Here is a 144,179-nt window from a genome sequence, read left to right as displayed (position 1 = left end):
TTAAAACCAACTGAATATGTTGGACCTGTAAATAATTTTTTACATTCTATGTTTTCTCAAGTGGATATTACTTTGCAAAATAAACTGGTTACTTCATCAACTGCACATTATCCATATAAAGCCATGATTCAAACAATGCTATCTTTTGGCTCTGAAGCTAAGAAATCCCAGCTAACCAGTCAACTATGGAAAAAAGACAACGCAGGTCATTTTGATGATAATGATGTGAAGAATGGTGGCAATACTGCCCTTTTTGCCCGTTCTCAATATTTTTCTCAGAGTCAAACCTGTGACTTAGTTGGGAATCTTTTTCATGATTTGACTAGCTTAGACAGATACTTATTGAACCAAATAACAGTAAATGTGAAATTATGGCGCTCAAAACCAGAGTTTTGTTTAATGACAAATGTAGTCAATCCAAACTTTCAAATATATATCGAAGACATTTGTTTAAGAGTCTTCAAGTTAAAACTAAATCCTAGCGTCATAACAGCACATAGTCATAAATTGCTCACAACTAATGCAAAATATCCTTACACTAGAACAGAGGTTCGTCTCATATCTATACCAGCAGGAAGTCTTAGTTTCAACTATAACAACTTGTTTAATGGTTTGAGAGCTACACGTTGTGTTATTGGATTTACAGACTCTAGCAGTTCCAGTGGGTCATATGCTTTAAATCCATTCAACTTTCAACATTTTAACTTAAGTCAGATAGCATTAAAGCTGAACCAGGTTCCTGTTGGTGGAAACGTTATGCAGTTAAATTTTGCCCCTACCAGTCGCACCATATTACCTTCTTTTACTAGTATGTTTGAAGTTACAAATAAATGGATGCGAGATAGTGGCATTGATATCTCCAGAAATGATGTTTCAGGAGGAACTGCTTTATACTGCTGGGATATTGAAGCAAACTTTAGTGATGAAGGACAGTATTTAAACTTAGTGAAGCAGGGGACTTGCTCATTAGAAGTAATGTTCAGCAAACCACTACCGAAGGCAACAACTTGTGTTGTATATGCTGAATTTCCAGCTTACTTTGAAGTAAATTTAGAGAGAAATATAATTTTACAATGAATACAGATCAACTAGAGTGTGCAATAAAGTGTGATAATGAGATGAGAAAGAAGATATGTGGGGTTTTCGCTTCTAATGAAATCAGCTACATTCAACTTCAACCATCAACTGGATTTATTGCAAATACAGATGTCAAGCAGCTACCAGGAAAACATTGGGTAGCATTCTACTATAATGAAAATAAAGTGTTGGAAATATTCGATTCTTTCGGATATACCCTTAGTCAACTTTCAGTTTACTTTAATGAATTTATGAGCAGATATACATTTACTTCAGCAAACAAGATGCAATTGCAAAGTGAAAAAACACTTGTATGTGGACAATATTGTCTATTTTACCTCATGTCTCGTTCTAGAGGAATTTCCATGGAACAAATAAAAGATGTATTTAGTGATAGATATTATTTAAATGATCAATTTGTTTATGATTTCATTAATGAAAGATTTAACTGCTGTATGACTTCTGTAAATGTTACTCTTCAATCATGTATTTGTCAAAAAAAATAAAAATAAAAATACTTACTTATACGTATTTCATCATTTCTTTTCATCAGACTGAAAAAAATATATTTATATATAAGAATTCAAGGTTTATTTACATTATCAGTTCATGAAAAATATTCAAAGAGAATGGTTGACTGGTGGAATAAAGAAAGCTTACTTAAGTTTCAAAGTCCAACATCCATTTTCATTGTTGGACCTTCTAATTCTGGAAAAACAGTCTACACTAAAAATCTTCTTCAAAATGCTGAAGGCATGTTTCAATTACCTCCCTCAAGAATATTTTACTGTTATGGTGTATGGCAACCCATTTATGACGACATGAAGAAATCCATTAAAAATATAGAATTCTATAAAGGTTTACCAAACATGGAGGCTATTAATGAATGGGGTGCCTTAGGAGGTCATAAGATTTTAATCTTCGATGACTTGATGATGGCTGCTGAAAATTCAACAGAATTACTTCATTTAATGACAATTGGTTGTCATCATTTCTCAATTAGTGTCATTCATATACTTCATAACTGTTTTAATAAAGGGAAAGTTATGAGAAGTGCCTCCTTAAACTGTCATTACTTCATTTTATTTCGAAATTATAGAGATCAACTACAGGTTCAAGCTTTAGGAAAACAAATTTTTCCTGGAAAATTGAAATATTTCATGGATGCTTACAACAGGGCAACATTAGTCAAGTTTCGTCCTTTAATTATTGACTTAAACCCTCACACAGACAAAACATATCAGTTGACTACTAACCGAGGAGTTGGACAGACACCAATTGTTTATAAACCTTTAGAATGAGCAATAAAACAAGTTTAGTGCAGTTTTTGATAGATATTTCGAATAACCAAATGATTCAGGTTATCAAAATACTAACTAAAGTACAGCTGCAAGAGATAATTGAAATAATTTATAATGTTGTTCAAGGGGTGTGCTCAGTTTCAGATTCAGATAAAATCCTACTAAACAAGCACAAACAGTTCATTCGTAGAATTCTCTTGAAACAGACAACACTTCAACATAAAAAATTGTTGCTGCTAAAAATTCGAAAAATATTACCCATTTTCTTGAAAGCTTATTTACAATATGTCTCGTGAACTTATGCTCATTCCAAAGTTAAGATATGAACAACTGATTAAACATGAAAAAGATGAAACAAGTGAAGAATTAGGAAAATCTATAATTCCTTCGGATAAAAACAGCGAAGAAGTGCAAACACCTGATCAAAGTAAGAAATCTAAGTCATCACCAATCAAACTCAACAAAAGTAGCTTAAATCTATCACCAACAAAACATAAACGAAAAAAGCAGAATGGTGGAGGGAAATCATATTTGCTCATGCCACCAGAAAAAATGTTAAAATTATACAAGAAGAAAGGAAGACTTACCACAAAGAGAAAGTGGTTATCCTTTCACATATAATTCCTGGAGTATCCTTCCACATTTGTCTACTTGAATGATATCCTTCACTGATCCTACAAAGCACTCTGAAAAGAAGATTATGATGTCATCAAAATGGAATGCTATTGACTCAAATGAGGTATATAAATCTGAAATTAATTTATCTTTCATTTTCTCAAGATGACTAGCTAACTTTAACACTATGGCGCAAGCATTCATTCAATATGTTTTAAAGCAGGAGGAAAATAAACAATTAGAAAATCAAATTAAATCTTTGAGGAACAATTTACCAGATGAGTTCGATGATTCTGACGATGATATTTTAGTGAGAGCAAGCAATCAAGCTGAGAAAGACTTTAAACGGAAGCGTAAAATCATCAGTTATGAGAAGGAGAATAAAAAGCCTAAATTGAACTCAGCATTCACTTGTGATCTCTGTGATAGACATTACAAACATCTTGGATCATTAGACCGTCATTTACAAACTCATTTTCAGAAACATAGTTGCGAGAAATGTGGTAAATCATTCACTAGAAAGTATAAACTTACAAAACATAAGGAAAAATGTGTTATTTCTCACCAAAAACAATTCACACAACTTGATGCTACTGAAAAAGAAAAGAATACAGATGAGAAAGAACAAAGTTGCAAACATTGTGGATTACCTTTTAATAATTATGCAGCACTTTTTCATCATATAACTACTGCTCATCCTTTGAATCAAACTGGAGGTAATATCCAAAAACTTCCTACTGAAAATGTTCAGGAACCTGAATTAGAAAAAAAATCAGAACAGAGAAGAACAAAAGTCAAGAAAAATGCAATAAATAATTTAGTACAGCAAGTCGACATTATTCCGATGGAAGATGAAAAGTATGATCTTCTTCAATTTTTAGCTAATGTTAAAGAAAATGGTTTTATTTGTTTAAGGGTGGTTATATATACCAGCGCTTGGGATGAGCGCATCTTTCAGGGTGGTTAATACTGGTAGCTGTTTTAGGATGGTTAATCATATCACTTCTTAAGATGAGCAAATCTCTCAAAGTGGTTAAGAGTGTATGTGGTTTTATTTTTTTAGGTTTTTTTTAAGGTGCTCATTAATACCTTTACATGATATAAGCAATTTTCTTAAAGAGGTTACAAGTGGCATTTATTTGTTTTAGGGTGGTTATCTCAAACATAAACGGCATGTTCATTGCATTATCACTGCAGACATGAAAAAGTAATTCCAGGAAATTAGTGTATTCTAGTAGCTAGCTATTTTTTGTATGACAAGAAAGATAACTCTAGCTTCCAACTGAATAACCTTGATTCTACTAGTAACATAAATTATGGCAATTATTAAACTGTTCAATAAATTTTATTAACATATCATACATTATATATAAAACAGGCATCATATTTGTTTTGGTTTTTAAATAAAATATATATATTGCACTTTAAAAATAAATAGTTCTAATTTTAAATCCCTGAGTTTTCAACATTATGAATGATATTAAAAGAAAGAAAATGAGGTTGACATGATTTGAATTAAATTTGTAAATGAAAAATAAAAGGTTTGATACATTGATCTACTTATATACATATATATAAAACAAGCACCAGTTTTGTTTCAGATTTCAAATAAAATATATATTGCACTTTAACAATAAAAAGTTCAAGTTTTTAAATACATGAGTTTTCAACATTTTTATGAACCAATATTATGTTACATTATTAACATTATGAACTACTGAGGTATCAAACATATATATAAAACAAGCACCAGTTTTGTTTCAGATATCAAATAAAATATATATTGCACTTCAACAATAAAAAGATCAAGTTTTTAATTCTAATCATGTCAACCTCATTTTCACTATGTAGCTGTTTTAGAAAAAATGTTGAAAACCTACAGAATTAAAAACTTGATCTTTTTATTGTTGAAGTGCAATATATATTTTATTTGATATCTGAAACAAAACTGGTGCTTGTTTTATATATATGTTTGATACCTCAGTAGTTCATAATGTTAATAATGTAACATAATATTGGTTCATAAAAATGTTGAAAACTCATGTATTTAAAAACTTGAACTTTTTATTGTTAAAGTGCAATATATATTTTATTTGAAATCTGAAACAAAACTGGTGCTTGTTTTATATATATGTATATAAGTAGATCAATGTATCAAACCTTTTATTTTTCATTTACAAATTTAATTCAAATCATGTCAACCTCATTTTCTTTCTTTTAATATCATTCATAATGTTGAAAACTCAGGGATTTAAAATTAGAACTATTTATTTTTAAAGTGCAATATATATATTTTATTTAAAAACCAAAACAAATATGATGCCTGTTTTATATATAATGTATGATATGTTAATAAAATTTATTGAACAGTTTAATAATTGCCATAATTTATGTTACTAGTAGAATCAAGGTTATTCAGTTGGAAGCTAGAGTTATCTTTCTTGTCATACAAAAAATAGCTAGCTACTAGAATACACTAATTTCCTGGAATTACTTTTTCATGTCTGCAGTGATAATGCAATGAACATGCCGTTTATGTTTGAGATAACCACCCTAAAACAAATAAATGCCACTTGTAACCTCTTTAAGAAAATTGCTTATATCATGTAAAGGTATTAATGAGCACCTTAAAAAAAAACCTAAAAAAATAAAACCACATACACTCTTAACCACTTTGAGAGATTTGCTCATCTTAAGAAGTGATATGATTAACCATCCTAAAACAGCTACCAGTATTAACCACCCTGAAAGATGCGCTCATCCCAAGCGCTGGTATATATAACCACCCTTAAACAAATAAAACCATTTTCTTTAACATTAGCTAAAAATTGAAGAAGATCATACTTTTCATCTTCCATCGGAATAATGTCGACTTGCTGTACTAAATTATTTATTGCATTTTTCTTGACTTTTGTTCTTCTCTGTTCTGATTTTTTTTCTAATTCAGGTTCCTGAACATTTTCAGTAGGAAGTTTTTGGATATTACCTCCAGTTTGATTCAAAGGATGAGCAGTAGTTATATGATGAAAAAGTGCTGCATAATTATTAAAAGGTAATCCACAATGTTTGCAACTTTGTTCTTTCTCATCTGTATTCTTTTCTTTTTCAGTAGCATCAAGTTGTGTGAATTGTTTTTGGTGAGAAATAACACATTTTTCCTTATGTTTTGTAAGTTTATACTTTCTAGTGAATGATTTACCACATTTCTCGCAACTATGTTTCTGAAAATGAGTTTGTAAATGACGGTCTAATGATCCAAGATGTTTGTAATGTCTATCACAGAGATCACAAGTGAATGCTGAGTTCAATTTAGGCTTTTTATTCTCCTTCTCATAACTGATGATTTTACGCTTCCGTTTAAAGTCTTTCTCAGCTTGATTGCTTGCTCTCACTAAAATATCATCGTCAGAATCATCGAACTCATCTGGTAAATTGTTCCTCAAAGATTTAATTTGATTTTCTAATTGTTTATTTTCCTCCTGCTTTAAAACATATTGAATGAATGCTTGCGCCATAGTGTTAAAGTTAGCTAGTCATCTTGAGAAAATGAAAGATAAATTAATTTCAGATTTATATACCTCATTTGAGTCAATAGCATTCCATTTTGATGACATCATAATCTTCTTTTCAGAGTGCTTTGTAGGATCAGTGAAGGATATCATTCAAGTAGACAAATGTGGAAGGATACTCCAGGAATTATATGTGAAAGGATAACCACTTTCTCTTTGTGGTAAGTCTTCCTTTCTTCTTGTATAATTTTAACATTTTTTCTGGTGGCATGAGCAAATATGATTTCCCTCCACCATTCTGCTTTTTTCGTTTATGTTTTGTTGGTGATAGATTTAAGCTACTTTTGTTGAGTTTGATTGGTGATGACTTAGATTTCTTACTTTGATCAGGTGTTTGCACTTCTTCGCTGTTTTTATCCGAAGGAATTATAGATTTTCCTAATTCTTCACTTGTTTCATCTTTTTCATGTTTAATCAGTTGTTCATATCTTAACTTTGGAATGAGCATAAGTTCACGAGACATATTGTAAATAAGCTTTCAAGAAAATGGGTAATATTTTTCGAATTTTTAGCAGCAACAATTTTTTATGTTGAAGTGTTGTCTGTTTCAAGAGAATTCTACGAATGAACTGTTTGTGCTTGTTTAGTAGGATTTTATCTGAATCTGAAACTGAGCACACCCCTTGAACAACATTATAAATTATTTCAATTATCTCTTGCAGCTGTACTTTAGTTAGTATTTTGATAACCTGAATCATTTGGTTATTCGAAATATCTATCAAAAACTGCACTAAACTTGTTTTATTGCTCATTCTAAAGGTTTATAAACAATTGGTGTCTGTCCAACTCCTCGGTTAGTAGTCAACTGATATGTTTTGTCTGTGTGAGGGTTTAAGTCAATAATTAAAGGACGAAACTTGACTAATGTTGCCCTGTTGTAAGCATCCATGAAATATTTCAATTTTCCAGGAAAAATTTGTTTTCCTAAAGCTTGAACCTGTAGTTGATCTCTATAATTTCGAAATAAAATGAAGTAATGACAGTTTAAGGAGGCACTTCTCATAACTTTCCCTTTATTAAAACAGTTATGAAGTATATGAATGACACTAATTGAGAAATGATGACAACCAATTGTCATTAAATGAAGTAATTCTGTTGAATTTTCAGCAGCCATCATCAAGTCATCGAAGATTAAAATCTTATGACCTCCTAAGGCACCCATTCATTAATAGCCTCCATGTTTGGTAAACCTTTATAGAATTCTATATTTTTAATGGATTTCTTCATGTCGTCATAAATGGGTTGCCATACACCATAACAGTAAAATATTCTTGAGGGAGGTAATTGAAACATGCCTTCAGCATTTTGAAGAAGATTTTTAGTGTAGACTGTTTTTCCAGAATTAGAAGGTCCAACAATGAAAATGGATGTTGGACTTTGAAACTTAAGTAAGCTTTCTTTATTCCACCAGTCAACCATTCTCTTTGAATATTTTTCATGAACTGATAATGTAAATAAACCTTGAATTCTTATATATAAATATATTTTTTTCAGTCTGATGAAAAGAAATGATGAAATACGTATAAGTAAGTATTTTTATTTTTATTTTTTTTGACAAATACATGATTGAAGAGTAACATTTACAGAAGTCATACAGCAGTTAAATCTTTCATTAATGAAATCATAAACAAATTGATCATTTAAATAATATCTATCACTAAATACATCTTTTATTTGTTCCATGGAAATTCCTCTAGAACGAGACATGAGGTAAAATAGACAATATTGTCCACATACAAGTGTTTTTTCACTTTGCAATTGCATCTTGTTTGCTGAAGTAAATGTATATCTGCTCATAAATTCATTAAAGTAAACTGAAAGTTGACTAAGGGTATATCCGAAAGAATCGAATATTTCCAACACTTTATTTTCATTATAGTAGAATGCTACCCAATGTTTTCCTGGTAGCTGCTTGACATCTGTATTTGCAATAAATCCAGTTGATGGTTGAAGTTGAATGTAGCTGATTTCATTAGAAGCGAAAACCCCACATATCTTCTTTCTCATCTCATTATCACACTTTATTGCACACTCTAGTTGATCTGTATTCATTGTAAAATTATATTTCTCTCTAAATTTACTTCAAAGTAAGCTGGAAATTCAGCATATACAACACAAGTTGTTGCCTTCGGTAGTGGTTTGCTGAACATTACTTCTAATGAGCAAGTCCCCTGCTTCACTAAGTTTAAATACTGTCCTTCATCACTAAAGTTTGCTTCAATATCCCAGCAGTATAAAGCAGTTCCTCCTGAAACATCATTTCTGGAGATATCAATGCCACTATCTCGCATCCATTTATTTGTAACTTCAAACATACTAGTAAAAGAAGGTAATATGGTGCGACTGGTAGGGGCAAAAATTAACTGCATAACGTTTCCACCAACAGGAACCTGGTTCAGCTTTAATGCTATCTGACTTAAGTTAAAATGTTGAAAGTTGAATGGATTTAAAGCATATGACCCACTGGAACTGCTAGAGTCTGTAAATCCAATAACACAACGTGTAGCTCTCAAACCATTAAACAAGTTGTTATAGTTGAAACTAAGACTTCCTGCTGGTATAGATATGAGACGAACCTCTGTTCTAGTGTAAGGATATTTTGCATTAGTTGTGAGCAATTTATGACTATGTGCTGTTATGACGCTAGGATTTAGTTTTAACTTGAAGACTCTTAAACAAATGTCTTCGATATATATTTGAAAGTTTGGATTGACTACATTTGTCATTAAACAAAACTCTGGTTTTGAGCGCCATAATTTCACATTTACTGTTATTTGGTTCAATAAGTATCTGTCTAAGCTAGTCAAATCATGAAAAAGATTCCCAACTAAGTCACAGGTTTGACTCTGAGAAAAATATTGAGAACGGGCAAAAAGGGCAGTATTGCCACCATTCTTCACATCATTATCATCAAAATGACCTGCGTTGTCTTTTTTCCATAGTTGACTGGTTAGCTGGGATTTCTTAGCTTCAGAGCCAAAAGATAGCATTGTTTGAATCATGGCTTTATATGGATAATGTGCAGTTGATGAAGTAACCAGTTTATTTTGCAAAGTAATATCCACTTGAGAAAACATAGAATGTAAAAAATTATTTACAGGTCCAACATATTCAGTTGGTTTTAAATCTGAACCATCAGAATGCCTAATTCTAGCACGCACATAGAGTTGAGTTTTTCTGAGATCTATATATTCTAGGGAATTCTGTGCTGCAATAGTGAATTCGATTGGAGCTGTACCACCTAATTGTGAAGTTGATCTTATTTCATCAAAATATACATTTTCTACTGCTGTTTGTGTAGGAGGTAAAGTGAATAAGTTTAGACCGGAAGGTTGACTTTCTTGAAATCCATCCATAGTCAATGCAGCCATCTTTAATCGAAAATATCTTTAAATCTTTTTACAGATTTTAGGATTTTGCTTTTCTTTCCTGTCTTTAGAGGTGTTTTAGATTTTTTCTTCTTTATATTTTTTTTCCCTTTTCCTTTTCCTTTTCCTTTTCTTTTTCCTTTTCCTTTTTTTGAATTCCTAATTTTTGACTTTCTTGACTTTTTTTGCGACTTACTCTTTAGAGCTCGTTTTGTAGAACTGTTACGAGATGATTGTGACTTTCTTTTTATACCCATCTTTACTTTTTCTCTTTTCACCATATCTCGGGCCATGTCCTCTGTTTGTTGAACTGGTGAAACAAGTTGAACTTTTATTTTTTCATTGGTTGAATCTTTCATTGCTGGTCCGATTGGTGTAATAAAGGATTTAGGTGTACCTACTAGAGATCCACCTCCTATTTGCTTTCCGCTTTTATTCATTTGATTTATGTAAGGATTACTACCATTGTTTCCTAAATTTTCATAGTAATCCATCCAATGACTGGTATTTGGAATATACATTTTATTCATTTTAAAAGAATGGAAATGATTTAAAATGAAGTGTCACCGTTGAAGTATTATTTAAAAATGAAGCTAATTCATCTTGACTTGTAGTAATATACACATCCATATCATAAATTTCATGAATTCTTACAGGGACATAATGAGGTGCTTCAAAAATTGACGACCAATTACCATGGTTGATAGCAGTAAGCCTTCGGAGTAGTGGTTTCTGTTCTCCATCAACGATGGATTCTCCACATAGATTTGAATACAGGTAAATAGATTCCTCTTTCGATAAAGAACAGGATATATCTGCTTCGACTAAAGCTACCCTCCATAAACCATCTAAAAATAAGGGTGAATTCAGATGAGAAGTAAATTTGTATGCTTTATTGTTAGGAAAATATTCCAATGCCTTGTCACTGCTCATGGTTACATAAATACTCATTGCGATAGGTTAAGAGTCTTGTGGCTCAGTGATATCTCCCTCTTCAATCCATTGATTATATTTGTCTGGCCATCCTTCAAATTTCACTAACCACTGAATATGCCCATTCCGTTTACGCTTTTTAACTTTCTTTTCTATAAACCACATAGAATTTTCATCTTTGTCTACTTTTATCATTTCTTGTTCATAAAATAATCCTTGGACTGGGGAATTATCAAATTCTGAAATTTTATAAACAGGTATAGCTTGCATTCTAAATCGTTTTGTTATTCTAAAAATTTCTCTGGTGAAATGTTCATCGTAAGATCGATTAAAAACCATATGAATTTTAGAAAGTCTGATTGTATCATTCAATCTAAAATGAAATTTTTTAGGTTTTTTAGGTTTTTTAGGTTTTAAATACATGAAAGCCCAAAGGTCTGCCTCATTTTCTTTATTCACATCCTTAGGTGCAATATTATTAAGACTTCTATGAGGAGTTGAATTATAGGTCTTGACAATATCTTGTAGCACATCAATATATTGATGTGATCTGTGATTAGTAAAATAACGATACATCATGTTTTTTATGGTTTTAATTACCCTTTCAGCAAAATTAGCTTTTGTTTCTGAATTTTCTGTGGTGAAGTAGTAAATGTTTTTACTTTTCAAGTAGGCTTTCATAACTTTGTTGTTGAACTCAGTGCCCTTATCACTGCGACCCTTGTTAAATACTTCATGATTAAGTATTTTTTTTAATGCAGCTACAACTTCTTTCGCTGTTTTATTTTTCAGAGTCTCAATCCACAGATACTTGGAGAAGATGTCAATAACCACAAGCAAGAAAGACACTCCTGAATTTTCACTTTTTATATTGGATATGTCAATCAAGTCCATATCAAACTGATCATGGATTCCTGATACAACGACTCGAGTTCTAGTGAAGCGTCGCCTTAGTTCCTTTCTCAGACTATAACTATCTTGATTGTGGAGCCATTTCCGAATTGATTGTTTCCCGATGTTGGATATGCCTTTGGATTTTAAAACTTTATAAAGTTTATCTGGACCTGAATATGCACCAGACTTTGATAAATTGTAATATGTCTTCTCTAATAAATCATGAACTTTTTTTGTTTTGTACATTTTCAATACAAGACAACAAATGAATGCAAATTTGAAAACCTGATCTTTTATACTAGAAACATGTAACTAAAAAAAAAACACAATGTTTCACTGATGAGTTCACAAGGGAAAAAAAACCAAACAAACAAAAAACAAGCAAAAAAAAGATGAATGTAAACATATTTTATTTAGAACCTTTTTCAATCAAGTACATAGTTACAAACAATGCAAGTTTATCTACGAATCATCTGGTAGTCAAATGTAACTGAATAGAATTGTCAAAGTTAAAAATGTCCTGGACTATGAAAATCTATCTTCAGTTTTTATTAAAGCCTCCACAAGTTGATACACCTTACTTGGCTTTGGTTTATTTTTCTCACAATAACTTCTATCCTGGCTAAGTTTGTCATACACTTCTTTTTTCAATTTCATTTCGCAATCGTCTATGCATTCCCATAAAGAACATGGTTTCACTGTACTGATAACATCCTTTAAGGAAATTTTATCATAGGCTTCAACAAAAAATTGTTCCAAACATTCCAGTTCCGTAAATAATAAACATGAATGCTCTCTTTGAGATGGATGGTCTACCATACAGCCATAACAATGTTCCCTAGTTAAAGTGGGTAATATCTCCTGAATTTTCTTCGCAAAGCAGAAATCATAAGTGTTCAAAAAACATTTTTCATGTCTTGAATATTCCATGCTGCTAGCAATGCTTGTCGTGATGGAGTGTCTTTTCTGATGATAAAAAACCTCTTTATATAGTGTTTCAGAATGCAAATAGATAAGTCATAATAAGGTGGTTCGAAAAGAACAGATAACCACAAAGCAAATCGATCTTGAATAATAAGGTGGTAGACAACTTAAGCGTTGAAATTCGGAACTTTGGTTGACACCATTTTTGCAAACAAACAGTTTGGTTCATATTTCAAATGTTCAGTTTCGATGTGGTCAGAACTTTTCCACTGTTTTAATGTCACACCACAGCAGAAGCATGTCACACGATCTCCTACGTTGGTATAATAAAAAACATTTCGAATTAGATCTGCAGGTTTCTGAGCAAGTTGAGTTGGCCAATCTTTGTAAGTTTGTTCTCTGGTAATGTAATAAAGCATATGCGGGTGGAGTGGATTGAAGCAAAACAAATCTAATAAATGTGAATCCAAATCCATCGTGGTAGATATGAAAGGATATTCTTATCTCATAATGATATAGGCTAGAAAAGAGACACTTTTTATAGTGAGATTAATTACCTCTGAATTGATGTTTCGCGGACTTCCTTTTGTATTGTAAAGCATTACTTAAAAGAAAACGAAATACATTTAATAAGAGCAACTACACACTATTCAAACTAATTAAATAGAGGTTTAAGGTGGTCTTGTAAAATGCTGTACTTCCAATTTTCTATGATGTGAGGACTATTTTCATATAAAACTTTCAATTCTTTTAAAATAAAGGTTTTAGTTTTCAATATGAAAAGGTATACTTCGCTTGATCTCTGCAAGAATGCAAACTCATTATGAAGGGCCTCCATTTGATTATCAATTATGGATAAAACTGGTTTTATCAGTAGAGGTAACAAATAATGAAATGTACGTAATGTTCGTTTTTTTCTACCTACACTAATGCGAGCTTTTGCTAAAGATCTGACTATAAGCCAATAGTCTTTTAATTTATGTTTGTATACATTTGAAAGACTTATTCTTCCCTGCAGAAGAAAAGAAGCAATTTCTGAAAAGGCTTGAACTCTTTTGATGGAAATCAAATCGATCATTAACTTTCTCTGTAAGGGTTCGGCATAATACAAGGATTTTAAGAAAGCGAAATTCTCGATAATATGTATACTCATGATTGAATTGGTTTTATGTATAAAACAATTTATTCACTCCTTAACTTCTTTAAAAGAGTTTGCTTAGTTCAAGCAAAGATTTAAATAACCACCCTAGAACAAATAAATGTCACTAATAACCTCTTTAAGAAAATTGCTTATATCATGTAAAGGTATTAATGAGCACCTTAAAAAAAAACCTAAAAAAATAAAACCACATACACTCTTAACCACTTTGAGAGATTTGCTCATCTTAAGAAGTGATATGATTAACCATCCTAAAACAGCTACCAGTATTAACCACCCTGAAAGATGCGCTCATCCCAAGCGCTGGTATATATAACCACCCTTAAACAAATAAAACCACTCTTAACCACTCTAACCACCTGCGCTTATCCCTATTACTACACTACTGATGTATGTCGTATGCTGATGTATTTTTGTTATTTGTGTCGTCATGTTTCTGTCTTGTTGATGTATGTCGTATGCTGATGTATTTTAGTTCTTTGTGTCGTCATGTGTCTGTCTTGTTGATGTATGTCGTAGGCTGATGTATTTTAGTTCTTTGTGTCGTCATGTTTCTGTCTTGTTGATGTATGTCGTATGCTGATGTATTTTAGTTCTTTGTGTCGTCATGTTTCTGTCTTGTTGATGTATGTCGTATGCTGATGTATTTTTGTTATTTGTGTCGTCATGTTTCTGTCTTGTTGATGTATGTCGTATGCTGATGTATTTTAGTTATTTTTGTCGTCATGTTTCGGTCTTGTTGATGTATGTCGTATGCTGATGTATTTTTGTTATTTGTGTCGTCATGTTTCTGTCTTGTTGATGTATGTCGTATGCTGATGTATTTTGGTTATTTTCGTCGTCATTTTTTCTAGCTAGTTGACCTTTTCGTATGTTGATGTATTTTTGTTATTTGTGTAGTCAGGTTTCTGTCGCATTGACTTATTTCTTTTGTCGATGTATGTTGGTTATGTGTGTCGTCGGGTTTCTATCCAAATGACCTTTTCGTATGTTGATGTATTTTAGTTATTTGTGTCGTGAGGTTGCTGTCTAATTGACATATTTCATAAACGGACAGATATTGATTAGACAAAAAAGTACATATTTTTCACGTGTTTGTTTTTCTTGCTTGAAAAGTATGCAACGTAACAAAACTGATCTTCGTGAATGCTAAACTTGTTTGTATTAAAAAAAAAGAAGAGGGATATATTACTAAATTGAACGTCAAATATACTATCGTAATACATGTATCTGACTTGCTAAAAGTACAAATTACAAAAACGAAAATTTGGGTTAAAAATGGATAATAAAAGATCAAATGAGTCTTGGTTGGATTATACAGTTAGGCTTTATATTTTCACAGCAAACTGGATGCATATTGTTTAAACATTAAAGTTCTATATTGTCAATACAGTTCTTTCGTGGTTTTACAGACAAAAAGCATCAGTATGAATAAGAATGCAATGATTGTTGTTGTTATTTCGTCATGTTGATGGAATATTGATACAATGTCTTGGTCTTCTCATCCTATTGGACCAGATTGTTTAATAAGTGGTACCATTGGTTTGTAACTTTACTGGCGATCAACTCCGTCGATCGAATATCATTACTTGATATTGTTTGGTGTCATTGATACAATCTTTGTGCCAATAATGACACGTGACTCTCTGATCTTTGATGTTAAAATGTTTACATCTTCTCGTCCCTTTTCACACATAAAAATGCCGTTTCAGAGGGCAAAAAATATAGCGTGTTCAACATCTCGTGACTGGACTAGACGGATTAAGGAAAAAAATAATACCGCTCAACTGTATCGATGATTTGATATTTATAAGTATGTGCAACTTAACTTTTTTTGTCAAGATGTATTTCCCGCTGAGATATTCATATGGCAGCCAACCTAACGTTCAAGTTAGTTTTTCAGACTATTTTGCCAAAAAACGTAAGTTTCACTTTGTTACCAATTCACAGTCAAATGTAAGACTTATACTGAGACACGATGTATTGTAAACTTATACTGAGACACGATGTATTGTAAACTTATACTGAGACACGATGTATTATAAACTTATACTGAGACACGATGTATTGTGTAAAACTTATACTGAGACACGATGTATTATAAACGTATATTGAGACACGATGTATTGTTAACTTATACTGAGACACGATGTATTGTAAACTTATACTGAGACACGATGTATTGTAAACTTATACTGAGACACGATGTATTGTAAACTTATACTGAGACACGATGTATTATAAACTTATACTGAGACACGATGTATTGTGTAAAACTTATACTGAGACACGATGTATTATAAACGTATACTGAGACACGATGTATTGTTAACTTATACTGAGACACGATGTATTGTAAACTTATACTGAGACACGATGCATTGTAAACTTATACTGAGACACGATGTATTGTTAACTTATACTGAGACACGATGTATCTTAAACTTATACTGAGACACGATGCATTGTAAACTTATACTGAGACACGATGTATTGTAAACTTATACTGAGACACGATGTATTGTAAACTTATACTGAGACACGATGTATTGTAAACTTATACTGAGACACGATGTATTGTAAACTTATACTGAGACACGATGTATTGTAAACTTATACTGAGACACGATGTATTGTTAACTTATACTGAGACACGATGTATTGTAAACTTATACTGAGACACGATGTATTGTAAACTTAATATACTGAGACACGATGTATTGTAAACTTATACTGAGACACGATGTATTGTAAACTTATACTGAGACACGATGTATTGTTAACTTATACTGAGACACGATGTATTGTTAACTTATACTGAGACACGATGTATTGTTAACTTATACTGAGACACGATGTATTGTAAACTTATACTGAGACACGATGTATTGTAAACTTATACTGAGACACGATGTATTGTAAAGTTATACTGAGACACGATGTATTTTAAACTTAAAAAGGGGACAGAGTTATACGGTTTTCAATAAATGAATTATAACAAAACTTTAATCGCAGGCTGCTAAAATTGCACGGTGCATATCATCTGTCATTGTAAATTTTTCATATATTGATTCAACCCTAATACAAATACATCCGACACTCTGCAAGTAAATAAAAACATATTTACCCTTGAATTGAATTGTTTTAAAAATTTGCTTGAAACATAACTTGTCGAAATACAACCATTAAGTAAAATTATTATAACCCGATCTTGAAAATTATTTTCCCAGTCATTTGAAGTTGCTTGTAAAACAAAATGTACTTATCTTCTCCTGAATCGTCCGTATAATACGGGGTTGCATCAATTCAATGAAACTGTTTTTGTCGCTGTTTCCGATAAATCTTTCAATTACCTCCGTTTCATGCACAACATGCACCGTGGTTTTTTTTTCGACAACCAGTAATTTGTTTTTTAAATTTCACCACGCGATTCGTTTTAAGTTACAGGAATATACAATGGAACAAATTTTGCACATGTAACGTCGAAAAAAAAGCGTTTGTTTGGATTTTTCGACGTTTTTCGACGTTTGGACAAAATGGCTACCGTTTTGTAATGTTTCGAAGCATTTTATTCCTGTAAGACCCAAACATGCAGTTAATAAAAAAATAATCTGGACTTTATGTTCTTTTCGTGTATCTGACTTTTTTTTTGGTAAATTATAAATTACTTATTGAAATATCGGGTAAAAAACCCGCATTAATTGCTTGTACAAATGAAATATCAACTTGGACAAAATGGCTACCGCTTGAAAAACGACTGTGTAGAGATGGTTTTATAGAATCTACAATTTTTGAACTCACGAACAATGAGGCAAATGTTTCTTCTTTCGGTAGATGTTATAAATATCTCACATTTTTTAGACATTTTTAGCAATGTCTACTTATAAAACTACCTTTTAGCCGTTAAGTCAACGAAAAACGTCATTGGACATTTTTCCATATTATTCCAGCTTAATATGCAGCCACCGAGTCAAACGAAATTCGACAAAAGAACGGCTTTAATTTAACCAAGAACTGTCTCACTTCGTTGCTTCTGCCAAGTTTCGGGAAGATCAAACAATAAGAAATAGGATCAGTATACATAAGAGATAAAACAGTTGTTCAAAAATGTAACGTTGGACATCCGTTTTTTCACATAGCTTTGTTGTTTTAATCCTCAAATATACTAGATATTACTAAGCATATGACCAAGAGCTATAAGAACATAAAGGAAAAAATATACTGAACTAGTTTTTATAGTGGTTAGTGGTTGTTAACATTTTATTTTGTTTTGCGGAGGAAATTTCGAAGATTCCGTTTTACATCATTGGGGTTGTAGGAACAGCGTGCGTGACGTTATGGCGTTCATTATCACTGAACTGGTATATATTTGTTTAGGGGCCAGCTGTAGGGGGCCTCCGGGTGCGGGAATTTCTTTGTTGGTGGCCTTCTGCTGTTGTTTTTTCTATGGTCGGGTTGTTGTCTCTTTGACAAATTCCCCATTTCCATTCTCAATTTTGTTAATAAATATACTGAGACTAGATGTATTGTGTAAAACTTATACTGAGACACGATGTATTGTGTAAAACTTATACTGAGACACGATGTATTGTAAACTTATACTGAGACACGATGTATTGTAAACTTATACTGAGACACGATGTATTGTGTAAAACTTATACTGAGACACGATGTATTGTAAACTTATACTGAGACACGATGTATTGTAAACTTATACTGAGATTCGATGTATTGTAAACTTATACTGAGACACGATGTATTTTAAACTTATACTGAGACACAATGTATTTTAAACTTACACTGAGACACGATGTATTGTAAACTTATACTGAGACACGATGTATTTTTAACTTATACTGAGACACGATGCATTGTAAACTTATACTGAGACACGATGCATTGTAAACTTATACTGAGACACGATGCATTGTATTATAATAAAATTTTGATCAAAGACGTATTACAAAAACCAGGTTTGGAAGTTTGGCTGTACCTGTAGACAACATATTACTAACAGGATATAACATTCTTAATTTTACGGTGATGCTGCTTTTACAGTCGGTAAATAATTATACGTACCATGTAAGGCAGCAACCATTTGATTTTTTTTTTTCGCATGCGGAGAGAAACAATCTATTTTTTTTCGCGACAAGTCGAAAACAATTTTTTTCTTTCAATTTTAGCATTACATATAGTGGCAGCTGATGGTGAAACAAACAATTTTTTTTTCTCGGAATCAAAAACAAATTATTTTTTTCTCCAAAAACTGGAAACAAACTTTTTTTTTCAAAAAAAAACATAGCCCCCCCCCCCCCCGAAAATCAAATGGTTGCTGCCTAAGCTTATTGATCTTTTAAATAAAGATACGAGCCATGTAAGCTTATCGATCCTATAAATAAACTTCTTCTAAAAGGATATGTATTCAACACTGTAAAATGATCTTTGAACATTGGTTTTATCGGTACTAACATTCATTTGACCATGTTATCAATGTATTAAAATATAAACAACAAATATATATATATTGTTGCATTGATTATTTATGCATGTTGCGGAGCTAGAATTTTGTACTTATTTTAAAATGTTGGTTACAAATAAAGTAAACTTCAGCAGATGCTTTTGTTCCGGAGTACTGTGATTCACTTCCGGTTTTGTGTGCAAGTTCGTTCTGTAAGAGCTTCAATTCTTAATATTGATTCATTTACATTAAACAAATCGTGTAATTGTTTGTCTTGTATACTGATTGTTAAATTTTCTTACTCTCTCTGATACAGATATTGTACACATAACTTGATAAAAACTCAAACAGAAAAACTGACTGAATTTGTGTTGAAACAGACAAGAGACATACAAGGAAATCCATATGCAATGTACTTTACCAATACGGTTAATAGGCGGTTTTACAGAAAAGATTCATATGATTGTATAATAAATATAAGGTGCAAGCAGCGGGACAGTCAATAGCATTTTCCGACATTAAGATAATGAATTTATTATAATTTCTGCTCCCTTATGTATGTCCTTATGTAGACACGGGACGGCTTAAAGCTCGACATCAAGTTCTTCTCTCAGGTGTGTTCGAGTTCTTCTCTCAGGTGTGATCGAGCTATTCATTCAGGTGTGGTCGAGTTATTCATTAAGAGGTCATTCCGGTGTTATGCTGGCGCAGAAATTCTGCACACGGCCCTTGCGTTTTTAAGCACCCATCACTTCGTGTAAATCGAATCAATACGCGGACATTATTGAGTGCAACCTAACATTCCTTTTCACCTTTTATATAATAATTTCATCAATAAATATTCTTGAAATAATTTTGTAAGAACATAGATAAATGATATGAAAATGTTTTGTCGTTAGAAATATTATATCTATATAATACTAAAATTACGAGGTCCAATTTGTCAGCCGTCATCACGTAAAAACGACGAATCAAAGAATTCAACTTTATATATAACTAATATAGTACAAAGATGTAGATTAGAAATTACACCACTCAAGGCCCTTTTGTTTTCCACGTAATTAATATTGCCAATAATTATGAAGTTCCGGGTCGAGTCCAATACCGATACCAATAGTATATTCACCTGTTACCTTTTACCTTATCTGTACGTTCCGCATCTGACAGTCGCACCAACAAACAGTGTATTCAGGATTAATATGCTATATACACGGGTCATAATCACAGGGTTGATACTACTAAATTGTCAAATTGTTACCTATTGTAGTATTTTAATCAGTAAGACTTTCTAAGATAACAATACGAATACTAAAAATCTGGACTAAAATAAGGCGTATAGGTACAGTTTTCAATTTGTTTAGCGGGCATGACGTAAAACAGCGAATCAAAGAATTCAACTTTATTTATAACTAATATAGGACAATGCTGCTGATTAAAAAATACTCCATTCCAGGACCTTTTGTTTTCCAAATAATTTATATTACCAATAATTGCTAAGTTCCAGTTCGACGGGTTCAAACAGATAGATTTGAAAGCAGAGAAGACTGTGTATCTTATAATCGGCATGACTTTATCAAATGACAATACTAATACTAAAAAAAGGCTTGCGCATAGTTATATACTTTAATTCAGTCACGGACCCGCGATATCACGTTCTAGTTTATATATATATATCAGTAACAAATCATGAAAACCGAAAATATGTGTTAACGCATGCGTAAGAATCTCGAAAGATTATCTGCTATATATATATCTGTTATATATAAATATTAATATAATCACGGTGGGTAAGGTTGTCCTGCGAAAAAAAAACGTTCTGTGCTGGTGATTCGGTCCTGACCGGTGCTGGTGATCATCGAAAATATGTAAACAAAGACGAAAATTATGATTTTTGACGTTTTTTCTCATAAAGAATGGAAGGAAACCGTTGAGATTTTTCAATTTTGTTACTTATGGGTTCATAGGCAAACCATTAAAAATGTTACCCTCTAAACTGTTTCAGTGAGCATACACAAAAATGTTAATTTTCAGAAAATCAAGAACTGAAAAAATTGGAACAAAAATGCTCCTAGAGTTCGCTTTCTATACCCAAATCCACAAGACAAAATTATTTTGTGAAAAACACGTGCAATTTATTAAAACTTTACATTTTCTCAGTTTATTCATGTCCTGATACTGTGCTGGTGGGTCCTGTCATTGTGCTGGTGAGTCCTGATACGGTGCTGGTAATTTTGGATAAACAGTTGGTCATATTTGAAACAAATGTTAAAAAATCAATAAAAATTGGACAGATAATTGTATTCAATCGGATCTGTGTCTCATATTTTTACTTTTGTGCATCCATTTGGCTGTTTAATAAGCATTTTCAAATAATCGTAACTCATATTACACAAAGGCCAACACCTTCCGTCCAATATCAGATGAAAATATTTTAAATTAACTGTTATCTTCTTTTTTGACCTGTTAATGGAACCCCTCTTGTCTACTTTTAAGATAAGAACATACTTTTATTTAGATATTTGTAATATTACGACCCTTTTAAGCTTTTTGTCTCAAACACACCGTTTCTGTAGTAATGACTCGTTACTAAGGTATTTCACTTCAACCATTTATTTCATTTTTTGATACGTAACTGTGGGTTCTTAGTATTATTATATTAACATGTAGCCTTTATATACACTTAAAACAAATCGATTCTAAAGCCAGATATATCAAACATTTTTTTTATTTATGCATTTTCAGTACAAAACAGGCTTGCAACTCAAACACGCCTTAAAAGTAAAATGTGTACTCGACTGTATCTTTACGATAAAATAATTGCACATTTTTAGACACCTCCCCCAAAAAAAAGTTTGGACGTGGCTGGTGCTCAGAGATTAGAATTAAATTCAATATTTTATCTAATCATGTATTTTTTTTTTTCAGTTGAATTTATGTGCTTGTGCAAATTTAAAATCAAGAAGTATTTGCACCTACCGAAATCGGTTGTTTTGTTATGTGCCTTTAATTCGAAAAATTAAAATATATTGTAGCTTCATATACACAATTTAGTATAAACAAGTATATAAGATGCAAAACAATCTTAAATTATACACCTACTTTTAACTTTTAAAAGCCATAAAAGATAAAAACAATCCAAAATCTACACACTTAACAAAACGGGTATGACCACTGCCTGTTAAAATGTATTCGAGTTTTTAGTTTATATCGCAAAAGTTCAAGCAGTTAGAGCAAAACTTACCGAGTAAAAACATTAAAAGTGCCAATGTCTATCTACCTTGCACTTTTCAGAAAATTCAGATCAGATAACGAAACTTGGTCCTGCAACATTTATAAGAAATATAAGATTTTGACCCACACAGTTTCCATTCAGCAGAAATATTCTAGTTACAACGAATAATTTCAAATGCAAAAATACCAGTTGCAGCCTTTAGTTTTTTTTTATATATATGCATATGAATATAATCATGAAAGACAGCAGGGTCACCAGGGTGTCAAGTCCATATCATCAGAAATAAATACTAACCATCGATCTAGAAATCGACAGATAATCATGACATTCAAAAAAAAAATCTCTCTTGTATTCAAAGTTTTTGCAGATTTCTTTTGCCTAAACCAATTGACACACACAATGAATATAGTATTGTGGAATTTTTAAATAATGTTTAATACACTGGTTACACCAGTAACTAGGATAATAATCCTGTCACGTATGAATTGGGTAAAATATAAATAATTTCAGAAAAGGAGTTGGAAATGTGAAAGCTTACGTGCGGAACCATGGCTCACACCGAACAGCATGCAATAAAGGGCCCCAAAATTACTAGTGTAAACCCATTCAAACAGGAAAACCAACGGTCTAATCTATACAAAAACGTGAAACGAGAAACACGTTGTATGAACTACATAAACAAACGACAACTACTGAATAAAATTGAGAATGGAAATGGGGAATGTGTCAAAGAGACAACAACCCGACCATAGAATAGACAACAGCAGAAGGTCACCAATAGGTCTTCAATGCAGCGATAAATTTCCGCACCCGGAGGCGTCCTTCAGCTGGCCCCTAAATAAATATATATTCACTGAACTAGTATAAACATATATTTATTTAGGGGCCAGCTGAAGGACGCCTCCTGGTGCGGAAATTTCTCGCTGCATTGAAGACCTATTGTTGAGGGGTTGGTTGGGTCAGTGGAGGTGGGGAGGGATGTGTGGAGCGCAAACATACATGTTAATGAGTATGCGGTATGGACTTTGTTCATTAGTGAAGGCCGTAGGGCGCCTATATACTAGTAGTTAATTTCTGTGTCATTTGGTCTGCTGTTGAGAGTTGTCTCATTGGCAATCATACCACATCTTTTTTTTTATATGTTAAGCCCTGTATAGAGTGACAAAAACAAGTGGTTGTCTATGGTTGCTTTCTGTTATATTTGTATTTTATTCAAAGTTGTAGTTAAAACCAGGCCGAAGGTATTCATTTTTTAATTCCATTCTAGTTGTTTTTATCAGAAATATTTGAAAAGCAAGTCAAGGTCTTTTATTTTTATCCAGTCAAATTTTTTTGGAGACGGTGTTGTACGGCCATGTTTCGGTAAGTAAGATTATGTCCCTGTCCCCCAGCTCAGCTTCAACTATTGATTTTTTAGGGAGAAGGCTTTGTGTATTAAAGCATGAAAAAGTCAAAAGATCTTTATAACGATAAAAAATCTAACATATCAGTTGAACTATCATTATGCAGGCAGTTATCTGGTGAGTCGGACGTTGGCCCCGGATTTAGTTCGATATCCCCTGCCGTATAAATAATAAGAAAAATATATAAAAATAACTGACAAATCGATAAACAAATGTTATTTGAATTTTCATATCTACCCATCAAAGGAGTTCCTTTTTTGGTTTCTAAAACCCATCTTGTACTTTTCAAATACGAATTCAAACTTGATAGCAAACATGTAAAACAACTTTGATTTTTTAAATTTGTTTTTAATTCGAAGTATAAATATATTGTGAGAGCCTTTTGTGCCAATTTGGGCAAGCAGATTAACTAATATAATGGTGTGTAAATCGATCGAGTGAGACAGTCGAGTAGACCTGACATAGTGTATCCCAACAAGTGCCCTATATGTATTGGATATGTCACTTCCCATTGTTTACATTTAGTGTAGACGAATTTATTACAAAACAGAACACATGTTGGGAGCACTACAATAATTATAATATTAGTGGTAAGAAAATGATAAGTATAACACTGATTCACACATCCGACGCCGGGACAACAAAAAGGAAGCAAATAAACAGTAAGTAACACAAATGTAATTATATAAACAAGTTTTAGCATTTTCTTATGGAGTTTTACCCATGACAGGAAAATAAATAAATTGTACACAAATCACAATGCACGATAAAGAAATATTAATGAACATTTTAATTTCAATTGGAAGTATCCAAAGGAAGAGTAACCCTTTGTTCATTTAAATCTGAATTCATAAAGTGATTATCATTTAGAAAAGACCTTCTCAATTAGTCACAGGCCTTAAAAAAAAAGAAGAGGGGTTTACAAAAGGAAAACCAAAAAAATCAAAAAAATACCAGTTCACCTCTACATGCACGCTCAACTCGTTCTCAAAGAATCACTGCATCACTTAATATAAAGTGGGGAAATCATTGGTTTGATTTGATTTTTTTTTCCGATGTATCCCATTTCGCCAGTTTACATATTACTGCCAAAAATAAAATAGCTCACCCACTCATCCACACACATTGTAGAAACACATTAATTCCCAATTCAATATTTAAAGGTAAGTTTAAAAAAGATAAATATAGAATGATTAATACAAAAGTATGATGTAGCAATATATATAAAAAAACCTTAAAAAAAACCCAACAAAAACACAAAGTAAATTAGACAAAGTCAAACTGAACATGGTTAATTTTATTAGCGTCCGCCGTTTCCAACATCTCCGTTAATGACAGGCATAGCACCATCATCATGTGTTAATAATCTTTCTCTAGTAGCACCTGCGGCTTCATCTGGTTGTTCGGACCATTCGGTTGGGGTCAATTTCAAGCTCATTTAAAATTGCAATGAAATCATAATTTTTCGTACTATGCGTTTGTCATCTTTGTTGTCTACAATATATATTTTGCCGTCGACCACCCATGTTGATTTGAGCTTCCTGTTTCGTACCAGAAATCTTGCATAGTATGCCAGTTTACTTCTCAGCCTTGTTAATTCTTGGTGGATGGAGATATTAGCAAGTTGAGGTGTTTTTTTTTGGTTAAATTTGCTCAAGCGCAGTAGAGATTCTTTAACTCCATGACTGGCTTAACGCATGATGATTGAGCGCGGACGATCAGAATGTTACTTCCCAGTGCGGTGACTTATTACTATGTAACTCTGCGACATTTGGACATGCATTTGGCTTGCGATTTTGAGTATTTTGTTGTCAGTGTTTTCTCCATAAGAGAAAGGAACCCATGTAAAACAGACCATATACTTCCTACTATGCTGCTCTATGTCATCACATTTGTTTTTAAGATAATTTATTTCTGCCTTTAATTTGTTGCTGACTTTAGAACTTTCATGAATATAATATCCTGAAAACTTTCCATTTTTTTGTCAAGATCATCATATTTGATTTTTAACTCTTTTAACTCTCGTAGAACAGGTTTTTGTTTTTCATCAATAACCTTATGCAAGTCACCAATAAGACATTCTTTCACAGTTTGTGCTATACTTACAATGTCTTCCTGACTAATGCTTACTACAGGTGCCGCTGTGGAATTACTCATGCTTGTTTCAAATAGATGCTCATCAGATGAAGAGTGTGATATATCCACAGAGTCTGTATCAAACGTTTTTTGCTTTTTATCTGTTTGTAGATTTTGGGGGGATGGTTGAGAAGATGGGCGACGTGTTCGCTTTTTAAATTCACTGTTTGTGGTATTATATTTCTGCATCAAGGATTAAGGATCCGTTTTACATAGTTAATACTACACAGATGATCGAATAAGTTGCTGGAATTAATAAAATAATAGTTCTTGTAGAACAATGGTCACGTTGGCATTCGGTCCACTCGACTGAGTATCAGGTGTGCATTATGTTTTAACAAATTATATGTCTTTTGAAAGTCTCAAATTATATACAGTTTATACAGTTTGTTTGTGCATGACTTACTAATTCTTTCCTGTCATTGGATAATTCAAAACAAAATGCTTATTCACATTATTTTACTGAAGATTCGACCTGATATATAAACACGTCTTTCCCATCCGAGCATGCGCATTCATTCAAAGATCTTCAAAGGATAGTTGAAATGAAATTAAAATGATCAGAAAGCCATGCGGTAAATTTACTCTGACTGATCAAGCAATAAGCTGACTTAGTTGTATGAAAAAAATAGTGTCGCATTTGGGGATAAAGAAGTGCCAACTGTTTTTAAATGAGAAATCAAACACCGATAAAAACAAGATTTAGAAAAATGGTGACAACAAGCGACCTCAGAAATTAGCACTTTGTGTGGAAAACATGTTTCTTGCGGTCAGCAAACAAGTGAAAATATATGTTCATTCCTAATACATGCTATATTCGGCGCTAAGACAAAAAAAAATGTAAAAGCGTTATGGCCTGCATGGCCATATACATTATATATTACGAGTTAGTAACTTATCCTAATAAGAACATACGCCAATGCGTCAACAAACAACTAGAATTGATATCTCCAGTCCTAATTTATGTAATATTCCGCGTTAGGACCTTGTCGTCGTAATATTATAATACATCCATGCGTAGACAAACATCACGGTGGATATAGTGTCCGGCTTGGATCGTGGTTTTTCGAGTGATTCTGTCCATTTTTTTCGCGCGTAGTTAGGGCTTTTTCGAGTGATAAAACTTACGATAAGTTCAATTACTTGCTATTTCGTTATGATGATCGTTTTTTTTACATTATTACCCATCTTACATTGCATACTATACATGTTTTGATCAACAAAGAAGCACAATTTCCTTGTATTTAAGAATTCAGTATTTGTTATTGTCCGATTTATTTCGAGAGCAACTGTAAAATCGTCCCGGTTTTTAAACAAATGGTCCAGGTTTATCACAGACAATTTGAATAAGAAAAACTTTAAAGTATTCTAGACTTTAAAACATGACTTTTTCTAGTTTATAACTGTAATTAAGTGAAGGACAATATCAAATAATCCCAATAAGTCATCAAACACAATATTACTACCTTTATCAAAATGAAGATTTTTTTCAATTTAGTGCAAATTTTCTGTTCTGAGAGCGTTCTACAACTACTTTCCAGTGTTCATTTAGAAATTACTTGATCCTTAACAAAACGGTGTTTAGAATATAGTGCAGGGAACTCATATTCATTTTAACTTCGAATTCATTACATGCTACTTTTGATTTTACAGTTAATAATATTTCTTGTGGTGAACTCCGAAGATTGAAAAAATTGGAGTACGGAACATAATAGACAGCAGTGAAGAATCAGAAAAATGTTATGTAATAACAGATATTCTACGAAAAGAGACCTGCCCCCACAGCCATAAAAAAAAATCCATTAATAAAAAAAAATAAAGAACATACACTTAATTCACCCCATTCTCATTGCCATTGAACACACAAGTTGAATAAAATATCATATATAATCAACAATGTAATGAATAGTTCTAGCCTAAATATGATTCTTTAGAAACGATAGACAAATATTAAATGTATATGCTATCACCAGCTAGTTTGTCCAGTGATTCGAACGACACCAGGATCAACATTGTAATGTCTTGATAGAGTTATATTTTCCATTTTAGGCACTTTTCTTTTAGAAAAAGAAAGTTCTCAAGGTGTTTAGTTGCTGTATGACCAATTATTACATAAAATTATGCATAATCAGACTCCTCCTCGCAGTAGTAGCATTTAGTCATTTTCGGTTTCCATTTCTTGAACAATAAAATAAATAAAACAAGATACAAGACAAATAGTTGATAAAATATCTCGGATGTGTACTCTTTTAAAAAACAAACATGGATCTCACCTTATACAATACATGTATGTACGTCTCAATTCGAAGTGTCTTTGCTATATACCCATAAGTTCATGTCCATACGCGTATGGTCCAAATACCTATATGGTCCGGAACACTTGCATTACATTGTTGACATCGCGAATATATATAGTACTGTTAATGCAAATTATAAGATGTGAGAAAAAGAATATATACAAATGAACGATGCTTGTTTATAAAATGCAAGTGTTAATACACCATGTGCCTTGAAAGTACTTAGTGTCTGTATATCTAAGGATATATAGATTCCATTATGCATTTCCGTCGACATTTGCATTGTCATGTGAATAAAAATTACTTATTCGGTATTTTGGTAAAAAAGCATTGTAAGGCTAAATTTAACTTTTTTTAACGAAAATCAATGTCAGAATGATGATATCTTTATATCTCAAATACAAAATTGCCATATATAACTATGTATATCAAACTCAAACTTCTATATCACGTCTTGTTAGAAAAGAAGTCAGTTTGTTTACATTTTTTATCATATTTACTCGAAAATAAGTGGTCACACTCGAAAAAGCCCTTATACATGTTACATTTCGTGTTGGGACCTCGTTCTAATTATAATACAGCCGGACATTTGTTTTTAAAGAAATCAATTAAAATACCTTGACGTTTGTTCGTAAGTTAACTACTACAATTATCAATTTGCCTTTAGCTACATTTCTGATCAGATACACCTTGTTGATATTACTTGTAAATGTGATCCAATCTTACTCCATTCATACTTATTATGTAACCATATAAGGTAAAGAGGGGTTTCGATAAATAAACAAACGTAGCTTTATTAACTTAATTAGGTCAGACCTATTTCTTCAGATTATTATTTTTTTTCCCGCCACATCTAATGTTTGTTTCGCAATATGTCGTCTAGATATTTTGTATATTGTATCTTACAGTTTACACGCTTTTAAATTTCACCATGCTAAGCCAAACCATTTTCTTTGTAAGAGTTATCTCCCTATTCACTGTTTATCAAATGTGTGCATCTCCTTCATAACAAAAATAGATATCGACAAAATTCTTTTCACAATTTGTTCGTTGCATCCTCAGGAATTTTTGGCTAATTTGGATCGAAGCAATTTGATGAAATTTTAAAGGAGTTATCTACCTTTACGAAATAAATTTGTCAGTATGTTTTTTTAACTCATAACCTGTTGACCGTAAAAGCATGGTATGTCCTTATTTGAGGTCCCTAGGTCCTAACTTAGAAATTGAGGTCAAGGTCAAAGGTCAAGGTCAAGTTCTCAATTGTGAATTTAGGTTGTTTTTACATTTTCTCCGACACTTTGAAAGATACAGATACAAGAAAAAATGCAAAATGTCTGCATTATTGTAATGAAGATATGCTACATTTAGTCTGATACATTTTAATGGCATCTTTTAGGAGTTAGTGCCCTGAAATGTATTAATATAAGGTTATTTGAATATAACGTTCAACTAAGTTCATTATAAAGCCATTTGTTCTTGTACAAAAGTTTAGGTGACATATGACCTTGGAAAATTACTACCGTAAGTGACCTTGACAAAACCGGACGTAGTTGTTTTTGCAATTTGTTTTTTATAAAAGTATTCAGAATCCATATATTTTGCCATATTGGTACAGAAACTTATCACTCAAAGCTAGAAGTGTCTTCCTACAAACCGGAAGTGGCCAATTATATCCCGTTCTACATACAAATGTACATAGACACTATATGTTTTTGATATCAGTGTGAAAGAAGCTATCATATGAGACCGGAACTGACACTCATTTCACCTGAAGTAGTATATAAGCTCCCTTATTTCACTCAAAAGTATAATTAAACCATTATGTATCGCATCAGTATAAAGAAACTATCCTATTCTTTGATGTGGAAAGACCTTTTGGTTTTTAATTAATTCTTTATTTTCTGACTAATATACTTATAAATGTACAAAAAGTAGTATACTTGAACATCAAGTGCGTTTGAATCATTATTCTATTGGGTTAGTACGTCAATAATGAGAAATTATTGGTGACGTCGCGTATATGTCAATGCGACATCAACACTCTAACATTGTAGTCAGAAAAAGGAATATAAAACCCTGCATTCGTAACAATCTTATTATAAGAGCCACTAAATAGGTTTTCTATCTGCATTAAACGTTGTGACTAGATTGTTCATTTGTTTAGAATCTCTGTATTCTTAGAACACTTTTCTTTATTCTGTAATTTGGATGCCAATTAATATCTTCAATCTCTTTTATAAATATTTTAGCACCCTATTAATGTTTATCTTTAATCGTTGGATCACTGGTCTTTTTTTTTTTGGAAAAACCCCATTCACACGCCATTAATATATGAATGTTTTTTTAGAATTTGATGTTCAATTTTATATGATGCCCCCTTGTCTCTCCGTTGTTTTTTTATGGGTAGCTGTCTCACTGATTTAAAGATACACTGACTCTGCCTTTATTGAAATATTGAATATCCTTTTATATATCTGTTGCATCGAATGATTGTTGTGTGCACTTCTTATACAATTAGTTTCTGCATTTTGTGTTGCAATATATTCAAGTTAATCATGTCTTGTTACACATACCAAAAGAGGAAATCCAGAATAACGAAGTTGTTTTTCTACTTAATCTTCCTTACTGTATTTCATACACAAATTGCACACAATGTTATCTTGCTAGGTCTGCCAAATCTTTTAAGATCAAAAACATCTAGTTTTATCTGCAATCATAATCAGAGTTCAGAATTACTATACCATGTATACTGTGAAACTATTTAATCTACGAGAGATAGAAATCAGATGTGGATTCTCAAATTTCCAAAGATCTAAAGAGCTGCACGATTTGTGAATAACAACTACACAGACCGACCACCTGGCTGTGTCACAAATATGGTTGAAAATCTAAAGTGGGAAAGCCTCGAAGAACGGAGGAAAACAAATAGATTGTGCATGCTATTCAAGATCCAGCATGAACTTATAGATATAGACCGTCACCAATATTTGACGCCGAATGATAACCGGACCAGAGGTAAAAACCGCTTCTTCCAAGAAAGAACAAGTACAGACACCTACGGCCAATCTTTCTTCCCGAGGACAATCAGGAACTGGAACAACCTACCAACAACAGTTACAGCGACCAACACCGTTGAGGGATTCAGAGCTGCCCTGAAGGCATGCTCTGAAAGGAAGTAGGAAAACCAGTTGTAAATAATTTTAATTGTATGTTTTTTTGCGAACGTTTTGAATGTAATTTGTAAATAGCCAAAATAAATCTTTCTGTGTTGCCCGACACTGCGTAAAGTTTTCGCGCGGAACCATTAACATTCAGCAATGAATCCGGTTCCTTACCTGGAAGAAGAAGAAGAAGTAAATGCAACCCATGTCACTTAAAAAAGGCATTATCAATAAAGCGGATTTGACCTCTCTATCCATAACACAACTGTTTAACACCATTAACAAATTAAAAGAAAAAATAGGCCAAAACTTCACAACTTCAATACTTTCATAAATAATGGAGAACGAGGGGACACCGTTGGTTTCGACCTTTAATTGTTTTATTTACAGAACGACAAGGAAGGGATCCCTTACGTTTCAACCTTTGTTTCATAAACAGAATAACCAGGAAGGGATATCAATGGTTTTAACAGAACGACAAGGAAGAGATATCATTGGTTTCATCAACAGAACATGGAAGGGATATCATTGGTTTCAACCTTTGTTTCATAAACAGAACGATAAGGAAGGGATATCATTGGTTTCAACCTTTGTTTCATAAACAGAATGACCAGGAAGAGATACCATTGGTTTCAACATTTGTTTCATTAACAGAACGACAAGGAAGTGATACATTAGTTTTAACCTTTGTTTCATTACAGAGCGACACGGGATACCATTAGTTTCAACCTTTGTTTCATTAACAGAACGACAAGGAAGGGATATCATTGGTTTCGCCGTTTGTTTCATTAACAGAACACGGAAGCATAAACTGGTTTCAACTTTTGATTCATTAATAGAATGACAAGGAATGGATATCATTGGTTTCAACCTTTGTGTTATTAATAGAACGACAGGGAAGGGGTACATTGGTTTTAACCTTTGTTTCATTACCATGATTACAGAGCGACACAGGATACCATTAGTTTCATTAACAGAACGTCATTGGTTTCGCAATTTGTTCCATTACCAGAACAAGGAAGGAATATCATTTGTTTCAACATTTGCTTCATTAACAGAACGACAAGGAACGGATATCATTGGTTTCAACCTGTTTTATTAACAGAATGACACATAAGGGATATAATTGATTGCAACCAGTGTTTCATTAACAGAACGACAAGCCAGGGATACTAAACTATTCAAGGAAAATAAAACATTATTTAAAACCGTATGGCCCCGACAATGTGCCCCTTTACCAAAAGGAGGCATACACGATAAAAGAGGGACAAAAGATACCATAGGGACAGTCAAACTTTTAAATCGAAAAAAAACTGACAACACAATGGCTAGAAATGAAAAAGACAAACAGACAAACAATAGTACACATGACACATCATAGAAAACTAAAGAATAAGCATCACGAACCCCACCAAAAACTCGGAGTGATCTCAGGTACTCCGGAAGGGTAAGCAGATACTGCTCCACATGTGGCACCTGTCGTGTTGCTCATGTTATAACAAATCTGGTCTGTAGTATAATTCGGTATTTTGCTGAACATTTGTGAAGTTTACAGTTTATCTTTATCTATAATTATATTCAAGATAATAACCGAAAACTGCAAAACGTCCTGAAAATCATCAATTCAGAGGGCGATAACTTAAAAATCCGATTTGGCTGATCATTTCAGGGCAGATAGAACTTAACCTAATGAATACTTAAACTTCTTGTCTGGTTTGCTCTAAAGTCTTCAGTTATTTTAGATACACGTATAAGCCAAACACTGCATTTTACCCCTATGTCCTATGTTTAGCCATTGCGGTCATGTTTTGCCGAATCAGAAAATAAAACACTAGAGTTATTCTAGATACTCTAAGGATAATTCAGCTTACATTTGGTTGTAATTAGTTCAGTAGTTTCAGAGATGTTTGAAATAGTTTACACAAGACAGAAGACGAAGACGGACGAACGATGACGGACGTCAAGTGATGATAAAAGCTCACATTTCCTTTTGGAAGGTGAGATAAAAAGTAGTTGGTTGCTGTCTACAAGCTTTTTTTATTGATTTTTTAACAAAAATCCAGTAATTCGTTTTTGTTTCGGGCACATTTATAGCTGACTACAATGGATATTTTTGGGATTTCAATGAACGGTAGAGCTTCTAATGATGAGTTATTTCTTTGCAGTACTATTGCTTTCTTTTCAAACTATTTATGCTTGAGATATCTGTCACACATTTTTCGTGATCACAAATTGAGCAAAAAAATCACCTGCGCAAAAACTGCCATGTTTACAGTATATGGTATTGATTCAGCTCATTGTAGAAGGTCGTACAGTGACCAATAGTCAGGTTCATGCAAGTCATTTGATCTTTGATGGATGTTTGTTTCTCTGGCAATCATACTACATCATCTGACTTTTATTTTATTCAATGTTTATTCAAAATTATAGAAATATTCGGCCGTGTATAGCATATAATGCAAGTTGCAATTTAAATCACATATCATTTTTCGAAATATTTGAATCATGACTAACATGTAGTCATTAGGTAAAAACATAGGTTTATAAAGATAACACTATTACTATTATGCAGTTACAACAATAATTTGAATAAAAACTGAACAATAGATAGGAATTAAATGATAACTGTAGTGACAAGAAACAAACCTTCTCTATTCACATAAAAACATAACATACATTACAAAACAAAGATACAATTCATTTTAACAATATTCATGTTAGAAAAAACGGGGCTGGATTCATTCATGATGATCAATTCTTGTCTTTATTACAGTTTATATTTCCTCAAGAAGGATCTGACTATACTTTGTGATGCCTACTTTTAAGCTATTGAACAGTTCTTTGACATCTTTTGCTGACTCAGTGGTATCTGCTCTGACTTTTTCTTTGGTTTTGCACCGATACCTGTCACTTTTTCTGAATCTCTAAGGGTATTAGGATTCACATTCTCAAGAACGTCGCGTAAAAGGGTTCCTTTTCCAATGTTTGCTAATGCCTGTACAAGTATACGTATGGTAGGTTTCACTGTTCGGTCTTCTCTCCAAGTGAACAAGACTTCCCTGTTCTGTTCTATCAACTGTCGTGGATATTTATACTGAATATTTTCCAGAGTTGCAGTTGCGAGCCCAATTTCAGTGCCAAGTTGGAAAAATACCTGACCAATTTGTGGAGCTAAAGCATCTAAAATTTCATCTGTTGGAATACAATCTAGGTATTCTGACGGAATGTCTGAAATGACAGTATAAATTAACACAAATAATGTAAAAAGTTATTTAAAACCAGTAGTTCGATGATATATTATAGACCAACTACTACAATTAGCGGCCTTGTAAAACTGTTTACCTCTGATTTAAATTTAAGATTGAGTTCTCTCATAGACGATTATTTATTATTACATGAAAGTCAGGCGGGCTTCAGAAAGGTCATCCTACAGTGAGTAATATATTCGTTACACATATAATATTTGAATTGCTAAGGATAAATAGAAGAAACTTATCTCAGCATTTGTAGACATTGCGAACGCTTTTGATACTGTTTGGCGGCCTGGTCTCTGGTTGAAACTTTAACAACATTTGATTAACGGACAGATTTCTAATTCACTTTTGATCAGATTGTTCAGATTTTTCTTTTATTCCTTTCCTTTTGAGTAAGGCAGGGAGAACACCTCTTTCATTTGCTTTTTTTTCTATTTACCTTAATGATCTTAAATTGTTTTTACTGAATAATAACATAAAAGGGTCGTGCACCTGTGTGTCATTTTGGACGCTGATGATACTGTCTTAATGGCAGAATATCATATGAATTTACAAAGACAACTGGACTTCTAATATGAATATTGTGAGATATGGAACATTAGAGTAAATGTGTCTCGAAGTTCAACGGTAATTTCAACAATAATCGATTTTTTCTCTCTTGCAAAATGCAAAAATGACGACCGCAGCGCAAACCCTGTACGTTAGTCTGGTTACTTTGACAACTCTCCATCCAAGTCACAATTTATAAAAGTAAACCATTATAGGTCAAAGTACGGTCTTCAACACAGAGCCTTGGCTCACAACGAACAGCAAGCTATTAATTACCCCAAGTGTAAAATCATTCAAACGGGAAAACCAACGGTCTTTTGAAAAAAAAACGACAAACCAAAAACACTTATGAACCACATATACAAGTCTGGTAATTTTAGAAGGATGCTCAGATAGGGATTCAAAGTACAGTTTGGTTATGAAAAGTCCTATGTTTGTACTACTGGATGTATGACTATGGACTTTACTATGTACTCACGTTTAATTAGGAATATATACATTCCAACTTCAAAGTTCAAGCCAAATAACATCAATGTTATTTTGGTGGATTAAATAAATGTTAAATTATATAACAGGCTTCAGGGTGTTTTCGGATATATTTACTTTATTTGAAAGATTAAAGTTGAGGCACTGAAAATTATGTCCAGACTGAAAATATAATTTCATGACAGAGATGGGTATACTAGCCTGTGTTTGGTTAAGAACATTGTCTAATATATCAGGGATTCTAAAGGAAGTGAATAGGGTAAATGAATTGTATAAGTAACTTACTGCTGTTGAATAACAGGCACAGTTATATATACTTTACATTGTAAGACTTGGCATACCACCCTACTGCAGTGGTTTGTGTTATTAGGTGTTTGTTTAAACGATCATCAAGTCAGGAATGGTATAAAACTCATTATTTATTCCTGAATGCTTTCATCCACTAATTCTGTAATTGTCATATATTACACAGATCTGTACAAGAGTTAATAAAGAATGTATACATACATTTCGGGAGTATAAATCAGGATAAAACATTTAACGAAATCTTAATCAACACATCATGTGCATCAAAAGAGTGAACAAACAATAAAATGGGGGCTTTTTTAACATTATGTTTTAATTGGCCACTTTTGCTATAAATCAAATAAGTATAATATGTATATCATTTGGTTGTATTAATATTGATTTGTATTGTCGCAAATGTAACGGTCTGATGTAAGAATGGTGTTTTTTCTTTAGTTTCCATCTAAATAGAATAATATACTAGTGTGTTTACCACAGCTTGTAGCCTGTCTATTAAATTAATATCAGCGAAATGAATTATTGAGAAAATTCTATTTCTTGTTTTGTTCTCGGTATTTGATTGTTGACTGCTCGTAAATAATGCTATGATTTAACATTTTCGTTGCCTACATTTAAACAGAAAATTTAGGCATAGTTTGTTTTATGCCACCAACATAATCTTTCATTATTTACATTTAATGCCATTACATAGATATTTAACGATATTGACAAATCCTATAAATATACAACAGGATAAATAGAGAAGACCGCGAGTTGTGTGTTTATTGTGTTGATGCATATATCAGATATCAGAAAACAGGTAAAAATGATTGCAATACTCACACAGTCGCACTATCATGATTATTTACATTAATAAAAACTTTGCGATAATTTCTGAATTTACAGTATTTGCCTATTAGGTTAACAAAAAAAATGTTTACAGCTATAAAGTTATGTTTAACACTTCCTACAAGGTACATCAGTATATATTCAAAAGAATTGACTGTATTGGTCATTTACAGATACTAAATGCATACCTGTTTCTGCTATTCTGATTCTTCTTACCTAAAAAAATGAAAATTACACTATATCAAGATTATGTGTTTAAAAACACTTTTTTTTCTAGATTTACAAAAACTATTTATTTTCTAGCAGTAACTGAACCATAAAAATTCATAAGGGGTTTCACGTCACCCTGCTGCTCACCCATGATTGCTGCTGACAGGTTTATAATATAAAGTTGATTTCACAAAGAGTCCAATTATCATATTAATTCAGAATTAAAAAAAAATCAAACTTCCCCTTTAGATGCTATATTGAGGTCTTGAAGATTAGCGTCTGTCCAAGTTTCAGAACACTCCATGACGGTTTACAACCTTATCATGTCATAAAAATGTAATCGCAAACAGTCTGTACCTTTTAATTGTAAACACAAATAATTGGTACATCTAATGAGAAAAATAATGTAAATTAAAATATATTTTCAAAACTTTGCATCAAACGTTATCTCTAAATATTTTTTTTTTATATAAATTTCTATGAAGGTTTGACAAAGTATTTGATGTGTAACCAATTTTAACCTCATACTGTTTCTACTTTTTAACTGAAATAAACTTAGTTCATGTATCATTAAACAAGACGCCCATAAAAGCATAATAGCCTTCACCTGTAATTTCAGTTTAAGGAATTTGACTATTTGTAGATCTTACTTGTTGAACAAATTTGTTATTTACATTTTCTCTCTTTCTATAATAATATAAAAATTGCTAAATAACCCAAAACTGTAAAATTTCTTAAAAATTAACTATCTTTGAACAGTAACCCGACAATAAGGTGCCATATTGGCCTAAAGACCTTTGGCAGTTAGATATAAACCTGTTCAACACTTTCACTTATGTCAGTTTTGCAATTCCTACTTTAGTCTTTGAGATGAAAGCCAAAACCTACATTTGACTCCTATGATCTATTTTCAGAAACTGCCGCCATGCTTTTAAATGGATCAAATCCCTGCATACAATATATAAACTAAATAGCCTAAGAACCATCGAATTAAACTGTTGAAGCATTTGGCTAAGTATTTACAAAAAAGATAATTTTAAAAAGAAAAAAAAAGAGTTTCACAAATATGTAATAAGAAAAAAGTTTTAATGGCAACAACTACTGAATGGGTTAATTGACTATTTTTATCCTTGTGACTTATTTGTAGATTTAACTTATTTGAACATTTATAGCCATTTATCATTTCACTTTATCTGTTATAACATTAAAGCAAATAAACAAAGACAGTAAATGTAATAACTAGATGCTCTAAAGAGCCTGTGTCGCTCACCTTGAACTATGTGAATATTAAACAAAGGACACAGATTGATTCAAGACAAAATTATGGTTTTGTGATGGTGATGTGTTTGTAGATCTTACTATACTGAACCTTCTTGCTGCTTACAATTATCTCTATCTATAATGAACTTGGCCCAGTAGTTACAGTGGAAAATGTTAGTAAAATTTTACAAATTTTGTGAAAATTGTTAAAAAATTACTATATATAGGGCAATAACTCCTTAGGGGGTCAATTGACCATTTTGGTCATGTTAAATTCTTTTAAGCTCACCTGGCCTGAAGGGCCAAGTGAGCTTTGCTCATAACTTGGCGTCCGTCGTCGTTAACTTTTACAAAAATCTTCTCCTCTGAAACCACTGGGCCAAATTAAACCAAACTTGGCCACAATCATCATTGGGGTATCTAGTTTAAAAAATGAGTGGCGTGACCCGCCAAACCAAATAAGATGGCCGCCATGGCTAAAAAAAGCACATAGGGGTAAAATGCAGTTTTTGGCTTATAACTCAAAAACCAAAGCATTAAGAGCAAATCTGACATGGGATAAAATTGTTTATCAGGTCAAGATCTATCTGCCCTGAAATTTTCAGATGAATCAGACAACCCGTTTTTCACAGAAACTACTGTGCCAAGTTCATTATAGATAGTGATAATTGTAAGCAGCAAGAATGTTCAGTAAAGTAAGATGAACAAATGTACAAACACATCACCATCACCAAAACACAATTTTGTCATGAATCCATCTGCTTCCTTTGTTTAATATTCACATAGACCAAGGTGAGCGACACAGGCTCTTTAGAGCCTCTAGTTAGGTCTTACTTTGCTGCACATTATTGCTGTTTACTGTTTATCTCTATCTATAATAATATTCAAGATAATAACCAAAACAGCAAAATGTCCTTAAAATTACCAATTCAGGGGCAGCAACCCAACAGGTTGGTCTGTAAATTTCAGGGCAGATAGATCTTGACCTGATAAACAATATTACCTCATGTCAGATTTGCTCTAAATGCTTTGGTTTTTGAGTTATAATCCAAAAACTGCATTTTACCCCTATGTTCTATTTTTAGCCATGGCGACCATCTTGGTTGGTTGACCAGGTCATTGGACACATTTTTAAAACTAGATACCCAAATGATGATTATGGCCAAGTTTGGTTTAATATGGCCTAGTTGTTTCAGAGGAGAAGATTTTTGTAAAAGATAACTTAAATTTACGAAAAATGCTTAAAAATTGACTATAAAGGGCAATAACTCCTAAAGCGGTCAACTGACCATTTCGGTCATTTGACTTATTTGTTAACCTTACTTTGCTGAACAATATTGCTGTTTACAGTTTATCTCTATCTATAATAATATCTAAGATAATAACCAAAAACAGCAAAATTTCTTAAAATTACTAATTCAGGGGCAGCAACCCAACAACGGGTTGTCCCATTCATCTGAAAATTTCAGGGCTGATAGATCTCAACCTGATAATCAATTTTACTACATGTCAGATTTGCTCTAAATGCTTTAGTTTTTGAGTTATAATCCAAAAACTGCATTTTACCCCTATGTTCTATTTTTAGCCATGGCGGCCAGCTTGGTTGGTTGACCAGGTCATTGGACACTTTTTTTAAACTAGAAACCCCAATGATGATTATGGCCAAGTTTGGTTTAATATGGCCTAGTTGTTTCAGAGGAGAAGATTTTTGTAAAAGATAACTTAAATTTACGAAAAATGGTTAAAAATTGACTATAAAGGGCAATAACTCCTAAAGGGGTCAAATGACGATTTCAGTCATGTTGACTTATTTGTTAATCTTACTTTGCTGAACATTATTGCTGTGTACAGTTTATCTCTATCTATAATAATATTCAAGATAATAACCAAAAACAGCAAAATTTCCTTAAAATTACCAATTCAGGGGCAGCAACCCAACAACGAGTTGTCAGATTCATCTGAAAATGTCAGGTCAGATAGATCTTGACCTGATAAACATTATTTCCCACATCAGATTTGCTCTAAATGCTTTGGTTTTTGAGTTATATGCCAAAAACTGCATTTTACCCCTATGTTCTATTTTTAGCCGTGGCGGCCATCTTGGTTAGTTTACCTGGTCATCGGACACATTTTTTAAACTAAATACCCCAATGATGATTGTGGCCAAGTTTGGTTAAATTTGGCCCAGTAGTTTCAGAGAAGAAGATTTTTGTAAAAGTTAACAACGACGACGGACGACAGACGACGGACGGGAATGTGATGGGAAAAGCTCACTTGGCCCTTCCGGCCAGGTGAGCTAAAACGAAGATGTAAACAATGGCCTTGAAAGAATAACGTTTGACTGGTGGATTCTTGTGAATGTTCATCGAACAGTTTATTTAAATATACTTCTGTTTTGCTGACTATTTTAGATGTAAATGATAATTGTCTAAACATTTTGTCGAAAATTAACTGGAAAAGATAGGCACTTTACCAAATGTATCCTTGTTTGAAAAAGGGCCTTTCAAATGGTTGAAAAAATTAAACAATGAGTTCACAAAAATTCAACATTTTGTCAAGCAAGGTTTAAGGATAAAATTTCCATGAGGCCTTTTTAATGAACCATTAAAATGAGGTCAAGGAGAGATGAAATGATAGTGAGGTGTAAATAAAGGCAATAATAGTATATACCGCTGTTCAATAGTCAAACATTGATGTAAATGAAACAAAACAAAAACAGAGGAAACCAAACAAAACAACAACAACACTGAACTGATACAAGAACAAACGCCAACATATATAGAAATGGACTATGTGATAAAAATTGCCATATTCCTGACTTTTTGAAAAAAAATGGAAGGTTGAACCTGTTTTTTGACGAACAAAATCTTCCGCTTATACCGCTTATTCATTAATGTTGGATTTTCAAATACCGCGACACATCTAATCAGTGGCGGATCAATAACATTTCCTAAGAATGGGGGAGGGGGGAGGCGGCGCTTACTGACCTAAGGGGGGTCCTGCTCCAGTCATGCTTCAATGATTTCCTATAAAATCAACCAAATGTATACTCGGGAATAGGTCATGGTCAGTACTGACGTAAACATTTACACCAAACAATCATTTCTTTGAAATATCAAGCCTTAAACAAAAAGTTGTCATATGTACAACTGTATATGAATAAATATGTATATCATTCATTGCAGTAGAGACTAAAGACCACAAAGGACACCTTAGAGCAAATACAGTGTGTGAAACAGAAAAGTGCATCTAGCAAGCATTACAAGTGAGTATGTCATCTAAATATTGAACTCATGTTGATTGATGACACAAACAAATACACATTAAAAGTGTCCATACATATTACTTAACATGTTTGAAACAAAGTGAAATTTTCAAATTGGTTTTAGTCATTACACAATAGGTACAGGTATACACTTACTTGACACAAAACATGTGCTGATATTTCCATGTGTGTCAGAGCTTCTGCCAATGCTTTAAAATTGTTCTTTTCATTCTTCTCCTTCCATTTTAATAAGATAACAAACTTAGCCACTTCTTTATTTGTTGGATAATTTTCTGTGATAGTATCCCATTGATCAGACATTTCCAGAAATGTCACTAATTCATGCATATGGCTTGATGCACATTTGATTGAAAATCGCAACAATTCAATATCACTTGGTCTCTGGTTTAAAGCGTCATCACTTAAACCTGAAAATAATAATAAAAATAATATCCCCCTTACAGAAAACAACACAAAATTACACAAGGAGCACATAGTACGCTCTTGTTGTGCATGCATTTTGAAATTAATGCAAGCTAATATTGGATATTTCGAAGGCATTTAATCGTAGGCACATTAAAAAGATATGTACAGAAGCATGTCCGGTGATACAGTTTAAACCACAGTTTGTTATGTTCACCAATTTCAATAGTATTTAAAGTTTCTTCTAAATCAATCGAAGTAATCTAAGGTTTTGGTAAAAGTATGTTAAAAATCTGACAATTAATGTTCCATAAATCTAGAGTGACAGATCGAAACATCTACATTCCAAACCATTGATTTTACGTTGAAAGTCTTAAAGAAATGGTTAAATTTAAAGCATCACAGGTCAGATAAATCATGTCAAACAGACATTTACAACTCACAATTTGTATACACATTATATATATATTTGATCTATTGTTTATAATTGAATAAACAGCTGCGCCATGAGAGCATGATACACCCGACGTCTTGTGTGGAAGTTTTATGCAATAATCATAGTTTCTGATAAAGTTTTAAGCAATAACCATTTATTGTTTTTGAGACATGGCGGGACATGTGAAACCCCATGTTTTTTTTTTACAAATATCACTAAAATAAAATTTTGAATCAAACCAAAAAGTATACAGATCTTTAGATTTATATAAAAAAGAAGTGTGTACAGTTTCAAGCAATAATCATAAATTGTTTTTGAGATACGGCGGGACATGTAAAAAAAAACCTCCCCTTTTTTACAAAATACTCAATAACTCAATAATAAAATATTGAGTCAGCACCAAAAAGTATACAGATCTTTAGAATAATATAACAAAGAAGTGTGTAAAGTTTTAAGCAATAATCATAAATCATTTTCGAGATACGGCACGACATGTAAAAACCCCCTCCCCCTTTTTTACAAAATACTCAATAACTCAAAAAAGAAATTTTGAATCATCACCAAAACGTATACAGATCTTTAGATTAATATAACAAAGAAGTGTGTAAAGTTTTAAGCAATAATCATACATCGTTTTTGAGATACTGCGCGACATGTAAAAAAAACCTCCCCCTTTTTTACAAAATACTCAATAACTCAAAAAAGAAATTTTGAATCATCACCAAAAAGTATACAGATATTAAGATTAATATAACTAAGAAGTGTGTAAAGTTTTAAGCAATAATCAAGAATCGTTTTTGAGTTACGGTGCGACATGTGAAAAAAAAACACAGTTACAAAGTGCCGTAACTCAAAAAGTTTAAATCTTATTTTCACCAAAAAGTATACAGATCATTTGACCATCATAAAAACAACAATATTAAGTTTCTTGAAATTTAGATAAGTCTTTCTCAAGTTACGGTGCGAAATGTTTACGCCGGACAGAAGGACGGATGGACAGACACTGGACATTTGTATACCATAATACGTCCCTTCAAAATTTTGATGGTCGTATAAAAACAGACCCCCTAAAAATGAAACTTAACATTGACCAATGAACCATGACAATGAGTTCAACGTCAGATGATATCTGCTAGACAATATTAACACCTTTATACAAGCATGCCATACACCAACATATATTGCTTAGAGTACTTGAACAACAGACTAAAACACAAAAACTTTACATTACCTAATGAACCATGATCATGAGGTCAAGGTCAGATAATACCTTCTTGACAGACATGTACACCTTACAATCAATCCATACACCAACTATAATTGACCTATTGCTTAACAAACTTGACTCACATAAACCAATTACAGTCATTGCATACACCATATATAGTTTGACATTTACATTGTCATATCGGGGCCTTTTATAGCTGACTATGCGGTATGGGCTTTGTTCATTGGTGAATGCCGTACGGTGACCTATTTGTTAATGTCTGTGTCAATTTTGTTTTTTGTGGACAGTTGTCTCATAGGCAATCATACCACATCTTCATTTTTATGAGTATGGTACGGACCAGTACATATTATATATAAATGCAAAAAAGCATTTATTGAGACCAAATTGAAAATAACCAACTGATCAAGCCGCAATCAGACTTATTAAGTAAAGTCTACATCAAGGTCAAATACAGATAAGTAAAGTTAAGTATGTTGAGTCTTGTCATGTTAAATCTGTTTTAGCACACATTATGGTCTTTCCAGAGTCTTGGACATGTGTAGCGTTTCTCTTTGTCATCTCAGTTTTTCAGAAAAATTAGCTTAATATGATACCAAGAGTGAATATGCTGAGATTTATTGCCTGCTTATCTGATCAACTTGAGTGTTAAGTCTTTCTGATCAAGGTTTTACTATAAATTCCAATAAAACTTGAACATTACAGAATCCATAAAATTCAGATAAAAGTATTATACACACATGATTTGCGAAGCATGCCAAATGAATAGGTGCATTTTTTATTTTATAATTCCATACACCAAACATAGTTGTCATATGGCTTAATTAATATAGTTTTTGAGAAACAAGACTTAACATAAAACTCTATGTCCACCAATGAACGATCAAAATTAAGTCAAGGTCAGATAAACGCTGCTAGACTGACCCACTCCTTATAGTATCTGAAAAACTGACCTTATCTCAAAACCATTGAGCAATCAATTAGAAAGATCATATCATAGTTAACATGTGTACTAAGTTTCAAGTTGATAGGACTTCAACTTTATCAAAAACTACCTTGACCAAAATTTTTAACCTGAGCTTCACACTATCTTTTTCTTTGTTCAGTGGACCATGAAATTGGTGTCAATACTTTAATTTGACATTAAAATTAGAAAGATCACATCATAGGGAACATATGTACTAAGTTTCAAATTGATTGGACTGCAACTTCATCAAAAACTACCTCGACCATAAACTTTAACCTAAAGCGGGACGAACAAACGGACAAACGGACGAACGGACGAACGAACGAACGGACGAACGGAGGCACAGATCAGAAAACATAATGCCCCTCTACTATCGTAGGTGGGGCATAAAAATAATGTTATGCAAGGACAATTATATAACTTTAAGGGTTAATGTTGGCTGAATGTAATAGTTATTACTATAATTGCCAAGGTTCTAGATATGATGTTGCAACGTTCTGTACATATTATGTTCTGTGGCATTGTCATGATAGAAATTCTGTTTTATTATTTTATTTATGTTGGTTAACAAATAGTGTTATATAAGTTAAGTTGAAAGTAAAACATTGACTTCAGGATGTTCGTGCCACTTGTTCTTGAATTATGTTAGGTAATCAAAGTCCTATGGTTTTATCCATGCAGTACCAGTGTATAGTTGTATAACACATAGTTTAAAAGTCAAATTTGAAAATCTTATAAAATCCATTATTTTCAGTTTTGGAACGAAAAAATTTGCTTAGTATGTTAAAAGTGTGAATTTAATTTTTTTTTAGAAAGAATCATTTCCTGCCAATTTTTCAATGCTTATATCTCAAAAACAAGAAAACAGACACTTCAATTTTTTCTGTTATTTTAATGCAATTAATAATATACAATCAATTTATTACAATCTTTCAAAAAGCATGAAGATGTGAAACAAAATAGTAAAGTCCTTAACTATTACAATTAAAAAGACTGAACAGTATGTCTATGAGTCACATTTGAAAAAGAATTCATAAATTAAAAGACACAATTCCGTGAAACTACAGTATTAGATATAATTCTCATACCACAGATTGGAAAATTCTTAAAAGAATTCTTACCTGGACAATTCGGCTCACACTGTTCTTTCTCCTGTAGAAATAATATATATAAATAATTAAAAAAAAAGCAATTTTAATACGTGTGTATGAAAAATAAATGTCTTGGTAGAGGCATCTGAATACAGCACAAACAACATTTTTTGAAAGGCAAAAAAAGCATTTGACCAGCAGGTGGTACAACGTATATTCTTAAACCCTGCTAACTGTCAATGGCGATTGTCAAATACACAGATCACTGGATGTTAGAAAATGGATCTTAAGTAATAAATTAATGTAATACTAAAAGGCAGAAAACAATTAACTTGCAGAAAAGATGGTATACCGCAAACAAAAGGTGTAAAAGTACACCATATCCTAATATCATCAATTAATGTATCTTCAGTGATGTTAGGAAACGACACGGTATTTGGAAGGCCATATTATCTACCTCAATTTTGGATGGAATCTTTAATTTTGAAGATTTAAAATAGGATGAATGGATCATATTAACATTTTCCAAAATACCACAAAAGTAGACGAGTCTAATTTAGCAAACACATTTGTCCAGCATATCGAACAGCGGATGTTCATTAACCTCTGCTGACTGCTTTTGGCAAATGTCAAATAAAAGGATCATTGACTGTAACAAAATGGATCTTGATTATTAATTTAATACCAAATAGAAAACAATAAAATTGTGGAAAAGATGTTATACCGCAATGAAAAGGTGCAAAAATTAGTACACCATATCGGGATTTGGACAATTATTACCGTTTAAAGAAGGCCTTACAATTTACCCCAGTTTAGTACTCAATTTAGACTATTTAATTTTGAAGGGTCGAAGTTTCATTTACACCAGAAGGCAAATATAATGCAAGCCCAAACGAAAAAAACAAAAAAAACGCATTTTTTATACGTATGCATGCAAAACACAATTATTTGTAGAGGGATCTGAATTAAGCACAGACAACTTTTTCCTTAAGAACAAAACACTTTTGACTAGCAGGCCGAACAACGAATGTTCTTATACCTTCCTGACTGCCATTGACGATTGCCAAAAACATTGATCAACAAATGCCATTCTGTTTTTAAAACATGTAAACGATACAAAAGAAACAAAACACACACTTAATCTGTTACCCATGAAATGTTATTCAGATTGAGTAAATGATAAACATAAGAGAAATGTAGTGTCCGTAACTCACATTACTTACTGAGTTCATAATTATCTTTACTTATTAAGAAAAGGGGTATAATTTTTGGTAGAATGCTAAAGTTAAACTGTATTCCTGGGATTTTGTTTAGTTGATACGTACTTTGTTAATAAATTGCAATGGAATTATAATTATGCAAAAAAACTTTGGATAGTGAATTTAAGACATAAATTACTAGAGGTTAATTATACAAGTAGTGTCATTTACCAGCACCTACCTTACCCAATACAAAATAGAAAATAAAACACTTCTCAGTTTTTTGTCATTAACCAAATGAGTTTTACAAATTTCAAGCATTACCTATTCAAGATTTCAATTTATGTTCTATTAATGTATTTACCTTTTTTTATACCTTAAGTGCACCCTTTAACTGTTCCCTTATTTTGATTACCCGTCACCATATATCACTTACTTAACATTAGCATGTTAAGTGACTCATCCTAAACTTATCTAACCATAACAATGAGAAGAAGGACAATAGACAGGTTTATACAAGTAGTTTACACCATCGCCGCAGGAAAATATACCTATCTCTCACTTAGGTGAACAAATAGTTGAGTACAATTAAAACTGTGTGCAAATCTAACATCATCTGTCCTAAGATTTAAATCTTGGTGTTATTTTCCTTTGAATTTATTAGTGATTTTCTTAATGACCATACCATCTAATATATACCTTTTCTTGGTTCCAAACAGTGGAGTTTCCTGCTCTATGGGTTATATTATGTGTGTCACAAACCCATTCATTTGCCTGTAAAGCTTCCTCTTCATCAATGAAGCATTTCATCTCAGAACATGAATATTCCAGATGGAACGGTAATTGTTGACAGCGTTTTACATGGATTGTGGACTGATAGAAATCCGAAATTCTCTCCATTGTTGTAACCAAGCATTCCTTAACTCCAGTAGCTATATCTCGTACTATAAGTCCAGCCGAGGTTTTATGTACTATATACAGAAGAATTTTGTTGCCTTCAACACATACTACAATATCATGTGACTTATCAAATGAGACTACAACAAATCCGGAAAAGAGGAGCTTTCTACCTCCATACTGCTTCAAAGTCCACATGCTCAGACACGCACTAATCAGACGATTTGGCAAAGCTGGTGGTATAACAGTTCCTTTAAAAACAAATGCCAAACATATTGCTTTCTCTGGTGTACATTCTTTGGCCATGAAGCTGGTGGTATTTCGTTCTGTGACCATACAGGGAACAAAGAAGTTCTCTACTGGTAAGCGACTTCCTGTAGTTGTATCATATCTCCTTTGCTCTGCCAGAATATCTAAATGAATGAGAACGTTGAATATAAACTCTTTGTACGGTAAAACTGCACGGAAGTCCTTCTGTTTCCAGATCTGATACAGGTCTTCTCGGCGTATTATCCCACTTTCTGACATTCTTCTGAAAGTTTGCTGTAATTCTTTTTTCTTTGGCCAAAACCCTATATCTGAAAAAAAAGAAAAATATGTTAAGAGAACGATATTATATTTTAATGACTATAACCATGCTAACTATTCATTGGTCAACTTAAACGGAATTCTACATGACAGCAGTCTGTGTATCATTACATTAACAAAAGATAATGATGCCCAAATAAAATTGAGAAAGGAAACGGGGAATGTGTCAAAGCGACAACAACCTGACCATAGAGCAGACAACAACCGAAGGTCACCAATGGATCTTCAATGTAGCGAGAACTTCCACACCCGTAGGTGTCCAAACAATATAATGCATGCACGCTGCAAGGTGAGTGAAAGGTGGGTACGAAAACAAACAAAAGGTTGCATGTTGTCATATTCTAAACAAACCATGTGTAAAGGTTGCATTTTGTCATATTCCTGACAAATTATAAAAATAGGTACAGTAGCATGTATCATCAACTGTCAATAATCCCTGTTTAGTACTAGTATACACAATATCTTTTTCTGTACCTTGTAAACGCTGTCATAATAATTAGGTGGGCTTATAAAGTATAATTGACATAAAACTTTGAATGTCTTTCACTTATCTTTCACCCCTCTTTTAGAATAGTTTGCCACTGTGATTCCAATTATGGCGTGTGTCATTGTGGTACGATAAGCAAACTATCCTTTAAAGTTCCAGCCAGATTAGTATACCATGGTCAAATAAAAAAAAAAGTATTACATTGTAGACTATAGACAAACTATTATTTTACATAATCCTTAAGAGGATGAACTTTTCTTCCAAATGGTCTACAACAATGTAAGTATTCAAAATGGCATTCAATTCTCAAAAATAAATAAAAGTAAACGTCCAATTTCTAATGGCAATACTCATGATAACTGCTATAGAAGTAATCTGACAGTTTTGATGTTGATAAAGAGTAGGTAGATCGTAACATTATAGACAAGTCTGCTTTTGTCAGACTAGCTCTGTCTTTTACATGTTTTAGGATAAAAGACAAAACTTGCATGTTATCCTTTTCTAGCCATGGCAAATTTTTTGTTTGCAGTCGAGTACAATATTTAAAATATAACATATGGTGTATCATTTTACTGTTTTTGTCGGATATGACAATCAAAGTTATTGTTCGTATCTGACGCCTTGTTTCTATTTTTACGGATATTGACGCTATCTTTCTAATTATCTGTATATTGGCGGCCTATATAAAAAATTCTGGTTAATTTAGATTTCTGATGTCATAACATCATACATACCAACCACGGCGGAAGCGCCGCTTTAGAACTTGCAGAATTTGCAAGTTGATTAGGAGTGTTTAAGAAGTGTATGTTAAATGCAGATGATAAGAATACAGGAATGCTTAGCCTACATGGCCTATTCATACAATAATCTGTTGTCTGCTCTATGGTCGGATTTGTTGTCGCTTTGACAAATTCCTCATTTCCCTTCTCAATTTTAATAATGTACGGAGAAAAAAATATGACTTATCCAACCAGGTATCATAGTTCATTTAATACAGTAAAAAATGCTTAACAGAACTTATGATTAAGGGTGTAGAAAATTTAACGACAGCCAATCCTACCAAGTAAGCAAAACCTAATCGTAAACAGTGTCTGAATGTTGATGTGCTTCAGACGGACAGATGCTCATAAAAAAGGGTTACCATTTATTTTTACATTGTGGGCAACATCGAAGGATAATAAAGAAATCTATAATTAGATATAGGAAGATGTGGTATGAGACAACTTCCCATCCAAATAACAATTTAAAAATTAAACCATTATAGGTTATTAAAGTACGGCCTTCAACACGGAGCCTTGGCTCACACCGAACAACAAGCTATAAAGGGCCCCAAAATTACTAGTGTAAAACCATTCAAACGGGAAAACCAACGGTCTAATCTATATAAACAAAACGAGAAACGAGAAACACGTATATATTACATAAACAAACGACAACTACTGTACATCAGATTCCTGACTTAGGACATATAAGAACATATAAGAAACATGATATTTATCAGCATGAACATGAAATAAAAGCCATATAACAGTTTTGTTCAATGCTCTGATTAATTACAACAATGATTATTTTATAATTTACACGAAATAAGACAGGAACTTTTAGTTTTCAATTGATAAATACCTGTCACAAAAGATCTCATAACCTCCACCATGAGTAGCGGGTTAATTATAACATAATCTTGGAGCTGACGGGTATCAAAGTAGATAAGCTTCCCAAGAGAATGTTGGAAGTGTAGGAAGTCATGAAGTTGTTCTAAATCCAGAACGGACACCTTGCTGATTGAATTCAATTCTTCAAGCTCTACCAATGACAAGATTTGCTTTCCTGCAGCTACTAGTTCAGCAATCTCCAGTTCAAGGGGGACACAAGCATTCGGCATGTCCTCCCCCCAACATGGATGATCGAAAGTAAGCTCTGTGATGGCTTCCTTAAGGACTTTAATTTCTTGATCATCTTTATCAGTTGCATTGACAAATATTTGTTTGTCAAGGACAAGATGATTTCTTCCTTCATGGTCTTTAAATAATTCCTCTACTTCACTGTACAATAGTGTTCGTCTTGTTTCAACATCCTCCTGTCCAAAAAAATTAACAAGACTTTAAATGAAGACATTATCATTGAATACAGAATTGGAGGTGGCATAGGTTGTTGTTGAAAAATCGGTTGACTTCATTATCAATTTCTTTTTCATTTCTATATAAATGAATACATAATGAAGATTATTTAAATGCTTTAAAAAAAAGAGTGCACATGCTGAAATGTTGCAACTGCTTTACTTTTAATTTTGTTTCAAATGAGGTGAAGGTAATGTAAACTCTGTCAAGCATATACAGAGATTCACCTTACAATAATAACATACAATAATAATTGTTTACGGATTACTTTCAGCGTCACACTTTGAAAATATGTGATGTGTTGTTAAAGACAACCAAAAGTTTATGGAATGAATGGAAATATGGACAGATGTATGTAAACAAGTAAACTACCCCTATCCAATAGGCATGATAGGAGGTATACAAAACAATCCATTATATATACATCATATATATATACTATTGACCTATATCCAAATCACCTTAGTACTGTTGTTACTCTGTTTGTGTAGGCAACAAAAACAAGATCTAAGGAATGCCTGTATAAAAGACCTATTTATATCTTTTCCACTTATCATTGGTACCTTGTCCTTAGGGGTGACACCTATGTATATCTTGTTTAATTACCACTGTGCCTTGTCCATATGGATAACAACAAACAAGATCAAAGGAATTCCTATTCAATACCAATTTATATCTTGTTCACTTACCACTGGTTCCTTGTCGTTATGGGTGGCAACAAACACGATCTAAGGATTGCCTGTATAAAAGACATATTCATGTTGTGTTCATTAACCACTGGACCGGTATCTTTTCCTTATGGGTAACGACAAACAAGATCTTAGGGAAGCCTTTATAGAAGACCTATTTATATCTTTTCCACTTACCACTGGTACCTTGTCCTTATGGGTGGCTACAAACAAGATCTTAGGGATGCCAGCATACACCACCTTACAATAGGTCAGGATTGAGTTTACCCAGTGCAGTAAAAAGACTGAAAGAAAAATAAAGTTAAAAATATTTGTGTTTTAATTTTTTCTGTAACTGAATTTTCAAGGGTGTCGAAATATTCGTTTTGAGAACTTTATCCTTTGTCTTGAAAAAATTACTTGACCTGAATTTCTCAATAAATATTGAAGTGTTTGACTGTAAACATTTATGGTTCTTAAAACTGTTAGTATCACTATATCTTATGGTTGTCACATGTTATCAATGTCTTGCATGAGTAGATATTTTTCGTATCATACTGCACAGAGTGTGATACAGAAAAGTGAAATGAAAACCAGCGCTTATTTGATTGGCTTATCTAGCATCGCACAACAATATTACGGCATTACCATTGGTCATCCGTTAGGTCAATGTAGACTTTCAAAGGTTGAGACGATGTACATGTCGTCCATGGCAACAGACATTGTGATTTTTTCAATTAGATTATACAAAATACTCACACATTTCACCTTACAATCTTCTTTTTCTCAAATTTTAAATTACATTCTGAGGCATACAAACAGTCTTAAAATGTCTGATGTTACAGTTTGACACCGGAAATAGGCCGGTGACCAAAGTCGGATTTATAAAATTTTAATCGTCAAAAATGGTACACGGCTATATCATATATCATTGGATTCGGAAATATGTGTACTTTGAGATCCTCTGGTCGTCAAATGAAAATATGGTGCAGTTTTTCAGAAATCTTGATCAAAGGTCATATATGTCGTTTTCAAGGAAAATTAAAATTGAATATCTAACTCCAATTTAAATACCCTTTTTACAGTAGAATGATTGAAAACTTAAATCTATTTTCTTCCTTACTCAATTTTTCATCCAAAAAGTGGAAATCCATTATTATATGAGATTTCAAATAATAAGAACAACGTCTGTCAAAACTTAACAAAATTTATATAAAATTATGAAAAAATATGTATTTATTCATATAACCATCTAGTATACACCAATGAAAGTGAAAACTTTGAAGTTTTAGCCATATACGTTGAAAACGCTACATGCAAAACAGACAACACAAATTATTTCAAAACATACTTATTGTTTTTACAATGTCATGACGATTTCTATGAACTACATTTGTATCAATAGGAAAATAAATCATTTTAAGATAAACTTACAACTTTAAAAAGGTATGTTTTATGAAAGAATAGCCTTTTATTCGTTTGAAAATGAAGAACCTTTCGGTTATTCAATCCCAAACTAAGTGATGCAAGATGATATTTTTTTTTATGCGGGATATATTGACATAGCACTAAATATACCTAACTTTAATCAGTAATTCAGACCTCAAATGACTTTTGTAATGTGGGAACGTTATTACGACATTCTGACAATTGGCTGGAATACGCGTGTTCGCAAGTGGAAGTTTTAGCAAATCTCGAATGTCAGTATTGGTCCGTAGTGTTTAAAGAACACGATTACATTCTTAAGCCACGAATCCTATATTTATATTGCGAATATCAATGTTAAACTTCGGACATTTAACGTGTTGTGCCTTGCAATAGAGTGATTGTCAAATGTCTGTGTACCACATATAGCGAGCTTTTACCTATCACCATTGGACATCATCGTCATTACTAAATACACTTTGGCCATGTCAATCTATTTTATGGGGGACATAAAACAACTGAAACATCAGTGCACCTCTAGGACAAATGTCAAAAGAACCCTGTATTGAAAGAAACGTCTTGTCCTGCAGCTTGAAACTCAAAATATTTCTAAACAAAAGCCAAGAAAAAATACCCATTTGTGATCCGCATCGACAGTATACACTCGTCATGATCACATGACTTTAGTCTGTGCAATGTTTCTGATTGTCGTGGTCGTTATGCCCTACATTATGATCTGTATAAATGATTTAATATCTGAACTAGGGATAGCATTTATATCACACTGCTGATGGTAAAAAAACTTTCTTCTGTGAATGTTCTTGTAATTTAGAATACAACAGTTTGACTCCCAGTAAAGGTTTATAGTGGCTATATGACAAATAAGCATAAAACAGCTTTTACTTAAATGTTCTGTTTTACAGAATGAAATTCCTCATCTTGGTTGTAGTTTTCCTTTACAATAGATGCAAGCATATGAAAGAGAGACAAAAGATACGAAAGGGACATTAAAAGTCATAAGTCGAAAATAAGCTGACAACACCATGGCCAAAAAATGAAGAAAAAAAAACACAGACAAACAATATTACACATCAGCACAACCTTTGATAGCCGGCTGCCATTTTGTCTGTTTGTCTCAAAGAAACATTACAGGCACCAGTACGTAAGTTACCGATGGTTGTGTTTTAAACAAAGCTAGGGGAATTAAAGGAAAATCAAAAAAATAGTTCAGTTTGGTTGTGTCAACAAGAAGTTACCTGTGTCCTGCGAATCAAAAGTATCAATATATTACAAACAGGAATGGAACACAAATTAATTGCAAATTTTCAGATCTGATCTGACACTTAGTATCTAAAAATTGTAAACCGCAAAAAGACGTGCTAGTGAGTAGGGCCAAGACAGAGCTTAAAGGTATCATTATTCGTGATACGGTAATTTAAAAACCTCTTTTGTGTCTATTTCAGTTTTTTTCATAATTAAGTACATGACACCAAAATTAAATTTCCACGTTCGACACTTAGGTGTTACAATTGAAACAGAATATTCCAAAACCTGCCTAGGGCACACGAGATAACCCCTTGCTTTCAGTATGTTTCGTATTTATTTTAAGTAGTGAAGGGTACACCTCTGTCCAAAAAGACTGTATTGACCCAACAAGTACCAGCGTAAGGTATCATTTGAGATATGTGCATATTTTACAATGGTGCAGAGGAGTGTAGTATATTGAGACCCAATTGGGGAATTTACATTTGGAAAGTTAAAATCGCCCTCCAAAGTTTGTCTTCAATCCGTCTAAATATCAAAGAAAAAGGTCAAGATATGATTTCTGTAGTATCCGTCATCACAAGCTAACTGGAAATGTAAGTACTGACTGACTAAGATGTAGGTAAAAAAGAGAAAGGTAATCTTCAATATATCTGAATTTTTAAATCAAAGAACTAAGCAAAAAGGTTTACTTTAAGTCTTTAAAAGATTCTGCATTTCAAATTGCAGTGCGAACTGTAGATATCACTATGTCATGTAGACCTATGCATCATTCGTATCCATTTTTATTATAAACAATTTTCAAGCGAATAGAATGAATTAAAGTCACAATTATATGCGCAATCTTGGGTATATTCCATCATTACACCAATCAACTGTGTCAAAATACCTCAATTTACTGTATGTTTGTAAAAATAAATCAATTATTCTACTTCTGCATTTAATAAAATAACACTATTTTAGGGATTAAAATGAATATTTGCTTCTTAGAAATGATAATGCAAAGTTTCAATGAACTTTCTAGTTTTGTTATCTTTTGGGGATTTTGTCGGATCCCTATTTCTTAAATAAACCATTGAAAAACTTATTTACATAAATAAAATCAAAATAATACAACCTTAAAAAAGAATTATGGACACCAAACTTATTAAATGAAACAATAAAACACCAACAAACACAAGTAAAAAATCAAGTCCAAATATTACAGGAAAACTATGTCCCAGCCCAATCATGGACGGGACACAACTATCCGGAATTTTTTTTAAGTAAATGATTGATTCAAATAGATTTTTGAAATTAAAAAAAATATTGTTTTAAACAATATGACCTCATAAAAACATGTGTACATGAAAAGTAAAATTGCAGTTTTATTACTTTATATTAGATACGATATAATCCATTCATCGGCGCTTTATTGTATGATGTTGGAATCGGGTAAAACACAAAATGTCCCCCTTAACAGTACATGAGTAGTTTTTTACCTTCATAATTTGTCATCAAAAGGCTTTGAGAATTACCCTTTTTGCCTAATTCATAGAACATTATGTTTCCTGTTTCAATAAAACAAAAAAGAAAGATATACAATGGCAGCTTTTGAATAAAAAGCCAAATTGCACGCCACTTATGATCTGCATTTGATGTCAAATTTGCTGACTAAAAGCTGAAATAAAACAAAACTGCACCATACGACTTTTTGACGACCAATCTTAAATTCAAGTTAAATCATTTTTATAGGACTGTGCCAACTTTAAGCCGTGTACCATGAAGTGAAATTAAACTTCTTTAATAATTGACTTTTTCCTATTCTGTCACTGCGCTATAAAGGACAAATGACAAATATCTATTTGTAAGATTTAAAAGGTCACAACAAGACACAAAAATTGATATCCAACATCCCATTCTCACTCGTTACGAAACATATAATATATAATATATAAATGATGTTTGTGATATTTGTGTATTTGAATGAATTAAAGGAGGTATGGGATTAACATCAATGAGACAGAAACCCAACATTAAAACAGCACAAAGACATCTAGAAGACAATTTTGCAATGTTTCAAAATGCTAGGTTGAAGGTACATAAGTTTTGAAACCAGTTAAGGAATGAATACTGGACTATTAAACTAGATAATGCACTAGATTAAGAGTCCCTTCTATCTATTTATTTGCCACAATTGGGTTTTAATTGTCCTTATGCATGTCATTGGTAACTGAAGTATGTTCAGTAATATAGGTGTTACAATAGTAATTGATATATATTACCTGCTGGGGTTGGTGTCATGTGCTGCCCTGGAAAACACAATACATCAGATATTTCTTCATTCAATCCTTTACTTCCATCAAAAACTACTAGAAACAAAGCTCTGAAAGTCATGAATGTCTGGTGTGTTGTATAATAGACATACTGTCCACCAAAGTCCCAGAAGATGAGTCGACCAACTTTCATCTTATATTTACCAGTTTTGAGGACCTTTTCCATTTTCTTTCTCATTTCTTTTTTGGTCATTTTAGTTGTCATTTTCTTCTTCATTTGCTGCTTTTTAGACTCAATAGAGGAAATCTGTTGTGACAAAGATTGGGCTGCTTGTGGCTGCTGAGAGGGTTCACCTGAGAGGTGCAGAGGGAAAGATGTCGACTTGGTAGATTGTGGCTGTGTAGAAGGTTCACCCGAGAGCTTCACAGGTAAATATGTCGACTTGGTAGCTTGTGGCTGTGTAGTGGGTTCACCTGAGAGGTTCACAGGGAAAGATGTCGACTTGGTAGCTAGTGGCTGTGTAGAAGGCTCACCTGAGAGGTTCACAGGAAAATATGTTGACTTGGTAGCTTCTGACTTCTGAGAATGAATATCGTCTTTATTTGGAAGTTCAACAATTTTTGCATCGGATTTATGTTTTCCTGATGTTTTTGTTTGTTTTCTTTCATCCTTTTCAACAGAGGTCATTAAAACCTTATTGTATACTACATCCAAGGCATTATATGTTCCTGTATATAAAAAAAATAACTGTTGCAATATTATCCTGGATATTTTTGTAAGAGCGATTTCGTAGGAACATGCACACAAAAAATGTTAATGTTCAACAAATTGCAAGTGTTCTATTGTAACAAAACCACTTAATCAATTATCCCTATCCATGAACATTGGTATAAACAAAAACAAAATAATCCACAGTACATACAAACTAGATAAACTTTGATATATTTATACTATATAGTCAAATAGCTATAGTCATTCAATGTAACTGAAAAACTGATATCAGCAGAAAACCTGTTTTTCATTATTGAAACAGCAAAACAAATGTTATTCTTTTTCAAAACTGTGTTTTATGAATGCATATGAGACAACTACTTAGTAAAGTGCAGTTGACCAGATTTTAAAAAAAAGAAGGTTTTGACCAGATATCTAAAACCAGTGACACAGAGGAAACCAATAACCTTATAAATGACAAAATAATTAATGAAAACAGAAAGCAACCAACACCAACCCTGAATTGCAGTATTGGGACAGGCACACACAGAACGTTTGAGATAAGGATTGAATGTCTTACGACAAAAAAAATCTGATTTTGACCATTTCTTTACAAAATAGAGCTTGCGTACATCTACATGCAAAACAAGGCTTCATTTTTATTATCATAAAATGTAATATTAAAACCATATATATGTAAATGCGTATTCTTACCTGGATCAATCATGATCCACTTTCTTGTCTCTATATCAATTCCACATCGACCTTCAACGAGGGAAATGCCATCAGTGGCTTGTCGCCCTTTTGGAACATTATCTCCAACTAAAAGATTGACTAGACTTGATTTCCCAGTAGCGTACTGGCCGGTTACCATGCAGCGCATGTCAAACGATTGGTAGCTTCCGCTGCCAAGCAGTTTGTTCAACATAGAATCTATTAATAAAATTTCTTAAATGGTTAATTATTGATGTTTTGCTGATGTCTAACATATATGTGTTTACACATTAGGAATAGTGACTATGTAGTATTATAATATTCTTCAGCAATAAGGAATATCTATTTTTTTTCTTCTACCCTGCAATCCAGTTTTAAACTATTTATAGTAATTAAAGGAGAATAATTGAAATGCCAAATTTTAGTTCAGTTTGATTTAAAGTAAATTACATATGAATATATACTATGTTGTTAATGAATTTCCATGAAAGATAATTTAAGTCATAGATTAGATTTCAATTTGGATTGTGATTAAATAGTTGACACAACACAGGTTTCTGACACATAATGAATGTGGTCTAAGAACTTAAACTTAAAAACTTTAAATTTTAAATTTGACATTACCTATTACCATATTATGGTCCAATATCCAAAATCTAAATACATGGTCGGATTCAGTTTATCAAAGAACCCCAAGAATTCAATTTTTGATAAAATCATGAGGACCAATTTGATAATCGGGCCCAAACATAAACCAGATGCTCCGCAGGGCGTAGCTTTATACGACCGCAGAGGTTGAACCCTGAACAGTTGGGGCAAGTATGGACACAACATTCAAGCTGGATTCCGCTCTAAATTTGGATTGTGATTAAATAGTTGACACAGCATAGGTTTCTGACACAGAATGAATGTATTCAAATGAACTTAATTTTTTTGTTTTCTCTTAGAGCAATTCACTATGCTGTTGAATATTAATCCTCTCAAAAAAATGTTTGAAGAAATTTTCTTTTTATTTATGAAATTTCAAATGAGAAATATTTGAACCCAATTTTTTAATCACATCCCCCTCTCCCTTATTCCAAAACTAATTTCAATTAAAATATTCTAATGGAGTTTGCAACAATTACTACTCATTTAAATACATCATAAAATATTAAGATGTAAAAAAACTGCTTGTTATCACTGAATGGTAAAGATTATTTAAATTTATCAGTTGGTAGTAAAAGTGAATATACATTGTATATTGTATATAACAAAGATTTAAGTTGATTCTGGACAAAGAAAGATAACTCCAATTAAAAAAAAATCTTGCAGATATTTCTTGCTTACTTTACTGGACAAAGAAAGATAACTCTTAATTAAAAAAAAATTTGCTATTTCACAATATTGTGAAATTAGATATTTCTTGCCATTGCACAATACTGTGCAATTGAAAAGACTTGCTATTGCACAATACTTAATATAATAATTTTAGATCCTGATTTGGACCAACTTGAAAACTGGGCCCATAATCAAAAATCTAAGTACATGTTTAGATTCAGAATATCAAAGAGGCCCAAGAATTTGATTTTTGTTAAAATCAAACTTAGTTTAATTTTGGACCCTTTGCACTTTAATTTAGACCAATTTTAAAACTGGACCAAAAATTAAGAATCTACATACACAGTTAGATTTGGCATATCAAAGAACCCCAATTATTCAATTTTTGATGAAATCAAACAATGTTCAATTTTGGACCTCGATTTGGGCCAACTTGAAAACTGGGCCAATAATCAAAAATCTAAGTACATTTTTAGATTCAGCATATCAAAGAACCCCAAGGTTTCAATTTTTGTTAAAATCAAACTAAGTTTAATTTTGGACCCTTTGGACCTTAATGTAGACCAATTTGAAAACGGGACCAAAAATTAAGAATCTACATACACAGTTAGATTCGGCATATTAAAGAACCCCAATTATTCAATTTTCATGAAATCAAACAAAGTTTAATTTTGGACCCTTTGGGCCCCTTTTTTCCTTAACTGTTGGGACCCAAACTCCCAAAATCAATACCAACCTTCCTTTTATAGTCATAAACCTTGTGTTTAAATTTCATAGATTTCTATTTACTTATACTAACGCTATGGTGCGAAAAACCAAGAAAAATGCTTATTTGGGTCCCTTTTTGGCCCCTAATTCCTAAACTGTTAGGACCGAAACTCCCAAAATCAATACCAACCTTCCTTTAGTGGTCATAAACATTGTGTTTAAATTTCATTGATTTCTATTTACTTTAACTAAAGTTATTGTACGAAAACCAAGAATAATGCTTATTTGGGCCCTTTTTTGGCCCCTAATTCCTAAACTGTTGAAACCAAAACTCCCAAAATCAATCCCAACCTTGCTTTTGTGGTCATAAACCTTGTGTCAAAATTTCATAGATTTCTATTAACTTAAACTAAAGTTATAGTGCGAAAACCAAGAAAATGCTTATTTGGGCCCTTTTTGGCCCCTAATTCCTAAAATATTGGGACCAAAACTCCCAAAATCAATACCAGCCTTCCTTTTATGGTCATAAACCTTGTGTTAAAATTTCAAAGATTTCTATTCACTTTTACTAAAGTTAGAGTGCGAAAACTAAAAGTATTCGGACGACGACGACGACGACGACGACGACGACGACGACGACGCCAACGTGATAGCAATATACGACGAAAATTTTTTCAAAATTTGCGGTCGTATAAAAATCTAAATAAAATTGAGAATGGAAATGGGGAATGTGTCAAAGAGACAACAACCCGACCATAGAAAAAACAACAGCAGAAGGTCACCAACAGGTCTTCAATGTAGCAAGAAATTCCAGCTATGACTTGGGAAAGACGCAAAAATGTGGTGCAGTTAAACATGTTTATGAGATCTCAACCCTCCCCCTTTACCTCTAGCTAATGTAGAAAAGTAAACGCATAACAATACGCACATTTAAAATTAAATCAAGAGAAGTCTGAGTCTGATGAAACCAAAGAAAATAAACAAAATGACAATAATACATAAATAACAACAGACTACTAGCAGTTAACTGACATGACAGTTCCCGACTTCAATTAAACTGATTTCATCATATTAATATCAGGCACAATCCTTCCCGTTAAGTATCATACCATCATAACATATATGAGAAGAACATAAGCCGTGTCATGCCAACAACTGGTTAGAATAAGCATATATCCCATATATACAATTTCGTTGAAATCAAACTAAGTTTAATTTTGGACCCCAATTTGGACCAACTTGAAAACTGGGCCTATAATCAAAAATCTAGGTACATGTTTAGATTCAGCATATCAAAGAACCCCAAGGATTAATTTTTTGTTGAAATCAAACAAAGTTTAATTTTGGGCAACGATTTGGACCAACTTGAAAACTGAGCAAATAATAAAAAATCTAAGTACAAATGTACATGCTAAGATTCAGCATATCAAAGAACCCAAAGAATTAAATTTTTGTTAAAATCAAACAAAGTTTCATTTTGGACCCTTTGAACCTTAATGTAGACCAATTGGAAAACGGGACCAAAATTAGGAATCTACATACACAGTTAGACAATGTTAGATTCGTCATATCAAAGAACCCCAATTATTCATTTTTTGATGAAATCAAACAAAAAGTTTAAGTTTGGACCCTTTGGGCCCCTTATTCCTAAACTGTTGAGACAAAAACTCCCAAAATCAATCCTTCCTTTTATGGGCATAAACCTTGTGTTTAAATTTCATAGATTTCTATTTACTTATACTTAAGTAATGGTGCAAAACCAAGAAAAATGCATATTTGTCCCCTTGTTGGCCCCTAATTCCTAAACTGTTGGGACCTCAACTCCCAAAACCAATCAAACCTTCCTTAGGTGATCATAAACCTTAAAAAAATTAATTTCAATGTTTGCGGTCGTATAAAGATAACAGTTCTTATCCACCATGTTGTACATATTCATCTGTCCAAGTGCAATAAAGAGCTGTGCTATAAGCGCATAATACACTCGTTGCACTTTTAGCTTGTCTTTATGATTTTATGACTTTTTTAAACGAATAAATTTCTTTGGCCGTTTAGGACATTTTTGTCAAGAAGAAAAGTTTCAAAACTGTAAAACATTAAATTAGAAATTATCTAAAAAACTATAAGGGTGCTTAGTTCAATAGATATACACTAGTCACCATAGTTTTTGATTTATTATCCGAAAAACTGGAAAAAAACTAATTTTAAGTATAAGACTGCATAACACCAAAAATTTTAAATCTGCAATTTATACAAATTAAAAGGGATCATCAAAGTTTCATAAAAGTTGGTGAAAGTGTTTTTGAGTTGTTGTCCAAAAACTGGTAAATTCCCCTTTTTAAGGATAACACTTCATCATGGAAACGAAAAATCTGAAATTTATAAAAATCCAAAGGGAGCTTGCGCCAATATATATTAACAGTTCAACAAAGTTTCATCAAAGTTGGTTGAAGCCTTTTTTTTTAGTAATTGTCGGAAGTGTGGACAATAGACGGACCGACAACGGTATACCATAATACGTCGTTGCGGGCGTATAAAAACTGCAACAGATCTTCCTCGAGACAAAAATACCCCAGCTTGTAAATTAAGATTCATTTTCAATTTCTTAAAATATATCAACTCAAAAACGGTGATCCAAAATTGGCACTGTGTCTGTGTGTTTAGGTAACAAGTATTGTGTAAGATGTTCACATTATATGGTCGAGGAACACTTTATTCAAGAAAACAAAATAATTGTGGTACATAGGGACATATGTAGACAATATTAAGGGTAAACGTTCATCCCCTAAATGATCGGAACTGATTTCAAATCTTTTTCAATACATTGTTGATATAAAAGAATTTCATAAATAAATTATAAGAATGGCACACATGAGAGTGCACATGCTCACATAGTAATTTCTATAAAATACATATTTCCAAGGGGCGTTACTTTTGAAAATATTTGATATGCACTGATTTTCCATTGCAGAAACACAGATACAATCTAAATGTTCAAAAATGTGAAAATAACACATGGAAGTGCTTATCACTCTCAGATCTGTTCCTAGTGTCTTTTTGTTGTCGGGATGTACAAGTACCCGGCCAAGTCCACTTGTATTTTTGTCCATCTGATGGGTTCAGCCTTTTTCGACTGATTTTTGTAATTCATTTTATAATGTTATACCACTGTCCCTTGTTAGGGGAGGGTTGGGATCCCGCTAACATATTTAACCCCACCACATTATTTAAGTATGTGTCTGTCCCAAGTGGTTGTCGTTTGTATGTGTTACATATATGTTTTTCGTTCATTTTTTTTTAATATATAAATCAGGCCGTTAGTTTACTCGTTTGAATTGTTTAACATTGTCTTATAGGGACCTTTTATAGCTGACTATGTGGTATGGGCTTTGCTCATTGTTTAAGGCCGTAGAATTACCTATAGTTGTTAATAGGTTTTGGTCTTTTGTGAACAATTGTCTCATTGGCAATCATACCACATCTTCTTTTTTTATATTACAAGACCTAACAATGTTAGGGCTGACCCCTGGTATTCTACATAATTAAACAATATATTCCAGTCTATTTATTGTAATTATATGACAATGTCACTTGGTGACATTAAATTGAATAGGGATCTACCTCACATTATATTTTCATATATATTGTGTTCATAAGTAACACTAAATACGTTATGTGTGAAATCTAATAATGAAATAAAGAAAATACCTTTCGTCCTTAGTACAGCAGCCTGAAAAATAGGGATATGTTTTGAGTGTGAAACTTGTAGAAATGTTAAAGTTTAAAAAAATAACACCCATATCGTACATAGACTGTAATGAAAAACAAAGCGATTGATTTATATTTGGTGTCAAATGTCACTTTCAGACCTATTCATGCTATTGGCAAAATTACAATGGGATATAAACAGCATAATATAAAATATTAAAACTTTAAAGTATAGACAGAAATGGATTGTCTTTACTTTATGTGAAAGTGTTAGTTATTGTCCCAAAATTGGAAAATCCCCCCTTTTTTTAAGCATAAAAATCCATATCACAGAAATGTAAAATCTGAAATTTATAAAAATTGAAAGGGAGCTTACATCAATAGATATAAACAATTCACCAAAGTTTCATCGACATTGGTGAAAGCCTTTTTGAGTTATTGTCCAAAGTGTTAAAAATCCCCCTTTTATTATGAATAAAGCCCCATAAATCCAAAACTTAAAATCTGAAATTTATAAAAATTAAAAGGGAGCTTACGTCAAAAGATATAAACAATTCACGCAAGTTTCATGGACATTGGTGAAAGCCTTTTTGAGTTAATGTCCAAGGTTTTGAAAATCCCCCCTTTTTTATGAATAAAGCCCCATAAATCCAAAACTTATTATCTGAAATTAAAAAAAAGTGAAAGGGAGCTTTCATGGACATTGGTGAAAGCCTTTATGGGTTATTGTCCGAAGTGTGGACGACGGACAGACGGACAGACAACAGTATACCATAATACATCCCGTCTAAAAGACGGGCGTATAAAAATGGAAAGGACAAACAGAAAAACAATAGTTCACATGAAACATCATAGAAAACTAAAGAATAAGCAACACGAACCCCACCAAAATCAAAATTATATGTACCTTTAAGTATTCCATCACTTCTTTATACTGCCCATGTTTCATTGCTCCTGCTATATCATATGGAGTCTTACCCTGAAATACATACAAATCTTTATATTACTTTTATCTGATTATTACAATGAAGACATTTGTAACACGTATCATATAATAAGTAAGACCAGTAACAGCTGAGTGGTGTGTAATTTTATTTTTCACAGAGGCTAATCATATAATTTTTGTTCATTAAATATAAGTCACGAGAAAACATTAAGATTATTTTTCAATTTTGTCTGAAGACATGTAATATTATATATATAGGCTTTTAACTTCGTTTTTTAAAGCATATGAATAAAAGCTCCATCTGTCACCATTTGATCTTTATACTTTTCTTTTCAGTTTGAAGATCGGTTAATGCATACTTATGTCTACATAATTAGGAGTGTAAGATTTTGGGGGGTCTCGATTTTTAACTATTTTTTTGAGGAAACATTATCCCCAGTTCTTTACATATAAACACCCCATAATTCTCTATACTCTAACTTTTGCTGATTTATTTCCATTCCGGAGGTTTTTCTTCCATTTATGATATTATAATCTATATACCTACTTATAAAATCTACTTGACGATTGCGGGAAAAGAAAAGATAACTTATGTATACTGGAAGTGTGATTTGGTTGTGTGCTGCACAATACCAAGGAAAAATTGACAAGTGGTGCTGCTAAATGACGTTTTGTAACGAAGTAGAAATTAAGAGATTGGTAGGAATAAAAGAGTACATACCAAATATGAATTATTATGAAATCTATTTGTTAAAATAACCATTCATTTATTCATTTTGAGTAAATATTCAACATGGCACAAGCGATCCTTCACAGAAATATATATATTTTTTAATATTAAGAGGTGTTTTAGCTATCCTTTAATCCCCGATTAGTTATATATCTTTAATGTTTTAACAATTTTTTAGTTTTACTTCACATAATCAATAAAGTTATAAAAATAGATTTATGAGTATTTTAACTACACTTCGATCTTTTTGGTAATAAGAAGGACCGGAGGTATGTAAACTGGTTCCCGGGTGATTACTACACATGATAATACAAGCAGATTCCAGTTTGTATGTAAAATAGTAAGTACGAAACCAAGCGCGGTAGGCGGAGAAATGTAATGGGGAAGAAAATATACGAAACCAAGCGCGGAAGGCAGAGAAATGTAATGGAAGTTCAGGTCAGCAGTATTGGAACAAGACGCTGAAGCGTCATTTTCCAAAAACTGGAAATAAAACACACAAACAAAATGAAATGAAAAACCCAACAACATTGCACGAACAAAAACTTACTCATAACTACAATAGAGAACACTGGAAATGAAAGGGACGACAGCGCTGCTAAACAATTAACTCATTACCACCCTCTTATATCAATAAAATACATTAAACTGACGTATATCTCTTTTTCAGTTACTGAGTTAAAACATCGCAACGTTGATTTCTTCTTATTTATGATTTGCAACATAGTAAGTATTTTTCATTTGAATATCAATAAAGTCAAATGTCAGTGATGGTCTGTTATCATGGTTATATTTTTTTCATATCATCCTTTGAATTTTAATGTTCCTTCTCTAATACCTATAACACTTCCATTGCATATCACAAGAAAAAAATGAATTCAGTTTATATGCATGTTCTATTCTCTCTCGCTGTTATACAACACACACTTTATAGTGTATGCACCTCTTGATCCTTATTCACCCTCTGCGTTATGCTAGTTGGCTTTGTAACATGTAAGCATGGTGAACGATCTTAACACTGATATTCGTGTGGATCATTAATCAGGCTCTGCAAGTGTTATGCAACCTGAGGGTTCAACTAGTGCTATAAATTGAATTTTCTTATATCTATGTATAAAAGTGAGACAAATTTCGTATACTTTCAGGAGCTTATTTTTCATTATCAATATTTGAACTTTGAAGTTGGACTTTGATATAACTGAAGATAAAAGGAACTTGGTAAGCTAATGTTTAGATATTTTAGATTAAGAGATAACTTTGTTGTAAAATAAATGCAGCTTTAAAAAATTTAAAGAAGGAACCAATCTCTTCATAAGATATTTTAACTTTTGAGTTAATGATGAATGTATTTTGTCTTTTTGTTATCTCTGAGTATGTCATTGATTTGTTGTCTTATTGGTAACAGACCACATCTCCTTTTATTCAAATAACAATTAATAATTATGAAGTATGGAAGAATCTTCAACACTGAAATACTCATATTTATATTTAAATAGAAATTCTTCACTATCTATTCATGCAGTCTTGACTGTATGAGTTAAAAGTATTGATGACAAATGACAATGTTGTTTTTTGTGACAACAAAATCTTTAAGTATATAAAGCATAAAAGAATAATAAACAGTGGGATAATTGATTTTAAAAGCTCACTAGACCTTGTGTTACTTTGTTTACTATGTATCGACAATGAATAACACTTTGATTTGATTTGATTTAATATACTTGTAATACAAAACATTAATAGGGGAGATAATTTTTTAATACTATAAGGATTACTTCCCTTGTGCATATGCTAACATTTCAAATCATCTTCACATTTAAAAAAAAAAAAAGAAACAATATAATACTTATTCCCTCCCAGTAATATGCAGCAGCCAACTAAAAATAAAAATGCATACAAGATGTAAACATTTTTAAATTTTAAAAATGGCTAGATGTGCATTTTGGGCATACCCTTACTTTCAGACTCCTGTTCCTGAAGAATGATATATTTCACTACATAATGGTAGTGCAGTACTTTTATATCGCTGTGCATATAATGAATATTTTGGAATAGAAACTGATTCTGAAATCGATGAATCAGTCAGTAATCTGTCTCCAGGGTGTTTGTGTGAAATTTGTAATGTTTGTCCATGGAAGTATAAATTAATGTGTAAATGGAGACTATCTATTCTCCAGATATATTTGTTTCTATGGATTCTTTTGTAAGTTCTAATGCAGATACAGTTAAACATACAGACGAAGGGCAATATCAGGAACTAGAATCAAATACATATGAGTCATACTTTTTAAGATCTGATTCAGAAACTGATTCTTTGAATCAGTCCTCAAGTGTAGATATTGAATATATATTGATGACGAAGATATCCGACAGAATTTGATAGACACCGGTCATGTTCAAATTGTTGACATAATGGAATCTGATTCTTCTTCACATTCAGTTAGTTTGATTAACCCACAGCGCTGGGACCATACTATCCTCCTGATGATACTGACAGTGATGAGTCACTAAGCATTGTGCATAATTAAAATATTAAATTTTACTAGTTGATTGGCCAAACATTTTGCTTAAATTGTATACTAATTTTGAACAATAAATTTAAGTATGAAATCAAAATGAGTCTTGGAATTAGTATGTCGAAAGTGCCATCTATGTATCAATAACAGAAAATAAGGTAAGAAAATTGGTACATGTGTTCTATCCAAGCACCATACCTGTCAACTGACCTGTATTTTGCGGGTGTGACCCGAGATTTTCACAATTCTGAGGAATCACCCGGAACACCCGTCGGGTCATTGAAATAACCCGGGAATTTCGAAAATGACCTGATTTCACCTGTATTTCTTAGCCTTGAGATTGATTTCATAAGTAACTTTGAAATACCAGCAAATTCGTAATTCTTCCATGAACAGGAAGTTCATCTAGCTATGTAAACTGTCAAATTAAGTGACTCATTAAGTGCTTGGCTTCACTTGACAGCTTTGGTGTCAAACACACTGTTAATTAAGACCAATTACCTTAGCTTTAGGTCGTAAATAAATTGCACTATTTGTTTACAAACATATTTCTAGAGTTACTTCCCCTTATTTGTCACCATTCAAAATTATTCCTTATATTTACGTTTTATGGGTGAAAAAGATTAAATCATAAAAATATAAAATTCAAATACATATTGAAAAATAACTTTTGATTATTTTTATACTTTTATACAATTTAAAAAAAAAAGTTGAAAATTATTTTTTACATTTATACTTTCTTTAACTGTATTACTATATTTTATCATAGTCTAATTTCCTTGTCTATTGAGTGCTGGTATGTTTAAAGGCCACATAGCTAGTAGTCTCAAATATTATAAAATTACATTTGAAAAATAGATAAAAATCTTTCAAAGTGCAATGAAATAATAATCAATAGGATTTAAAATGACTTAACCAAGTGAACATGCATTGATGTTTTGGTATCTTTGATATACATTATAAGAAAATGTACCATAAATACTGAAATTCAGCTCGAAAAAGTTTGTACGCCTTATGACCTGAGATTTGATTCTTCAATGCAGGTCATGACCTGCATTTTCATTGTCACAGGTTGACAGGTATGAAGCACTAATTTTACTAAAATAAAGTCTGATCATGGTGATACTGGTTTGGATATGTGAGTTTTCATAGCACAAGTTGTGTCACAAGCATGTTTTCAAACTAATTTGTTTTATGATTACAGCTAATTTCCTAATGCATGTAAAGCAAGACTTTGGTTGTCTTGCTTGCTTTGCTTGCTTTGTTTGTTTATTGTACTATTGTAATAGGGATAATGTCCAATCAAATTTAAATATAATATATATACAAGTTAAAATATGCCTATATATATTGTTTGAAGATGTAAATGCTACTTACAAATCTTGAATTAAAATTTAAACAAACAGAGAAAGCAAGCCTTTCAAAAATTTTCTCTACGTCAAACATTAGGAAATTAGCTGTAAATTTTTTCATACACCTGATTTTTTAAAATTTGATTGCACTAGAAATTTATGTGAATTTATTAGTAGTACTGATCAGTATTGTTTTATTTAGGTTGATGCAAAACACAAGTTTCCTAAACTATAGTGGATGTGTTGTTATGAAAACACAATGTGATCTTGTTGTAGGTGTATTTTTTTTTAATATTGCATCAACATTAGAATTATGTATACAACATCTAATAATACCTCTGTAAAATGTATCTTTTCACTTTCAGATGAGGATGCATTAGAAGAACAGTTGTTTTAATAAAGAAAATAGACTATAGATAGTAAGTTGTATCATTGTTATCTCCCTTATATATTGGCTATTGACTTTAAACAATTGAATTACTTCCCTTTTGTCACTTTGCAAATATGACAGAAGTTAACAGATACACTTAAAAATACCAATTATACCCACAATCAATAAAATTTGACATTACTTTATCTATATTTAGGCACAACGAATTCATTTTCTCTTAAATTATCGGTTAGACTTTCAGTTTATAAAAATAGGTAAAGTGACTAGACTATAACTAATCACCTAAAATGTGCATGTGGCCTTTTCAAAATCATTTTATTTTTTGAAGATTTTGAAGAAAAAAAATGGAGTTCTTGTATATGATCATATATGTTCATATGTTTTATAGTAAAAACTAAGCCATGCAAGTCTGTAAACACTTTCATAATTTTAGTTCAATTTAAAGGATCATATGACATATGTGTAACTATAACCTTGAGAAAAAAAATCCATTTGACCAAAAATATCTTAAACATCATTTTAGTGATGCATTATTTAATAGTTGAATATTGGGCATATACTATATAATATTACCTTGTGTGTTTTAACAAAGGGACTGATACCTCCTTCTTCTACAAGACATCTTGTGACCTGTAGATGTCCATACTCAGCAGCCAGATGTAAAGCTGTTCTTCCATCTATCTATAATATAACCAAATAACATGTAAATATTATGGACAATACTTTGTTATCAATATCAATAATATACAAAATATCCTACAACTGACATAAAACTTGTCTAATAAACTGGATAATGTTGTGTAATAAATAAAAACAAAATGTATCTCACATGAATCAGTGGTAAAAACTGAATAAAATGACCAGTCACACTCGATTTCTTTTGTGGGACGTCAGAACTTCCATCAGAAATGTCATGTTAACAAAAACAATTTTTTTTCAAGAAATGTATAAAATATTTATATCAATTGATTCAGTGTAATGCACAGAGATAAATGAGATCTCACTTTATATAATTCTAGCGAGTATTTGTTGATATAATAATAAAATCTGTCTGATTAACATGGTTCAGAATAATGATCAATTTAAAAAAAAAAACTTTTTCAAAGAAATATGAAAAATAGTTACATTTCCTGATTAAGTACGAGGAGACAAGAAAAATAAGACCCCACTTTATGTAATTATTACAAACAATAGTTGTCCATTAAACCTGTCTTATTAACAACTTTATGTTGGTTAACAGTAATGTGATCAGATTTAGTAGATAACATACATTAAAACTGTCTAATTAACAACAGGATTTAGTGTAGATCCAGTAGTAGAATCATAAATTTTAAGAAAATATTTTTATTAAAGAAAAATGAAAAAAAGTTGTATTTTCTGATTCAGAACGATACTTTGAGTAAAATGGAACCCCACTTTATATAATTATTACTAACAATATTTGTTCATTAAACCTGTCTAATTAACAACATGATTTTGTGTGGATTAAAAGTAATGTGATCAGATTTAGTAGGTAACATACATTTGATGTGATATCTTTGTTACATCTGTTCTCCAGGAGAAGTCGACACACTTCCACATGTCCTCCCCAGGCAGCAAACATTAATGCTGTCCATCCACTACCCTGGAATAATACAACTGACATCAAAACTTGTCTGATAAACTGGACAATGTTGTGGAATAAATATAAACAAAAATAAATAGTCACATTAATTAAAACTGTCTGATTAACAACAGGATTTAGTGTAGATTCAGTATAATCATAAATTTAAAAAAAAAAAAAATCAAAGAAATATGAAAAAAGTTATATTTTCTGATTCAGAACAATACTATGAGTAAAATGAGACCCCACTTTATATGATTCTTACACATATTTGTTGTCCATTAAACCTGTATAATTAACAACATGATTTTGTTCATTAAAAGTAATGTGATCAGATTTAGTAGATAACATACATCTGTGATATCTTTGTTACATCTGTTCTCCAGGAGAAGTTGACATACTTCCACATGTCCTGCAATGGCAGCCCACATTAATGCTGTCCGTCCATCCTCCTGGAATAATACAACTGACATCAAAACTTGTCTGATAAACTGGACAATGTTGTGTAATAAATATAAACAGAAATAAACTGTCACATTAATTTAAACTGTCTGATTAACAACAGGATTTAGTGTAGATTCAGTTGAATCATTAATTCTAATAAAATAATTTTTTTAAGAAAAATGAAAAAAAGCTGTATTTTCTGATTCAGAACAATACTATGAGTAAAATGAGACCCCACTTTATATAATTATTACAAACATTAGTTGTCAGTTAAACCTGTCTAATTAACAACACGATTTTGTGTTGATTAAAAGTAATGTGATCAGATTTAGTAGATAACATACATCTGTAATATCTTTGTTACATCTGTTCTCCAGGAGAAGTCGACACACTTCCACATGTCCTTCCCTGGCAGCCCACATTAATGCTGTCCGTCCATCCTCCTGGAATAATACAACTGACATCAAAACTTGTCTGATAAACTGGACAATGTTGTGTAATAAATATAAACAAAAATAAACAGTCACATTAATTAAAACTGTCTGATTAACAACAGGATTTAGTGTAGATTCAGTTTAGTCATAAATTTTAAGAAAATATTTTTTTTAAAGAAAAATGAAAAAAAGTTATATTTTCTGATTTAGAACCATACTATGAGTAAAATGAGACCCCACTTTATATAAGTTTTACAAACATTAGTTGTCTATTAAACCTGTCTAATTAACAACATGATTTTGTGTTGATTAAAAGTAATGTGATCAGATTTAGTAGATAACATACATTTGTGATATCTGTTTTACATCTGTTCTCCAGGAAAAGTTGACACACTTCCACATGTCCCCACCTGGCAGCAAACATTAATGCTGTCCATCCATCAACCTGGAATAATACAACTGACATCAAAACTTGTCTGATAAACTGGACGATGTTGTGTAATAAATATAAACAGAAATGACCAGTCACATTAATTAAAACTGTCTGATTAACAACAGGATTTTGTGTAGATTCAGTATAATCATAAATTTTAAGAAAATATTTTTTTTAAAGAAAAATGAAAAAAAGTTGTATTTTCTTATTCAGAATAATACTATGAGTAAAATGAGACCCCACTTTATATGATTCTAACACATAATATTAGTTGTCCATTAAACCTGTCTTATTAACAACATGGTTTTGTGTTGATTAAAAGTAATGTGATCAGATTTAGTAGATAACATACATTTGTGATATCTTTGTTACATTTGTTCTCCAGGAGAAGTCGACACACTTCCACATGTCCTTCCCTGGCAGCCCACATTAATGCTGTCCATCCATCCTCCTGGAATAATACAACTGACATCAAAACTTGTCTGATAAACTGGACAATGTTGTGTAATAAATATAAACAAAAATAAACAGTCACATTAATTAAAACTGTCTGATTAACAACAGGATTTAGTGTAGATTCAGTTTAGTCATAAATTTTAAGAAAATATTTTTTTTAAAGAAAAATGAAAAAAAGTTATATTTTCTGATTCAGAACAATACTAGGAGTAAAATGAGACCCCACTTTATACAAGTTTTACAAACATCAGTTGTCTATTAAACCTGTCTAATTAACAACATGATTTTGTGTTGATTAAAAGTAATGTGATCAGATTTAGTAGATAACATACATTTGTGATATCTGTTTTACATCTGTTCTCCAGGAGAAGTTGACACACTTCCACATGTCCCCACCTGGCAGCCCACATTAATGCTGTCCATCCATCAACCTGGAATAATACAACTGACATCAAAACTTGTCTGATAAACTGGACAATGTTGTGTAATAAATATAAACAGAAATGACCAGTCACATTAATTAAAACTGTCTGATTAACAACAGGATTTAGTGTAGATATAGTATGATCATTAATTCTAATAAAATCTTCTTTTTTTTTTAGAAAAATGAAAAAAGTTATATTTTCTGATTCAGAACAATACTATGAGTAAAATGAGACCCCGATTTATATGATTCTGACAAATATTTGTTGTCCATTAAACCTGTCTAATTAACAACATGATTTTGTGTGTTAAAAGGATTTAGTGTAGATTCCATTTAATCATTAATTTTAATAAAATAAATCATTCAAAAAAGCATGAAAAAAGATTTATTTCCTGATTTAGTACAACATAAAGAAAACGAGACCCTCTTTAAATAAAGATTATTAATATTATTATTATTATTATTCATACAAGTATTTGTTGTCCATTAAACATGTCTGATTAACAACAGGATTTAGTGCAGATTCAGTATAATCATTAATTTAATCTGTGTTTGTCTATTTACTCTGAGTAGTCAAGTCCAGACCATGTGTTGTTAGTTGTTATATTTGTTTGTCTATTTACTCTGAGTAGTCAGGTCAGGTCAAGTCCATGTGTTGTGTGTTGTTATATTTGTTTGTGTATCTACTCTGAGTAGTCAGGTCCAGGCCATGTGTTGTGTTGTTGTTATATTTGTTTGTCTATTTACTCTGAGAAGTCAGGTCAGGTCCAGACCATGTGTTGTATGTTGTTATATTTGTTTGTCTATTTACTCTGAGAAGTCAGGTCCAGACCATGTGTTGTATGTTGTTATATTTGTTTGTGTATTTACTCTGAGTAGTCAGGTCAGGTCCAGACCATGTGTTGTGTGTTGTTATATTTGTTTGTTATTTACTCTGAGTAGTCAGGTCAGGTGCAGATCATGTGTTGAAAGTTGTTGTATTTGTTTGTCTATTTACACTGAGTAGTCAGGTCTAGACCATGTGTTTTGTGTTGTTATATTTGTTTGTCTATTTACTTTAAGTAGTCAGGTACAGACCATGTGTTGTTGTTATATTTGTTTGTCTATTTACTCTGAGTAGTCAGGTCCAGACCATGTGTTTTGTGTTGTTATATTTGTTTGTCTATTTACTCTGAGTAGTCAGGTCCAGACCATGTGTTGTGTGTTGTTATATTTGTTTGTAATTTACTCTGAGTAGTCAGGTCCGAGCCATGTGTTGTGTGTTGTTATATTTGTTTGTCTATTTACTCTGGGTAGTCAGGTCCAAACCATGTGTTGTGTGTTGTTATATTTGTTTGTCTATTTACTCTAAGTAATCAGGTCCGGGCCATTTGTTCTGTGTTGTTATATTTGTTTGTCTATTTACTCTAACTAGTCAGGTCCAGATTATGTATTGTTGTTATATTTGTTTGTCTATTTACTATGAGTAGTCAGGTCTGGGCCATGTGTTGTGTGTTGTTATATTTGTTTGTCTATTTACTCTAACTAGTCAGGTCCGGGCCATGTGTTGTGTGTTGTTATATTTGTTTGTCTATTTACTCTAACTAGTCAGGTCCGGGCCATGTGTTGTGTGTTGTTATATTTGTTTGTCTATTTACTATGAGTAGTCAGGTCCGGGCCAGGTGTTGTGTGTTGTTATATTTGTTTGTCTATTTTCTCTAAGTAGTCAAGTCCAGATCATGTGTTGTTGTTGTTATATTTGTTTGTCTATTTAATCTGAGTAGTCAGGTCCAGACCATGTAATGTGTGTTGTTATATTTTTTTGTTTATTTACTATGAGTAGTCAAGTCAGGTCCAGACCATGTGTTGTGTGTTGTTATATTTGTTTGTCTATTTACTCTGAGTGGTCAAGTCCAGATCATGTAATGTGTTGTTATATTTGTTTGTCTATTTACTCTAAGTAGTAATGTCCAGACCATGTGTTGTTGTTATATTTGTTTGTCTATTTACTATGAGTAGTCAGGTCCAGGCCATGTTTTGTGTGTTGTTATATTTGTTTGTCTATTTACTCTAAGTAGTCAGGTCCGGGCCATTTGTTGTGTGTTGTTATATTTGTTTGTCTATTTACTCTAAGTAGTCATGTCCAGATTATGTATTGTTGTTATATTTGTTTGTCTATTTACTATGAGTAGTCAGGTCCGGGCCATGTGTTGTGTGTTGTTATATTTGTTTGTCTATTTACTCTAACTAGTTAGGTCCGGGCCATGTGTTGTGTGTTGTTATATTTGTTTGTCTATTTACTATGAGTAATCAGGTCCGGGCCATGTGTTGTGTGTTGTTATATTTGTTTGTCTATTACTCTAAGTAGTCAAGTCCAGATCATGTGTTGTTGTTATATTTGTTTGTCTATTTAATCTGAGTAGTCAGGTCCAGACCATGTAATGTGTGTTGTTATATTTTTTTGTCTATTTACTATGAGTAGTCAAGTCAGGTCCAGACCATGTGTTGAGTGTTGTTATATTTGTTTGTCTATTTACTCTTGAGTGGTCAAGTCCAGATCATGTAATGTGTTGTTATATTTGTTTGTCTATTTACTCTAACTAGTCAGGTCCGGGCCATGTGTTGTGTGTTGTTATATTTGTTTGTCTATTTACTGTGAGTAGTCAGGTCCAGACCATGTGTTGTGTGTTGTTATATTTGTTTGTCTATTTACTCTGAGTAGTCAGGTCCAGACCATGTGTTGTGTGTTGTTATATTTGTTTGTCTATTTACTGTGAGTAGTCAGGTCCAGACCATGTGTTGTGTGTTGTTATATTTGTTTGTCTATTTACTTTAAGTAGTCAGGTCCAGACCATGCGTTGTGTGTTGTTATATTTGTTTGTCTATTTACTCTAACTAGTCAGGTTCGGGCCATGTGTTGTGTGTTGTTATATTTGTTTGTCTATTTACTTTAAGTAGTCAGGTCCAGACCATGCGTTGTGTGTTGTTATATTTGTTTGTCTATTTACTCTAACTAGTCAGGTCCGGGCCATGTGTTGTGTGTTGTTATATTTGTTTGTCTATTTACTTTAAGTAGTCAGGTCCAGACCATGCGTTGTGTGTTGTTATATTTGTTTGTCTATTTACTCTGAGTAGTCAAGTCAGGTCCAGACCATGTGTTGTGTGTTGTTATATTTGTTTGTCTATTTACTCTAAGTAGTCAGGTCCAGACCATGCGTTGTGTGTTGTTATATTTGTTTGTCTATTTACTCTGAGTAGTCAAGTCAGGTCCAGACCATGTGTTGTGTTGTTGTTATATTTGTTTGTCTTTTTACTCTGAGTAGTCAGGTCAGGGCCATGTGTTGTGTTTTGTTATATTTGTTTGTCTATTTACTCTGAGTTTTCAGGTCCAGACCATGTGTTATGTGTTGTTATAGTTGTTTGATTATAAATAAATGTCACTTTTAATGTTGTACTTTGGTTTCAAATGGATTTTACACTTAGTATTGTATTTTTGTTACAGGTAGGTTTCAAATTCACTTTTAAGTTTGAATCACGGACATGTATGTTTCACATTCAATGTTGTGCTTTGGTTGCAAGTAGGTTTTTCAGTTAGTGTTGTGCTTCGATTACAGGTAAGTTTCACATTCCATGTTTAGCTTAGATTTAAAGATGTTTCACATTCAGTGTTGTGCTTTAAAAAAAGGTAGGTTTCGCATTTAGTGCTGTACTCTGATTACAGGTATGTTTCATTGTTGTGTCATGATATTGCTATTGTTCATTGGTGAACATCAGTGTTGTCATGATGTGTCTCATGTTCTGAGTAGTTTTGTGTTCAACATTAATGATGTGTGTCATGTTCTGAGTTGAACACCAGTGTTCTGTCATGATGTGTCTCATTTTTTGTATCGGACATTAATGTTGTGTTATGTGTCTCATGTTTGTTGTTGAACATCAGTGTTGTGTCTTGATGTTGTTCATGTGTTGTGTTGATCATCAGTGTTGAGTCATCTGTCTCATGGTCTGCGATGAACACCCATGGTGTGTCATGATGTGTCTCATATGTTGTGTCATGATGTAGCTCATGGTCTGTGTTGAATATCAATTTTTATGTCATCATGTTTCTCATCTTCGGTGTAAACACCAGTGTTGTGTCATGTGTTTCATGGTCTATGATTATCATCAGTGTGGTCATTATGGCGCTAATTTTTTGTATCAAATATCAGTGTTGTGTCATGATGTATCATGTTCTATATTGAACACCAATGATGTGTCATGATGTATTATGAAGAACATCAGTGATGTGTCTTATGTTCTGTGTTGAACATCAGTGTTGTGTAATGATGTGTCTTATGTTCTGTGTTGAACATTAGTGTTGTGTAATGATGTGTCTTATGTTCTGTGTTGAACATTAGTGTTGAATCATGATGTGACTCATGTTTTGTGTTGATCATCAGTGTTTTGTTATGATGTGTCTCATGTTCTGTGTTGAACATCAGTGTTGTGTCATGATGTGTCTTATGTTCTGTGTTGAACATTAGTGTTGTGTAATGATGTGTCTTATGTTCTGTGTTGAACTTTAGTGTTGAATCATGATGTGACTCATGTTTTGTGTTGATCATCAGTGTTTTGTTATGATGTGTCTCATGTTCTGTGTTGAACATCAGTGTTGTGCCATGATGTGACTCATGTTTTGTGTTGAACATCAGTGTTTTGTTATGATGTGTCTCATGTTCTGTGTTGAACATCAGTGTTGTGTCATGATGTGTCTAATGTTCTGTGTTGAACATTAGTGTTGTGTAATGATGTGTCGTATGTTCTGTGTTGAACATTAGTGTTGAATCATGATGTGACTCATGTTTTGTGTTGAACATCAGTGTTTTGTTATGATGTGTTTCATGTTCTGTGTTGAACATCAGTGTTGTGTCATGATGTGTCTTATGTTCTGTGTTGAACATTAGTGTTGTGTCATGATGTGTCTTATGTTCTGTGTTGAACATTAGTGTTGAATCATGATGTGACTCATGTTTTGTGTTGAACATCAGTGTTTTGTTATGATGTGTCTCATGTTCTGTGTTGAACATCAGTGTTGTGTCATGATGTGTCTTATGTTCTGTGTTGAACATTAGTGTTGTGTAATGATGTGTCTTATGTTCTGTGTTGAACATTAGTGTTGAATCATGATGAGACTCATGTTTTTGTTTTGTGTTGATCATCAGTGTTGTCCTCATTATGCTTATGGAGCTAATTTTTTGTATCAAAAATCTTTATTGTGTCATGTTTTGTGTTAAACATCAGGTTTGTGTCATGATTTGTCTGAGTGTTGGCAGGAAAGTGGTTCACTATAGGGCCTAGCAAGATTGTGTGAGGTAGACAAAATTTACCTTAAAACGATCGTATTTTCTTTTGATGTCCAAAAATAGGCAGATCGTACATATAAGGACTTTATCTAACGACTACATAACTTTGGGATTTATTATTATTATAATATTCGAATGAAACTGAAAATTGTATATTTTTGTTAGGATAAACAACAATTTTACCTGGCGTAGCCATGCGTAAAATGTTTTTCTGCACCTATCTTCGAAAAAATGGTATTTTAATGGAATAGAACGTAAAAACAGTAAACTGTCCCTTTTTCTTTGCATTAGGCTTTCAAAAACATTTTATATAATGTGAATTCGGAAAATTATGTGAAAATATAAAAAAGTGGCAATTGTTACCTTTCATACCTTAAGTTTTATTGATAAAACATAATATGGACTAGTCCAGTGTCCAGTATGCAGGTCATTCAATTTACTGTACACATTCACGCACGGTCTGATTTAATCAAAATACTTGTACGAAAAGCATAAACAGTTTGAAGGTAATCAAATTGCATAAGTAATAGGGGTAAACTGGGTAGGGAGAAAATGACAGATATTTCAAGTTGATATTTATGCAATAACGAATTAAAATTTGTCGACCAAAAGTTTTGCTACAATTTCAAAAATATATCATTCTGTATTGGTATCGTTTTCGGACCTTTCATTGGCGTATTTAAAGCTATAAAAAGTTTGAGCTTCAAAAGTTTACACAATAATTGACTTTATACAGAGAATTCGTCCTTATAAAATATTTGATAGTTCACAAATGGTACGTGATTTTAAAGTAAAATTATTTCTTAAAACACTGCAAAATATTTCATTCATATTGATAAAGTGGTATCGTCATAAAGTGCGTTGAAATGAACAGTGGTATAGCAAACATCGAATTCCCTCACAAAATGTTATCACACACTATAGTTGAACCACTTAGAAAACTCGTACACAAAGCCTAGCTTTTTTAAGTATCCTGCATGTGTGTCTCATGTTTACCTACTTGATATTCACCAACTTTATATTCAATGTTACAAGTTTACCTATTTGATATTAAATGTTACAAGTTTACCTATTTGATATTCAATGTTACATGTTTACCTAAATGATATTAAATGTTACAAGTTTACCTATTTGATATTAAATATTACAAGTTTACCTATTTGATATTCAATGCTACAAGTTTACCTTTTTGATATTCAATGTTACAAGTTTACCAATTTGATATTCAATGTTACAAGTTTACCAACTTGATATCAAATGTTACAAGTTTACCTATTTGATATTCAATGTTTCAAGTTTACCTATTTGATATTTGATATTCAATGTTACAAGTTTACCTTTTTGATATTCAATGTTACAAGTTTACCTATTTGATATTCAAAGTTACAAGTTTACCTATTTGATCGTCAATGTTACAAGTTTTACTACTTGATATTCAATGATACAAGTTTACCTATTTGATATTTAATGTTACAAGTTTACCTATTTGATATCCAATGTTACAAGTTTACCTATTTGATAGTAAATGTTACAAGTTTTACAACTTGATATTCAATGTTACAAGTTTACCTATTTGATATTCAATGTTACAAGTTTACCTGTTTTATAGTCAATGTTACAAGTTTACCTATTTGATATTCAATGTTACAAGTTTGCCATTTGATATTCAATGTGAAAAGTTTTCCAACTTGATATTCAATGTTACAAGTTCACCTACTTGATATTCAATGTTACAAGTTCAACTATTTGATATTCAATGTTACAAGTTTACCTAATTAATATTCAATGTTATAAGTGTAACTAACTGATATTCTATGTTACAAGTTTACCTACTTTAAATTCAATGTTTGCTCCATTCGCTAGGCAAAGCTTCAAGTCCTCTTTTCTTCCATCTGTAGCAGCTTTTATAAGTTTCTGTAAGTAAAAAATAGATTTTACATTTAACAGAATGTAAAGAGTCTAGTAACTAAATTATTTTTCACAGACAATAATTAACATTTTAAAATTACAGATTTTTATTGGTTAATACAAGTGAGACATTTTACTCTATCCCACGGCTCAACTGGAGACCATTTTTTGAATGTCACTTTTTCATGCAGACCAATCAAACATTTATAATTTAAAAGAAAACAAACTGAATTTACATAAATAATTTTAAAGATAATGCTCAAGCTCTATATTTCGACCTCACACCTTTTTATAGTCTGTCAACATTAAAAAGACATCTTGCTTCACTTTTGTTGTTTTTTCTATTAACTGTAACGATGTTATGTACATGACCTCATAGTTAATAACCTTCAATTGACAATTTGAAGAAGAGGAAAGTTTTGAAATAACACCAAACTGCTGAAACTTATAGATGTTATACATGTACTGTCAATGTAAACAAAAGACTGGTCACTGACATTTCAATTATTCACTGAGGGATATCGAAGAGTGCAACATTTTTGTTTGTATTCAAAAAGTTTTATGGGAAATTCTATTTTACAACTTTGTAATTAACAGCCATACAAACCAAACTATTTGCTCTGATTTAACCTATGCTGCGGAAAGGTACAAAACATATTTATGTTTGAGCCGTCCACATTCTGTATGTATGTGCCTGTCCCAAGTCAGGAATCTGTAATTCAGTGGTTGTCGTTTATTGATGTGTTACATATTTGTGTTTCGTTCATTTTTTGTGCATAAATTAAGCCGCTTTTTTTCTCATTTGAATTGTTTTACTATTGTTATTTCTGGGCCTTTATAGCTGACTATGTGGTATGGGCTTTTTGAAGGCGGTACGATGACCTTTATATGTTAATTTCTGTGTCATTTGGTCTCTTGTGAAGAGTTGTCTCATTAGTAATCATACCACATCTTCTTTTTTATATAAGCCAAAAGTGCTGGTCCAGGAAACTGATTAATCGAGTATCATTTTGAAGTATGGAGTATTCGAGTACTTGTTGATATTCCTACAAATTATCACATGCTTATATTTTCTATCCGATAAACAAAAAGCACTAGACTGTTTTGACTTTAAAGAAGAAAAAAATCTTACATCATTCCAATCTTCCATTATTTCCTAAAATAGAAAAAAAACATATTTATAAACTTTTGTCAGATCTAGAGTAATTATTGTTACTGTTACATGCAACTGAAAAACAAATACTGTTTTTGAACATGTAAATACTGACCTAATCTTTTCAGATATATACAAAATCAAATCATGTCGTCAACCAATGACTGCATTGTTATCCTCTACTTTAATATTAAAGGGACATAACTCTGGAGGATAAATGTCAATGGAACTTAACCAATGCTATGTTTAAAAATTCAAAAAAACATAGTTAGCTATAAAAAGCCCTGAAATAACAAATGTAAACAATTCAAACGAGAAAACTAACTGCAAAATTTATGTACAAAAAATACATATATGATAATACAAAAACAATAAACAACCACTGAATAACAGGCTCCTGACTTCGGACATTCTTATTCACTACATCATTATAATAAAGCTTCCAATGTTAACATTATCATACCTGTCAACTGACCTGTATTCTGCGGGTGTGACCCGAGATTTTCACAATTCTGAGGTATCACCAGTGACACCCGCCGGGTTATTGAAATACCCGTAAATACCGAAAATGACCCATTTTGACATGGATTTCTGAGCCTTGAGATTGATTTCATTAGTGATTTTTCTATGAAATACAGGCAATTTCGTAATTCTTTGATGAACAGGAAGTTCAGCTAGCTGTGTAAACTGTCAAATTTAGTGACCCATTAAGTGCATGGCTTCACTTGACAGCTTTGGTGTCAAACACACTGTTAATTAACACCAATTACCTTAGCCCTTTAGGTCGTAAATAAATTGTGTACAACTTGAGTTACTTCCCCTTTTTTGTCACCATTCAAAATTATTCCTTATATTTACGTTTTTCGGGGTAAAAATGATTAAATCTTGTACAAATAGAATTGAAATATATATTGAAATATTACTTTTCATTATTTTCATACCTTAATACAATTATACAATTTTTTTCCTTTAACTGTTTAACTTTATTTTACTATACTCTAATTTCAATAACTTGGTATCTCATCAGATGTTTAAGGGTTGAAAAGCCAGTAAACATAGTTCCTAATATAGAATATAAAATTAGTAATGATATTTGAGGTTGAAGTTAATATCATGCATGCAATGGTAATCAGATGTAGTACATTGTATGATTATCAATAAGAAAAGGAGTTGAGGCAGTGTTACACAAATTAATCAAAAGCTCTTAATAGTGCAATGAAATAATAATTTATAAAATTTTGAATACGTAACCATGGAAGTGAACATGTTTTGAAACTTTTAATTATAAGAAAAATGTCCCCTCAATACTGAAATTCAGCTCTAAAAAGTTTGTACATGTTGTGACCTGAGATTTCATTCTTCAATGCAGGTCATGACCTGCATTTTCATTGCATTTGTCACAGGTTGACAGGTATGCATTATGAAGGTGCTACTATTGCATAATCATTATATATGAACCTTTGATGCATAGCCTAACATGCATCAAAACACTGCACTGCAATGTACAATAAATCATTTCAACCACAGTTTTATTTGATGGCTATTCTTTTCACAATCATAAAAGTCTGAATCAAATTGAGAAGACCACATTCTACTAGCTAATAAACAGCTGCGACAGGAGCACATGATACGCCCTTCATCTTGTGTGTGAGGTTTTATGCAATAATCATAAATAGTTTCTGAGATACAGTGCGACATGTGAAAACCACCCTTTTTTATAAAAAAAAATCAATTACTCTTAAGTAAAATTTAGAATCATCACCAAAAAGAATACAGATCCTAAGATTAATTTAACTAAGAAGTGTGTAAAGTTTTAAGCAATAATCATAAATTGTTTTTGAGACACGGCACTACATGTGAAAAAAAACCATCCCCCTGTTTTAGTTACAAAGTCCAGTAACTCAAAAAGTTTTAATCTTATTTTCACCAAAAAGTATACAGATCGTTTGATCATCAAAAGAAACAACTATGTCAAGTTTCATGAAATTTGGATAAGTCGTTCTCAAGTTACACTTACAGTCAACATGCTGACGACGGACAGAAGCTGGACATTTGTATACCATAATACGTCCCGTCAAAATTTGACTTCGTTGATAGGGGACTACTTATGAATCAAGTGAAGAATAATAATAATATATATGTAATGTTTAACCTCATTTTGGTGACTGGAGGTCATACATGACATTCACTTTTCTGTTATTAAGTTGTCTCATTGGCAATCATACCACATAGTCTTGTTATTGAATCAATATTTAATTCAACAAGCATTCTGAGAGTATTGCATGACAATACATAGTCCCTAGACTTGCTACATGTCCCTTCATAATTATTATTATTTTTTGAATTTTGCCCCTTTAATAATTTTACTGCTATAACTAGGAGATTACAATTATACTGACATCTGCAGGAGGAAGGCTTTCTCCAAGGGCAATCAGTAGGCTGGCACTTATCAGTAAACATATAAATTAGTAAGAGAGAAATATTAGAAAGGGAATTGTAGCAAGTCTACATAGTCCCCTGGGTAAAAATTACATTATAATGGATCAAAATGCTAATATGTTCTCTAACTTGTCTTGGTGTAACAAAAAGTAAATATCAAGTCATTTTATTTAAGCATGACTTAAAATAGTGTGAATAACTGATTATATGAGTGAATTTTTCAAGTCCAAGGACCATAACATGCAGAAAATGATAAGATCAAAACAAAAATTTGAACTTGATCTGGAACTTGTCATGATAAAACTATATACCAATTATGATTATCAATCAATATCACTTAATAATATATTTTTTTATATATATAGCATTCAGAAATTTAGTTAATACAAAATAACAAACACACAAACTGGCACAAATGTTTCAAACAATTTACTAAAGAATTTCTTTAAAAAAATGAGTTATCTCTCTTTGTATAGACAAATGGTTTAACATAGTACTCTTACATTAGATATGATTTTTTTTTATGGACCATAGATCTGGACTAAATCATCAGAATGAAACAAAGTTCGAACTTGATCTGTAACTTGTCATGATAAAACCAGATAACAAAATATCAAATCAATATCTTTAAGAACGAAGAAAAAAGTGTGGAAAGCTGATTTGCCGGAGTGATGGATGGACAGACAGACAGACAGACGGAGTGCAAAACTTCGTCATTAGGGGACTTAAAGGTAAATATCAAACTTTGCAATAGTATAAATAATAATTTTACAACCCAGAAAATTTACATATCCAATAACAAGAGTGAAAATAGCTATTGAATAGATTTCAAAGCAAGAGTATACTAATAAAATTCAAGTTCAAACCAGTGTGATCACTGAAGTGTAAAAATAAACGTTTCACTGCTTTGCTTATTAATAATTTAAGTCTTAAATCAAACCTACTAACTTAACATAAAAAGACATAAAATATGTACTTACCAAAAATAAAGTGAAATAAAATCTGTTGAACCAATCTTTATAAATTTTCAAACAAAACAATTGCAAGAAAAAGTTTAATATTTATAGGTACTAGTAATTGCACTAAACATAAATCTATATTTATTAGCATAAGTAAAATACAAAATTGGGGAATGTGTCCAAGGGACACAGATGATGCCCCTGCATGCATCCAATGTTATAAGGGACATAACTCAAGAATGGTAAAAGTAACGACACCAAAATTCAAACTTGATCTGTGTTTTGTGGTAATAAGCATTGTGTATAATTTTAACATTTTTTTTAGACTTGAGGCAAACTTAAGTTAGTGAAAGGAAATGAAAAATTCAGCAATTTTTCCAATTGTAAAGGGGCATAACTCTAGAATGGTAAAAGTGACGCCACCAAAATTCAATCTTGATCTGTGTTTTGTGGTAATAAGCATTGTATATATTTCATAACATTGTTTGAGGCAAACTAAAATTAGAGAACGGAAACTAATTTCTGGACGTATGGATGTAAGGAAGTACAGACGGAAAAGGGTAAAACTTAATACCCCCTCTGATACGGTAGGGCATTTAAAAGGAATACATATATATATCACATTATTAATTCATGTAATAAATGACTACCCCCCTGCTGACCCCTTTCCCTCCTCAAACACACGATTTTGTTAATACAGCAAGAATGCACATGCTGAAATGTCCTGCCTGCTTTACTTTTTATGATTTACTTTATGTTGATAATGACATAAAGATGAATGAAGCTTTACTACAATAAAATAAATTTTAAACTTAACATTATCAATGATCCATGAAAATGAGGTCAAGGTCAGATAAACCAAGCCAGACAGACATGTACATCCTACACTCATTACATACACCAAATATAGTTGATCACTTTTAAAACTAGATACTCTTGGTAAAATTTGGCCCAGTAGTTTTGGAGGAGAAGATTTTTGTAAAAGTTAACAACTACAACCATATGCTCATGGACAACTGACGCCAAGTGATGAGAAAAGCCAGGTGAGCTAAAAACATATATTATACAATACATACTTAATTGATTAAAACTGATGAAAGTACATCTGAAGTCAACGAAATTTGTCAGTAAGACAGTGCCACCATCTAAAGTATCTCTGAAAAATTTAATGAATGACATATACTGTTGAAAATATCATGTGAGATATATGATGTTGTGTTTTACTTTTAATACAGGGTCAATGTCAGTGTGGGATGTAGCCTTATATAATAAGCACTCAATTTAGATGAAGTAAACGTTTTTAACAGTATGGTAGTTTTCTGCACTCTTTATTTAATACGATAGTTGATTTAGCTACGGCAAATACCTCCAATTTTTTTTTATCCTTTACCCCAAGTTCACACTTTAGTTGAACCAATCAATTTTTGAAGGAGAATAATTTCAAAATGATGTCATCATGTTCTTTGATTTGTGAGTGTCTTGCTTACTATAAAATATTGGTTTGGGGTATTTAGAATGTTAAAACTATTTGTTGATTTTCTCCCCTTTAAGAGTTTGAATATTTTACATTTGAAACAAATTTCAGTTTTAAATGATTCTATATAGTTCACATATGATGTACTTACCTATAACAACAGACTGACTGGACAGGGATCAAATCGACTGGGCAAGGATCAACTTGTCTGGACAGGGAACAAATCCACTGGACAAGGATCAACTTGACTGGACAGGGAACAAATCGACTGGGCAATGATCAACTTGACTGGACAGGGATCAAATCGACTGGGCAAGGATCAACTTGACTGGACAGGGATCAAATCGACTGGGCAAGGATCAACTTGACTGGACAGGGAACAAATCGACTGGGCAATGATCAACTTGACTGGACAGGGATCAAATCGACTGGGCAAGGATCAACTTGACTGGACAGGGAACAAATTCACTGGACAAGGATCAACCTGACTGGACAGGGATCAAATCCACTGGACAAGGATCAACTTGACTGGACAGGGATCAAATCGACTGGGCAAGGATCAACTTGACTGGACAGGGAACAAATTCACTGGACAAGGATCAACCTGACTGGACAGGGATCAAATCCACTGGACAAGGATCAACTTGACTGGACAGGGATCAAACCCACTGGATGAGGATCAACTTGACTGGACAGGGATCAAATCGACTGGGCAAGGATCAACTTGACTGGATAGGGAACAAATCCACTGGACAAGGATCAACTTGTCTGGACAGGAATCAAATCGACTGGGCAATGATCAACTTGACTGGACAGGGATCAAATCCACTGGACAAGGATCAACTTGACTGGACAGGGATCAAATCCACTGGGCAAGGATCAACTTGACTGGACAGGGAACAAATCGACTGGGCAATGATCAACTTGACTGGACAGGGATCAAATCGACTGGGCAAGGATCAACTTGACTGGACAGGGAACAAATTCACTGGACAAGGATCAACCTGACTGGACAGGGATCAAATCCACTGGACAAGGATCAACTTGACTGGACAGGGATCAAACCCACTGGATGAGGATCAACTTGACTGGACAGGGATCAAATCGACTGGGCAAGGATCAACTTGACTGGACAGGGAACAAATCCACTGGACAAGGATCAACTTGTCTGGACAGGAATCAAATCGACTGGGCAATGATCAACTTGACTGGACAGGGATCAAATCCACTGGACAAGGATCAACTTGTCTGGACAGGGATCAAATCGACTGGGCAATGATCAACTTGACTGGACAGGGATCAAATCGACTGGGCAAGGATCAACTTGTCTGGACAGGGAACAAATCTACTGGACAAGGATCAACTTGTCTGGACAGGAATCAAATCCACTGGACAAGGATCAACTTGTCTGGACAGGAATCAAATCGACTGGGCAAGGATCAACTTGTCTGGACAGGGATCAAATCGACTGGGCAAGGATCAACTTGTCTGGACAGGGAACAAATCCACTGGACAAGGATCAACTTGACTGGACAGGGAACAAATCCACTGGACAAGGATCAACTTGACTGGACAGGGAACAAATCCACTGGACAAGGATCAACTTGTCTGGACAGGGAACAAATCCACAGGACAAGGATCAACTTGTCTGGACAGGAATCAAATCGACTGGGCAATGATCAACTTGACTGGACAGGGAACAAATCATCTGGACAAGGATCAACTTGTCTGGACAGGGAACAAATCCACTGGACAAGGATCAACTTGACTGGACAGGAATCAAATCGACTGGGCAATGATCAACTTGTCTGGACAGGGATCAAATCGACTGGGCAAGGATCAACTTGTCTGGACAGGGAACAAATCCACTGGACAAGGATCAACTTGACTGGACAGGGAACAAATCCACTGGACAAGGATCAACTTGACTGGACAGGGAACAAATCCAATGGACAAGGATCAACTTGTCTGGACAGGGAACAAATCCACTGGACAAGGATCAACTTGTCTGGACAGGAATTAAATCGACTGGGCAATGATCAACTTGACTGGACAGGGAACAAATCCACTGGACAAGGATCAACTTGACTGGACAGGAATCAAATCGACTGGGCAATGATCAACTTGACTGGACAGGGATCAAATCCACTGGACAAGGATCAACTTGTCTGGACAGGGATCAAATCGACTGGGCAAGGATCAACCTGACTGGACAATGATCAACTTGACTGGACAGGGATCAAATCCACTGGACAAGGATCAACTTGTCTGGACAGGAATCAAATCGACTGGGCAATGATCAACTTGACTGGACAGGGAACAAATCCACTGGACAAGGATCAACTTGACTGGACAGGAATCAAATCCACTGGGCAATGATCAACTTGACTGGTCAATGATCAAATCGACTGGGCAAGGATCAACTTGTCTGGACAGGGATCAAATCGACTGGGCAAGGATCAACCTGACTGGACAATGATCAACTTGACTGGACAGGGATCAAATCCACTGGACAAGGATCAACTTGTCTGGACAGGAATCAAATCGACTGGGCAATGATCAACTTGACTGGACAGGGAACAAATCCACTGGACAAGGATCAACTTGACTGGACAGGGATCAAATCGACTGGGCAAGGATCAACTTGTCTGGACAGGGATCAAATCGACTGGGCAAGGACCAACTTGTCTGGACAGGGATCAAATCGACTGGGCAAGGATCAACTTGTCTGAACAGGGAACAAATCCACTGGACAAGGATCAACTTGACTGGACAGGGAACAAATCCACTGGACAAGGATCAACTTGACTGGACAGGGAACAAATCCACTGGACAAGGATCAACTTGTCTGGACAGGGAACAAATCCACTGGACAAGGATCAACTTGTCTGGACAGGAATCAAATCCACTGGACAAGGATCAACTTGACTGGACAGGGAACAAATCCACTGGACAAGGATCAACTTGTCTGGACAGGAATCAAATCGACTGGGCAATGATCAACTTGCCTGGACAGGGATCAAATCGACTGGGCAAGGATCAACTTGTCTGGACAGGGAACAAATCCACTGGGCAAGGATCAACTTGACTGGACAGGGAACAACTTGACTGGACAATGATCAACTTGACTGGACAGGGATCAAATAAATACTGATAATAGATATATAAAATAAGAATATAAATGCATCTATGTCAGGTTGAAATAATGATAACATGTTATAAAGATGCTTGTCTATTGTTTGATACCAGTTTGACCTCTTTCATTGATTGGTTGCTGTCTCATTGATATACCAATGCTTTGATATTTTGAATGTAAAATATATCTGTTAATTATCTCCCCTAGTAAGAGTTTAAAATTCTACATTCGCCTCTCTTTTTTTTTTTAATCAGTAAAAAAATGATCCTATATTATACAAAAATATAGTTTACATATAATATACACTTACCTTTAACAGCTAGACTAGACAGTGATCAAAACAACTGGTCAATGATCAACCTGACTGGACAGGGGTCAACTTGACTGGACAGGGATCAAATAAATACTAATAATAGATGTGTAAAATGAGAATATAAATGTTTCTATTTCAGGTTGAAATATTAATCACATGTTATACAGATGCTTGTGTAATGTTTGATACTATTTGACCTCTTTCATTGATTGGTTGCTGTCTCATTGATATAGACCTCTAAACCTTTACTCATACAGGATGCATTCTTTGTTTTAGTGTCTTACTTACTACATAAAAACAGGGGTCTTGTGATATTATAAATGTGAACTATATCTACCCTGTTACAGTTAAAATCCAACATTCACTCTTTTGAAATAAATTTCAGTAGTAAATGTACACTTACCTATAATAACAACTCAACTGGACAAGCATTAAATTGATTGGACAGTCAATGATCACAAGGACTGGACAATGATCACAACGACTTGACAATTCTCAAATAAATATTGATTTTAGACATTATAGATGTTCAAACTGAAAATATAAATGCAATAAACACAACACTTTATAGAGATATGTTAAAAACCATGTTGACCTCTTTTGTTGATTGGTTGCTGTCTCATTGACATAGACCTCCCATTCTTACAAGCATAAAGCACAATTTGATTTCTTAGTTTACATCTCTATCTGTAATGCTTGCAATGTTTAGTTTCAACTCCCAAATGCAATTAATTTTGTAATTGTGTCATTTTTTTTTTGTATCCCATCACAAAAGTTGCTAAATGCAAAATGTTAACTTGTTCCAAAAGAATTAACAATTTTCACAATTAACATGATTAACATTTCAATATATTTCTGAGTTTCATTTGATTAAATAAATCATAAAACGTTCCTATACAATTTGATTTGTGTGTCTTGTTTACTTGAAAAGATTGGTCTTGGGTATTTTGATTATCTCCCTTTCAACATGTTAAAGAGTTTGAATATTTTACATTTGAAACAAATTTCAGTAGTATCAAAATGATTCTATATTGTTCACATATGATGTACTTACCTATAACAACAGTCTTACTGGACAGGGATAAATCCACTGGACAAGGATCAACTAAACTGGACAAGGATCAACTTGACTCGACAGGGATCAAACCGACTGGACAAAGATCAACTTGACTGGACAGGAATCAAATAAATACTGATAATAGATATATAAAATAAGAATATAAATGCTTCTATGTCAGGTTGAAATAATAATTACATGTTATAAAGATGCTTGTCTATTGTTTGATACAAATTTGACCTCTTTCATTGATTGGTTGATTTCTCATTCATGTCATTAGGCCAACTAAATTCAATTAGTAGATTTTCATCTAAGTTTTTTTTTAAATGGGGCAGGTGGGAGGATTTTATTTTTTATTTCATATCAAACAATCTTGCAACGTGTTCTTAACATACATGTATGCAAGCGTAATAATATGCTTATATCATGTATGTCCATGTATTAAAGGAATCATACATAATTCTTAAATATCTCTTATTGGCAACCATTGTTCTACATGATGTTATTGTCGCTTTAGAAACTTAATTTTATTAAATGGAAAAACCATGTGTAGAAATGCTCTCTTCAGCTGGACTTACTACACTAAATTGATTTTGTTTTCTTGTCCCTATAAACATGATAAAATGAAGCAAATTTGCATTGGTAAGCAACACAAGAATTATGAGTACAGAATAAAATGAAACCACAAACAGTGTTGAATATATAAGGGTTTGTGCTTTAAAGATTCTTATGCAGGATGCAAACAATGTAAAACATGAACTTAACAAAAAGAAGTGTTTAATAACCCTAATTAAGGGTATTGGGACAGACGATGTCAACAAAAATAATATACGTGGGTAAATCTACATGTAGGTGTATATAAAACAGAAGATGTGGTTTGATTGCCAATGAGACAACTATCCACAAGAGACCAAAATGACACTAACAACTATAGGTCACTGTACGGCCTTCAACAATGAGCAAAGCCCGTACCGCATAGTCTGTTTGCCGACTTTTTGAACTCGTGCTTGAGTCAGTCATTGTTTTTACCAATGAGTTCCACGATTCTTTCGCTTTGGATATCATTTTGAAATTGAGTCCAAAATTCCTGACACAAAGTCATTGACATTGTACAGTATCAATAAAAAAAATCCACGGTTTTCTAATCATAGAAATTTGTGTCATGCAGCAATTTGCATTCTAGGAAACAGCGTATTAATCGTAAGCCGAATATGTTATGCCCTTCCCGTAATCAATCTCTATTCTCGGTAGATCAGATGTTGGCATCATAGATCTGTAGAATCATTTTAAATTACTCGAAGAAATACAATAATCTAGTTGAGACAGAAAGTTTTGAATGAAACGAAAGTATTGACAGTTACAGGTAATGGAAATAAACAAAATCCGGAAATCGTAAATTTTCAAATGTAAAAAAAAATGGGGCAGGACGATTTCAGAGGGGTGGGCGGGGATGAAAATGTAATGTATCAATTAATTTTAATTGGCCTTAATATAGATATCTAAACTTTTACTTTTACAAGAAACACTGTTTGTTTTTAGTGTCTTGATTATTGTATAAAAACACAGGTGTTGTGATATTTTGAATGTATATTGGTTAATTATCTCCCCTTTTCAGAGTTTTAATTGTACATACGCCTCTCTTTAAAAACAAATTTCAGCAGTAAATGATCCTATATAGTTCACATACAATGTACACTTACCTATTATATCAACTCAACTGGACAAGAATTAAATTGTCTGGACAAGGATCACAGGGACTGGAAAATTATCAAATAAATACTGATAATAAACATTATAGTTTTTCAAACTGAAATCTATATAAATGAAAAAACAACACTTGGTCTATTTTTAAATAAAATGTTGACCTCTTTTGTTGATTGGTTGATGTCTCATTGACATAGACCTTCCATCTTACATTTATAAAGAACAAAGTTGATTTCTACATGTTCTAAGTTAACAACTCTATTTGTAATGTTTGCAATGTTTTGTTAGTCTCTTAAATAATAGAATTAACACCTTTATTAATAATCATGATAATTAGTCAATGGTTATAATTCTGATTGCTATGATATCACATGCAATGCAATCAGCTGATTATTCTGTAAAAATCAATACATGTGACGAGTGAATTTATGAAAATTAACCAGATGGGCGAAGTCGAACCAACCGTTTTATATATATTTCCAGCGCCTATTTTTTTCGCCAATCATGATTTTTAATCGCCACAATTATTTTTTTTCGCAAAATGCAAAAATGGCGAACACCAGTCGAAACCCTGCATAGATCAATGGTACAGACAGAGTTGAGACCAGTTGAGACTAAATTTTAAGGTCAAGACTAGTTAGGTACTGTCAAGATAATGCCGAGCTTGTCAAGTAAAATCTGTGGCTGTTCTCAACATTACTGGTTGAGCAAAAAATATGATCTTTTCAGACTCTGATATTTTGTAATTCATCACATTTATAGCTTCTCTACTATGAGTTTACAGCTACAGTGTATGAATATATTTCAACAACATGGATATGAAATAGTTTATTGCTTTATGCTCGACACAAAACCCAATTATAGCTAATAGATTTATCATTAAAAAGAATATGTCCATAGTACACGGATGCCCCACTCGCACTATCATTTTACATGTTCACTGGACCGTGAAATTGGGGTCAATACTTTAATTTGGCATTAAAATTAGAAAGATCATATCATAGTTAACATGTGTACTAAGTTTCAAGTTGATTGGACTTCAACTTTATCAAAAACTACCTTGACCAAAAACTTTAACCTGAGCTTCACACTATCTTTTTCTTTGTTCAGTGGACCATGAAATTGGGGTCAATACTTTAATTTGACATTTAAATTAGAAAGATCATATCATAGTTAACATGTGTTCTAAGTTTCAAGTTGATTGGACTTCAACTTCATCAAAAACTACCTTGACCAAAAACTCTAACCTGAGCTTCACACTATCATTTTCTTTGTTCAGTGGACCATGAAATTGGGGTCAATACTTTAATTTGACATTAAAATTAGAAAGATCATATCATAGGGAACATGTGTACTAAGTTTCAAATTGATTGGACTTCAACTTCATCAAAAACTACCTCGACCAAAAACTTTAACCTGAAGCGGGACGAACGAACGGAGGAACGGACGCACAGACCAGAAAACATAATGCCCCTCTACTATCGTAGGTGGGGCATAAAAATGTTTTGCATGGTCAAAGGCTTAAATGGTTTTTATATATGCCACTTAGATCACTTTTCTTTGATCTGTATAGTAAATTAAATCATTAATGGCTGATTTCATTATAACTAAATACTGTTTATATAAAGGTTCATAATACTCTGAATTAACTGCACAATTTACCTGAATCACTTTCCTTATTTCTATATAACAGATCTATGTAGGCCACATGTATATATCTAACAGGACACAATTTACCTTAATCACTTTCCTCCTTTCTATATACATATATAACAGATCTATGTAGGCCACATGTATATATCTAACAGGACACAATTTACCTGAATCACTTTCCTCCTTTCTATATAACAGATCTATGTAGGCCGTATGTATATATCTAACAGGACACAATTTACCTGAATCACTTTCCTTTTTTCTATATAACAGATCTATGTAGGCCGTATGTATATATCTAACAGGACACAATTTACCTGAATCACTTTTCTCCTTTCTATATAACAGATCTATGTAGGCCACATGTATATATCTAACAGGACATTATTGTTTTTATGTTTCTGTTCTCTTTTCTTCAGCTTTCATTACTTTTTAGACCTAAAAAAAAGAGTATTAAAATAACATTTTGTTTGTGCTGAAAAATGACAAATCTAGTCCCAGTTTCAATTCTAAAACATGTAAAATAAAATAGTTTCCCCCTTTTTAAACACATTACACATGTGTCTGTTTCAAGTCAAGAAGATTAATGCAAGTTGCGGGGCCAAATATTCTCCATGAAAATGAGATGTGCTAATGCTTATATATATGCATACCAATTAACATTGGTCTACCACTTGTGGTTCCGCTTGAACTGACCAAATCCAAACAAATACATGTAAATGAAGCAAAAGTTTTAATGTCAATAGACCATTACTAAGGGGGCAGGGCCAAATAATCTCCATGGAATCTGTGTTTTGTAGTGATAAGTCATGTAAGAATTGTCAAATTGAGAATGGAAATGGGGAATGTGTCAAAGAGACAACCTGACCATAGATAAGACAACAGCAGAAGGTCACCAATAGGTCTTCAATGCAGTGAGAAAAGGCGTCCTTCAGCTGGCCCCAAAACAACTATACTAGTTCAGTGATAATGAACGCCATGCTAAACTCCAAATTGTACACAAGAAACTTAAATCAAAAACAAGAGGCTCTCAAGAGCCTGAATCGCTCACCTTAATTTTTTTGGTTAAGTCTCTCATCAATGATTATTTTGGCTTTTCAATTTATTTAAATGTTCTTTGAATCGTCCTATTTTCTTCAAAAGCAAAAAAAAAATCATTTTCTCCTATGTTCTATTTTAGCCATAGGACATGTAGGAGCTATGTTTCTTGACATACTAGGAAATAAAATATAAAATTTATACTAGATACTCTGAATCTCATTTAGCCTAAGTTTGGCTGAAATTGATACAGCAGTTTCAAAGGAGAAGATTTTTTAAAGTAAGTCAACATGATGAACAAATTGTGAAAAAAGTCTTTAAAGGGCAATAACTCCTTAAGGGGTCAATCAGGGTTTCCCCTTGGTCAATTATTTTTTTCGCCACCTCTTTCGCCAGAAAAATATATTTTTCGCCACTTTATTATTTTAATCGCCAAGTAACACACATATATTTTTCTTTTAAAATTTTTCTTTTTTTTAGCCCCCCTCCCCCTAAATAAGAAGTTGTTTTACAACTAAACGAAGCATCTTATCACTTGGAATTGATCACTCGTGTAAGGTGCAGTCATTACATTGAAGGGTTACTTTCATGCCAACCTTTTGAATAGATTTCTTCATAACGACAGTTTTCTTTAATAGACCATCGTAAATAAGTAAAACTATATGCTTGAAACACATGTCACTGAAACGACTTTGAAGTACCCACGCAAATCAATGATCTATATGAAAGTTAAATGATAAAATTTTGAATCAGAGACCTTTCTTGGTTTTTAAACATTTTTCATCATAACAACAATTTCTTTTCTGAACTATTATTAAAGAAGGTGAGGAAGCGTACAAATTTTGCCTCAAACACGTGCGTCGCAAAGTGGTTAATAAATCTCCTTTGTGACATGTGACAGAAGCCATTTAATCATATCATTTTGTCATATTATACACTCAACACTTTTATTAATTAGTCCTTTGATGTCATAGCTATGAATGCAATCAGCTGATTATTGATTTTCTCTCAAAGGCTTAACGAGTTCAAGGTGAATTCCGAGTATTGTCTGATCGGTAAAATCAGAGAAACCCCGAAAAAAAGTAAATAAACAAGATGGCTGAAAATAAATCGTTATATATATTTCTTTCGCCAAATTCTTTCGCCAATGACGAATTTTAATCGCCACAATTATTATTTTTTCGCAAATTGCGAAAATGGCGACCGCCAACGGAAACCCTGGGGTCAAATGACAATTTTGGTCAAATTGACTTATTTGTTGATCTTACTTTGCTTAACATTTTTGCTATTAACAGTTTATCTGTATCTATAATAATATTCAAGATAATAACCAAAAACTGCAAAATTTCTTTAAAATCATCAATTCAGGGGCATTATACCTGAAAAACCAGTTACCCAATTCAGCTAAAAATTTCAGGACAGGTAGACCTTGACCTAATAAATACTTTAACTTTTTGTCTTATTTGCTCTATATGCTGGAGTTTTTGAGATATAAGCCAAAAACTGCATTTTACCCTGTATTCTATTTTTAGCCATGACGGCCATGTTTTTTGACGAAATAGAAAATAAAACACAAACTTTATTTTATACACCCTAATGATCATTCAGTTGAAGTTTGGTTGAATTTGGTTGAGTAGTTTTAGAGGAGAAGATTTTTTAAAGTTAGTAAATATGATGAACAAATTATGAAAAATTGTCATTAAAGGACAATAACCCCTAAAGGGGTCAATTGACAAATTTGGTCATATTAACTTATTTGTAGATCTTACTTTGCTGATCATTTTTGCTGTTTACAGTTTATCTTTATCTATAATAATATTCAAGATAATGACCAAAAACTGCAAAATTTCCTTAAAATTACCAATTAAGTGGCAGCAACCCAACAATGAGTTGTTTGATTCATCTGAAAATTTCAGGGCTGATAGATCTTGACCTAATGAACATTTTGACTCCATGTCAGATTTGCTCTAAATGCTTTCGTTTTTGAGATATAAGCCAAAAACTGCATTTTACCCCAATGTTCTATTTTTAGCCATGGCGGCCATGTTTTTTCACAAAATGGAAAATAAAACACAATCTTTATTCTAGATACCCTAAGGATCATTCAGCTTAAGTTTGGTTGTAATTGGTTCAGTAGTTTTAGAGGAGAAGATCTTTGAAATAGTTTACGACGACGACGGACGGACGACGCCAAGTGATGGCAAAAGCTCACATTTCCTTTTAGGAAAGGTGAGCTAATAATACAAGATTAACAAAGGCCAGAGGCTCCTTGTGTATACATTGTAAGTTTCATAACATTTGGTTGAGGCAAACTTAACCTCCTATGTGCCATAGGGCTGATTTGGCCGATCTTGTTATGGTTCCTTTGAGTGTGTGACGTCACAGCCAAACCTACAGCAAGTGACGCTGTCAAAAATGGCCGCACCGCGAATTCAGCCAATTTGGTTCCGTTTGTTTCCACCAGAGGCAGAGCAGAACAAGCCATTTCACTACTCTTTTCATTGGACCTGATGAAAGAATTTGTGAAGCAAACAAACAACTACAAATTTTGAAAGATTTTTGTTCAGAGCTTTTTATTCTTATTATTCAGCTTTCACCGATTTCTACTTTCGGAACCAAAGGGAAAGTTTTTTGCAGGAAAAATGATCGATTATTTTTAATTATTGAAAAAACAACAACAAAAAACACAAACACAAGGACTGAGTCAATGAAAACAAAAGTTTTTTCACGGGAAGAACGAGTGATAATATTCCGAAAATTGAATAAAATATGTTTTTGGATAGATTTTCACTTATATGACAACATAGAATAATTTGTGTTAGCTAAAAATTTTCTTTCATCAAATATTGTTTTTGAAGGACATAAAACTTGGCAAACCGGAAAGACGGTTGACATTAGGATTATTTCCTACGGTAATACATGTAGGCTTAAAAAGGTGCTTTTTCTTAAAAATATTTTTACTTAATTGAATATAAACTCTCAATTACAATCATTACAATTTTCAGATATGCTTCAGACCTGTATGACAGAACTAGACTCCAGACTGGTAGATTTTCCAGGAAATGTCAGTGGAGAAAAGAAGGAAAGCTAACAATTTCCGAGTTCAAGGAGTTTTTAGGCGTCCTTTTCAATATGGGATTAAATAGGAAAAGTTCCATAAGAGTATTGGAATCAAAAAAACATGTCTCAATCTACTCCATGGTTTAGAATGATTTTTGCCCGCAATCGGTTTCAAAATGTTTTGAGATTCTTACATATTGTACACTGTAAAAAGATCCCGGCAAGAAATAACCAAAACTACAATCCGGCTTCAAGAATTAAACCATTAACTGACTTTGTAAATCGTAAATTTCTGTATTACTATAGACAGAGACAGGAGTTGTCAGTCGACGAGACGAGACGTTGGTTGGAACAAAGGGTAAAACGGCAATGTTGTAATACATTCCGAGGCAAAAGATTACGCTTCGGAATAAAATTCTGGGTTCTCGCGGAAGCTGTTACGGTGTACGTTTCACAAATGCACATTTATCTCAGCAAAACTTTTGAACCCGTTCTCCAAGCTGGTATATTACAAGGAACAAACGTGGTAATTAAATTGTTACAATCTGCTGATCTGCTTAATAAATGATATCATGTTTTTACGAACAATTTCTTCTCATCCTTAAATCTTGCAAGAACACTCCTTGTTCAGAGAACCCACCTTACAGGCACTTTACGAAAAAATCGACCCATGCCTAACATAATTAAGAACGCTAATCCAGATACCAGACAGACAACTTATGCTAGACAGGGAAAATACTGTTGTGCTCTCTCCGAGACCAGAATCAACGTAAGCAGGTAAAACTAGTGTCTATGTATTAAAGCGCTGCCCGGGCAATGAATGCAAAACCACTTATCGTTAACGCGTATAACAACTTCATGGGCGGTGTAGACCTTTCGGATCAAATGATGGCATTTTATAACGATTACAGAAAACAAACCAAAGTCTGGAAAAAAATTATATTACACATGTTTGACAGAATACTGCTTAACTCTTACATCCTGTATTATCAGCACACATCCCATAACCCAATATTATCAAGATTTGACTGAGGAACATCTATCAAATAGACAGCAGAATCCTGGACAAAGACAAAAAATACGAAAGGTAACAGAAAGGAAAGAAAAAGACTGTACTGTGTGTTCTAACAGGAAAAACGGCAGACGAAGAAGAGCAAGGACTGAGTGTTCACGTTGCGCGAAGGGACTGCACAAGTTGTTTGTTCATAGACATGAATGTTAATAAAGGAATTATGACTTTCTTAAAATTGTTTTGTGAATTATGATAAAAATTATTCTTGTAAAAAAAATGTGAAGGCATTAAAAGTTGTATTTTATTTTCAAACGACAAGGTTTTGTCTTTCCTTTACTTATGGAACGACCATTTTAAACTCGGAGGAAGGAGTGCATGTTGTTTTTTTTTTCGGAAATAAATTATTTGATTCTACACTTGAAAAAAATATATCTGGCATTCAAGGGAAGAACACAATCTGAAAGAGAATATTTAACATAAACTATAATGCCAAACAATGAAGGATATGTTGCACCATGTAAAACCAGATGCTCCGCAGGGCGCAGCTTTATATGACCGCAGAGATTGAACCCTGAACGGTTGGGGCAAGTATGGACACAGCATTTAAGCTGGATTCAGCTTTAAATTTGGATTGTGATTAAATAGCTATAGTTGACACAGCATAGGTTTCTGACACAGAATGAATGTGGTCTAATGAACTTAAAATATTATTTTTGCCTTTGAGCAATTCACTATGCTGTTGAATATTAATCCTCTCACAAAAATGTTTGAAGAAATTTTCTTTTTATTTATGAAATCTGAAATGAGAAAAATTTAACCCCCCCCCCCCCATTTTTTTTTCACATCCCCCTTTCCCTTTTTCCAAAACTGATCTCAATTCAAATTTCTTATGAAGTTTGCAACAATAACTACTCATTTAAATACATCATAAAATATTAAAGTGTAAAATAAAGTGCTTGTTATCACTGAATGGTAAAGATTGTTTTACTTTATCAGTTGGTAGTCAAAGTGAATATATACATTGTATATTGTATAAAACAATGATTTAAGTTGATTCAACTACTATTCTGGACAAAGAAAGATAACTCCAATTGAAAATTTCTTGCTATTGCACAATATTGTGCAATTAGATATTTCTTGCTATTGCGCAAAACTGTGCAATTGAAAATATTTGCTATTGCACAATACTGTGCAATTGAAGATTTCTTGCTATTGCGCAATACTGTGCAATTGAAAATTTCTTGCTGTTGCACAATACTGTGCAATTGAAGATTTCTTGCTATTGCTGAATACTGTGCAATTGAAAATTTCTTGCTATTGCACAATACTTAATATAATAATTTTGGATCCTGATTTGAACCAACTTGAAAACTGGGCCCATAATCAAAAATCTAAGTGCATGTTTACATTCAGCATATCAAAAAAGCCCAAGAATACAAATTTTGTTAAAATCAAACTAAGTTTAATTTTGGACCCTTTGTACTTTAATGAAGACAAATTTGAAAACGAGACCAAAAATTAAGAATCTACATACACAGTTGGATTTGGCATATTGAAGAACCCCAATTATTCAATTTTTGATGAAATCAAACAAAGTTTAATTTTGGACCCCTATTTGGACCAACTTGAAAACTGGGCCAATAATCAAAAATCTAAGTACATTTTTAGATTCAGCATATCAAAGAACCCCAAGGATTCAATTTTTGTTAAAATCAAACTAAGTTTAATTTTGGACCCTTTGGACCTTAATGTAGACCAATTTGAAAACGGGACCAAAAATGAAGAATCTACATACACAGTTAGATTCGGCATACCAAAGAACCCCAATTATTCAATTTTTTATGAAATCAAACAAAGCTCAATTTTGGACCCTTTGGGCCCCTTATTCCTAAACTGTTGGGACCAAAACTTCCCAAATCCAACCCAACCTTCCTTTTATGGTCATAAACGTTGTGTTTAAATTTCATAGATTTCTATTTACTTTTACTAAAGTTATGGTGCGAAAACCAAGAAAATGCCTATTTGGGCCCTTTTTGGCCCCTAATTCCTAAAATATTGGGATCAAAACTCCCAAAATCAATCCCAACCTTCCTTTTGTGGTCATAAACCTTGTGTTAAAATTTCATAGATTTCTATTCACTTTTACTAAAGTTAGAGTGCGAAAACTGAAAGTATTCGGACAACGACGCAGACAACCGGCCCTTTATAGCTTGCTGTTTGGTGTGAGCCAAGGATCTGTGTTGAAGGCTGTACCTTGACCTATAATGGTTTACTTTTATAAATTGTTACCTGGATTGAGAGTTGTCTCATTGACACTCATACCACATCTTCCTATATCTATTAATAGCTGCTTGACGTCCAGCGGCAAATATTTAATTGCACATTTATGATATCAACATGTTATTTTCATGAAACTAAAAGAAATGAGAAAATGTATGAACCCGTGATTTATAAGAAAATTATAACAAAATATAATCGGGTCTTGTGTTGGAAGATTTGAAATCCATACACAAAAGTCATTACTACGGCTTGGGGTACAGCTGTGCAATATTTTTCATGACAAGAACATTTATTTTCATTCATTGATAATGAAGTCAATAATACTATCTTGAATTTAAAGATAATCAGAATCAAAATAGTTTGTGTCTTCATTGTATAGCATTGGGCAGACTGCAAATTGAATGGTGAATTGTTATTGTACGGCCGAAATTAACAGACAATCAATAAACTAACATAACCGACTGCATATGCGAGACCCTCATGGGTGGACAAGGTTGTACAACACCCCTATTCGTAAATAAAATTATAAATAAAGAAGTCTCTCATCCTGTTCTGGACTTGCCTTGGTACATAAAAAAAAATTGCAGAGTTTAATTGATTTTTTAAAAATATATGATATTATATGTTTATATGTGTATGTAGAAAAGGTGTCAATAAAAGTCCGTTAAAAAAATTACATTGGTGTCGTTTTTGTTTGAATTTAAGTAAAATATTGCCAATAGACATGATAGATGCAGAATTGTCACACGTTAGTTTGTTTTATTGTTTTTTTTCTGTGTATATCAATCTGGATGTTATAGACCAAAACAAGAAAACGTCCGTTCACATGCTGTTAAAGAGCTTACAATTCAATGGTGTCGTTTGTTCTTGTATATCATATTTGTATATCGTTCATTGTTTTGTACTTAACTCAGGCTGTAAGTTTCCCGTTTGAGTATTTTTGCATTTGTCATGTAGGGTCTTTTCATAGCTGACTATGCGGTATGCGTCTTAATCATTGTTGAAGGCCGTCTGATGTCCTATAGTCGTTTACGTCTTTGTCATTTGGTCTCTGGTTGAGATTTGCCTCATTGGTCATCATACCACGTCTTTTTATTTGTAAAGGCATCTCCCTTTTGTACTGAGAGATATAATTTGAAGTATCGACAAATGTACACTAATTGTAGACAGACAGATCAGAAAGTGTACACATATTAAAACTTGTTGCTGTCAAGCTGATGAGCAAATATAAAGTCATGCAGTAGCATTGTTTCTGAGAAAAGTAACACAATTATAGTTAGACAATCGGACAGAAGAACAAATAAAGTGTTTTCAATATAGCTCTACTTCTAGACAAACAAGTACGCCAATATTCATACAGTTACGCCATATGAAAGGTAATGCAACTTATCTATTGATAAAGACATCCTTGAATATTATTCTCTGATACTAGCTGCTGTACTTCCTATGAAATGTTATACTACAACTTCATTTTCAGTCGACTGAGGCAGTTATGACATGAAATTGCACAAAACAGCTCAAACTATAGAACAAGAAGTACTCCTTATAATCTAAATTTGAAAGATGATTATCTTTTGAATGTAAAAAGAAAAAAAAATCCAAGTACGTCGGGGCCTTTTAAAGCTGACAGGTTTTGTCATTGTTGAAGGTTAAACGGTTGTTAATTAATGGTATCACCTCACTAATTTACAGTTGGTTCACATTTTGCCATGTTAGCGCCTTTGCAATAATGTTGGCTATCCTCTGTCGAACTACATGAAGCAATTTAAAACTAATGTTGGACGGAGCTGCACCTTTATACTTCTATAAGATTTTTTCTGTTTTGCCGTACATCTTATCTGCTGGGATCCTTTTTTATATCCTTTTTTTCTTATGAAAAGGTTCCTCACAGTCCAAATTCCGTTTCGTAGATATTTAGCCTCATGTTTAGCACAAATGTATAGTGATTTTATGAATAACCATGATAACCATCTTATGAATTTTTATGATAAATATCAACGCTTTGGAAAACACCTTCATATACTTGACAGCATAGTCCTGTATGGCGGGAATGATTATACGACGTTGGTGCAATTAAAACTTTATATAACGTAATTTAGCGCCATACTGACAGATGTCGTAAAAAATAAAGGTATATGGCTTTTATTGAAAAAACAAGCACATGGATTCATATTTTTTTCTTTTGCAATCATTCAAGTACTGTTTCAAGAACACTCCGCCAAAATTTCAAGAAAAAATCAACGATCAAATTTTTTCTGCACTTCCGAAAAGACACAAAAATATGGTCAATTTCTTTATTTCGCATATATCAATTTAAATCCGGAAAATGATAATTTGATTTAACCTTAAACTTGTCTCAGCATTTAATTAGATGCCATGGATCAAGGGAACGTTTTACAAAAAAAACGGTTAAGTTATGACTTTTTGTTCAAAAGTATTGTTACTTTCTTTAAAAGTCTTTATTTATGAATTTTCTGGGATTTTCTTCCAAATATGCAAATTTCGAACCAAATTATCTCAAAAATTAAGTCATGAAGGTACTTTTTTCTTTTCATATTTAGGAAGTACACATTGAAATTGACCTACTATCAAAATTTTAGGAAAAAATCAATGAGGGATCTCTACTGTATCGTATGCTCTTAAGTAAGAGAACGGAAACGAAAAATTCAGCAATTTTTCCTTTTGTAAAGGGGCATAACTCTAGAACAGTAAAAGTGACACCACCAAAAATCAATCTTGATCTGTATTTTGTGGTTATAAGCATTGTGTATAAGTTTCATAACATTTGGTTGAGGCAAACTTAAGTTAGAGAACAGAAACAAAAAATTCAGCTTTTGTAAAGGGGCATTACTCTAGAATGGTTAAACTGACATCACCAAAATTCAACTAGATCTGTATTTTGTGGTAATAAGCATTCATAACATTTGGTTGAGGCAAACTTAATCTAGAGAATGGAAACCAACTTTGAGACGTACTGCATGATGTACATACAGTTGTACGTATGGACGGACAAGGGTAAAGCTTAATGCCCCCTCTGCTACGACAGAAAAAATTAAAACAAGAATTTGATTGATTGATTGATGGTTGCCTAACGTCCAGTGGCATATATTTCATGCATATTCAGGACGAATGAGAATTTGAAAAGTCATGCTTAACGGATTTCCCCTGCCTTTGGCTCTCCAGTAAACATGGTAAAGAAACTTCTAAAATAAATTAAATTTTTGCACAATTTGTAGGAAACACCCACATCTTGCTAATTAAAAGTATATACAAATTATTACAATGTATTAATTTGTTGTCAATTTAATAGATAAAAGGGAGACTTAATCATTTATTATAAATACATGTATTAATTAGTCATTTCTTCGCTCGTCTCAAAACTTATAAAATGTCATGGATCTATCTATACCATGTATACTGGCTTTCATTCAAAAAATATTGCAAAATTGCCCTTCATATGTCTTTTGTTGTTTTGTTGTTGGGTTTCTGTCTTATTGAAGTTAACCATATACATCATTTATTCATAGGCATAAACAAATATCACAAACATACTTTTTTTTGTGATAGTTAAAAATTAAGAATCATACAAGCTTACAATAAATTACTTCAATATTTTTTGGAAATTCAGGACAAGTAACTTTTTTCTCGACAAGTAAAATTTAGTTTTACTTGCCTAGGGACAAGTTCTCATAACAAATATTTCCACAACCCTGTTCATTTCTGTCAATCATATTTGTTTTTCATAAATTGTTTTGTTATAATTCAGGCCGTTTGTTTTCTCCTTTGAATTTATTGTTCCACATTTTTCATGTCGGGGCCTTTATAAGCCAGCTATACTGTATGGATTTTTCTCATTGTTGAATCCTTACCGTTGCCTATCCCCTTCATATGAGTGTCTCATTGGCATTCAAACTACATCTTATTTTCATATTATCATATGACATTATCCTTTCCTAGATCCCCAATTTGATGAAAAAAAATATTCTGTTCAAGCAGATGACAAAAAATATTCTGACTCCAGATTTTCCCCCCATACCTTCATGACCTTAAAATCAGGCTTTGCTCGAAAGGACTCAGACAAAAACCCATGCCCCCCCTATTTTTTAGGTTGAATGGTTGCTCCATTACCATGATTACATTTTTAAACAACACCACTTTAAAGAATGACTTTAATGCATGTGTCTTGATCATTTATTTACCCTCAATTTGTTTTCTTCTTGTTTCTCGGTGCTACATTAGCGAGTAAACAGTCCAACAGTTAGAGTTAAGTGGAGACAACTCGTATCCAAAAGTTTAATTATTGATATGAAAACTTCTATGAGATCACAATTTTTAGCAAAAGTAAACAAAACTAGTTTATTTCTTTTCATAACCATAGTAAATAGGTCGTTATATACTGTACTGGTAACGATAAATTTTGATAAATTCATATTTTTTTACATGTCGACTGTCGTTCTAGAAGAACCAACTTTTTTTCGATTAAAATCTGTTTTATTTTCACTTACTTTTCTGTGTTCTCACAATATCTTGGTTATATTTTACAGTATATTTTCACAAAATCGTCTGTTTTTCCATTTCTTTCACAATAGGAAACAGAGTTCTAACTTTTGACAGGGGGCGCGAAATCTGAAATCTGGTGCGCATATATTGTACAACTCGTTTCAGGACTTATTTCTCCGGAAAATCTCATGATAAATATATCCGACAAGGTTGCCCTCGCAGTGGCGGATCCAGGTTGACGTAGAGTTTGTACACTCCCCCCTTTGAACGAAAAAAAAGAGTTCTCATGTTACTCACGATTTATATTATGTTTTTTACAATAAAGTTGTAAAAAAAAATGAATTTCGTTTTGGGGAATAACCCCCCCCCCCCCTTCAGTTTCAAAAATCCTGGATCCGCCCCTGAGTCTAGTATACTAACTGCTTTATAGTATTAAATATTGAACAGCTGATCTTTTTATAAAAAAAAGCCCCAATAAAATGCATCATGGACAGGAGGCGGCTGAGAAGTTGGATGAGCCAGTCTTTCATTTCTATAGTCTTTAATTTTTCTTACTTTTTGTCCATGTTTTGCTTTTCTTTATATTTTGACACCTCATTATTCTATATCCTTTATTTGTCCATTTTTGTCTATTCTTTATATTTTGTCCATTATTCTCTATTCTGTTAACCTCACCCACACCCTCCTATAGATGGGCGTTGTTTTTTGGTTCTTCGGTAGTGAGCCAGAAGAGGTCAATATCTGTTTGTATTTCTTTGCATTGGAAATATCTTCTGTCTCTCTTCTACCTCTTCCTTTTACATATGTAGTTTAGACGACACATGCATAACAAACATGATGCGTCTATAGTCTAAATAGCATTAATATTTATGAATGCAGATATAATAGAATGTGAGCTGTGTGATAAACGTTTTCATGGTATGGCAGCCTTAGTAGAACATCCCTGTAGGGACGATAAGCTGTATGAATATGATGACTACTCGGACAATAACAGTAAGAAGATGACTATTTGATATTCTGGGGAAAGGAGGGGCAGGATGATTTTTTACTGATTTATTATTCCGATTTCAATTGATCTGTCGCTTAGCTTCCCATTTTTGTCAGCTCTTACCAGACCATCATATTCATATTCAAAATCATCGGACTTAGATTCAAATGCTCCATACTAAGAATCACACAAAAAAGACACCAGTCAACCATGACTACATCTTTCATGGTCACATTCTTCAAACTGAAACAGCTTCAAAATATTTGTGCATAACCATCCAATCAGATCTCAAATGGAATAAACATGTAGATAATAGAACAGCAAATGCAATCGACAACTACATTTTCTAAAACGTAACCTAAAAGAATCATCCAAACAAATAAAATAAAGGGCATTCATGTCGTTAGTAAGACCCAAGCTTGGGTACAGCTCTTGTGGATTGGACCCTCACAACAAAAATCAAAACAATCAAATTGAGATGATCAAGCGAAGAGCTGCCCGCTATACATGTAATAGATACCACAATACCAACTCTGTCTCAAATATGCCCGAACACCTACAGTGGCCTACATTACAATTGAGGCGAATACAGACAAGACTAGTGGTTTTCTATAAAATTACACACCAACATTTAGCAATCTAAGATCTTCTCATTAAATCAGACAGCAGAATAAGATATAAGCATACCAATCACTATATAAACAAATTCAAACCAGTAAAGATTCTTACAACTTCTCATTTTATGCGCATACAATAGTACAATGGAACTTACTTCCAACCTCAGCAATCCTATGTGCAACAGTTGACGGCTTCAAAGAGCAGATTTCTATATCTGCTCTTTCGCAAATATTCTGCATAACATGTACATAGTTTTACCAAGAAATATACATAGGATAACAATCCACAAAAACATTTTTTTTTTAATTAAATCACTGTTATATATTTTTTTTGTATTTTCTGTTCACCAATGTAACGTATTATTACTGGAAAGTTTATTTCTTTTAAATTGTAAATAAGCCACGCATGCAACAGCAAGTGCTAGTCAAAGTTGTGACTGAGTGCGGAAATACGAAGATAGATAGATTTATCACGAGTTTAAATTGATCGATGGTTGATTATTTTTAAAGTCCAGTGACAAATATTTCATGAAAGTTATTGAAAACACAAGTTCAAAAGTCAGGTAGATAATATAGAAAAGGGGAGGTCTGGTATGGTTACAATCCATCAGAGTTCAAAAGAAGTGGATTTAAGCAATTAAAGGCACCAGTTCGGCTTTCAACAATGACAAAAATTCTTACCGTATAGTCGGCTATGAACGCACAATCCTTCCATAAACTGGGACAGTGGCGTAATAGTACAACATCAGAACAAATGTTAAAAATCAAGCAGATGCAATAGGATAAACTCAAAAGACCGATACGAAAAAAAAAAAGACTAACTTTAAGACTATAGACACAAAGCACTGAAAAAAATTTCAACGCCCCCCCCCCCCCCCCCCCAAAAAAAACAAAACAACAAACACCAACAACATAAAAACACAAAAACAAAAAACAAAACAAAACAAATAAATCTTGTTCTCTCAGACTAAAGTATCAATCAGTACAGAACCAACGAATTTAGTCATTACAGTCTGAGAAACGCCATGACCTTGTGAACCTTAAAGACAGACTAGTTGTCTCTGACGGAGAGTTGTCTCTGATGGAGAGTTATCTCTGATTGACATTTGTCCCTGTGGATAGTTGTCTCTGATGTAGAGTTGTCTCTTCTGGATCGTTATCACTGATTGAGATTTGTCTCTGTGGAGAGTTGTCTCTGTTGGAGAGTTTTCTGATAGAGAGTTGTCTCTGGTGGAGAGTTTTCTGATAGAGAGTTGTCTCTGGTGGAGAGGTGTCTCTGATGGAGAGTTGTCTCTACTGATAGGGAGGTGTCTGTAATAGAGAGTTGTCTCTGATGGAGAGTTGTCTCTACTGATGGGGAGGTGTCTGTAATAGAGAGGTGTCTGTGATGGAGAGTTGTCTCTACTTATGGGGAGGTGTCTGTAATAGAGAGTTGTCTGTAATAGAGAGTTGTCTGTGATGGAGAGTTGTCTCTACTGATGGGGAGGTTTCTGTAATAGAGAAGTGTCTGTGATGGAGAGTTGTCTATACTGATGGGGAGGTGTCTCTGATGGAGAGTTGTCTCTACTGATGGGGAGGTGTCTGTAATAGAGAGGTGTCTGTGATGAAGAGTTGTCTCTACTTATGGGGAGGTGTCTGTAATAGAGAGGTGTCTGTGATGAAGAGTTGTCACTACTGATGGGGAGGTGTCTGTAATAGAGAGGTGTCTCTGATGGAGAGTTGTCTCTACTGATGGGGAGGTGTCTGTAAGAGAGAGGTGTCTCTGATGAAGAGTTGTCTTTGTGGAATGTTGTCTCTGATGGAGAGTTGTCTCTAATGGAGAGTTGTCACTGAAGGAGAGTTGTCTCTGATAAGGAGTTGTCTCTCATGGAGCGTTGTCTCTGCTGTAGAGTTTTCTTAGATGGAGAGTTGTTACTGATGGAGAGTTGTCTCTGATTTATGGTTGTCTTTGATAGAGAGTTGTCTCTGATGGAGAGTTGTCACTGATGGAGAGTTGTCACTGATGGAGAGTTGTCTCTGATGGAGAGTTGTCTATGATTGAGAGTTGTCTCTGATTGAGAGTTGTCTCTGATGGAGAGTTGTCTCTGATGGAGAGTTGTCACTGATGGAGAGTTGTCTCTGATTGAGAGTTGTCTTTGATGGGAGAGATATCTCTTTGTCAATGACGTACATTTTTGTATCGAGAAACGGTCTGCATCATTAATAAGAATATTTAGCTTTAAAAATCCGTTTTATGATCCTTCGTATGTTTTGTATACTGAAAAATGAAAAATTTTGCATAACCGTGACCTAAATATTATTGGCCTCGCAGATTTGAAATCACATAGAAAAGTTTAAGAAAAGCCTGACATTTGGTTAGATAATTGCATGCGATACTTATATAAGTACTGAGAAGATGCGGTATGATTGTCAAAAAGACAACTCTCCACAAGAGACCAAATGACGAAGGAGTTAGCAATTATAGGTCACTATAAGATCTTCAGCAATGAGCAAAACCCTTCACCACATATTAAGCTATAAAGGGTCTTAAAGTTACAAATGTTTCAGACTGATCGAGTATTAGTTCAGACTTTTAAGTATTGTCTAGATTGTGGTCGAGTACAAATCAATACATACAAGTATGGTTAAGATTGGGGTCAAGTAAATTTCCAGTAAAATTTAGACTTATTCAGAATGATCGAGTAATAATCAGTACAGTAGAGTACAATTACTGCTAATTTTAGACTTATTCAGAATGATCGAGTAATAATCAGTACAGTAGAGTACAATTACTGCTAATTTTAGACTTATTCAGAATGATCGAGTAATAATCTGTACAGTAGAGTACAATTACTGCTTATTTTAGACTTATTCAGAATGATCGAGTAATAATAAGTACAGTAGAGTACAATTACTGCTAATTTTAGACTTATTCAGAATGATCGAGTAATAATCTGTACAGTAGAGTGCAATTACTGCTAATTTTAGACTTTCTGGTTTGTATAATGATGGGTAAAAGTAAGATTTATAGAAAGTTTTTAAAATAACTTTGCATATAAAAAAAATGTAATAAAAAACTTTTCACATATATAAGGAGAGGTAATTCAATCTATTGACATTCCTGAAGTCGCCTACTGCTAACAATCTTTACTACATGTAGGCAAACTAAGTAGCATATTTACCCTAAAGTTGTATTTCAAATTTACGAAAAAGTAAATTTGGCCTCACAATTTCTCATTCAGTGAAGTTTCATTTATGTCCATCTTATTGCTAGTTTTAGTTAACAGCAACGACCAAAGCACTATATTTTGTCAGAGTAGGTTTTACATGTTCTAAATGCTGATTGGATGAATTGGTGGTGTGACACCATACTGAAGAACCGTTTTTCTCTAAGTCCAAAATCACACACATGAGTTATCCATTACGATATTATTTTCGTTGCAATTTTAGAATTTACTTTGATAAAACTGTATAATACAATTCAATTACTAATACGTAATACTCTGTCGATATGCAGTTTTCATACACAGTAAATGCAATTAAGGTCAAGGTAAAGTAAATTAGCCAAATCACAGATTTTGGTAACATTTTGCATGCAACTTGGGACGGTTTAACTACAACTAAATATGGAAAAAAGCAAAGCATTTAATATCTGTTTAATTTTCTGAAACGAACGTTATCCTTTTAAAAAAGATGAACATTTGCATAGAAACCACATTAAATAGACGAAAACGTACTTAAATTTGTCTTAAAATAATTAAATCGCAAATTACCAATGCATTGATTTTTCTCAAAATTGATATATTTTTGATGCATACATTTCCGTTTTAATGATGTATAACGATAACACAGTTCAAAGTTTAAGTTTCAATTTCAAATTTCCGTCTTTCTACATGTTACTACGTGTATGATGAGAGGTTTCCGCTTCTCCGGGAATTACATCTTTTTCATATGTCGTGAATTGAAGTAAAACGAATTTTGATAACTTAAATATTCCTTTGACAATCATGTAACTATTTAGTTTGGACAGAGGTTAGAAAATTTTCAAAACTATTAGATTAAAGCTTGATTTCCGCCTTCTGCGATAGAAGAAACAATTCTTTCATTTCCTGACATATTGTTTTCAATGAAATCTTCCGGTTTTCATTGTGATTTTGTGTTTTTCAAAAATCATTATAATATTTATTTCATTTATATATTTGCTTAAGTCATCCGTTTTATGATCATTCCTATGTTGAGTCCTTCTTTAAAAACTTTTGATAATATTTTAAAATTTTTAAGCTTCTAATTTTCCCACGGTTGGAAAAGGCCTTTAATCATGGTTCTTAACAGCTGAAAAAAAATCTTAGCATTTTGAAGGAAAATGATCATGCTATCATACAAATTGATATCATATTTACCTTTCTGAGCAGCACGTAAGAAAAATCGCCTTGCTGCCTCAAAGGCCTCAGCTCGATGAGTGATGAACACAGGAAGAGAAAACATTTAGTGAAAACGAGACAATATAAAAGCACTGACGTACTGTTAACCCGGAAGACCCCATAGGTATTGGTTTATTTCTTCATCTGTCTACTTGCATAGTTCTTGGAACTCCTCAACCACAAATACTTAAACTGCAGTGATGTAAAGCTTGTACACAGGAAAAAAAGAGGTTAATTTTAATTGGTTCATTTCCATTGATGTTTTTTTTATATGCAATGAAATGTTATGTGAACTTTTGTCTATAGTTCTGGAATGGATAAAACTTTACTTATGCCAAGCATTTTTTTTAAATTGAAACAAAGATAGATTCTGCACATACTTTCGACTGTAACTGAAAATCGAAAAAAATGCATGTATCTGTTTTATTTTCTGAAATAGTGGAGTACTTCTTTCAAAACAGATGCACATTTGTATAGAAATCATATAAAATCGGCGAATTTAACAGGTTCTTAAATATGTCGGCTTAGAATAATATAATCTACAATCACCAATTCATATAGTTTTCTTTAACATTAATATGTTGTTGTCAGATATATACATTTCTATTTTCAGATATAAAATAATATTACAGGTCAAAGATAAGTTTCAATTTCGATTTCCGCCTTTGTACATGTCCTAATGAGAAGATGGACCGTGTTTCTAGGAATTATCTAATTCTTCCGCGATAGATGAGGCTTTTGAAAAAGATTACACTCTTTTCCTGTACAATAATTTTGATATAATATATACTTATAAGTAATAAACAGTTGTTTTTATAAATTACACATTCAATGGAGAAATTTATTGGAAAAAATCATATGATGATACATTGTTGTCAATCAAATCTCCCGGTCGACCTTTCATTGTGATTGTATATTTTACAAATGGTTATAATAATTATATTCATTTCATTGATATTAGCTTTAGAAAACCGTTTTATGGTCCTTCCTGTCTTTAGTCTTTCTATAATAACTTTTGGAAATATTAAATTTTAAAAACTTTCTATTTTCCCACGGTTTGAAAACCTTTTAATTATTTTTCTTTAAAATTGAAAAAAATACCTTTGACATAGTGAGGATAAATTATCATGCTTTTGTATTACTAATCATATTCATCCTTCTTAGCAGTACTTAGAAAACGCCTTGTTGCCTTAAAAGACATCAGTTCGGTTAGTAATAGATACAGGATGAGAAAATGTGTAGTGAAAACGAGACAATAATACAAGTACTGACGCACTGTTAACTCGGAAAACCCAAAAGATCTTGGTTGGTTGCTTGGTCTGTAAAAAACTTGGAGAACAAAAAGAAGCAACGTGAACAAATGTGGTTATATCCCATCATATAAACTTATTTTTCCGATTCGTTGGATAACCTTTTTATCCGCCTTCCAGTATTAACAAAGGTATAACAGTGCATCTATATGTGTACTGAAATTTTACAAAGAACAATACAATTATTGTTTATATAATAAAAAACTCAAGTCTGATATGAAAAGTCTTAAACACGGCAATCCGTCATAAGGAGACCTGTCATTAGGTCTGGTTAGGAGCTGACCTGTCATCGAGACTGGTCAATAGTAGACTTTCCACAAGTCTGGAGCAGACTTGTCAATAGGTCTGCAGCATTCATTAAAAAACTGACTTTAGGTCTGTTTACTTCCGATGAAAATTTCGTAAGTAAACTTGGAAAGCAGTCATTATTTGGTTAAACGTTCATGGGCAAATATTTCAGGCGCATTCAGGGTAAACAAAAAAATTAAATTAAACAAAAAACCTTCCAGTAATATTTTGCAAATTTAGAAAATTTAAATGAAGTGCTAAATATTTGAGCTGCCACTATAGATGGTAGATGGTTTGGTAGAATAAGTAATGTTTTCCGACTTCTGGTCCTTCAAAACGTTGCTTCAAAGTTATCGTAATAAGGGGCTAGTATTGCTTCATCAAACGATATCGATTTTAACACCACAATAACAACTTCGTACGGATCTTCGCTAATGATATAAACACAATAAGCTACGTACACATGACGTATGCATTGCGGAACTTCGGACCAGAAATTGTTGATAATTGTTTGCCAAAAAACCTAAAAAGACGTGGTGTAATAACCAAGGATAAACAGTTTATTAGAGTCAAAGTGAGGCTTTTTTTCGTTAATTGTTGTAATATAGTTCGGGCCGTGTGTGTGTTCTTTTGCATTGTTTCATTCACTGTCATCCCGGATCTTGCTATAGCTAACTAAACGGTATGAGTTGTGCTTATTGTTTATTCGTTGGTCCCTGGTGGATAGTTGTGTTCATTGTTTATTCGTTGGTCCCTGGTAGATAGTTGTGTTCATTGTTTATTCGTTGGTCCCTGGTGGATAGTTGTCTCATTGTCTATTCGTTGCTCTCTGGTGGATAGTTGTCTCATTGTTTATTCGTTGGTCCCTGGTGGAATGTTGTGTTCATTATTTATTCGTTGGTCCTTGGTGGGTAATTGTTTTCATTGTTTATTTTTTGGTCCCTGGTGGATAGTTAAGTTCATTGTTTATTCGTTGGTCCCTGGTATATAGTTGTCTCATTGTATATTCGTTGGTCCCTGGTGGAATGTTGTGTTCATTGTTTATTCGTTGTTCCCTGGTGGGTAATTGTTTTCATTGTTTATTTTTTGGTCCCTGGTAGATAGTTGTGTTCATTGTTTATTCGTTGGTCCCTGGTGGATAGTTGTCTCATTGTTTATTCGTTGCTCTCTGGTGGATAGTTGTCTCATTGTTTATTCGTTGGTCCCTGATATAATGTTGTGTTCATTGTTTATTCGTTGGTCCCTGGTGGGTAATTGTTTTCATTGTTTATTTTTTGGTCCCTGGTGGATAGTTAAGTTCATTGTTTATTCGTTGGTCCCTGGTATATAGTTGTCTCATTGTATATTCGTTGGTCCCTGGTGGAATGTTGTGTTCATTGTTTATTCGTTGTTCCCTGGTGGGTAATTGTTTTCATTGTTTATTTTTTGGTCCCTGGTAGATAGTTGTGTTCATTGTTTATTCGTTGGTCCCTGGTGGATAGTTGTCTCATTGTTTATTCGTTGCTCTCTGGTGGATAGTTGTCTCATTGTTTATTCGTTGGTCCCTGATATAATGTTGTGTTCATTGTTTATTCGTTGGTCCCTGGTGGGTAATTGTTTTCATTGTTTATTTTTTGGTCCCTGGTGGATAGTTAAGTTCATTGTTTATTCGTTGTTCCCTGGTGGATAGTTGTCTCTTTGTTTATTCGTTGGTCCCTGGTTGATAGTTGTGTTCATTGTTTATTCGTTGGTCCCTTGTGGATAGTTTTGGTCTCTTGTGGATAGTTGAGTTCATTGTTTATTCGTTGGTCCCTGATTGATAGTTGTCTCATTGTTAATTCGTTGCTCTCTGGTGGATAGTTGTCTCATTGTTTATTCGTTGGTCCCTGGTGGATAGTTGTCTCATTGTTTATTCGTTGGTCCCTGGTGGATAGTTGTCTCATTGTTTATTCGTTGGTCCCTAGTTGATAGTTGTGTTCATTTTTTATTCGTTGGTCCCTGGTGGATAGTTCAGTTCATTGTTTATTCGTTGGTCTCTGGTGGATAGTTGTCTCATTGTTTATTCGTTGGTCCCTGGTTGATAGTTATGTTCATTGTTAATTCGTTGGTCCCTGGTGGATAGTTGTGTTCCTTGTTTATTCGTTGTTCCCTGGTGGAATGTTGTGTTCTTTGTTTATTCGTTGGTCACTGGTGAATAGTTCCTTGTTTATTCGTTGGTCCCTAGTGGGTAGTTGTTTTCATTGTTTATTTTTTGGTCCCTGGTGGATAGTTAAGTTCATTGATTATTCGTTGTTCCGTGGTGGATAGTTGTCTCATTGTTTATTCGTTGATCCCTGGTTGATAGTTGTGTTCATTGTTTATTCGTTGGTCCCTTATGGATAGTTTTGGTCTCTTGTGGATAGTTGAGTTCAATGTTTATTCGTTGGTCCCTGGTGGATAGTTGTCTCATTGTTTATTTGTTGGTCCCTAGTTGATAGTTGTGTTCATTGTTTATTCGTTGGTCCCTGGTGGATAGTTCAGTTCATTGTTTATTCGTTGGTCTCTGGTGGATAGTTGTCTCATTGTTTATTTGTTGGTCCCTGGTTGATAGTTGTGTTCATTGTTTATTCGTTGGTCCCTGGTTGATAGTTCAGTTCATTGTTTATTCGTTGGTCTCTGGTGAATAGTTGTCTCATTGTTTATTCGTTGGTCCCTGATTGATAGTTATGTTCATTGTTTATTCGTTGGTCCCTGGTGGATAGTTGTCTCATTGTTTATTTGTTGGTCCCTGGTGGATAGTTGTCTCATTGTTTATTCGTTGGTCCCTAGTTGATAGTTGTGATCATTGTTTATTCGTTGGTCCCTGGTGGATAGTTCAGCTCATTGTTTATTCGTTGGTCTCTGGTGGATAGTTGTCTCATTGTTTATTCGTTGGTCCCTGGTTGATAGTTGTGTTCATTGTTTATTCGTTGGTCCCTGGTGGATAGTTGTGTTCCTTGTTTATTCGTTGGTCCCTGGTGGAATGTTGTGTTCTTTGTTTATTCGTTGGTCACTGGTGAATAGTTCTTTGTTTATTCGTTGGTCCCTGGTGGAATGTTGTGTTCATTGTTTATTCGTTGGTCCCTGGCGGGTAGTTGTTTGCATTGTTTAATTTTTGGTCCCTGGTGGATAGTTAAGTTCATTGTTTATTCGTTGTTCCCTGGTGGATAGTTGTCTCATTGTTTATTCGTTGGTCCCTGGTTGATAGTTGTGTTCATTGTTTATTCGTTGGTCCCTTGTGGATAGTTTTGGTCTCTTGTGGAAAGTTGAGTTCAATGTTTATTCGTTGGTCCCTGGTGGATAGTTGTCTCTTTGTTTATTCGTTGGTCCCTGGTTGATAGTTGTGTTCATTGTTTATTCGTTGGTCCCTTGTGGATAGTTTTGGTCTCTTGTGGATAGTTGAGTTCATTGTTTATTCGTTGGTCCCTGATGGATAGTTGTCTCATTGTTAATTCGTTGCTCTCTGGTGGATAGTTGTCTCATTGTTTATTCGTTGGTCCCTGGTGGATAGTTGTCTCATTGTTTATTCGTTGGTCCCTGGTGGATAGTTGTCTCATTGTTTATTCGTTGGTCCCTAGTTGATAGTTGTGTTCATTTTTTATTCGTTGGTCCCTGGTGGATAGTTCAGTTCATTGTTTATTCGTTGGTCTCTGGTGGATAGTTGTCTCATTGTTTATTCGTTGGTCCCTGGTTGATAGTTATGTTCATTGTTAATTCGTTGGTCCCTGGTGGATAGTTGTGTTCCTTGTTTATTCGTTGTTCCCTGGTGGAATGTTGTGTTCTTTGTTTATTCGTTGGTCACTGGTGAATAGTTCCTTGTTTATTCGTTGGTCCCTAGTGGAATGTTGTGTTCATTGTTTATTCGTTGGTCCCAGCTGGTGGGTAGTTGTTTTCATTGTTTATTTTTTGGTCCCTGGTGGATAGTTAAGTTCATTGATTATTCGTTGTTCCGTGGTGGATAGTTGTCTCATTGTTTATTCGTTGATCCCTGGTTGATAGTTGTGTTCATTGTTTATTCGTTGGTCCCTTATGGATAGTTTTGGTCTCTTGTGGATAGTTGAGTTCAATGTTTATTCGTTGGTCCCTGGTGGATAGTTGTCTCATTGTTTATTTGTTGGTCCCTAGTTGATAGTTGTGTTCATTGTTTATTCGTTGGTCCCTGGTGGATAGTTCAGTTCATTGTTTATTCGTTGGTCTCTGGTGGATAGTTGTCTCATTGTTTATTCGTTGGTCCCTGGTTGATAGTTGTGTTCATTGTTTATTCGTTGGTCCCTGGTGGATAGTTGTGTTCCTTGTTTATTCGTTGGTCCCTGGTGGAATGTTGTGTTCTTTGTTTATTCGTTGGTCACTGGTGAATAGTTCTTTGTTTATTCGTTGGTCCCTGGTGGAATGTTGTGTTCATTGTTTATTCGTTGGTCCCTGGTGGATAGTTAAGTTCATTGTTTATTCGTTGTTCCCTGGTGGATAGTTGTCTCATTGTTTATTCGTTGGTCCCTGGTTGATAGTTGTGTTCATTGTTTATTCGTTGGTCCCTTGTGGATAGTTTTGGTCTCTTGTGGAAAGTTGAGTTCAATGTTTATTCGTTGGTCCCTGGTGGATAGTTGTCTCATTGTTTATTTGTTGGTCCCTAGCTGATAGTTGTGTTCATTGTTTATTCGTTCGTCCCTGGTGGATAGTTCAGTTCATTGTTTATTCGTTGGTGTCTGGTGGATAGTTGTCTCATTGTTTATTCGTTTCTCCCTGGTTGAAAGTTGTGTTCATTGTTTATTCGTTGGTCCCTTGTGGATAGTTTTGGTCTCTTGTGGATAGTTGAGTTCAATGTTTATTCGTTGGTCCCTGGTGGATAGTTTTCTCATTGTTTATTTGTTGGTCCCTAGTTGATAGTTTTGGTCTCTTGTGGATAGTTCAGTTCATTGTTTATTCGTTGGTCTCTGGTGGATAGTTGTCTCATTGTTTATTCGTTGGTCCCTGATTGATAGTTGCCTCATTGTTTATTCGTTTCTCCCTGGTTGATAGTTGTGTTCATTGTTTATTCGTTGGTCCCTTGTGGATAGTTTTGGTCTCTTGTGGATAGTTGAGTTCAATGTTTATTCGTTGGTCCCTGGTGGATAGTTTTCTCATTGTTTATTTGTTGGTCCCTAGTTGATAGTTGTGTTCATTGTTTATTCGTTGGTCCCTGGTGGATAGTTCAGTTCATTGTTTATTCGTTGGTCTCTGGTAGATAGTTGTCTCATTGTTTATTTGTTGGTCCCTGGTAGATAGTTGTGTTTAATGTTTATTCGTTGGTCCCTGGTTGATAGTTCAGTTCATTGTTTATTCGTTGGTCTCTGGTGAATAGTTGTCTCATTGTTTATTCGTTGGTCCCTGGTTGATAGTTATGTTCATTGTTTATTCGTTGGTCCCTGGTGGATAGGTGTCTCATTGTTTATTCGTTGGTCCCTGGTGGATAGTTGTGTCATTGTTTATTCGTTGGTCCCTAGTTGATAGTTGTGTTCATTGTTTATTCGTTGGTCCCTGGTGGATAGTTCAGTTCATTGTTTATTCGTTGGTCTCTGGTGGATAGTTGTCTCATTGTTTATTCGTTGGTCCCTGGTTAATAGTTATGTTCATTGTTTATTCGTTGGTCCCTGGTGGATAGTTGTGTTCCTTGTTTATTCGTTGGTCCCTGGTGGAATGTTGTGTTCTTTGTTTATTCGTTGGTCACTGGTGAATAGTTCCTTGTTTATTCGTTGGTCCCTGGTGGAATGTTGTGTTCATTGTTTATTCGTTGGTCCCTGGTGGGTAGTTGTTTGCATTGTTTATTTTTTGGTCCCTGGTGGATAGTTGTCTCATTGTTTATTCGTTGGTCCCTAGTTGATAGTTGTGTTCATTGTTTATTCGTTGGTCCCTGGTGGATAGTTCAGTTCATTGTTTATTCGTTGGTCTCTGGTGGATAGTTGTCTCATTGTTTATTCGTTGGTCCCTGGTTAATAGTTATGTTCATTGTTTATTCGTTGGTCCCTGGTGGATAGTTGTGTTCCTTGTTTATTCGTTGGTCCCTGGTGGAATGTTGTGTTCTTTGTTTATTCGTTGGTCACTGGTGAATAGTTCCTTGTTTATTCGTTGGTCCCTGGTGGAATGTTGTGTTCATTGTTTATTCGTTGGTCCCTGGTGGGTAGTTGTTTGCATTGTTTATTTTTTGGTCCCTGGTGGATAGTTGTGTTCATTGTTTATTCGTTGGTCCCTGGTGGATAGTTGTCTCATTGTTTATTCGTTGGTCCCTGGTTGATAGTTGTGTTCATTGTTTATTCGTTGGTCCCTTGTGGATAGTTTTGGTCTCTTGTGGATAGTTGAGTTCAATGTTTATTCGTCGGTCCCTGGTGGATAGTTGTCTCATTGTTTATTTGTTGGTCCCTAATTGATAGTTGTGTTCATTGTTTATTCGTTGGTCCCTGGTGGATAGTTCAGTTCATTGTTTATTCGTTGGTCTCTGGTGGATAGTTGTCTCAATGTTTATTCGTTGGTCCCTGTTTGATAGTTGTCTCATTATTTATTCGTTGGTCCTTGTTTGATAGTTGTCTCATTGTTTATTCGTTGGTCCCTGTTTGATAGTTGTCTCATTGTTTTTTCGTTGGTCCCTGGTGGATAGTTGTCTCATTGTTTATTCGTTGGTCCCTGGTGGATAGTTGTCTCATTGTTTATTCGTTGGTCTCTAGTTGATTGTTGTCTCATTGTGTATTCGTTGGTCTCTAGTTGATAGTTGTGTTCATTGTTTATTCGTTGGTCTCTGGTGGATAGTTGTCTCATTGTTTATTCGTTGGTCCCTGGTTGATAGTTATGTTCATTGTTTATTTGTTGGTCCCTGGTTGATAGTTATGTTCATTGTTTATTCGTTGGTCCCTGGTGGATAGTTGTCTCATTGTTTATTCGTTGGTCCCTGGTTGATAGTTGTGTTCGTTGTTTATTCGTTGGTCCCTGGTTGATAGTTGTGTTCATTGTTTATTCGTTGGTCCCTGGTAGATAGTTTTCTCATTCAATTTGGCAATCATAACACATATCCTAGTTTTTACATCTTAATAACAACATAATTTACTTTTTTGTTTTTATTATATGGCTTTTCAAGCTACGGTTTTTGTAAAGATTTTTGCATTCGTGATACTGAATTAGGGGTCTTGAATCAGTCTTATTCTGTTATGCATCTTATGTAGATATATTGTAAGGTCTACAATGTTTTAGTTTTATTTGACATGCATATCCTTATTATAACCATTGTTCAGTTTTTCGATATGCTCATGCGTAAATCTTACAACTGCTTTAGATTTACTAAACCACAACCGATATTTACAAGGGAACTATAAAACATAACATACTTGTTGGTCTGAGACTGATTCCTTGAATGATCAGCCAACAAATTATAATTTTTTAAAGAATGTGGGCTTTTTATACCAAAGGAACAGCAACCACACGACACAAATTACTAAGAGATCTACAGTGGAACATGTCTTCGATTATAGCCAGGTGTCTATGCAATATTTTAAGATCTATATAGCACCTTTTCAAACAATGTGAAACTGATAACAGGAAATTTCAACTGATGGGGAAATAATTGTTTACATTTATTTGCATACAATGAACTTTCACAATATCACAACAATTGTAGAAACTACTTGAACTTTGACAATTATTTGATTCAAATATGAATGAAGACCACGTGACAGAAAACACTTGAAATCACGAGATAGTACCACACGACGGAAATGTTATAAGTATATATATATATATAACTCGTCTAAACATCAACCCAGCAATGTTAGATCTGTAAATTTGCTTTCGCAAATTTTTTGTTCTTCCCTCGCCGGGATTCGAACCCATGCTACTGAGATATCGTGACACCAAATCGCCTGCACTGTAGCCGTCCCGCTAGACCACACGACCACCTGGGCTTCAAAATAAAGCTTTCGGTGGCCGTGTGTTACCTTTCCTCGTCAGTTTTAATCTAGTGTCGTACTACAGTACATGATATATAAGGCATGGAGATGTATATATATATATATTAATGGACGATAAAATTAGATTCAATAATACTACATAAACGCCGAGTATCAAGAACAGATCAGCACAGATGTATCAACTTTACTTTTATACAAAGCAGAAATAAAAGTTTATAAATTTGATTGTTTGCTATCTCAAATAATGAAGATCTTATTATTGTTGTATCATTCATTTAAATGCCCACATACGATGTTTTCTGTTCTGTGTTTCAGTTTATTTGTCCGTCGGGTATCATGTTTAGTTTTAAGCAGCTAATCATGAAGCTGTGGTACGTCACATCCAAATGAAGTTAAGCACAGTTGTTTATTATAATGTAAACTTTTCAGATGATATAGCAGATGACGGTTTTGATTCCGATTACATGGTTCACTGAACAAAGAACTGTGATAGTTTGAAGTTAGGACACTCTCAGATTAAACGTGAAACACAGTACAGATGACAAATTGCAACTAAGAGCTGATTTCACGATTCACTGAACATGTACATAGGTCAGAGTTACAGAGACGGAATAAGGGGGATGATGAGGTAGCCTGGGTCCCCCTTTTTGGAGAAAATGTTGGTTGCTTTAATAGGAAATCACTGAATCATGACAGTGGGCCAGGTGAGCCAAAAATTGTAAATATCATCATTTAAAGGCAAATACTCCTATAAGGGGTAATTTTGTGATTTCCATCAAGTTGACTAATTAGTAAATCTTATTGTTCTGGTCATTTGTTCTATCTGTTATATTTTTCAAAAAACTGTGAAATATGCAAATATGATATTTAAAGGCAATAACTCAAAATTAGGTCATCTTCATATCTGACCAGAGTTCCTGAAAATCACGAAAATTGAAAATCGAAAACAAAAAACTGACATGTTTTGCTTAGTTCATAACAACATATGGCCTTCCATATCCGACAATAACAAAACACAATTACAGCAAATCGTCATCAATATCCGACAATAACAATACACAGTTACAGTAAATCGCCCTCAATATCCGACAATAACAAAACACAGTTACAGCAAATCGTCATCAATATCCGACAATAACAAAACACAATTACAGCAAATCGTCATCAATATCCGACAATAACAAAACACAGTTACAGTAAATCGCCCTCAATATCCGACAATAACAAAACACAGTTACAGCAAATCGTCATTTATATCCGACAATAACAAAACACAGTTACAGCAAATCGCCATCAATATCCGACAATAACAAAACACAGTTACAGTAAATCGTCATAAATATCCGCATTAACAAAACACAGTTACAGCAAATCGCCATCAATATCCGACAATAACAAAACACAGTTACAGCAAATCGTCATCAATATCCGACATGACAAAACACAGTTACAGTAAATCGCCATCAAAATCCGACAATAACAAAACACAGTTACAGCAAATCGTCATCAATATCCGACAATAACAAAACACAGATACAGCAAATCGTCATCAATATCCGACAATAACAAAACACAGTTACAGCAAATCGTCATCAATATCCGACAATAACAAAACACAGTTACAGCAAATCGTCATCAATATCCGACAATAACAAAACACAGATACAGCAAATCGTCATCAATATCCGACAATAACAAAACACAGTTACAGCAAATCGTCATCAATATCCGACAATAACAAAACACAGATACAGCAAATTGTCATCAATATCCGACAATAACAAATCACAGTTACAGTAAATCGTCATCAATATCCGACAATAACAAAACACAGTTACAGCAAATCGTCATCAATATCCGACAATAACAAATCATAGTTACAGTAAATCGTCATCAATATCCGACAATAACAAAACACAGATACAGCAAATTGTCATCAATATCCGACAATAACGAAACACAGTTACAGCAAATTGTCATCAATATCCGACAATAACGAAACACAGTTACAGCAAATCGTCATCAATATCCGACAATAACAAAACACAGTTACAGCAAATCGTCATCAATATCCGACAATAACAAATCACAGTTACAGTAAATCGTCATCAATATCCGACAATAACAATACATAGTTACAGCAAATCGTCATCAATATCCGACAATAACAATACACAGTTACAGTAAATCGTCATCAATATCCGACAATAACAAAACACAGTTACAGCAAATCGTCATCAATATCCGACAATAACAAATCACAGTTACAGCAAATCGTCATCAATATCCGACAATATCAAAACACAGTTACAGCAAATCGTCATCAATATCCGACAATAACAAAACACAGATACAGCAAATTGTCATCAATATCCGACAATAACAAATCATAGTTACAGTAAATTGTCATCAATATCCGACAATAACAAAACACAGTTTCAGCAAATCGTCATCAATATCCGACAATAACAAATCATAGTTACAGTAAATCGTCATCAATATCCGACAATAACAAAACACAGATACAGCAAATTGTCATCAATATCCGACAATAACGAAACACAGTTACAGCAAATTGTCATCAATATCCAACAATAACGAAACACAGTTACAGCACAGCAAATCGTCATCAATATCCGACAATAACAAATCACAGTTACAGTAAATCGTCATCAATATCCGACAATAACAATACATAGTTACAGCAAATCGTCATCAATATCCGACAATAACAATACACAGTTACAGTAAATCGTCATCAATATCCGACAATAACAAAACACAGTTACAGCAAATCGTCATCAATATCCGACAATAACAAATCACAGTTACAGCAAATCGTCATCAATATCCGACAATAACAAAACACAGTTACAGCAAATCGTCATCAATATCCGACAATAACAAAACACAGTTACAGCAAATCGTTATCAATATCCGACCATAACAAAACACAGCAAATCGTCTTTTTGTTATATTTATCAGCAGTGACGGATCCAGTTAGGGCGAGGGGGTGTTTCAGGGGTTAGAACCACCCTTTTTTTTTACGATCAATGCTTTTGAATGGGGAAATATGGTTGGACCCCCCTTTTTAAAAATGGTTGGATCCGCCCCTGATCAGTGTCATTGTAAAGACAAGCAAGGGCCAAAACTCATAAAAACCAGAAGCGGAAATAGTCAAAATCAAAGTTAACCTTATTTTTATCAGCAGAAACATGAAATCTGATTGTGAATTATAAACCTTTTTTTGTTGTTGTCTAAAATCTATTTCCTGCTATTTGCACCCTTAAGCTTGCTTTGCGTATTTTTTTGGCACTCAGTGTTAAATTTTAAAACTTACAACTCACTGTGATAAACAAAGGAAAGCCTGAGTTTTATGTTAAAAAAAAAACATGATTTAAACCTTTCTCTTATCTAACAAATTGATAACAAAAGTGCACACGCTGAAATGTCTCGCTTGCTTTACTGACCATTGATTTTTTGCTGAAAGTCTTAAAGGTAAAGGTTTAACTAAAAACATCACAGAAACTCAGGTCAAATACATGCTGTTAGACAGACATATATACACCATACAATTTTTTATACAGAAAATATAGTTGACATATTGCTTATGATAATTGAAAAACAGACCAAAAAAAAAAAAAATTATCATTGACCAATGAACCTGGAAAATGAGGTCAAGGTTAGATGATATCTGACACACAGACATGTACACCTAACAATCTTTCCATACACCAACTTTAGTTGACCTATTGCTTATAGTACTTGAAAAACAGATCAAACCACAAAATCTTATCATTGACTAATGAACCATGAAAATGCGGTCAAGGTCGGATGAAACCTGCCAGACTGACATGTACCAATTACAATCATTCCATACCAAATATAGTTGACCTATATTGCTTAAAGTACTGAAAAAAAAAGAAAAAAAAAATGACCAATGAAACATAAAAATGACGTGAAGGTCAGGTGATATCTGCCAGACAGACAGCCCGGAAATTTAGAAATGATCCATGTAAACTTGTTGCTCCTTTATCCTTATATCCTTGTTTTTATTGGTATGAATATTGATTTTGTTATCAGTAGATTAAAAGCTTACTAAATATTACTAGTATGTTATATACATATACATTTTCATGGATCTACAATCTGTCGATACCTGCAACTTGGCATTGCACAAGGTCATGTTTTTCTCTGGCTGTTTATGACGTCTTTACACTAAATCCATTGTATGTTGGATGTGTACGGATTGAGTGTGTAGTCTTAGAGGCATGATTTTTTTATTAGTTGTTAGTGGCTTTGAACTAGCTGTCAAATAACTGAGAGTACTCTCAGATCTGTTCATTGTGTCTTTTGGTGTCGGGATGTATAAGTACCCGGCCACGTCCACTTGTATTTTTTGTCTATCTGATGAGTTAAGCCTTTTTCAACTGATTTTTATAGTTCGTTCTCATATTGTACTGTTATACCACTGTCCCAGGTTAGGGGGAGGGTTGGGACCCCGCTAACATGTTTAACCCCGCCACATTATTTATGTATGTGCCTGTCCCAAGTCGGGAGCCTGTAATTCAGTGGTTGTCGTTTGTTTGTGTATTACATATTTGTTTTTCGTTCATTTTTTTACATAAATGAGGTCGTTAGTTTTCTCGTTTGAATTGTTTTACATTGTCTTATCGGGGCCTTTTATAGCTGACTGTGCGGTATGGGCTTTGCTCATTGTTGAAGGCCGTACGGTGACCTATAGTTGTTAATGTTTGTGTCATTTTGGTCTTTTGTGGATAGTTGTCTCATTGGCAATCATACCACATCTTCTTTTTTATATGTACATCTCACAATCATTCTATACACCAAATATAGTTGACCTGTTGCCAATAGTACTTGAAACACAGGCCAAACTATAAAAAAACTTAACATTTTGTTGAGGGGCAGGCTGAAGCCCGCCTCATGGTTGGGGATTTTCTTGCTGTGTTGAAGACCTATTGGTGGCCTTCAGCTTTTTTCTGCTCTTTGTTGGGTTGTTATCTCTTTTCATTTCCATTCTCAATTTTATTGACCATTGAACCATGAAAATGAGATCAAGGTAAGATGACACCTGCCAGCCTGACATGTACCCGTTCCAGTCATTCGATACACCACATGTAGTTGACATATTGCTTACAGTGGCGGATGCAGGAATTTTCGAAAGGGGGGGTGCTAGCCCAGGGCAAAGGGGGGTGCAGGGGGGGTGCAAACATATGTCCCGATTCAAATGCATTGATCGGCCAAAATAAAGGGGGGGTGCGGACCCCCGGAACCCCCCCTCTGGATCCGCCACTGGCTTATAATATTTGAGAAGAGGACCTAATCGCTTAGCTTTAACCTTGATTACTGATCCGTGAAATGAGGTGAAGGTCAGATGAACCCTGTCTGACGTCATGTTAACATTGCAAGGAACCCATGGTTATCCTATTACTATTACTAAGTGAGAAATTCACATGACAATTTTTTTTTCTAGCAGTCACTGAACCATGAAAATGAGGTCAATGACAGAACCTTTTACCAACGCGACAAGCAACCAAAACGACACACATAAATAAAAGACATATATAGTGCAACTTCCAGTCTTCGACAAAAGTCAGATGTCTATGCAGTATTAAGTAATCTTTACACAGTACCGAGTCAAACAATGTGAAACTGATACGGAAATAATTGTTTACATTTTTATCAAATAACGTACTTTCACAACAATTGTAGAAAATACTTGAACTTTGACAATTGTTTGATTTCAATATGAATGAAAACCACATGACAGAAAACAATTGAAATCACGAGATAGTACTTATAGACGAGGGTCTGGTGGGGTTAACAGAATGAAGAATGATGGGGCAAATCTACAGAAAAATAAAGAATAGAGAAAAATATTATGGCAAAAATTTAAAAAAAATAATGAACATAAAAAATGTAGAAAAATTTGCGGCTATAACATAAAGAATAGAAAAAAATGACCTAAAAAATAAAGAATACAGATCTGAAGGACACTGGAGCCAGACCCTCAGAGACGGATACAGAACTGAAGGACACTGGGGCCAGACCCTCAGAGACGGATACAGAACTGAAGGACACTGGAGCCAGACCCTCAGAGACGGATACAGGACTGAAGGACACTGGACATGCTGGAGCCAGACCCTCAGAGACGAATACAGAACTGAAGGACACTGGAGCCAGACCCTCAGAGACGGATACAGGACTGAAGGACACTGGAGCCAGACCCTCAGAGACGAATACAGAACTGAAGGACACTGGAGCCAGATCTTCAGAGACGGATACAGGACTGAAGGACACTGGAGCCAGACCCTCAGAGACGGATACAGAACTGAAGGACACTGGAGCCAGACCCTCAGAGACGGATACAGGACTGAAGGACACTGAAGCCAGACCCTCAGAGACGGATACAGGACTGAAGGACACTGGACATGCTGGAGCCAGACCCTCAGAGACGGATACAGAACTGAAGGACACTGGAGCCAGACCCTCAGAGACGGATACAGAACTGAAGGACACTGGAGCCAGACCCTCAGAGACGGACACAGAACTGAAGGACACTGGAGCCAGACCCTCAGAGACGGATACAGAACTGAAGGACACTGGAGCCAGACCCTCAGAGACGGATACAGAACTGAAGGACACTGGAGCCAGACCCTCAAAGACGGATACAGAACTGAAGGACACTGTAGCCAGACCCTCAGAGACGGATACAGAACTGAAGGACACTGGAGCCAGACCCTCAGAGACGGATACAGAACTGAAGGACACTGGAGCCAGACCCTCAATGACGGATACAGAACAGAAGGACACTGGAGCCAGACCCTCAGAGACGAATACAGAACTGATGGACACTGGAGCCAGACCCTCAGAGACGGATACAGAACTGAAGGACACTGGAGCCAGACCCTCAGAGACGGAAATTTTATTTAAGTATTTATCTATAATGAGTGACAAAAATAGAATTCAATAAATGTTACATAAAAGTCAAGTATCGAGTACAGATGTATTAACTTAAACTAAATTTTAAGAAAACAGAAACCAATTGAAAGCTTATGTTTGCTACAATGTATCTGAAATAATGGAGAGCTTATTACTGTTGTAACATTCATTTAAATGCCAACCTAAGAAAAAGGGGGGAGGTGGGCTTTGTTTTTTTGTTCTGTGTGTCAGTTTGTAAGTCCTTTCCGTATCAGGTTTAGGTTTAAGTAGTTTATCATGAAGATGTGCATGGTCACATCCACTTGAAAATTTAGAACAATTGTTCATTGTAATGTGAACTTTTCAGATGATTTACAAGATGACGATTTTGATCCCGATTACATGGTTCACTGAACTAAGAACTGTGATAGTTTGAAATTAGTACACTCTCAGATTAAACTTGAAACTTAGTACCAAACAAAATCATAATTTAGAGCTGATTTCACGGTTCACCGAACATTGACACAGGATAGAGTCATGGGGCATTGTGTCCTATGAAGATATATTCTTGTAAACTTATAGAAATGTCAATAGACCGTATTGCTGTTTAGTCCAGTACATAGACAACTTCCTGTTGGGGTCAAGTGTTATAAAAACAAAGGTCGCCATTAATGAGCTGATTGCGGAAAATGTTTAGAAAGAGAACATTTTGAAATTTTGATACTAGTAGTTTATGAACCATTTTTTTTTAAACAGATTCAAGTCCTAAAAACAAGCACGTTCTGTCTATGTCTTTGTTTGATGTTTTTCTGCTTTGCATCGATCTGATTGAGTTAAGCCTGATTATTATAGTTTGTTCACAAAGAAAAATGTGTGTATTTTTTTCTTTCTTACAATCAGTCATGTTTGCTTTGGTTTTACATTAGTCATGTCACGGCCTTTAAAAAGTTGGCTTTCGGTATGGATTTTTCTCATTGTTGAAGGATGTGTTGTCTTATATAATTGCCATTTATCCACTTCATTTGAACACTTGTGGATAGCTCTCATTGGCAATCAAACCAAATATCCTTATTTTTATATGGTTACATACTAGTATCAGATTGTTTTCCCCTACGTCAATTGGTCTCTGGTGGTGGAAAGTTGTCGCATAAGCAATCATACCACCTATCCTTATTTTTATATGGTTACATTCTAGTATCAGATAGTTTTCTCCCTACGTCAATTAGTCTATGGTGATGGAAAGTTGTCGCATTAGCAATCATACCACATCTCCTTATTTGTATATGGTTACATTCTAGTATTAGATTGTTTTACCCCTACATCAATTGGTCTCTGGTGGTGGAAAGTTGTCGCATAAGCAATCATACCACATCTCCTTATTTTTATATGGTTACATTTTAGTATCAGATTGTTTTCCACCAACATCAATTGGTCTCAGGCGGAAAGTTGTCGCATAAGCAATCATACCACATCTCCTTATTTTTATATGGTTACATTTAAGTATCAGATTGTTTTCCACCAACATCAATTGGTCTCAGGTGGAAAGTTGTCGCATAAGCAATCATTCCGCATCTCCTTATTTTTATATGGTTACATTCTAGTATCAGATTGTTTTTCCCCTACGTCAATCAGTCTATGGTGGTGGAAAGTTGTCTCATTAGCAATCATACCACATCTTCTTATTTTCATATGGTTACATACTAGTATCAGATTGTTTTCCCCCTACGTCAATTGGTCTCTGGTGGTGGAAAGTTGTCGCATTAGCAATCATACCGCATCTCCTTATTTTTATATGGTTACATTCTAGTATCAGATTGTTTTCCCCCTATGCCAATTGGTCTCTGGTGGTGGAAAGTTGTCTCATTAGCAATCATACCACATCTCCTTATTTTATTATGGTTACATTCTAGTATCAGATTGTTTTTTCCCCTACGTCAATTAGTCTCTGGTTGTGGAAAGTTGTCGCATAAGCAATCATACCGCATCTCCTTATTTTTATATGGTTACATTCTAGTATCAGATTGTTTCCCCCCTACGTCAATTGGTCTCACATGGAAAGTTGTCGCATACGCAATCATACCACATCTCCTTATTTTCATATGGTTACATTCTAGTATCAGATTGTTTTACCCCTACATCAATTGGTCTCTGGTGGTGGAAAGTTGTCGCATAAGCAATCATTCCACATATCCTTATTTTCATATGGTTACATTCTAGTATCAGATTGTTTTCCCCTACGTCAATTGGTCTCTAGTGGTGGAAAGTTGTCGCATAAGCAATCTTACCACATCTCCTTATTTTTATATGGTTACATTCTAGTATCAGATTGTTTTCCCCTACGTCAATTGGTCTCTAGTGGTGGAAAGTTGTCGCATAAGCAATCTTACCACATCTCCTTATTTTTATATGGTTACATTCTAGTATCAGATTGTTTTCCCCCTATGCTAATTGGTCTCACATGGAAAGTTGTCGCATACGCAATCATACCACATCTCCTTATTTTCATATGGTTACATTCTAGTATCAGATTGTTTTCCCCTACGTCAATTGGTCTCTAGTGGTGGAAAGTTGTCGCATAAGCAATCATACCACATCTCCTTATTTTATATGGTTACATACTAGTATCAGATTGTTTTCCCCCTACGTCAATTGGTCTCTGGTGGTGGAAAGTTGTCGCATTATCAATCATACCGCATCTCCTTATTTTTATATGGTTACATACTAGTATCAGATTGTTTCCCCCTACGTCAATTGGTCTCTGGTGGTGGAAAGTTGTCGCATTAGCAATCATACCGCATCTCCTTATTTTTATATGGTTACATTCTAGTATCAGATTGTTTTCCCCCTATGCCAATTGGTCTCTGGTGGTTGAAAGTTGTCGCATAAGCAATCATACCACTCTCCTTACTTTTATATGGTTACATTCTAGTATCAGATTGTTTTTCCCCTACGTCAATTGGTCTCTGCTTGAAAGTTGTCGCATAAGCAATCATTCCACATCTCCTTATTTTTATATGGTTACATTCTAGTATCAGATTGTTTTCCCACTACGTCAATCAGTCTCTGGTGATGGAAAGTTGTCGCATTAGCAATCATACCCATCTCCTTATTTTTATATGGTTACATTCTAGTATCAGATTGTTTTTTCCCCTACGTCAATTGGTCTCTGGTGGAAAGTTGTCGCATAAGCAATCATACTACATTTCCTTTTTTTTATATGGTTACATTCTAGTATCAGATTGTTTTACCCCTACGTCAATTGGTCTCTGGTGGTGGAAAGTTGTCGCATAAGCAATCATACCACATCTCCTTATTTTTATATGGATACATTCTAGTATCAGATTGTTTTCCCCCTACGTCAATTGGTCTCTAGTGGTGGAAAGTTGTCGCATAAGCAATCATACCACATATCCTTATTTTTATATGGTTTCATACTAGTATCAAATTGTTTTCCCCCTACGTCAATTAGTGTCTGGTGGTGTAAAGTTGTCGCATAAGCAATCATACCACATCTCCTTATTTTTATATGGTTACATTTTAGTATCAGATTGTTTTCCACCTACGTCAATCAGTCTCTGGTGGTGGAAAGTTGTCTCATTAGCAATCATTCCACATATCCTTATTTTCATATGGTTTCATTCTAGTATCAGATTGTTTTCCCCTACGTCAATTGGTTTTTAGTGGTGGAAAGTTGTCGCATAAGCAATCATACCGCATCTCCTTGTTTTTATATGTTTACATTCTAGTATCAGATTGTTTTCCCCCTATGCCAATTGGTCTCTGGTGGTGGAAAGTTGTCGCATAAGCAATCATACCACTCTCCTTACTTTTATATGGTTACATTCTAGTATCAGATTGTTTTTCCCCTACGTCAATTGGTCTCTGCTTGAAAGTTGTCGCATAAGCAATCATTCCACATCTCCTTATTTTTAAATGGTTACATTCTAGTATCAGATTGTTTTCCCACTACGTCAATTGGTCTCTGGTGGAAAGTTGTCGCATTAGCAATCATACCACATCTCTTTATCTTCATATGGTTACATTCTAGTATTAGATTGTTTTCCCCCTATGTCAATTGGTCTCTGGTGGTGGAAAGTTGTCGCATAAGCAATCATACCACATCTCCTTATTTTATATGGTTACATTCTAGTATCAGATTGTTTCCCTCCTACGTCAATTGGTCTCTGCTTGAAAGTTGTCGCATTAGCAATCATACCACATCTCCTTATTTTTATATGGATATATACTAGTATCAGACTGTTTTTCCCCTACGTCAATTGGTCTCTGATGGAAAGTTATTTCATTCGAAATCTTACCACATCTCTTTATTTTTATATGGATATATACTTGTGTCAGATAGTTTCCCCCCTACGTCCATTGGTCTCTTGTGGTGGAAAGTTGTCGCGTAACATCATACCACATCTCCTTATTTCTATATGGTTACATACTACTGTCAGATTGTTTTCACCCTACATCAATTGGTCTCTGGTGGAAATTTGTCGCATTAGCAATCATACCACATCTCCTTATTTTTATATGGTTACATTCTATTATCAGATTGTTTTCCCCCTACGTCAATTGGTATATGGTGTTGGAAAATTGTCGCGTTAGCAATAATACCACGTCTCCTTATTTTGAGATGGTAACAAACTAATATCATATTGTTTCCCCCTGCGTCAATTGAATTCTGATGGAACGTTGTCGCATAAACAATCATACCTCATCTCCATATTTCTATATGGTTACATACTACTGTCAGATTGTTTTCACCCTACATCAATTGGTCTCTGGTGGAAAGTTGTCGCATTAGCAATCATACCGCATCTCCTTATTTTTATATGGTTACATTCTAGTATCAGATTGTTTTCCCCCTATGTCAATTGGTCTCTGGTGGTGGAAAGTTGTCGCATTAGCAATCATACCGCATCTCCTTATTTTTATATGGTTACATTCTAGTATCAGATTGTTTTGCCCCTACGTCAATTGGTCTCTGGTGGACAGTTGTCGCATTAGCAATCATTCCACATCTCCTTATTTTTATATGGATATATATACTAGTATCAGATTGTTTTCCCCCTATGTCAATTGGTCTCTGGTGGAAAGTTGTCTTAATAGCAATCATGCTACATCTCCTTATCTTTATATGGTTACATTCTAGTATCAGATTGATTTCCCCCTATGCCAATTGGTCTCTGGTGGTGGAAAGTTGTCGCATAAGCTGCAATCATACCACATCTCCTTATTTTTTTATGGTTACATTCTAGTATCAGATTGTTTTTCAACCTACGTCAATTGCCTCTGGTAGAAAGTTGTCGCATAAATAATCAGACCACACCTCTTTATTTATATATGGTTACATATTAGTATCAGATTGTGTTCTCCCTACGTCAATTGGTCTCTTGAGGTGAAAATTTGTCGCATAAACAATCATACCATATCTCCTTATTTTTATATGGTTATATTCTAGTATCAGATTGATTTCCCCCTACGTCAATTGGTCTCTGGTGGAAAGTTGTCGCATTAGCAATCATACCACATCTCTGTATTTTATATGGTTACACAGGCAAAAGTGCCACTCATGATATACGCATGAAGGCCATTACATGCGAAAGTCATGCGAGAATCATGCGAAATATGAAGTATGCGTACATCGCATGATCTTCACATGCGGTTTTCGCACTTTATACAGATTCGTGTATCGCATGATTTCTGAAATGCAACAGTTACATGTTATATTCATGAGTTTAATTTTTCCTATAAATAGTGTATTTTAACTAGTTTGCCTAACTTAAAACAGCAAAACAAGACCCAATAAACATCAGTAGTTAATGCCTTAAATTATTTTTAAACTGTAGACAGCAGAAACGATCCTTTTAAACAAGTTACTTTTACTGTACATATATTTTATAAGCTAAACTGTTGATATTCTTTCTGTTGTTTGTTTAGGTATTGTTTAAATTCACTAACAATGCAAAGTATATAGTAAAGGTATAAATTAGTTAGCATTAGCTCATACTACATGTAGTTTTTGTCTGGACTACTTGATTAAATTCTTAAGATTTACAATTTTATAATTTAAGCTTGTTGCTAAATGAAAGGAAAGTGCAGTATTAAAATCACTGGTGAACATGTGCATGTAGGTGTGAATGTACTGCAAAAAGTACTGATATCAAAGAAAGTTCATCTTTAAAATTGCAGTTAGTTTTAATAAATTGATATAATCTATTTAAAACTTTTTTTTTATTGTAATGTTTTATATAAATCACTGTGTATCATCGGTACAGCGGTAATAGCTACTAACCAAGCGGTAGTGATCGATTTTTCTTCTGACACGGAATGAAAATCTCTGTTTTGTTTACATAAAATAAATGTGTACTTCAATCTAAACAAAATGGTTGATTTAAGGAATGATTTGGTCGTAGGTTGATGATTAGATAAGTCTCATTATTTTCCATAACGAGAATTCTTACTAAAAAAATGTGCAAATACTTGTCAAAGAAGTTGACGCTCGTCTCATCCGATATGATTCTTTATTTATATATTCATTGCAACTCTTTTTCTGATGAAAGGCCACTGTGTGTGCGTAATATGTATCGCTGTTTTAATAGTTTTCATTGAAATCTTTCATACATATGCTATTTTTTCGATATTTTATTCCGAAAGGAGGGATGTGTACTGTGTATAGCTGACCACATAAATCCTTGTGTACGGTGCATAGTTAAATGCATGTACGGTATAAAGCCTTTCACACTTCGAAATACCTATAACAGCTATATTCGGTGTACCGATGATACACAGTGATAATTAGATATGTAAACTGTTGCTTCTTTTTACGTCAACCCAATTTTAAGTATGCTTCAAGGCATTCTTCCCCTGCTCCCCTCATATTGCTCCACACAATATTTGTCACTGGACATTAGAATAAGCAATAAAAATTAACATTTTATTAATTTTGCATTATCAGAATGTATTTGCAAACATATAACAATTAAATTATGTACATGTAACCTTGGCGCTTTTTCAATGAACCAGCATATAAATATAAAGAGATGAGGTATGATCTTCAATGTGACCAACTATCAATTAAAAGACCATAGGACAAAGATCATTAAGATGTAAACATTCACTTGTCACTATACAGCCTTAAACAATGATCAAAATCTATAACATAAAGTAACATGTAAGGATAAATAATGTTAACCAATGAAAAAATTAAAACTACATACAGTTATGGCAGACAGCACTCGACATTATATAAGAACCTCAAAATTAACCAGAAATGACTAGACTCATCAATCATTGTCAATAGGTACTTTAAAAAAATGTGCAAAAATTTTGTTTTTCTCAAACTACAAAATCTATCCTTCGAGGAATTTAGTGTAATAACATTTGTCATTTCAAGCAGTTTAGGAAGGTATGATAATGCGATAATGCCAAAATATTGAACTTATCAGAAGGATGTTTAATGAATGGCTATTATCTATTTTGAATTTATTGAACCATAAAACTAATTTTTGACCCTTCACATTGAATAATCCGCGAAACGGATTATGTTAAATGTGAAGAGTCAAAAATTAGTTTTATGGTTCAATAAAATCAAAATAAATAATTGCCATTCATTATAAATAAATTTCTATCAAAAATAAGGGTCAAAGAACTTTTTTATATTATTTATATGAACAATAACAACGTACACAAATGTTGGCGTATCAATACACAACGTCAGAGTGGGCGTGTCGCCATCAAAATTGACAACATTGAAAATAAAACTTAATAATTTTAACCAATTAGAAGACAGTAAAAACACCAAATTTATTTATTAAACCATAACAGCGTTAATGAATATATGTATTGCTTTTTGCTGAGATTTTTTGTTGTTGCAAAAGTGAGAGTAGCGATTTTAAATTCTGTCTGTGGTATGGTCAACATTTAGGTTTAGTCTGTTTAAAGTTTTTTGGACATCAATAACTTTGTCAAACATACATGGAATTTTATGAAATTGGATGACATGTACGTTGTTTTATCTGACCAACTTTGTTTTATCTGACCACTAGAACACACATATTATGTTTTTGTTTTTTCTGCGTAAACCCGTAGTTCATAATTTATTGAAACTTTCCACATAATCCCATTGTGCATCTCTTTTTTATACCCTTGGCCTTGTTGAAGCAGAGGGCATTAATTTTTTGTCTGTCTGTACATCCTTACATAATTACATTGCAAAATTGGTTTCCATTCTCTAGTTCTATAGTTTGCCTCAATCAAATGTTGTAAAACTTGTATACAATGCCTATTACCACACAATGCAGATCAAGTTTGAATTTAAGTGGCATCCCTTTTACCGTTCTAGAGAAATGCCCCTTAAAAATTCATAAATTTTCATTTCTCAATCTGCTGAGCTCTCTTACTTAAGGTTTTCCTCAACCAAATGTTATGAATCTTAAACACAATGCTTATTAGTATTACATAAAAAACAAGGATCACTTTTGGATTTTGGTGACATCATTTTTATTGTCTGGAGTTATGCCCCTTTATAAATGGAAAAAATGGTGATTTTTTAGTTTCCATTCTCTTACTAAGAGTTTGCCTCTCCTATATACAATAAACATAGACATTACGGCATTTTTTTTTAACATTCTTAAACTAACACGTCCAATTGTATTTTTGTCCATCTGGTGAATTAAGCCTTCTTTAACTGATTTTTATAGTTCGTTCTTATGTTGTACTTTTATACCACTGTCCCAGGTCAGAAGGAGGAGTGAGATCCCGCTAACATGTTTAACCCTGCCACATTATTTATGTATGTGCCTGTCCCATGTCAGGAGCCTGTAATTCAGTGGTAGTCGTTTGTTTATGTGTTACATATTTGTTTTCCGTTCATTTTTTTATATAAATTAGGCGGTTAGTTTTCTCGATTGAATTGTTTTACATTATCATATATGGGCCTTTTGTAGCTGACTATACCGTATGGGCTTTGCTCATTGTTGAAGACCGTATGATGACCTATAGTTGTTAATGTCTTTGTTATTTTGGTCTCTTAACTTGTAGACAGTTGTATATATATGCGTATACGTTATAGGCTGTTTGGGACCTTTTAAGTGAATTACACTTTTAATTATTATCGAATTACTAAATTTACTAAAGTCAAATTTTTTTTTTATAAATATTTTATTTCAGTTACCATTCACAGTGAACATGGTGAAGAATAACCAATATAAGACATAGAAGACTACCTCACAAACATGGAAAAACTTCACAAACATTGGAAATATTACAAGAAAAACCCAATATTTTGATTTACGAAGAAGACATTTATTTTGACATTCATGTACTTGGAAAAATGAAGAAATTAAATTGTGAATAAAAAAAATACTTGGAAATAAAGTTAGAAGATTGAAATTTATATTTTGGTGTTTGTACTAAGAAAGTGTGAAGAAAATGGAGACATTCAAAACTGTTAAAAGGAAACTATATTATACACAATCACTGTTGAGGACAGTTACTCTTGATATATGATTCAAAGATCCTATAAAAGTAAAGAAATTTGGTTTAATTGCCAATGAGAAATATATCCACAAGAGTTGTTCAAATGATGTACATATAGTAAGTTATTATAGGTCACCATATGTCCTCCAACAATGAATAAAAAATCATGTATAGTGAGCTATAAAAAGAGCCAAACATAATAAGAAAACAAGTTAATACATGTATGTGAAAACAAAATATGATGTGAACCAGTCTGAGAGGCAAGCACTGAAATACTTTGGATATTGTTGCTGGACTCTTGAATATCCATGTAGAATGTTTAAAAGGATTTTAAATCAGAGTTATCATCAATATTCACCTTTTTTAGGAACAATTTATTGTATGACTGAGATTTCTTTACCAAAATCCTTGTATGTGTATATTGCATTAGAAACATATTTTAGTTGCACACTAGGTGACTATAAGGACATGCAGATAACAATTATATTGCTTTAAAATAAAGTAAATATTGACTATTTCATCGAAAGTTCCAGCAATACAACTGTGACATAAACATCAAACCATACAAGTATATATTTTTTTCCAAAAAATTTCACTTTATATTTGTATAAAAATGAAAATAGAAGATACCAAAAGTTGTCAAAACATTAAAAAAGAAGAACTTATCAAACCCAGACAATAAAAACAATAAAATAATTCACTACAAATTTTTATCATGACTACGCACGATAATCATGTGTTTTGATTAACGCATGATTCTCATGCGTCCATTTATTCCATGTAATACGCACGTAACTTAACTCTATTTGCATGATTTTCGTGCGGAAATCATGCATAAATCATGCATAAATTTACGCACGATTATCGGATGTAGCTCGATTAGGGCGTTTTCCGTGCGAAAAATACGCATGATTTACGTATGATTTTCGTTCGATTATTATGCGTGGCACATTTACTAGTGTACTACAAGTTCAGGCCAAATATCTTGGTTAAAAATAAACCAAATAATTCTGGCCGGACATGGTGGTACAAATGAAACAGCAGAAAGAAAAAAAACTTTGAATAAAACAAACGGGCGGAAATAATAAATTTTCTAAAAACTGTAACCCACAACCACTTCATCGTCTTAAATATGAATGTTATATTTGCCACTGGACCTACAGCCAATCAACAAACTCACTTCAATCTAAAGGATAATGGGTTAACATTAATTTCATTAGTGGTCAACATCATGAACGTTCAAAGATTTGTCGTTGTGTTTGCCAATAGTGTGTCGTTGATTCGAAAGAAAAACACTGAATACACCGTAAGAGTTTTTATGGCGTCTTTTCGTTGACAAGTTTTAGTATTCGCGTAGATAATCTTTGAAATTTGTCACGCAGTGGTAACATTAATGCTCCTATCATATAAATCAGCTTTGAATAGTCAAAACGACCAGTACACAAATTTGACCGGTACTAAAACAAACAAACTTATTTTCATCTTTATTTATTTATTTATTTAGTTTCGGAGGATAAACTTTTATTTCCACTGGATCTTAACTATTCTTCATCCCCTGATTATAGATATAGTTTATCGATTGTGGCGCAATGCCCATTAGAGGGGTTACGGAGGACCTAAATGCCAAAATACGCGTTAAGAAATAGCCAATTTTGAATAATGAAATGGATATTTTGAATAATGGAATGGACTGCTGCGACCCTTCAGCCCCTAATTACAGATATACCATATACGTCATTCGAAAGCTTATCAATAGAGGAACAAAAAGTGTATAGTTAATATGTGTTGCAACGCCTATTAGAGGAGTTTTGGAGGAATAAATGTTAAAATACGCGTCAACAATAAGAAATAGCTTACTTTGAATAATGGAATGGACTGCTACGACCCTTCAGCCCCTAATTACAGAGAAACCTTGTACACCATTAGAAAGCTTATCAACAGAGGAACAAAATGATTATAATCAATATGTGCCGCAATGCCCATTAGAGGGGTTACGGAGGAACTTAATGCCAAAATACGCGTGAAAATTAAGAAATAGCCAATTTTGAATAATGAAATGGATATTTTGAATAATGGAATAGACTGCTGTGACCCTTCAGACCCTAATTAAAGATATACCTTATACGTCATTCGAAAGCTTATCAATAGAGTAACAAAAGATAAATAGTCAATATGTCCCGCAACGCCTATTAGAGGAGTTTCGGAGCACCTAAATGTCAAAATACGCGTCAACAATAAGAAATAGCTTATTTTGAATATTGGAATGGACTGCTACGACCCTTCAGCCACTAATTACAGAGAAATCTTAAACACCATTCCAAAGCTTATCGAAAAAGGAACAAAATGGTTATAATCAATATGTGCCGCAATGTCCATTAGAGGGGTTATGGAGGACATAAATGCCAAAAATACGCTTGAACATAAAGAAATAGCCAATTTTGAATAATGGAATGGATATTTTGAATATTGGAATGGACGGCTTCGACCCTTCAGAACGTCATCAAATTGGTCGATATTGAGGTCCAAAGGGTAAAAAAATAAACTTCGTTTGATTTCATCAAAAATTGAATTCTTGGAGTTCATTCATATGCTGAATCTAACCATGTATTTAGATTTTGAATATTGGACCATAATAGGAAATGTCCAATTTCAAATTTTAGGTTATATTTAAGTCAACATTCATTCTGTGTTAGAAACCTCTCATATATCCAATTTTCAAACCGGGCTGAAGTACGTCCATTATTCATAGTTCATTATTCATTATTCAATAATGAATAATGAAATAGTTCATTATTCACTATTCAATATTGAAAAATGAATAATGAATAATGAAATGGTTTATGTTTCATTATTCAAATTGAACCGGTGAATAGTGAAAAAAATATAAAAAAAAATTGACCGTGACACTATAGCTTCATTTTGATTTGCAATGACCATAAGAGGGTTTACGGACGACCTAAATGCAACAATATGCATAAAAATGAGGAAATATACAAAAGAAGATGTGGTATTATTGTCAATGAGACAAACATCCACAAAAGACCAAAATGACACAGACATCAACAACTATAGCTCACCGTACAGCCTACAACAATGAGCAAAGCCCATACCGCATAGTCAGCTATAAAAGGCCCCAATAAGACAATGTAAACAACTAACGGCCTTATCTATTTTACAAAATGAACGGAAAACTAATATGTAACACATAGACAAATGACAACAACTAAATTACAGACTCCTGAATTGGGACAGACACATACATAAATAATTCAGCGGGGTTAAACATGTTAGCCAATTTTGAATAATGAAATGGATATTTTGAATAATGAAATGGACTGCTGCGACCCTTTAACCCCTAATTATAGATAAACCTTATACCTCATTCGAAAGCTTATAACGAGAGGAACAAAATGTATATAGTCAACATGTTCCGCAACGCATATTAGAGGACTTAAATGTCGAAATACGCGTGAAAGTTAAGAAATAGCCAATTTTGAATAATGAAATGGATATTTTGAATAATGGAATGGACTGCTGCGACCCTTTAGCCCCTAATTATAGATAAACTTTATACCTCATTCGAAAGCTTATAACAAGAGGAACAAAATGTATATAGTCAACATATTCCGTAACGCATATTGAGGACTTAAATGTCGAAATACGCGTGAAAGTTAAGAAATAGCCAATTTTGAAAAATGAAATGGATATTTTGAATAATGGAATGGACTGCTACGACCATTCAACCCCAAATTATAGATAAAATTTATACCTCATTCGAAAGCTTATAACGAGAGGAACAAAATGTATATAGTCAACATGTTCCGCAACGCATATTACAGGACTTAAATGTCGAAATACGCGTGAAAGTTAAGAAATAGCCAATTTTGAATAATGAAATGGATATTTTGAATAATGGAATTGACTGCTGCGACCCTTTAGCCCCTTATTATAGATAAACTTTATACCTCATTCGAAAGCTTATAACGAGAGGAACAAAATGTATATAGTCAACATGTTCCGCAACGCATATTAGAGGACTTAAATGTCGAAATACGCGTGAAAGTTCAGAAATAGCCAATTTTGAATAATGAAATGGATATTTTGAATAATGGAATGGACTGCCGCGACCTTTTAGCCCCTTATTATAGATAAACCTTATACCCAATTCGAAAGCTTATAACGAGAGGAACATAATGTATATAGTCAACATGTTCCGCAACGCATATTACAGGACTTAAATGTCGAAATACGCGTGAAAGTAAAGAAATAGCCAATTTTGAATAATGAAATGGATATTTTGAATAATGGAATGGACTGCTGCGACCCTTTAGCCCCTAATTATAGATAAACTTTATACCTCATTCGAAGGCTTATAACGAGAGTAAAAAAATGTATATAGTCAACATATTCCGCAACGCATATTAGAGGACTTAAATGTCGAAATACGCGTGAAAGCTAAGAAATAGCCAATTTTGAATAATGAAATGGATATTTTGAATAATGGAATGGACTGCTGCGACCCTTCAACCCCAAAATTATAGATAAAACTTATACCTCATTCGAAAGCTTATAACGAGAGGAACAAAATGTTTATAGTGTACATGTTCCGCAACGCATATTACAGGACTTAAATGTCGAAATACGCGTGAAAGTTAAGAAATAGCCAATTTTGAATAATGAAATGGATATTTTGAATAATGGAATGGACTGCTGCGACCCTTAAGCCCCTAATTATAGATAAAATTTATACCTAATTCGAAAGCTTATAACGAGAGGAACAAAATATATATAGTCAACATATTCCGCAACGCATATTAGAGGACTTAAATGTCGAAATACGCGTGAAAGTTCAGAAATAGCCAATTTTGAATAATGAAATGGATATTTTGAATAATGGAATGGACTGCCGCGACCTTTTAGCCCCTTATTATAGATAAACCTTATACCCAATTCGAAAGCTTATAACGAGAGGAACATAATGTATATAGTCAACATGTTCCGCAACGCATATTACAGGACTTAAATGTCGAAATACGCGTGAAAGTAAAGAAATAGCCAATTTTGAATAATGAAATGGATATTCTGAATAATGGAATGGACTGCCGCGACCCTTTAGCCCCTAATTATAGATAAACTTTATACCTCATTCGAAGGCTTATAACGAGAGTAAAAAAATGTATATAGTCAACATATTCCGCAACGCATATTAGAGGACTTAAATGTCGAAATACGCGTGAAAGCTAAGAAATAATCAATTTTGAATAATGAAATGGATATTTTGAATAATGGAATGGACTGCTGCGATCCTTCAACCCAAAACTTATAGATAAAACTTATACCTCATTCGAAAGCTTATAACGAGAGGAACAAAATGTTTATAGTGTACATGTTCCGCAACGCATATTACAGGACTTAAATGTCGAAATACGCGTGAAAGTTAAGAAATAGCAAATTTTGAATAATGAAATGGATATTTTGAATAATGGAATGGACTGCTGCGACCCTTAAGCCCCTAATTATAGATAAAATTTATACCTAATTCGAAAGCTTATAACGAGAGGAACAAAATATATATAGTCAACATATTCCGCAACGCATATTA

General features: G+C 33.4%; 3 protein-coding genes across 3 annotated transcripts in view; 1 reads left to right on the top strand and 2 right to left on the bottom strand.

The window, feature by feature from the left end:
- Positions 1-1,077, top strand: part of LOC134690157 (uncharacterized protein F54H12.2-like) — a 1,841-nt gene extending 764 nt beyond the window's left edge. The window contains exon 2 of the mRNA XM_063550134.1: positions 1-1,077. This exon is cut by the window's left edge and continues 116 nt beyond it. Within this exon, the coding sequence (XP_063406204.1) occupies positions 1-1,077 (1,077 nt within the window).
- A 7,533-nt stretch (positions 1,078-8,610) lies between these two features.
- Positions 8,611-10,451, bottom strand: LOC134690156 (uncharacterized protein F54H12.2-like). The gene is made up of 2 exons (XM_063550133.1): positions 10,127-10,451; positions 8,611-9,803 (listed from the first exon to the last, which is right to left on the bottom strand). The coding sequence occupies exons 1-2, from the start codon at positions 10,449-10,451 to the stop codon at positions 8,611-8,613; spliced, it is 1,518 nt and encodes a 505-aa protein (XP_063406203.1).
- Positions 10,452-34,148: 23,697 nt separating this feature from the next.
- LOC134690155 (death-associated protein kinase 1-like) lies at positions 34,149-112,676 on the bottom strand. The gene is made up of 27 exons (XM_063550132.1): positions 112,606-112,676; positions 95,049-95,169; positions 93,075-93,131; positions 91,372-91,509; positions 90,721-90,851; positions 90,315-90,410; positions 86,471-86,550; positions 81,976-81,999; positions 80,769-80,849; positions 73,526-73,624; positions 73,090-73,188; positions 72,651-72,749; positions 72,215-72,313; positions 71,780-71,878; positions 71,346-71,447; positions 70,397-70,504; positions 64,796-64,867; positions 63,889-63,910; positions 58,156-58,374; positions 56,739-57,458; positions 51,985-52,091; positions 50,625-51,078; positions 47,729-48,504; positions 45,861-45,891; positions 41,842-42,113; positions 37,139-37,166; positions 34,149-34,755 (listed from the first exon to the last, which is right to left on the bottom strand). Exons 8-27 carry the CDS (start codon positions 81,991-81,993, stop codon positions 34,349-34,351), a joined length of 3,912 nt encoding a protein of 1,303 aa, XP_063406202.1. The 5' UTR covers positions 81,994-81,999; positions 86,471-86,550; positions 90,315-90,410; positions 90,721-90,851; positions 91,372-91,509; positions 93,075-93,131; positions 95,049-95,169; positions 112,606-112,676; the 3' UTR covers positions 34,149-34,348.
- Positions 112,677-144,179: the final 31,503 nt, after the last annotated feature.

This window comes from Mytilus trossulus, chromosome 11, assembly GCF_036588685.1.
Source record: "Mytilus trossulus isolate FHL-02 chromosome 11, PNRI_Mtr1.1.1.hap1, whole genome shotgun sequence".
Taxonomy (NCBI): Eukaryota; Metazoa; Mollusca; class Bivalvia; order Mytilida; family Mytilidae; genus Mytilus; species Mytilus trossulus.
This window is presented reverse-complemented; position numbering and strand designations above follow the sequence as displayed.

Excerpts from the sequence above, each read along its gene's own strand:
- LOC134690156 (XM_063550133.1), bottom strand. The coding sequence starts at position 10,451 with ATGTATATTCCAAATACCAGTCATTGGATGGATTACTATGAAAATTTA. Across the intron at positions 9,804-10,126 it reads TACAAAACGAGCTCTAAAGA|GTGGTACAGCTCCAATCGAA; the intron begins GTAAGTCGCAAA and ends CTTCACAATTAG.
- LOC134690155 (XM_063550132.1), bottom strand. Across the intron at positions 72,314-72,650 it reads GTAAAACAGATATCACAAAT|GAGGATGGACGGACAGCATT; the intron begins GTATGTTATCTA and ends GTATTATTCCAG. Across the intron at positions 57,459-58,155 it reads GTGGATCATGATTGATCCAG|GAACATATAATGCCTTGGAT; the intron begins GTAAGAATACGC and ends TTTTATATACAG.